The sequence below is a fragment of the Arachis stenosperma genome, chromosome 3 (genome assembly GCF_014773155.1).
Source record: "Arachis stenosperma cultivar V10309 chromosome 3, arast.V10309.gnm1.PFL2, whole genome shotgun sequence".
NCBI lineage: Eukaryota > Viridiplantae > Streptophyta > Magnoliopsida > Fabales > Fabaceae > Arachis > Arachis stenosperma.
The window spans coordinates 163,968,584-164,111,955 of record NC_080379.1 but is presented as its reverse complement, the minus strand read 5'-3'; the positions used below and the strand labels follow the sequence as shown (position 1 = coordinate 164,111,955).

General features: G+C 32.9%; 14 protein-coding genes and 3 pseudogenes across 25 annotated transcripts; 3 read left to right on the top strand and 14 right to left on the bottom strand.

The window, feature by feature from the left end:
* Positions 1–2,975: 2,975 nt before the first annotated feature.
* LOC130967187 (uncharacterized mitochondrial protein AtMg00810-like) lies at positions 2,976–3,897 on the bottom strand. The gene is made up of 2 exons (XM_057892004.1): positions 3,622–3,897; positions 2,976–3,569 (listed from the first exon to the last, which is right to left on the bottom strand). Exons 1-2 carry the CDS (start codon positions 3,895–3,897, stop codon positions 2,976–2,978), a joined length of 870 nt encoding a protein of 289 aa, XP_057747987.1.
* Positions 3,898–27,770: 23,873 nt separating this feature from the next.
* On the bottom strand, positions 27,771–29,328 carry LOC130967186 (2-alkenal reductase (NADP(+)-dependent)-like; annotated as a pseudogene).
* A 9,526-nt stretch (positions 29,329–38,854) lies between these two features.
* On the bottom strand, positions 38,855–41,373 carry LOC130970496 (2-alkenal reductase (NADP(+)-dependent)-like; annotated as a pseudogene).
* Positions 41,374–46,285: 4,912 nt separating this feature from the next.
* Positions 46,286–51,158, bottom strand: LOC130970497 (probable WRKY transcription factor 57). Its single transcript, XM_057896600.1, has 3 exons — positions 50,672–51,158; positions 48,940–49,080; positions 46,286–47,703 (listed from the first exon to the last, which is right to left on the bottom strand). The coding sequence occupies exons 1-3, from the start codon at positions 50,923–50,925 to the stop codon at positions 47,280–47,282; spliced, it is 819 nt and encodes a 272-aa protein (XP_057752583.1). The 5' UTR covers positions 50,926–51,158; the 3' UTR covers positions 46,286–47,279.
* Positions 51,159–54,296: 3,138 nt separating this feature from the next.
* Positions 54,297–60,295, bottom strand: LOC130967774 (alpha-1,4 glucan phosphorylase L-2 isozyme, chloroplastic/amyloplastic-like). 2 transcript variants are annotated; one of them, XM_057892779.1, is made up of 15 exons: positions 59,957–60,271; positions 59,380–59,609; positions 59,190–59,291; positions 58,583–58,759; positions 58,144–58,419; positions 57,577–57,848; positions 57,371–57,488; positions 56,764–57,231; positions 56,528–56,680; positions 56,222–56,350; positions 55,770–56,006; positions 55,587–55,663; positions 55,321–55,507; positions 55,035–55,235; positions 54,297–54,952 (listed from the first exon to the last, which is right to left on the bottom strand). In XM_057892779.1, the coding sequence occupies exons 1-15, from the start codon at positions 60,171–60,173 to the stop codon at positions 54,836–54,838; spliced, it is 2,961 nt and encodes a 986-aa protein (XP_057748762.1). In that variant the 5' UTR covers positions 60,174–60,271; the 3' UTR covers positions 54,297–54,835. The 2 variants fall into 2 exon arrangements, 1 of the variants encoding a protein (XP_057748762.1); XR_009081430.1 differs by lacking the exon at positions 54,297–54,952 and having other exon boundaries at positions 55,184–55,235; positions 55,587–55,680; positions 59,957–60,295.
* Positions 60,296–60,821: 526 nt separating this feature from the next.
* On the bottom strand, positions 60,822–63,827 carry LOC130968574 (probable inactive purple acid phosphatase 9). The gene is made up of 2 exons (XM_057893920.1): positions 62,928–63,827; positions 60,822–62,399 (listed from the first exon to the last, which is right to left on the bottom strand). Exons 1-2 carry the CDS (start codon positions 63,693–63,695, stop codon positions 61,122–61,124), a joined length of 2,046 nt encoding a protein of 681 aa, XP_057749903.1. The 5' UTR covers positions 63,696–63,827; the 3' UTR covers positions 60,822–61,121.
* A 4,063-nt stretch (positions 63,828–67,890) lies between these two features.
* Positions 67,891–69,681, top strand: LOC130969160 (formin-like protein 7). 2 transcript variants are annotated; one of them, XM_057894775.1, is made up of 6 exons: positions 67,891–67,987; positions 68,257–68,345; positions 68,468–68,719; positions 68,831–69,125; positions 69,208–69,289; positions 69,370–69,681. In XM_057894775.1, exons 1-6 carry the CDS (start codon positions 67,962–67,964, stop codon positions 69,562–69,564), a joined length of 939 nt encoding a protein of 312 aa, XP_057750758.1. In that variant the 5' UTR covers positions 67,891–67,961; the 3' UTR covers positions 69,565–69,681. The 2 variants fall into 2 exon arrangements, with proteins under 2 accessions (XP_057750758.1, XP_057750759.1); XM_057894776.1 differs by having other exon boundaries at positions 67,919–67,987; positions 68,277–68,345.
* A 97-nt stretch (positions 69,682–69,778) lies between these two features.
* Positions 69,779–70,464, bottom strand: LOC130969162 (nodulin-related protein 2-like). Its single transcript, XM_057894777.1, has one exon. It carries the CDS (start codon positions 70,380–70,382, stop codon positions 70,005–70,007), a length of 378 nt encoding a protein of 125 aa, XP_057750760.1. The 5' UTR covers positions 70,383–70,464; the 3' UTR covers positions 69,779–70,004.
* Positions 70,465–72,511: 2,047 nt separating this feature from the next.
* Positions 72,512–73,475, bottom strand: LOC130967185 (subtilisin-like protease SBT2.6; annotated as a pseudogene).
* Positions 73,476–73,566: 91 nt separating this feature from the next.
* Positions 73,567–76,023, bottom strand: LOC130967184 (uncharacterized). The gene is made up of 4 exons (XM_057892003.1): positions 74,821–76,023; positions 74,551–74,739; positions 74,247–74,433; positions 73,567–74,132 (listed from the first exon to the last, which is right to left on the bottom strand). The coding sequence occupies exons 1-4, from the start codon at positions 76,021–76,023 to the stop codon at positions 73,567–73,569; spliced, it is 2,145 nt and encodes a 714-aa protein (XP_057747986.1).
* Positions 76,024–80,514: 4,491 nt separating this feature from the next.
* LOC130969364 (uncharacterized) lies at positions 80,515–86,632 on the top strand. Its single transcript, XM_057895041.1, has 15 exons — positions 80,515–80,806; positions 81,040–81,407; positions 81,493–81,570; positions 81,980–82,035; positions 82,525–82,644; positions 82,759–82,829; positions 83,123–83,216; positions 83,375–83,578; positions 84,125–84,376; positions 84,473–84,581; positions 84,743–84,810; positions 85,414–85,483; positions 85,559–85,633; positions 85,709–85,800; positions 86,271–86,632. Exons 2-15 carry the CDS (start codon positions 81,093–81,095, stop codon positions 86,347–86,349), a joined length of 1,683 nt encoding a protein of 560 aa, XP_057751024.1. The 5' UTR covers positions 80,515–80,806; positions 81,040–81,092; the 3' UTR covers positions 86,350–86,632.
* A 542-nt stretch (positions 86,633–87,174) lies between these two features.
* Positions 87,175–89,847, bottom strand: LOC130968135 (pentatricopeptide repeat-containing protein At2g03380, mitochondrial). The gene has a single exon (XM_057893231.1). It carries the CDS (start codon positions 89,780–89,782, stop codon positions 87,683–87,685), a length of 2,100 nt encoding a protein of 699 aa, XP_057749214.1. The 5' UTR covers positions 89,783–89,847; the 3' UTR covers positions 87,175–87,682.
* Positions 89,848–99,957: 10,110 nt separating this feature from the next.
* On the bottom strand, positions 99,958–106,449 carry LOC130968628 (uncharacterized). 3 transcript variants are annotated; one of them, XM_057894008.1, is made up of 5 exons: positions 106,039–106,449; positions 104,206–104,435; positions 103,800–103,908; positions 103,089–103,700; positions 99,958–102,663 (listed from the first exon to the last, which is right to left on the bottom strand). In XM_057894008.1, the coding sequence occupies exons 2-5, from the start codon at positions 104,431–104,433 to the stop codon at positions 100,427–100,429; spliced, it is 3,186 nt and encodes a 1,061-aa protein (XP_057749991.1). In that variant the 5' UTR covers positions 104,434–104,435; positions 106,039–106,449; the 3' UTR covers positions 99,958–100,426. The 3 variants fall into 3 exon arrangements, with proteins under 3 accessions (XP_057749991.1, XP_057749990.1, XP_057749989.1); XM_057894007.1 differs by having other exon boundaries at positions 103,089–103,908; positions 106,039–106,110; positions 106,205–106,449; XM_057894006.1 differs by having other exon boundaries at positions 103,089–103,908.
* Positions 106,450–117,607: 11,158 nt separating this feature from the next.
* Positions 117,608–118,576, bottom strand: LOC130967183 (uncharacterized). The gene has a single exon (XM_057892001.1). It carries the CDS (start codon positions 118,574–118,576, stop codon positions 117,608–117,610), a length of 969 nt encoding a protein of 322 aa, XP_057747984.1.
* A 12,185-nt stretch (positions 118,577–130,761) lies between these two features.
* LOC130967816 (uncharacterized) lies at positions 130,762–132,415 on the bottom strand. 7 transcript variants are annotated; one of them, XM_057892838.1, is made up of 5 exons: positions 132,047–132,415; positions 131,881–131,958; positions 131,682–131,781; positions 131,280–131,416; positions 130,762–131,125 (listed from the first exon to the last, which is right to left on the bottom strand). In XM_057892838.1, the coding sequence occupies exons 1-5, from the start codon at positions 132,299–132,301 to the stop codon at positions 131,105–131,107; spliced, it is 591 nt and encodes a 196-aa protein (XP_057748821.1). In that variant the 5' UTR covers positions 132,302–132,415; the 3' UTR covers positions 130,762–131,104. The 7 variants fall into 7 exon arrangements, with proteins under 7 accessions (XP_057748821.1, XP_057748816.1, XP_057748820.1 ...); XM_057892833.1 differs by having other exon boundaries at positions 130,762–131,129; positions 132,047–132,413; XM_057892837.1 differs by having other exon boundaries at positions 131,280–131,431; positions 132,047–132,411.
* A 1,196-nt stretch (positions 132,416–133,611) lies between these two features.
* LOC130970692 (uncharacterized) lies at positions 133,612–136,673 on the bottom strand. Of its 2 annotated transcripts, none has more exons than XM_057896853.1 (6): positions 136,345–136,673; positions 135,945–136,107; positions 135,694–135,822; positions 135,357–135,551; positions 133,951–134,073; positions 133,612–133,843 (listed from the first exon to the last, which is right to left on the bottom strand). In XM_057896853.1, the coding sequence occupies exons 1-6, from the start codon at positions 136,503–136,505 to the stop codon at positions 133,730–133,732; spliced, it is 885 nt and encodes a 294-aa protein (XP_057752836.1). In that variant the 5' UTR covers positions 136,506–136,673; the 3' UTR covers positions 133,612–133,729. The 2 variants fall into 2 exon arrangements, with proteins under 2 accessions (XP_057752836.1, XP_057752837.1); XM_057896854.1 differs by having other exon boundaries at positions 133,969–134,073.
* Positions 136,674–139,735: 3,062 nt separating this feature from the next.
* On the top strand, positions 139,736–141,946 carry LOC130967182 (uncharacterized). Its single transcript, XM_057892000.1, has 2 exons — positions 139,736–140,915; positions 141,099–141,946. Exons 1-2 carry the CDS (start codon positions 139,736–139,738, stop codon positions 141,944–141,946), a joined length of 2,028 nt encoding a protein of 675 aa, XP_057747983.1.
* Positions 141,947–143,372: the final 1,426 nt, after the last annotated feature.

Sequence of the window (143,372 nt, the reverse complement as noted above, 5' to 3'; positions counted from 1 at the left end):
GAATACTCAACTATCAAAATAACAAAATTAATTTTTTTCAATAACAGAATAATCAAACATTTCATTGAAAAAAAATCTGCCGTTGTTGTATTTTTGAATTTTTATTTATAATTTGATTATAAATATGAATTTAGTTTGATTATATTATTAATAAAATTTGGTTAAAAGTATAACTCTAGATTCATTATTTTGTATTCTTATATTGTAGCTAATTGCTAACTTATTTCTGATATCCATCCAATAATTAATTTTGGTACTTCCTTTAGCTTCACATGTTATAAAAGAGTAACCACATTAGTATGGAATGATGCATGAGTGTTTATGATTTGGCAGGGTTTAATTAGATTCGAATGCTCTCCTAAAAGGTTTTCGAATCTATTTTGACTCGATTCATATGAATAGATAAAATCAGTTTGATATAAAATCAGTATTTACACATTTATAAATTTTATATACTGAAGTAATAAAATTTTATTTTTAAAAATTAAATGGAACAAATATTATATCATATTTATATTAAAATAAATTATTTTAAAATAAAATAATATTATATAATATAAAAAATATTAATTAAAGTATAAAAATATAATGTGACATTACTAATTTTATTTTAAAATATATTTTTATTATGAAAAATAATTAATGCGACTCGAAAATAACACCAAACCAAAAAAATAAACTCTTGACAAAATATACTTTAAGTTCAGGCTAAATCTTAAACACCTATAAAATAAAATATATAAAAACGTAATCATTCTTTGGACATACTCAAGTCTAAACAAACTTTTCGAGATAAATCGATTTAAATTATTTGTAAACTGCGGACTTAAATATATGGTGATCGATTTTCACTATCTACGATTATATCAAACCAACCTTTGAAAGGTATCAGAGAACCAGATGAAAAGCAAAACGAAGTAGAAGAAGATGTTAGAGTGTTGTGAGAGTCATAGAGAATTTAGAATTTGAGAGAGAGAGAGAGAGTTCTAGAAATTAGGGTTACAGAAGTGATCTCTAAACTGAGATGTGATCTGCTATTTATGCATTGTGAGGGCTGTAACAAACTGATGCCAGCTCATCATATTCCTAACTACATTCCTAACTGATTGACAGTTCAGATAACAAAACTCAGATAACAGAATTGGTGCCAAACCACTAATTACTAACTGTCTATAGGTTACTCCTAACATCCTCCCTTAACCCGAGGGGTGCTGCTTTCCTGGTATATGATGAGCGGATAATTTATATGCTTTTTGGCATTGTTTTTAGGTAGTTTTTAGTATGATCTAGTTATTTTTTAGGGATGTTTTCATTAGTTTTTATGCTAAATTCACATTTCTGGACTTTATTATGAGTTTGTGTGTTTTTTTGTGATTTCAGGTATTTTCTGGCTGAAATTGAGGGACCTGAGCAAAACTCTGATAGGAGGCTGACAAAGGACTGCTAATGCTGTTGGAATCTGACCTCCCTGCACTCAAAATGGATTTTCTAGAGCTACAGAACTCCAAGTGGCGCGCTCTCAACGGCGTTGGAAAGTAGACATCCAGAGATTTCCAGCAATATATAATAGTCCATACTTTATTCGAGATTTGACGACGTAAACTGGCGCTCAACGCCAGTTCCATGCTGCATTCTGGAGTCAAACGCCAGAAACACGTCACGAACCAGAGTTGAACGCCCAAAACACGTTACAACTTGGCGTTCAACTCCAAGAGAAGCCTCAGCTCGTGGATAGTTCAAGCTCAGCCCAAATACACATCAAGTGGGCCCCGAAAGTGGATTTATGCATCAATTACTTACCTCTGTAAACCCTAGTAGCTAGTTTAGTATAAATAGAACTTTTTACTAGTTTATTAAAGATCTTGGATTGTATTATTCAATCTTTGGACGTTTAGTTCTTAGATCTGGGGGGCTGGCCATTCGGCCATGCCTGGACCTTTCACTTATGTATTTTCAACGGTGGAGTTTCTACACACATAGATTAAGGGTGTGGAGCTCTACTGTACCTCAAGTTTTAATGCAATTACTACTATCTTCTATCCAATTCGATTTATTTCTGTTCTAAGATATTCGTTGCACTTCAACTTGATGAATGTGATGATCCGTGACACTCATCATCATTCTCACCTATGAACGCGCGTGACTGACAACCACTTCCGTTCTACCTTAGACCGGGCGCATATCTCTTGGATTCCTTGATCAGAATCTTCGTGGTATAAGCTAGAATTGATGGCGGCATTCATGGGAATCCGAAAAGTCTAACCTTGTCTGTGGTATTCCGAGTAGGATTCCGGGATTGAATGACTGTGACGAGCTTCAAACTCCTGAAGGCTGGGCGTTAGTGACAGACGCAAAAGAATCACTGGATTCTATTCCAACCTGATTGAGAACCGACAGATGATTAGCCGTGCTGTCAGAGCATTTGGACCATTTTCACTGAGAGGATGGGATGTAGCCATTGACAACGGTGATGCCCTACATATAGCTTGCCATAGAAAGGAGTGATAAAAAACTGGAAGGAAGAAGTAGAAAAGCAAAGATTCAGAAGGAACACAGTACCTCCATACATCTATCTGAAATTTCCACCATTGAATTACATGAGTAACTTTATCTTTATTTTCTGTTTATTTTATTATCTTTATTTAAACCAATAATCTCTTAAATCTGTTAAATCCGCCTGACTGGGATTTACAAGATGACCATAGCTTACTTCATACCAACAATCTCTGTGGGATCGACCCTTACTCACGTAAGGTATTACTTGGACGACCCAGTGCACTTGCTGGTTAGTTGTGCGGAGTTGTGACTAAGTGTGATTCACGTTTGAGAGCGCTACCAAGTTTATTGGCGCCATTGTTGATTATCACAATTTCGTGCACCAGTATAGCCTCACTGAAATCCTCCCTTGAACTTATGGGAGGTCTTGGTATGTCTGTGGCAACTCAAAGCTTTGGTCTGAGACTGTGGAAAGCTGCCTATGACAATAGCTTAGTCAGTATATCCGCAAACTGATCTTGTGAGGGTATGTGAACTACATGAGCTAGTTGCTGCACTACTATGTTCCGTACAAAGTGTAGATCTATCTCAAAATATTTTGATCGACTGTGGAGAACTGGATTTCGGGTCATCAGTACTGTGCTTTGGTTGTCACAGAACATTGTAGGTGCTGGGCCAGGTGGTAAGCGCATCTCTAGTAGTAACTTTTGCAACCAAATTGTGTCTGTCATAGCATCAGCTAACGCCCAAAATTCAGCCTCCGTGCTGGACCTTGAGACTGTTCGCTGCTTCCTACTCGACCAGGTAACTAAATTCGTGCCAAGGAAAACACAATATCCTGATACGGACTTGCGACCATCAGTGTCTGTGGCCCAGTCAGAATCACTGAAAGCCATGATTCTTAGGGTGTCACTCTTGTGGATCTGTAACCCTAGATCAATTGTCCCATCCAGGTAGCGAAGAATCCGCTTAACTGCTTTCCAGTGCAGATCTGATGGAGCATGCATGTATTGGGACACCTTGCTGACAGAATAAGCAATCTCAGGTCTAGTAATGGTAGCATATTGAAGCCCCTACCACAGATCTGTATAATGAGAAATTTTTGAAGGGAGATCCCATGCTTACTGTGAGCTTGGGACTGTTGAGCATAGAAGTTGGCACTGGTTTGGCATCTGGTATGTTGGCTTTTCCTAGAAGCTCTTTGATGTATTTAGACTGTTTGAGAAGAAGGGAATCCGGCGAGTCCCTGACCACTTCAACCCCGAGAAAGAAGCTCATTTCTCCTAGATCTTTGAGGGTGAATACGGCATGCAACTGTTGAATTAAGCTTTCAATTTCAGTGGCACTGATGCCCGTGACGAGAATGTCATCTACATAGGCTAGGAGATAAGTGGTGGACATCGAGCAGGAACGCATGACAAACCCCAATTTGACGGTTTGTTTTGCATTGAATTTAGAGTATTTTGATAACCTTTTGTCACATTTAGCCTAGGAATTAGCATGGTTTTGTTATCTCTCCCATATTTGTGCTTAAGTGTAAAAACATACTTTTTAAGCCTTATTTTGATGAATTCCAGTTTTTCTCTTTGATTCCATAAGATGCCTTGATGTGTTTGCTAGTAATTCCAGGATTGGAATAGGCTAGGCATGGATCAAAGGAAGCAAGGAAGGAAGCATACAAGTGGAGAGAAGCACAAAAAGTCAAAGAAGCAAAGTCAGCCATGCACGCGCACGCGCACAAGGCGCTTGCGCGCACATTGCGATACAGGCCAAGGACGCGCACGCATAACGTGCGCGCACGCGTCGTAGCCCGCACGTGATTCTTTTACTGCAACACGTGCCTGGCGATTTTGGAAGGTTTTAGCAACCAACTTTGGCGCCAAAATACACATAAGAGCCAAGGATTGAAGGGGATTAACATACATTCACATCCATAGACTAATTTTAGATCCTTAGGTAGATATTTTTAGTTAGTTACATTTGTAGAGAGAGACACTCCAACTTCTCTCTAGGATTCATCTTCATTTTCTAATTCTCAACCATTCCTTGGTGAGATCTATTGCCACTCTCAATTTACTTTGTTCATGTTGTAGATCCTCATCTCTAATCTCAATTAGTGTTGTAATTGTTCAATTCTTGTAGATCTTAGGTTTAACTTTGTTGTTTTGGATTCTATTGATTCATTGAAGATCTCATTTTCATTGTTGGTCATTGTGATTGTTGTTAATCTCTTGTGTTGAATTGCTTTACTTCTAAATCTCTTCTCAATTTTACTATGTCTTTCATTCTTGCTCTCCAAGTGTTTGAGAAAATGACAACTTTAGATATGGAGTAGCATTCCCTCACTTGGCCTAGTGGTTGAGTCATTGGAGACACTTGAATAATGGATGTCAATTGTTGATTAAGAATTGAGGATTGCTAATTGACTTAGAGTGCACTAAAGCTAGACTTCCCAAGGGTAAGGCTAGGACTTGTGACTTGAGTTAATTACTTTTACTTGACTTTCCTCTATAATTAGGGGTTAACTAAGTAAAGCAACACTCCTTTGTCATCACAATTGAAGGAAGCTATAGTGATGGAACTTCCAATGTTCAACCTTGGCCAAGGCTTTTAATATAGATTGATTGTTGTTTTTTTTTATTAGCACTCTTATGCCACACTCTTTAAGCCACAAAAGACCACTTAACCAATAACATGCATCCTTGTAGCATTCCTAGGGAAGAACGACTCGGGACTAATACTCTCGGTTATAGATTGTAGATTTGTTTGATGATGGATTTTGCGTCGGTTTAGACTATACTACGATTGATTACTTGATAATTTCTATACCGGCAAAAACTCATTTATCAAAATGGCGCCGTTGCCGGGGAATGCACATGAGTGCCATGTTTTTGGTTAATGTAAATATGTGAATATTGTGAATATGTTTGTCTTTTGTTTGTTTGTTAGTTTTTGTTAGTTTTAAGATCTCTATTAGTTTTGTTTCTATTTGCCACTATGAATTCTCATCCTTGTGGTTTTGGATATAACTATGACTATGTTGTAGGCGATGAAAACTTGAATGATGGCTCACTGACGATTGGATTTTTGATGGTTTAGAATTTCACTAATGAAATCTCGTTGTAAAGTATAGTTTCTAAACCAAACAATAATCCTTTCATACAAAAAGTTGTTTGTCACTAAAACAAACCCCTAAATTTATAAACCGAAGTATTCAAACCTCGGGTCGTTCTCCCTAGGAATTACAATAAAGTGTCTTGTTATTGGTTTGAGTTGTTTTGGGGTTTTGATAAGAGGCATGAAAGTAAATGGCAATGAAAGTAAACTAATAACTATAAAAGGCTCTTGGCAAGGTATGAAAATTGGAAGTCCTATCCTAGTTATCCTTCTCAATTGTGATGAGAATTGTTCATTGCTACCACTTAGTTAACCCTTACTAAATAAAGGAAAGTCAAATGGATGAATTGACTTGAGCCACAAGTTCTAGCCAACTCCCAAGGAAAGACTAGCTTTAGTGCACTCCAAACCAATTAGCAATCTCTCCAATTATCAATCAACAAAGGAATTGGATAACTCAAGTGTCACTAATTACTCTACCTAGGCCAAGAGGAACAAAATCTACACTAAAACTAAAAGAGACATTTTAACAAGCACATAGAGTGCAATAAAAGCAAACAACATAAATTGCAAGAATTAAAGAGAGATCTAACTACAAAGGCAAGAGATTAACAATGGAAAAGCAAAGAAGAACAATTATTATGAATTACCTCTTATTGAATTGAAAGAATGTAGAGGGAACAATACTAGATCTACAACAAAATGTAAGAACAATATAAAGGAAATTACAACAAAAGAGGAGAAGAAGATGAATCTAACAACAAAGAATTGAAAGGTAGAAGTAGAAGAAAGCAAAGATTAAAACCTAGATCTAAGAACTAATCCTAATCCTAATCCTAGAGAGAAGTGAGAGCTTCTCTCTCTAGAAACTACTTCTAAACTAATCCTAATGTGTGTGTGTGAACTAATGGGTTGGAATCCTCTTTGCTCTTCAATCCTTGGCTTTAAATAGCATCTTTGGCGCCAAAGTTGGTTGGGATTGGGCCCCACAACCCTTTAGAATTCGTTGGCCACGTTTTCATTAAAAAGTCATAAACCAACACCGACGCGTACGCGCACAGCACGCGTACGCGTCCATGGAGTGATTCGCAGGTGCGCGCAAGCGCCAGGTGCGCGCGCGCGTCCATGGGCGAGTTCAACTTCTTTGACTTTCCATGATTTCTCCACTTTGCATGCTTTCCTCTCCACTCCTTTGATCCATTCCTAGCCTTTTCAATCTGAAATCACTAGCAAACATATCAAGGCATCTAGTGGAATCAAAGGGAGATTAAAACCATCAAATTAAAGGTTGAAAAGCATGTTTTCACATCTAAACACAAATAAGGAGACAATCACAAAACCATGCTATTTTAATGGATAAATGAGGGTAAAAGGTATTAAACTCTCTCAGAATCAATGCAAGACAAACCGTCAAAATGGGGTTTGTCAACCTCCCCACACTTAAACCAAGCATGTCCTCATGCTTAAACCAAGAATGAAGCAAGGGTATGGCATTTATTCAATGGGAACTAAACTATATGCAACCTACCTATATGCAACTATCTAAATGAATGTAATTGCTTGGTCAAAATAAATCAATTCCCAAGAAGCATATATGAACAAGGGCTAAGGACTAGCAAGTCTAATCCACAATTGAATTGAGTTATTAAATATTTTTATAAACTTGCATGAAAAGAGATGATCATAGGTGAAAACATGTAATTGAGCATCAAACCCTCACCGGTAGTGTTTGCACTCTATTCGCTCAAGTGTTTAGGGTTGATTCTCTCAATTCTCCTCTATTTCATGCTTTCTGAGATTTGTTCTTCTTCTAACAATCAACATATATTTCATGCATGCATATATCTATCATGAGGTCTTTTCATAGGTTGTAATGGGGTTAGGGTCAAGGTAGGATGCATATATGGTTAAATGAGCTTGAAGTTTGAATCTTTGATAAGCTTAGACTTCCCACCTAACCTATGACATCCTATACAATTAAGTTCTAACCTAACTACCCATTTTTTCACTCTTTCACATACTCATGTATTTCCTTTTCATTTCACAACACTTATGCATTGATTTTATTGGACTATACGTTGCTTTGGGGCATTTTGTCCCCTTTTTATTTCTTTCTTTTTCTTCTTTTTTCTTTCTTTTTCTATATTTTTTTTCTTTTCCATATTGTTTTTCTTTTCTTTTCCTTTTTCTCATTTTCTTTTTCTTTCTATATACAAGAACCTTAATGCATAAGGTTTTACATTTTATCAATACATGAGTATGTACCAAATTCCCAATATTTATACTAATAATACAAAACTACCCTTTTATTCACCCAATGTCCCAAGGTTCCCACACTTGAATGATACACACACACTCTAGCCTAAGCTAATCAAAGATCCAAATAAGGACTTTTATTGTTTTTCGCTTTAAGGCTTGTAATGTGCTAAAATTAAGAACAAGTGGGTTAATCGTAGGCTCAAATTGGCTAACAAAGGAATATAAAAGGTAAGGCTATTTGGGTAAGTGAGTTAAATGAAATGATGGCCTCAATCATATAAATGCATGAATACACAAAATAATGGACATAAAGGGTCAAACAAATCAAAGATTACATTCATAGAAAGAGAATAATGCGCACAAGAAGGAAAAATAAGTGGTTATAAGATGTAACCACACCATAAGGCTCAAATCTCACTTGCTTGTGTTCTTAGCTCAAAACATGATCCACAATATATATATTTCAAGCAAGTTCTATGAAAAGTTTCCACTCAAATCAATTGAGGTGCCCTATAGATAGAACTCTTGAAAAATTTCATTATTTTGACTAAGCTTATTGTGTATATATATGCAAAAATTAAAAGAATGCAAGTAAAAATCCTAAAATCCTAGAATGAAATGCAAAAGTGTTGGAATTAGAAACTTGTCACCCAAAATCGCCGATCGGTCGGACGACCTCCCCACACTTAAAAGTTTGCACCGTCCTCGGTGCACTCAAAGATGAGCAAGGGGGTACGGCGACTCTCCGGATTGCTACGTGTTCTTAGTCTTGCTTCCGTTATTGCTTGTGGTGCATTCATCATGAAAAACAAAAATATAACACCATAAGGTAGGGTAATACAAAAGCAAGGAAGCATAATTGTTGGAATGAGGTAAATCACTAGAATTGAGTGAGTGAATTAGTGTGACATTAATGACAAATAAGTGTGTGAATTCTAAATTGCGCGGTTTAGAACACACATCAGCATAAAAGTTATGTCACAAAAGAAGCATGCACTTTACTCATTCTACTATGCTTGAGATGCTTTAAGTGAACTTGTAAGGTAAAACAAGTATTAGAAAGGCATGAAAGCATTCAAGTCAAACACATATGGACGCATATAATCATAAAATGCAATGCATTAAGGTAAATGCACAACATCATCCATCAAGAGGTTGCCTAATCACAAAATAAGGCTCAAATCACATGGTGGCCAAATCATGTAATTCAAGAAGAGTTACAAGCTCGAAGGCAATTCTCATCACTTGGTATTTTTCAAAAGATAAGCATGAAAAACTCAAGACCAAGTAGCAAAATATAACCTCAATCATAGGATCCAACAAAGATTATCTAAAAACATTAATGCTAAATTAGCATTTAGGCAATAAGGGGGGAGCAATGAATAGTAAACAAAGTCAATAATCCAACACTTATGATGAAAAGAGAGAAAATAAAATGAAAACTAAACTAAAACTAACTAATCAACTAACTAACTAACTAATTAACTAACTAACTAAAATAAATGGTTATCAATGGTGTTTGGAAGTTTTGGATGAGGGGTAGAAGAAGGGAAGAAGAGATGAGAAGGAAGGAAATGGAAAGGGGAGAAGAAAAGAAATGTGGTGAAGGAAGGAAATCCGCGCGTACGCGCGCATGCCGCGCGCGCGCAGATGATTTATTTCGAGAGTGGCGCGTACGCGTCATGTGCGCATACGCGTGAATTGGTTTGTGCCTCAGGCCCAATTCCCGCATGGTGCAGGCCTAACTCTCGGGTCAAGGTATGGACGGTGGAACTCCTCAATCCACGCGTACGCGTGCATGGCGCGCACGCGTGGATGGTCCAAAATGCTTGATGTACGCGTACGCACGCAGTGCGCGTACGCGTGGATGGTGCTCTGTTTTTCAAAAATTTTTTTCTATGTTTTTGCACCAATCTAGGCATTCTAAACCTCCAAACAGCTACCAAAATACCATAAAACCTTATTTGACATACTCAACTACCAATTAGACTCATTAAAACAATCAAAACAAGAATTTAAACTACTTCTACCAATATGTACAAAAAGAGAAAAATGAAAAGAAGTTACCATGGTGGGGTGTCTCCCACCTAGCACTTTTATTTATTGTCCTTAAGTTGGACTTATGGGGAGCTTCTCTCAAGGTGGCTTGTGCTTGTACTCATCTTGGAACTTCCACCAATGCTTGGACTTCCAATAAGCTCCATCATTCAAGATTAATATCTCCAAGCTTTGATGGAGTTCTTCACAAACCATGGGCTCCCAATGTTGATCCTCATGTGTTCCCGGATCCCATATTTTGTCTTCACACCCATCTCCAAGTTGATTATCATTAATCCATGTGGGTGGTGAGCAAGGTGAATTCTCAACAAAGTGACCAAACATCCTTCTAGACCTAAGCAATCTAGTTCTACACCAACTCTTACAATTAAGCTTTGAGTATGCAACCATGATGAACCTAGAATGATATTTCAAACCACTAACCATCTCCTTTTTACTCTTAAAGCCACAAATATGTCTTAGTTGACCATCCGTCTCAAGCAAACCATATTCAAGGGGAATAATAAAGCTTGAGCATAAGGAATTTACCCACTTGAATGAGAGAGTGGATGGTGGTGGCTTGGGGAGAGGTATTTCCAATGTGCTAGTAAACTCCACTCCCTTGTTTGCTTCTTTGTCAATCTCCACCTCTTCATAAACTTCTTCATTCCCAATCCTTTGTTCATCAACTTCCTCTAACTCTTCTCCATCACTCAAGTCATAAATGGGAGGTTGAGAGAAATCTACCTCCATATCACTTTCAAATCCATTGGGAGAAGGTTCTTCAAATTTAAAGGATTTTCCACCAAGAAAATTGGATGCATGATCTTCATCACCAAGGGAACTCAATTCTTGCTTCATTCCTTCCAAGTCTTCATTCAAAAATTGTTTTGGAGGTTGTGCACTTTCCTCCTCAACATCAAATTCAATCTTCTTGGAGGGGTTTTCTTCAATTCTAAGTTCCCAAGGGGGTTCCGCATCTCCTAAGTCTTCAACTACTTCATCCTCTTCTTCAATGACCATAGGTTCCTCCAATTGTTCTAACACAAAGTAGCATTCCTCATTCTCCACCGGAGTTTCCAATCTCTCCTTCATGCTATGCTTTTCAATTGATTCTCCACATGTAACCATGGGAGTGCCTTGAGTACTCAAATATTGGGAGACTAAATTACTTACTACCTTGGTCAAAGTAGCCATAAATTCTAGTGTCTCCCTTTGCATTTCTCCTTGCCCTTGAAGTATAAGGCTAAGGGTTTCATCCATTGAAGATTGGAGTGGATAGGAGGGTTCATTGTCTTGGAGGAAGGGTTCATTATAGGAAGGTGGTTCTTCTTGGTAAGGTGGTGGTGTATATTGAGGTGGTTCTTGGGGGTAGTAATCTTGGAATTGTGGTTCCGTGTATGGCTCATATGGTTCAAAAGGTGGTTGGTATGGTGGGTAAGGATCATGGTCATATGGAGGTGTTTGTTGAAAATAGGCTTGTGAGTGTGGTTGAGGCTCATGTTGAGGATATGACTCATAGGCATATGGTGGTGGTTCTTGAAAGTCACAAGGAGATTCACCATAGCCATTTGATTGGTATGCATCATGGAATGGCTCTTCTTCATAGTTCATTGGTGGAGGTTGTTGCCAAGAAGATTGATCATATGCATATGGCTCCTCCCACCTTTGGTTGTCCCATCCTTGATACATATCTCCATTATAGTTCTCCTCACCTACAACATAGTTGTAATTACACTCATAGCCAAAGTGAGAATTCATAGTAGAAAGGGAAAACAAAAATCAAAAGATAATAGAAAACAAGAGAAATAAAATTCTACAACTAGCAAATAAAGCAAAGAGCAAGATATTTACACTATTCACATATATACAATAACCAATAACACAACACCATTGCAATTCCCCGGCAACGGCGCCATTTTGACGATTGGATTTTTGATGGTTTAGAATTTCACTAATGAAATCTCGTTGTAAAGTATAGTTTCTAAACCAAACAATAATCCTTTCATACAAAAAGTTGTTTGTCACTAAAACAAACCCCTAAATTTATAAACCGAAGTATTCAAACCTCGGGTCGTTCTCCCTAGGAATTACAATAAAGTGTCTTGTTATTGGTTTGAGTTGTTTTGGGGTTTTGATAAGAGGCATGAAAGTAAATGGCAATGAAAGTAAACTAATAACTATAAAAGGCTCTTGGCAAGGTATGAAAATTGGAAGTCCTATCCTAGTTATCCTTCTCAATTGTGATGAGAATTGTTCATTGCTACCACTTAGTTAACCCTTACTAAATAAAGGAAAGTCAAATGGATGAATTGACTTGAGCCACAAGTTCTAGCCAACTCCCAAGGAAAGACTAGCTTTAGTGCACTCCAAACCAATTAGCAATCTCTCCAATTATCAATCAACAAAGGAATTGGATAACTCAAGTGTCACTAATTACTCTACCTAGGCCAAGAGGAACAAAATCTACACTAAAACTAAAAGAGACATTTTAACAAGCACATAGAGTGCAATAAAAGCAAACAACATAAATTGCAAGAATTAAAGAGAGATCTAACTACAAAGGCAAGAGATTAACAATGGAAAAGCAAAGAAGAACAATTATTATGAATTACCTCTTATTGAATTGAAAGAATGTAGAGGGAACAATACTAGATCTACAACAAAATGTAAGAACAATATAAAGGAAATTACAACAAAAGAGGAGAAGAAGATGAATCTAACAACAAAGAATTGAAAGGTAGAAGTAGAAGAAAGCAAAGATTAAAACCTAGATCTAAGAACTAATCCTAATCCTAATCCTAGAGAGAAGTGAGAGCTTCTCTCTCTAGAAACTACTTCTAAACTAATCCTAATGTGTGTGTGTGAACTAATGGGTTGGAATCCCCTTTGCTCTTCAATCCTTGGCTTTAAATAGCATCTTTGGCGCCAAAGTTGGTTGGGATTGGGCCCCACAACCCTTCAGAATTCGTTGGCCACGTTTTCATTAAAAAATCATAAACCAACACCGACGCGTACGCGCACAGCACGCGTACGCGTCCATGGAGTGATTCGCAGGTGCGCGCAAGCGCCAGGTGCGCGCGCGCGTCCATGGGCGAGTTCAACTTCTTTGACTTTCCATGATTTCTCCACTTTGCATGCTTTCCTCTCCACTCCTTTGATCCATTCCTAGCCTTTTCAATCTGAAATCACTAGCAAACATATCAAGGCATCTAGTGGAATCAAAGGGAGATTAAAACCATCAAATTAAAGGTTGAAAAGCATGTTTTCACATCTAAACACAAATAAGGAGACAATCACAAAACCATGCTATTTTAATGGATAAATGAGGGTAAAAGGTATTAAACTCTCTCAGAATCAATGCAAGACAAACCGTCAAAATGGGGTTTGTCGCTCACATTATGGGAGAGATGAATTCTTAGGAGGGGAGCCATATCCATATGAGCAATCATCATGGCAACCTTCCCCTTCAAGTTACTATGATGGTAATCCTTCCTATAATGCATATCATTCCTATGAATATGATGATTCTTATCATGGTTATACCTCTCAACCACCACCATTCTATGCACCATATTCTCAACCCACATCTTATTTCCACCAATTGCCTACATATGATCCAAATCTATATTCTCCCTATGTATACCCTTGTGACGATTATGAACAAGCAACTCTTGAATCACCACCACTCCAACATTTTTACCCTCCAACCCAAGTTCCCATGGATGATACACTTAGTATCATTCTTCAAGAGCAAGAAGAGATCCAAACTGCCTTCACTAGTTTCACCTCCACCCTCCAAGAATTTACGTCTCGCATAATTCCACCTTCCACCAATAACCAAAATAACTTCCCACCTCAAAGCTTTGATGAATCTCCTTTCCAACCATATCATGATTTCCCCTCTCCGCCACAAACCTCCATGGAAGCATATCAATGTCCATTAATCCAAGAGCAATATGATCCTACTTATGTTAGTAAAGCGGAACAAGAATTAAGGGATCGTTTCAAGGAAGAAATGGATCGACTTCAAGCAACCATACGTCAAAAGATAGATTCTTAGGATTCATATCACAAGCGAAATGAGTTCACGGATGATTGTGAGAAAGCAACCAAAGAGGGAGGTATGAGGGAGACTTTAGAGTCTCAAGTTGAGCACAAGGAAATGGAGTGTGTGTTGCAACAAGCGGAGGAAATGAAGATTGTTGAAGATAAAGAAGTGGAAGAAGACCTAGAGGAGGTTAAACAAGAAGAAAGTTCCATCCACGAAAATAACTCTACATCAAGTGACAATGGTGATCTTGTTGAAGCTTCCCCCTTCGAATGTGAAACCAATGTTGAGGAGGGTGCGCAACCTCCAACACATAACTTGATCAATGATAAAGGTTTGAAGGAAGTTAGCAAACAAGAAGAATTTAAAAAGAGTTACCAAAAGATGGAAATCATCATGGAGGAGCGAAAGGAAGTGGAACCTACAATGTCAAGATCATTGAATATCTTCCTTGCTAAGTCGCCGTCCCAATCACAAATTGAGTGGGTAATCATCTCATCCTTTAATTTTCTTGGCCCATATCAATATGCGTTGTTAGAAACGGACGGTCAACTTAGAACTCTTTGTGGGCTAGAGAGTAAGAACGGATTAGATGTTGGTGGACAATGTGAATCAAGGTGCATAAAGGATGGGAGATCAAACTTTGAGTTTCAAAGGTTGAGTGAAGCCAAATTCAATGGGTTTAAGATGATGAGTACGAGTTACAAGGAGAATTCAATAAGCTTGTCACCCTATTGGAAGCATGAAGATCAAGAAGAAAAGGGGTTGACAAACAAAGTATGGGACCCCGGAATATACATAGATCACTATCAACTTAGGGGCCTTGTTACTTGCTTAGGCCCCCTTGAAAGCCTTGTACGTTTAAACTGGGATCCCGGAGGCTATTGAAAGAGCAAACACTGGTGGGGATTCGAAGAAGAGTTCAAGCATAAGCCACCCTAGCAAGGACTCCACCAAATGTCCAACTTAAGGACTTAAACTAAAAGTGCTAGGTGGGAGACACCCCACCATGGTAAACTCTTTCCACTCCCTTCTAATTTTGTTTAATGAGTGAATTGAGTTACCATTGTAGGTAGGTTTTCATCTCATAATTAGCTTGTTTGTGTACACTAGTTGCTAGCATATTAACATGTATGTTGTGCTTAGTAGAAATAGAATAAATCTCAAAAAACAAACTTGCATTTTAGAAAGTGTGTGATTTTGACTAAATAAGGAGTTGTAGGCACCATGGGGAGTCCTTGGGAAATTTAGAGCCTTAAAAAAAAAAGGGGGGGGGGGGGGGGATGGACGCGTGCGCACGCAGTACGCGCACGCGTCCATGAGCGGATGCATCATCACCCATATTCCAGAGAGTTGGGCCTCCCCTAGGCCAGCGTTGTGCCCCAAGCCCAATTCACTTCATGCTAACGCGCACTCCGTGCGTGCGCGCCATACAACTATAGGGAAAAGCACGCGTACGCGCACCTGCCGCGTACGCGTCGAATTGCTGCTGCAAGATCTTGCGCCAAGCCCCAGAGAGTTGAGCCAGTTCTGGGCCATCTTTAAGCCCCTGGCCCAATTCAACTCGCGCGGACGCGTACATGCCGCGTGCGCGTCCATACGCCAAAAGAAGCAAAGGCCGCGCGCGCACGCATCGCGCTTGCGCACCCTGTGGTAAACAGCCAAATGTACGCGCACGCGCACCTGCCGCGTACGCGCAGGTCTGGTAGCGCAACCTCCAGGCCATTTTCCAGAGAGTTAGGCCTCATATGGGCCAACCTTAAGCCTCCAGCCCAACTCCTCGCACGCGTGCGCACACGGTACGCGCACGCGTCCTTACCTATTTTGATCATCCGCGCTTAAGCGCGCTGTACGCGCACGCGTAGGTCCCTAGTTGTATCAATGCACGCGGATGCGCAAGGTGCGCGCCCGCGTCGATTCAAAATGATGATAACCTAATGCGCGATGCGCACTGCGCAGTCGCGCAAAACCCCCCCTTTTTTCTCCCATTTCCATCTTCTTCTTCTACCCTCTCCGCGGCAGCAGCACCGGCGACCACCACCAACGGCCGCCGTCCGTCACCACCCACTCCCCTACCTTCCCTCTCATCTCTCTTCTTCTCCCTGTCACCACCCCCATCTCCGATTCCCCTCTCACTCCCCCCTCCGCCACTGTTGCTCCGCCGGCAGCCACCACCGGACGGGCAACCTCTTCCTTTCTCTCATCATAACCGCTTCCCTTCGCTCTCTCTCTCATCCACTCGCCGCCACTCACTCTCGCCCTCTACTCTCTTGCAAAACTGCCACTGCCGCCATCTTCACCGCCACCCCCACGGCGGCACCTCTCATTGATTCTGCTGCCGCTGCCCAGTCCCATTTCCCCTTTCCATTCCCAGTTCTTCCCAGCTCCCAGGTTCCTATTCAACTTCCGCTTTTCTATTTTTCTTTTTAATCATCAATTTCTGTTAGTTAGTCTAATTGTCTGTTAGTTAGTTTAAATTCAAATTTTGCATGTTATGTTAGATAGAAATAATTGCGGTTAGGTAGCTAGGGCTGGATAGAGGATTCTAGGCCTGATAATTGCTCCGTATGTGCATATTTGCTGCTTGCTTCCTTGGGTACTGTATGTTGGTTTTGGGTTGTTATGTCATGCGATATGTGTTGCCAAATAATATCTGCTTCCTGCTGTGCGTGATTGATGTTATTTTCTGTGCTAATTGTGCTATTTTGCTATCCGGGAACGTCCAATTTTAAGCCGAGATGCTGCCCAATTTTCAAGAAATTCAATTTCATTTTGGTCTTTATTACGAATTTGGGCTAATTCTCGTTATTTTCGATTCCCGGGATTTGCATTAAATATTGTAAACATGATTTGGGTGCTCAAAAGGTGCATCTCTCATCATACTACTAATTTCTAATTCCACTTTTCCAAATCACTGACTTCTTTACTTACCAACTTCACTTTTACTTGCATTTTAACCCTTTTAACCATTCTTTTGAGTCATGATGATGAACATGCCTATTCCTTGAGAATTGTGCACATTGTTTGAAACATTGAATTCCTGGTTTATGGCTATGTTTTTTTGTCTTACCTGCTGTCCATGTTTCAACTCTAATTCACATCATGTTTGCTTGCCATCTATTTTACATCCTGAACATGTTTTACTTGCTTCATGCTAAGTGCTTAATTGCCTATATTCTATCCCATTTTTCAGGATGTCGGATAAAGGGAAAGGAAAAGCATCATCTTCCAAAAAGAGGAAGAAAACACCAAACCCCACCTTTGCTTCACTGCTTGCCTATGCTCAAAACCCTCTAAATGACATAGATAAAGCAAACCAACTACTACCGGCCCAGGATACGGTCAAATTCCCCAATCTCTATTGTGAACTCAGATTCCCAAGCTACAATTCAAAGAATCTGAATACTGAGAAGAAGCTGGTTATTCCATCAGATTTGACCGATATCATCCACCAGCGTATTGACCGGATGGGTTTGACTTTTCTGGATAGGGAGTTGAGCCGGGTGAACCGGTCTTGGGTGCAGGAGTTCTACTGCAATTTCTTCCGCCACACCCTTGATTCAGTACTTGTTAGGGGGACTGAGGTACCCATCACAGAGCAGGCCATAGAGGATGCCCTTACTTGCCGGCCTAAGTCCAATGACACTGATGCATTCATGCAGGCCGAGATAGACCTTCATTGCATGACTTTTGATTTTGAGGCATTGAGGGCAGTAGTAGCTACTCCGGATGCTCCTTGGGTTATGGATGCCGATAACACGGCACCCAAGGGGATGCACTTTAGTTATCTGAGCCGAGAGGCCAAGACTTGGCAGCAGATCTTCGCTCATTACGTCATGCCTACGACTCACTTCACCGAGATCCCAGTTGCTATGTTGATCTTGATCAGCTGTGTGATGGAGAGGAGAGAGGTTTATTACCCCCAGCTGATCAGGCGGTTCATGTGGAGAGCCCACATCCGAGGTCTCTTTTCTTTTCCGGTCTTGGTCACTCAGATGATTTAGCGGGCCGGAGTTCCGTGGCACCAAGATGATGTATCACCACCTCCACCGCTCCCTCAGAAGGAGCCAGTTACTATTCCATGGGGATCCTGGGTGCACGAGAGGCCCACCTCGCGCCGTCGATCTCGAGCCAGAGCAGCAGTTGAGGGAGCTGGACCCTCTTCATCATCAGCCCCTGCTGGAGCATCTACCGCAGCCGCACCTCAGCCACTTTACTTGTTAGTTCAGCGTCTCTTCCGGTACATGGAGCGCAGCCATCGCCAGATCATGCGTCGCCTGGATCGGATTGACCAGATGTTTGTGGCCCAGGGCCTTGAGCTGCCACCTCTACCAGAGTCTTCCGGTTCCGATGAGGAGACCCATGAGGAGGAGCACGCAGACTTACAGACTGAGGGTGTTCATGCGGCTGAGTCAGCACATATGGAGGCACCACCTCAGACACAGGAGTCTCAGCCGGTACCACAGCCACAGTCAGAGCCTATCGGTATACCTATCCCTGATCCTCAGGATTAGCATCGAGGACGATGCTTAATCTTAAGTGTGGGGAGGTAGCCGGTGGCATCCTTAGATACCGGTGAACGTTTTGGCCACTTTTCTAGCTATCTTACTTTGCACACTCTTTGTATACATTTGATGTATTTTGAGTTTATTTTTGATACTTTTACTGCTTGATACTTTTACTACTTATTTTGGATTTATTTTGGATTTTAGATACTTTGATGCTTATGGATATCCTTAGATGTTTTAGATGATAGATTTCATACTTTTACTTTTAGTTGAATTTTTCTTTATGCATTTTGCTTATCCTCCCTTTTAGTTTGTGGTTGTGATTAAAAATCATATTTTAGGCAAACACTTAGTCACCCTTTTTGCATAAGAAATTGGTTTTAAGTAAAAGAAAAGGGTGAACTAAGAAAATTTTGAATTTTTCAATCACAACAATGCTTAGTCAAACATTGAGATTTTTCAAGAAGTTTAAATATAAGGCATTAACCCAATTGATTGAAAGAAAATTTTTTGTGAAACTTGCTTGAATTTCATACTTTGTGAAGCATGTATTGAACTAAGAACACAAGCTTGTGAGACTTGAGCCTATTGATGTGGTTACATTTTATAACCATTTATCTTCCATTCTTGTGTGAAATTGTTCTCTTTCTATGATTGTGATCCTTGATTTGCTTGATTCTATATATCCATTTATTTCTTGTATTTATGCATTTATATGATTGAGGCCATTATTTCATTAGCCACTTACCCAAATAGCCAACCTTTTATTCTCCATTGTTAGCCAATTTTGAGCCTATGCTTAACCAACTTATTCTCAATTTAGCACATTACAAGCCCAAGGCGGAAGACCAATGAAAAGTCCTTGTTTGGATCTTTGATTAGCCTAGGCTAGTGAGAGTATTTATTATTCAAGTTGGTGAGGCTTGGGAACATTGGATGGGATAAAAGAGGTAATACACTTTCATGTTTAGGAATTGGATACATATTCATGTATTGATTAAATGTAGAGACCTTATGCATTGATGTTCTTGTATATAGTTTGAAAGAAGAAAAAAAAGAAAAAATATATAAAGAAAAGAAAAAATGAATGAAAAAAAAAGAAAAAAAAAGAAAAGGAGAAAAAAAGGAAATGATGATGAAAAAAATATATATAATAAAGAGGGGACAAAATGCCCCAAAGTGAAGTCAATAAAAAGGAATCAATGCATAGGTGTTATGAATCAATTAAGAATGCATGAACATGTAAGAAAAAGTGAAGAATGGGTAGTTAGAATAGTTGGAACTTGTATAGGTCATCACATAGTTAGGTGGGAAAGTCTATGCTAATCAAAGATTCAAATCCTAGTCCACTTAACCATAAGTGATCCTACCTTGACCCTAACCCCATTACAACCTAAATGAAAGACCTCATGATGAATGTATGCATGCATTGAATAAGTGTTGATTGTTAGAAGAAAATCAAATTTTGGAAAGCTTGAAGAGAAGAGAATTGAGTGAATTAACCCTTAAACACTTGAGTGAATAGAGCGGATATACATCCGGTGAGGGTTCAAAAGTTCAATTACATGTATTCACCCATATTATCTATATTCTTGCAAGTTTGGAATTTTTTTGACAATTCAATACAATTGCGGTTTGGACTTAATTCTTATTGCCTAGCTCTTGTGCTTACACATGTTCTTGGGAATTGATTTGTGTGAACTAAGCATTTCCAATTGCTTTAGATAGTTGCCTTTGGATAGGATTCATGTAGTTTAGTTGCATTCAATGCCATACCCCTTAGTTCCTTCTTATTTTAGCATGAGGACATGCTAAGGTTTAAGTGTGGGGAGGTTGACAAACCCCAATTTGACGGTTTGTTTTGCATTGAATTTAGAGTATTTTGATAACCTTTTGTCACATTTAGCCTAGGAATTAGCATGGTTTTGTTATCTCTCCCATATTTGTGCTTAAGTGTAAAAACATGCTTTTTAAGCCTTATTTTGATGAATTCCAGTTTTTCTCTTTGATTCCATAAGATGCCTTGATGTGTTTGCTAGTAATTCCAGGATTGGAATAGGCTAGGCATGGATCAAAGGAAGCAAGGAAGGAAGCATACAAGTGGAGAGAAGCACAAAAAGTCAAAGAAGCAAAGTCAGCCATGCACGCGCACGCGCACAAGGCGCTTGCGCGCACATTGCGATACAAGCCAAGGACGCGCACGCGTAACGTGCGCGCACGCGTCGTAGCCCGCACGTGATTCTTTTACTGCAACACGTGCCTGGCAATTTTGGAAGGTTTTAGCAACCAACTTTAGCGCCAAAATGCACATAAGAGCCAAGGATTGAAGGGGATTAACATACATTCACATCCATAGACTAATTTTAGATCCTTAGATAGATATTTTTAGTTAGTTACATTTGTAGAGAGAGACACTCCAACTTCTCTCTAGGATTCATCTTCATTTTCTAATTCTCAACCATTCCTTGGTGAGATCTATTGCCACTCTCAATTTACTTTGTTCATGTTGTAGATCCTCATCTCTAATCTCAATTAGTGTTGTAATTGTTCAATTCTTGTAGATCTTAGGTTTAACTTTGTTGTTTTGGATTCTATTGATTCATTGAAGATCTCATTTTCATTGTTGGTCATTGTGATTGTTGTTAATCTCTTGTGTTGAATTGCTTTACTTCTAAATCTCTTCTCAATTTTACTATGTCTTTCATTCTTGCTCTCCAAGTGTTTGAGAAAATGCCAACTTTAGATATGGAGTAGCATTCCCTCACTTGGCCTAGTGGTTGAGTCATTGGAGACACTTGAATAATGGATGTCAATTGTTGATTAAGAATTGAGGATTGCTAATTGACTTAGAGTGCACTAAAGCTAGACTTTCCAAGGGTAAGGCTAGGACTTGTGACTTGAGTTAATTACTTTTACTTGACTTTCCTCTATAATTAGGGGTTAACTAAGTAAAGCAACACTCCTTTGTCATCACAATTGAAGGAAGCTATAGTGATGGAACTTCCAATGTTCAACCTTGGCCAAGGCTTTTAATATAGATTGATTGTTGTTTTCTTTTATTAGCACTCTTATGCCACACTCTTCAAGCCACAAAAGACCACTTAACCAATAACATGCATCCTTGTAGCATTCCTAGGGAAGAACGACTCGGGACTAATACTCTCGGTTATAGATTGTAGATTTGTTTGATGATGGATTTTGCGTCGGTTTAGACTATACTACGATTGATTACTTGATAATTTCTATACCGGCAAAAACTCATTTATCAACGCACAAAGAGACATGGATCCGAGGTTGTACTGGTGAACCCAAAGCTGAATAAGGTGCTGCTGAGCTTGAGGTGCCAGGCTCGTGGGGCTTGTTTCAGCCCATAGAGCGCCTTCTCTAGCTTACATACCACACCAGACCCATGCTCATAGCCTTCTGGCTGCACCATATAGACCGTCTCATGCAAGTCCCCATTGAGGAACGCATTGTTAAAGTCAAACTGTCGGACCTTCCAGCCCTTTGTCGTGGCAACTGCGAGAACTGTCCTTACGGTAGCAGGTTTAGCTACTGGGCTGAACACCTGATCATAGTCCAATCCTTCTCTCTGATGAAAACCCTTTGCAACCAACCTTGCCTTGTACTTTTGCACCTTTCCATCAGCCTGCCGTTTGACCCGAAACACCCATTTGCACCCAATTGTTTTTGTGTCAGCAGTCTCAGGGACCAGTCGCCAGGTATTGTTCTTCATCAACGCACCAAATTCCTCATCCATGGCAGCCTCAAATCCTCATTCCTACTTTAAACTGCTCAATCTACTTCATGTTCCTTCAATCTCCAAAAATATCATTAGTGTAGCCAAATTTGCCTTTGACAACTAAGTCTTCTTTGATTTCTGGCCATTTGACTGCTTTGTGAAATCCCAGGAGACCAGGGAGACGCTTCTCAAAGGCTCTCTTGGGAAAGGGTTATATCAATTTGATGATATTGGAGTTATGGCCAAAGCCACTCAAAATAATCTTACACCAAAACCTAGTACCACGAACCACATCAATAAGCCTACTGCACATAAACTCAATCATTTAGCCTATACCAACTACAACACCATACACAACTCTACCTCAGAGTCAGAATCAGGAATGGTAAAATTCATAAAAATTGATGTTGTTTCTGCTGATAAGACTCATGCTGCTTACACCACTGAAGTCTGTCCAACCACTGTGAATATTATGATTGAAAAGCCTGCAAGCAACTTAGGACCAGTTGAGGGTACTTATAGAGTAAAACCAATGTCTGTATTTGATGTTTGGCATAGAAAGCTAGGACATCCAGCCCCACACATTGTACACAAAGTAATGAAATTGTGTAATATTGCTAGTAATGAATTCAATAAAAATGGTCCTCTTTCAATCATAAAAAAATCTCTGTAGTGCATGCTATCATGGAAAACACCACAATTTACCTTTTTCTGATTCAACAACAACTTACTCTCAGCCTCTAGAACTAGTATTCTCAGATATTTGGGGACCAACCCCCATGATCAGCAGTTCAGGATACAGATATTACATTGTTTTCATTGATGCAGCAACAAAGTACTCATGCATTTATCTTTTGCATAACAAGGCTCAAGCACATCAAGCCTTTTTGCAATATAAATTTCTCTTTGAAAATAAAACAAGTTGTAAAATCAAAACACTACAGACAGATAATGGAAAAGAGTACACCTCTCATGCCTTGACAAAGAGACTAATGCAACATGGGATTGCACATAGAATGAGCTGTCCCTACACACATGTGCAAAACGGGAGCACTGAACGAAAGCATAGACATATAACAGAGATGGGTCTCACTCTCCTACCACAGTCCTCAATGCCGCTAAAATTTTGTGATGAAGCCTTTCTTACAGCCACTCACATCATAAACCGACTGCCATCACCTGTTACTCACCAAAAATCACCGTATGAGCTTATAAACAAGCAACTACCTGACTATACAGCTATTAAGACCTTTGGCTGCTTCTGCTATCCCCAGCTAAGACACTATCAGCCCCACAAGTTTGCCTTTAAGACCTCAAAGTGCCTATTCCTTGACTATTCACCCTTCCACAAAGGATACAAGTGCCTAACCCAAGCTGGTAAAATTCTGATCTCTAGACATGTGATATTTGACGAGACTGAATTCTCCTTCCCTGTCCTATTTTCAAACTTTACCAATGACCAAAGCCCTACCTGTGCTGTACCACATCAGCCCCACACCATATCAACCCAGTTCTTTAGACTTACTTCACACCCAACAACCCCTGCCCTTCAGCTCACAGCGCAGCAGCCTCAACCCAGCACCATTCCCCTTCCTTCACACCCACCCTGTTCCAACCCAGCAGCCAGTGCACCCTCACCGACTCTCCCTTCCAACTCTCACACCTTAGAGCACACAACCAATACTACTAATGTTGATTCTTGTTCATTATCTAATAATACAGATATTTTCTCTTCTACTGCTATGTTTCCCTCTTGTTCTGATGCAGGGTTAACTGAGACAAATGATCAGTCAGCACCCACTCGGACACACCCCATGATCACTAGGTCACACGTAGGTATCTTCAAGCCAAAAGTGTATCATCTTCAACTCCAGAGTTCTTTACTAGACCTCACAGAGATTGAACCTGCCACGGTTGCTCAAGCATTATCCTCACCACACTGGAAGGCTACCATGGATGAGGAATTTAGTTGTTTCACCTTCGACTTCAATCTTTTTGCAAAATACTCCTCTAGGTTATTCCAGATTTCACACGCATACTCGCAGTTTGTTACCTGACTCGAAAAGGCTGGATCAATCGATGCAAAGAACCACGAAATCAGAAATTGATCGTCTTGCTCCCATTTTAGAAATTCTTACGTTTCATTATCTGCAATTCTGCTTCTTCCAAGGCGTATCGGCATGGAATTTTCTTCTGATTCAGGTGATCCTTGAGACCGTTGGATTTGATGTACGCAAGGGCTTGGCACTTCTATGGAGCGAAATTATTATCATCTAGCTTCAAGGCTACAGTGTTGATAGATGTGCGAACTGCATTGTTTGTTGTTGTTGCGGAGGCTGCTGCGGAAGTGACGATGACACTGGTGTTGGCCATAGATCAGAACCGGATGCTCTGATACCATGAAAGGTATCAGAGAACCAGATGAAAAGCAGAACGAAGTAGAAGAAGATGTTAGAGTGTTGTGAGAGTCCTAGAGAATTCAGAATTTGAGAGAGAGAGAGAGAGTTCTAGAAATTAGGGTTACAGAAGTGATCTCTAAACTGAACTGTGATATGTTATTTATGCATAGTGAGGGCTGTAACAAACTGATGCCAGCTCATTATATTCCTAACTACACTCCTAACTGATTTACAGTTAGAATAACAGAACTCAGATAATAGAATTGGTGCCAAGCCACTAACTACTAACTACCTATAGACTACTCCTAACAACCTTAAATCTGTAATTTGAAACATGTAGCTTTTAAGGTTTTCTTTTGAAAAAATAAAAATTAACAAAACACTTATAGCCCACAATTGATGCAAAATTTGAGATCGATATAATTCATAAAAAATAATGTTATAGTAAAGAGTGAAATTTTAGTACAGAATAAAGATTTTTTTTAATAAAAAAATATTTATCTAAAGAATTTCTTTCTTCAACCATTTTATTCTTCATAAAAAAAAATTCCATCCATAAATTGTATTGTGACTAACTGACTATGAGAACGCCAATTCGTCATTCACACTTGACACGGAAATTAACAACTTTGGTTGAAAAAATTCATACATCAATTGGAACATAAAATCACACGTATATTATTGAAGCTTAAAGAAAACAATTTTAAATTATTTCAGTTATTATCTCTTAAATTCTTTTCTGAACACTAACATAACAAGTCCAAACTATAACATAACAACGGATTTGATATTTGTGATTTTTTTTATATTGAAACAAGACTAAAAAAGTTCAGATAAAAAAGAAAGAAATTAAATATAAATAGTATTAGATAAGATAGCCTTTCTTTCATCCTCTTCCTGAAGGAGTTTATTAATTTTGAAAATAGTTAAAATTTCAGAACAAAAAACTAAAATCTAACTCAATATTTTTAGTTAGATAATCTACACATATGTTATCTTTTATATAAGTCGGTATAAAATAAATTTTGCAATCATAATTGTTTAGCTCATTTGTAAAAATTTCACTCCCTACTAAAATAATACTTTTTTCTTTTTATTTATAAAATGTATATTTTCTCTTTTATAATTTTTAAAAAAATTTATTTTTAATCTATTTTAATTTTTTTGTATTAACTAATGTTAACTTTATTTATTTTTCAAAAAAAATATATTTTTTTACAAAAATATTCTTTAACAAAAATTTTATTTTTTATTATTAAATATTACTTACCAAAATACCCTTTAATAAATTATTTTTTATAGATTAAATTATATTTTTACTAAAATATTTTTTAAAAAATTTAATAATTAAATTATTTTTTAAGATATCCTTCAATAATTTTTAATTATTAAATTATTATTTTATCAAAATTTTTGTTAACAATTATTTTTATATTTTATTATTAATTTTTTAATATCAATACATATTATTTTAATATTAAATAAAAAAATCTTACCACCGTTAATATGTATAACAATTAATATCTTTTTTTTTTTTTAGTAATGAAACGGAGCTGAAAAGCCCAAAAGAAAATCTAGATACAAACTAAACGGGGTAAGGTAACCCCTCTTTCATCATCACTAATAATCCTCCTAAGGTCAGAAGGAGGTATATCCCAAAAAATAAAATCAGCTTCCATTGTTAAACTCTTTTTTGCCAGGTAATCTGCACACATATTACCTTCTCTATATATTTGAACAAAATAAATATTCCAATTTCTTCTTTTTAATTCATATATCTCTCTGACCACAGCATTAGGGTGGGAGGCCAAACTTTCTCCCTTGTTGAGGAGCTTTATCACTGCTCTAGTATCTATCTCTACCACAATTTTTCGAAAACCCATTGTCCAGGTTATCTCTAATCCCTTCTTCACACCGCAGAGTTCCGCCATGAAAGTTGTTCCAACTCCAACTTTATGGGAGAAGCCTGCTATCCAGCGCCCCTCCTCATCCCGTAGAATTCCTCCACAGCCAATAGTTCCTGGGTTGCTCTGAGCTGTTCCGTCAGAGTTTAATTTGATCCATCCTGTCGGTGGGGGGTTCCATCGAACGTTCCTCTCAATTCTTCCTCTTCTCTGTTCGATGAGGTAAGCTTTCTCAAGCGCTTTTTTAATTTTCTTGGCTTCTTTTTTAATTTTTGCATATGGTTGCATTGGTCTCCTATACTGTTCATGAATTTCTTTGTTCCTCCATTGCCAAATTCTCCAACAAGCTGTAATAAACACATCCCTCCAGTCTAACTCTTCATCTTTCCCCAGTTGCTGTTGAAGATTTATTTCTATCCAATTATCCCATTCCAATTGAAAGAAATTAAGAATTTCGTCTGTTTTAACTAGGTTCACCCAAATTGTTGAAGCCTTTGGACAATTTCTCAGCACATGAAAGATGTCTTCTTCTCCTCCATTACATAGCGTACAGTCCCTTTCTCCTCCAAAAATTCTGGCTTTTCTTTGATTTGTCATCAATTTCTTGTGCATGGCTGTCCATAATAAAATTTTCGCTCTTTATGGACCTCTCCAACTTCAAAGTTGTTTCCAAACAGTTTTCTCCTCACTTGGCCAATTTCTGAGTTCTTTGTAGGTAGAGTTAATAGAGCAATTCCCATCGTGAGACAGTCTCCACCCTCTTCTATCGTCATCATTTTCGGTCTTAGGTGGTGGTTTGCATATAATTTCCATCACAATCTCAGTATCCACAATGTCCATATTTAACGCTTTATTTATGAGGATCCCTTTATTCTCTAACCAATTTTGCTTTCAAAACAAAGTAGATAATCCATTTCCAATGTAGTGAATAGAGCAGTTTGAAAACGTAGGCCATAACTTTATAATTTCTCTCCAAAAGGGTGAGTCTCCTTTTTTTGCTTGCATAAGATTGTTCAACCTATTTCCTTTGCAGTACTTATTTAAAAGGACTTGAACCCAAAGTGCTTCTGGATTCTCCATAACTTGCCAAATAATTTTTAGTAGAAAAGCATCATTTATAGTGTTGAGCCTTCTGAATCCTAGTCCTCCCAAATGTTTCGGTTGACAAAGGATCTTCCAACTTATGAGATGCATTTTCTTCTTATCTGGTTCATCTCCCCATACGAAGCTTCTCGGCAGTTTTTCCACCTCTAATATCTATTGATATTCGAAAAATAATCTTTCCAAGTTAAGCCCACTGAAAAGCCCAACAAGTGCTGCTGGGCCATTCTCAAGCCCGAATGTATTCAACATACAGAATCTTGTTTTGTCTAATGTAAAAGCAACACGGTTGCCAAGAACTTTGGATACAGACGATGGTGATCTCTATGTGTAAAGTAAAATCCTTGATGGTAAGTCTCTTGAAAGCAATTTGCATCAAATTCTTGAGTGTTTCTGTCTCAGAAATATTGTACTGTGAAATCATTCCACACACTGTGATACGCCATAGCACTGCATCAAGCATCTTACCCCCAACTTGTAAAATTATATATTCAAAAATGAAAACCTTTTTGTGAGTGGCAGCGCTTCCAACAACATAAGAACCCAGCAACTTTGCAAATTGTCCAACCAGCTGAGATGAAAATGCTCTCCCCTTTCTTTGGTGGATTATTCACTTCATAAGCAGTGATACCAGGCATACCTAATTATGTTTTACATCATAATTAAATTAAATTGCTTTACAATAGTAAGAGAGGGGAACATCATCAAGATCACCAGTGTGCTCAATCTTGAATAGGTTTTCAGGATTTGGAATGAAACTATATTCTTCCCATGTTGTTGTTCCCCAAACAAGATCACCAGCTTTGAACTTTGGATTCCCTGAATCCAAAACTTTGCTAACTCCAACCCCATTTATGGCCTGCAAATTAAAGTAAGCTTATGTATAAACGTATATCAAGGACTAACAGGAATAAAAAAACGAAATAAAAATTCTTAAGAGTCTAATTGGTTTGCATTTTTATTTTTAGAATAAAGTATATTTTTGTTCTTTAAATTTGTTAAAAAATTTAAAAATATTCTTAAATTTATTTTATTTTAACTTTGTCCAAAATTTTTTTATTTTTATCAAATATATTCTTAACAATTAATTTTTTTAAATTAGAACTAATCCAATAATAATGTATGATAAATATTTTCGATTTACTTGTATTAAAAATTGTTCTTGTGAAGTTATTCTTGAATTAGATGGTCATATTTTTTTTTTTGAAAAATTAATAGTTAGAGATAATTTTGATGTAAATCGAAAACTTTAATTTTAAAACAAAATTAAAACAAAATTAACTTAAGAATATTTTTAAAATTTTTAACAAATTTTAAAGATAAACTTTATCCTTATTTTTAATAATTTTCGCTTTTATGATTTATGAACAAAATAAATAAAACAGTACTTTCAATTTCAGACATTTCTAAAATAAAAAGAAAAATAAAACGAACCGATAATTAAGTCGTTTATAATACTTACAGATCCAGGGACATAAGTCTCGGATTGGTGGGAAGGGGAATGGGGATTTTTCCTCATGCGGAATTGCATGGTTGGATCGCATGAAAGGTACAAGTTCTTCACCGACACACCATTTGAGCCTTCTGGAGCCTTCAGTTTATTAATGGTACTTGTTACTATGCACATGTCAGATTCTTTGGGATATCCACTAACATAATCTCTCAGTATAACTTGTTTGTTCTTTACTTCCTCTGCTCCCGATTCCCCAATCATTACTACTCTTCTCACCCATTATCGATAGAAAAAATACTAGTTGTACAACACTAATCAATCTTTAATCAGTTTTTAATCAAATTTAAATAATATTTAATTAATTTTTTATTAAAATATATTCCTATTTTATAGATACATATCTATAAGTGAATTTAACTTAAATTTTAAAATTTATCCACTTTATATCATAGTTAATTATCATAACTTTGCTTTTTTTTACATAACTTTCTTTTACGTAACAAATAAAATTTTTTATTCCTTATTCTACGGGACATTTACACTGCATTAGTGAATCCAAAACCAAAAAGATACATTCTTGCTGAATTCTCTTTCTAGTCTTTACCAATGAAAACGTATCACCACTTTTTAATTGAAGCACTCTCTCGTTCTACATTGGTAAAAAGTATCACTACTTTCTATACATGTGTTTATGTAATTTGTTAAGAAATATTATGTTCAACATTTTTAATTATATTTAAAAATAAATATAAAAACTCTATTCTTATTTAATTGGAACATTTTTATTTAATTTTATTAATAAAGTTGTTACAAATAAAATACTTTGTACATAAGTAGTTTGAGTAAAGAAATAAAAAAAATCTGGAGTTTAAGAGGGAAGATATAGATGCCTAGATGGTATGATCATAAAAATTTTGTTATTTTTTAATTATAACACATCTAATAGTATGATATTTTATTCAAAATATTTTTAAAATACGTCCAAAATTAAACTTAAATACACATCCAAAATTATAAAAATACACTCTAAATATTTTATCTACACATCTAAAATTCATGTAAATTTTTTTATATATGTACATAAAAACATAATGAACAACATAAACATATCCAAAATTAAGTATTGACACATTTAAATTAGATTAACATTACAACTCTCAAAAAACACAGACACTTCCAATATTATACATAAATTTAAAAAATAGAACTTTTTATTAAATAAAAAAAGTAAGATAACATATCTTCACGAATGAACTCAACCAAATTTTTTTAGAATTTTGCAAGCAGAATTACCAAATTTTGAATTCTAACTAATTTGATTTTTGGATGTGTATTTAAATTGTAATATATTAATAATTAAATATATTAAATTTGAAACAGAAATTAAAAATTAAAATTTGAATTTTAAATTTTAGTTTTATTTAGTTTGTATTTTGAATGTATATTTAATTTTAAAAAGACACTAAATTTATTTAGAATTTTTAGATGTGTTTGTTTTTTTTTTAATTATTATAATAAAAAACTGAATATTGTACAACTTTTAAAAAATACCTAGTTGAACTATATCGATAGATACATGATGGTTAATAATTTGTAATTTGTAGTTTTCATTTCTATTTATAGGTTAATTAGCACACCCAAAAGCTCCATCTCTAATAAAATTTAGGTATCATTATCTAATTATATATATTTATACATATTAATTTATATATTTTTTAATTAAATAATCCATCACTAAAATAATAAATTCTGTCACAATAAAATAATATAATCTAAAAATTTTATTTCTCATTTTTTAGATAAATTAAACACAAATATCTTATATATCATAGAATTTTCCTTTGTTTTATTAATAAAATAAGGAAAGACTCATGTAAAGATGTCAAAAGAATTTTTTTTAAGTTGCTGATGTGTGATTGGTTTTTTATTAAAAACTGGTTAATGAAATCGGTTTCCAAATCAGGTGCTTTAGACCTAGTTCGACCTGTCCGATTTAAATAAACTGGTACAGTTCATATTTTTTTCTCTTAAATATATGAAACTACGTCGTTTCACAGTCCTCTTCTCCTCCCTTAATATTACTGTTACAGCAGCTCTACCATCTTTCACTATGCGGCTATGCCTCATTGCTCTCGAATCCAAGTTCTCTCCCTTTCTCGTCATCGATCTCTCTCATTGTCTCCGAGAAGCTCATTGTCACTCTCCTACAGTCTCCGGTCTCGCGCGCCTTCTCTGCCTTCGTCGTTGCTAGCGGTAGTAGCAGCAGCTCCCGGGGCTGGACGTCGTCGTCGCTCCTTGTCTTGTTACCACCTCGTAGTCAGTCTCGCGCCGTCGTTGCGCTCGTCGTCACTGGAGACAGAAGCAGCAGGTCCCCAGACTTCCTCGTGTCCTCCTCGCCGTCGGCTTCCTTCACACAACCTGGTCCCAATTTGGTGAGTTCCTACAAATTTTCTTGTTCTTTCCTTTTTCTGTTTTGTTATTATTTTTTATTTTTTTTGCTGAAAATAATCACATTAATTATGAACTTTGAATAATTTGTTGATAAAAATTCGCTGAACTAATTTTTTTATTGATGAAAAATCATTGAGATGAATTTGTTGCTCTTCTACTCAAATAATTTCTTAGCTACATCTTTTCATTGCTGAAAATAATCACTGAGTTGAATTTGTTAATTCACTGAGTTGAATTTGTTAAATAATTTGTTGACAAAAATGCACTGAGTAAGTTTTTTTGTTGCTGAAAATCATTACTGAGTTGAATTTGTTAGTGATTAAATCTTGAATTTGTTATTTCACTGACCCTTAAATAATTTGTTGATGAAAATTCATTGAACAAGTTTTTTATGTTGCTGAGTAATCATTGAGATGAATTTGGTATTGATAACATTCACTGAAATTTGAATTTGTTGTTGTTCTACTCAAATAATTACTTAGCTAAATATTTTTGCTGCTAAAAATCATCAATTAGTTGAATTTGTTAGTGATTGAACCTTGATTTTGTTACTTCTAAGCTCTTTTGGACTACAATTTCTCTTGGTATGTTATATTTTCTCTCCATAACTTAGTTTTAATTTATCAAGTTTTGCTTTAAGGTTTGGGTTGCATACAAAGTTCTCATTAACTTTCATTTTAGTCTATTTTTTAGTTTAGATTAAAATGTCTTATGAAACTATCTCTTACTTCTATCTGTTCTTATTTTTGGAATAAATTTTTCACTTTTTTATGTATATAGAATAAGAAAAAAAAAAACGAGTCTGAATGCAATAGATATTGATTTGGAACCACTCAGTAGACAATATAAATTGAATATTGCATGATGACTGGTTTAAAAGAGAATGTGAATTGCACTTGTGATTGCGGTGGCAGTTGTAGCAAGTGTGTTGTTGTGACGGCCGATGATATTATAAACCAGATATTTGAAACATCGGGCATCTTATAACTTGTATGTGCGTTATACGAGGTGTATTGGGTTCGAAGTTTGCAAGGATGATACAGCGCGTGGAAAAGATTGAACACAACGCAGAAGGCGATTTTTTGCAACAAAGAAGAAAAGAGAGTCGGGAAATACATCTCTAATTCGAATAGGAAGAGGGAGCATAATACGCTGACTCGTACTGATTGTGAAGCCATGCTTGCAGTGTACTTTAACACTAAAACTTCAACTTGGAAGGTTAAAAAAATAGTTAAGAAGCACAACTACGAGCTTATACCCCAATGCTTGATACACCTAATTTCAAACCATCATGAGTTGACTGAGGCTCAAAAAGCTTCGACGAACACCATGCATGATAATGGTCTACCAACTTCTAAAATAATGGGACTAATGGTAAGCCAAGTTGGAGATTATGCTAATGTCGGGTTCACAAAGAAGGACTTGGATAATTACATTGAAAAAACTCGTCGTGCAAAGTTGATTGGTGGGAATTCTAATGCGACAATTAGTTATTTACTTAAAAAAGCCGATGTTAATTCTATGGCCATGACAAAGTACAATATTAATGATAAAAGTCGATTGACAAATTTATTTTGAGCAAATGATATTCGTAAGGCTGATTATCAATATTTTGGATATGTACTTACATTTGATGCAACTTATAAAAAAAATAAATACAGAAGATCGTTTATATATATATATCATTATTTGGTTATACATTTGAGGCATGCATATATTTTAATGAGGCGGTCTTCCTTTTATTTAGTGTGGCAGAATTTTTTTAGTATAATAAATAATAAATTGATTTATTTTAAAATATTAATAAAGTATTACTAAACTTTTAATCGTCTCGGATCTAATTCTGTGTACCATTAGTTTGGTGTAAAAATTAATTGATTATTCTTTTGGAATATAAGAATTATTGTGCACGTAATTTATATGAATATTAATTGATTAAAAAAATTATATTTGACTAAATTATATATATACATTAATAATATTTGAATAATAAAAAATTAAAAATAAATCGATTTTCATTATTTATGCGAACAATAATTGACCCAAAAAAAGTTTATTATTTGGCTAAATAATAAGTATTGCACACTTTTGTTTATTTTCTATTAATTATGCGATCAATAATCGGCTCACAGAAAGGTTATTATTTTGGCCAACTAATAGAAAATATATGCGATAATAAATAAGTTGCAAAGTTTAAGTTTCCACGTGCGCATTCAGTCGGTTTAAAAAAAAGGCTTAATGTGTGACAGAAATGTTTGACAATATTTAATTACTACAATGAGAATATCACTTACAGTTAATTTTTCTATCCAAAGATTAAAAATTAATGTTGTTCTAGATATCTCAATATGGACTCTTTTTCCTATTATTTAACTAATGTTTACTACATGTTTTTGTTCTAATTCAAAAAATATGAGTTCAGCTACCAATGTTTCTGCACAAGTTAGCAGTATTCTTATACTGAATGGTTCAAACTTTAAGGTTTGAAAGGATACCGTGGAGATTGTCCTCGATTGTATGGATTTGGATATAACTCTTCGATAGGAGAAACTTACTCCCACTCCAAAAAATTCCAATGACGTTAAAATAGAGAAGTGGGAGAGATCCAATCAAATGAACATTATGATTATGAAACGCTCAATTCCTAAGACATTTTGGGGCTCAATTACTAAGGATAAATATGCCAAATAGTTCCTGAAAGATGTTGAAAATTTTTTTTGCTAAGAATGAAAAGGTGGAGGCAAGTAGCCTTTTGAGCAAACTTGTCTCCATGAAGTATAAAGGTAAAGGGAGCATAAGGAAGTACATTATGGAAATGTCTAATCTTGCTTCTAAATTGAAAACACCAAAGTTGGAGTTGTTTGAAGATTTACTCGTGCATTTCATTTTGATCTCTCTTTCTGCACACTTTGGACAATTCAAAGTGAGTTATAACACTCTGAAGGGCACTTGGTCTCTAAATGAGCTTATATCTCGCTGTGTACAACAAGAAGAAAGGCTACAGTAAGATGAAACTGAAAGTACTCACATAATTTCATCTTCTCTGTATAAAAAAAAGTGTGATACTAATGCGAATGCGCCTTCTCAGCAGAAAAAGGCTAAGAAATAGGATCAAGTTTTAACCTGTTTCTTCTGTAAGAAGGTGTGACACATAAAAAAAGATTGTACCAAATATGTCACTTGGTGTGTCAAGAAGGGTATGATTCTTACTTTCATTTTTTCTGAGGCTAGTTAAAGTTATGTACATGTTGATGCTTGGCGGATAGATTCTGCTGCTACTACTCATGCAAGTGTTACTATGCAGGATTGCCTGTGGAGCTAACCGCCAAGTGATGCTGAAAGATACATATATGTGGTAGACGACAATATAGTTGCAATTGAAGTTATAAGAACCTTTAGATTATGTTCTACGAGTGGATTTTACTTGGATTTGTTTGAAACATTTTATGTATCGCCGTTTAGACAGAATTTAGTTTTCCTTTCTCGTTTGGAGAAATTAGGCTATTTTTGTTCCTTCAGAAACAATAAAGCCAGTATCTTTTATAATTCAAATAATATTTGCTCTGATCCTTTGATGGATAATCTATATAGGCTTGATTTGAATTCCTATAATAATAAAATACTGCAAACAGGTACAAAAGAAAAACTAAATGAGAATTCGGCATCATTATAGCACAAACGACTAGGTCATATCTTTAAATAGAGAATTCAGAGGCTTGTGTCAGATGAAATTTTGGACCCCTAAATTTGGCAGATTTTGAAATCTACATTGAGTGCATAAAGGAAAAAAAGACAAACAAAAGAAAATTAGGTGCCGAGAAAGCTAAAGATGTCTTAGAACTGATACATACTGATATATGTGGCTCATTCCCTACTGTTTCTTAGAATGGACAACGGTATTTTATTACGTTCGTAGATGATTACTCTCGTTATGGGTATCTATATTTAATTCATGAAAAGTCCCGAACATTGGATGTTTTCAAATCTTTCAAAGCTGAAGTTGAACTTCAACTTGGAAATAAAATTAAAGTTGTCAAATCGAATCGTGGTGGTGAATATTACGGAAGATATGACAGTTCAGTGAGCAACATCCCAGGCCTTTTACTCTTTTTCTAGAGGATGTGGTATTGTTCCGCAACACCATGCCAGGCAAACCTAGCATGAATACTGTTGCAGAGCGAAGGAACCAAACTCTTAAAGACATGGTAAGAAGTACGATTAGTCATTATTCCTTACCTGAATCACTCCAGAGAGAAGTCTTAAAGACCGTAGCGTACATCCTTAATAGGGTACAAAACAAAGCAGTTAACAAAACCCCTTATAAAATTTGAACTGGAAAAATCAGTATAGCGCATTTGCACATTTGGGGATGTCTAGCTGAGGCACAACCTTATAGGCCGCATAAAAGAAAATTGGACTCAAGAACAATTAGTTGCTACTTTGTTGGTTATGCTGAACGTTTATGGTGGTAAAAGTTTTACAATCCTGCATCAAGGTGTATTTTTGAAATAGAAAATGCAAGATTTCTTGAGAATGTTGAGTTTGGGAAAAAGAAAACATTAAGAATTTTGCTTTTGATGAGGATTGAGTAACTAAAAATGATCAGGTCTTTGTACCTATTATTGTTTAAGATGCAGTTGCAGTACAATAGCACATTGAGAATCCTACTGTAGATCCAGTTATAGTACAAGAGAACAATGAGAATATTATTGTTGCTCAAGATACTGCTACAGTACAGGAGAATAATGAGAATCCTCTTCAATTCCAACCCATACAGCAAGCTCAACAACCTCAAGAAGTGCAATTAGGGAGATTCAATAGAGAAAGGAGAAGTGCAATTTCAGATGAATATGTAGTCTATCTCCAAAAACATAAGGATGACATTGGTTTGACAGAAAATGCCTAATCAATTTTCTGCAAGCCATACAAAATTCTATCTCTGAAAAGTAGATTGATGCCATGAAAGAAAATATAAAGTCTATGAAAGACAATGACGTTTGGGATCTCGTAGAATTACCTGAAGGTGTGAAACCAATTGTTTGTAAATAGATATTTAAAACAAAAAGGGATTATAAGGATAATGTCAAGAGATATAAAGCTCGTCTGGTCGCTAAAGGCTTAACTCAGAAGGAAGGCATAGACTATAAAGAGACTTCTCTTCGATATCATAGACTATAAACAATGTATATGGTACAACCAGAAACTTTTATATCAGGCGATTCAAAATCTATAGTTTGTAAGTTAAAGAAATTCATCTGTGGTCTTAAACAAGCTTCCCATCAATGGTATCGCAAGTTTCATCAAGTCATTACCTCATATGATTTTTAAGGTAAATATCATATATGAATGTGTATACCGCAAGTTTAGTGAGAGTAAATACATATTTTTGATCTTATATGTTGATGACATTCTACTTGCCAGTAACGATATAGGCTTGTTGTATGAAACTAAGAAATTTTTATCGAACAAATTCGAAATGAAAGATTTTGGTGATGCCTTATTTGTATTAGAAATCGAGATACTAAGAGATCTCTCTCAAGGTATTCTTGAATTATCACAAAAGAACTACATCGAAAAGATTTTAAGTAGATATGACATGGAAAGCTGTAGACCAATAGACACACTCGTAGCTAAAGGAGACAAGTTCGGTCTCAAACAATACCCCAAAAATGATCTTGAGAGGACAACAATGCATAATAAACCATATGCATCAGCACTAGGGGCGGAGTTTAATGTATGCTCAAGTCTGCACATGTCTCGATATATCATTCATAGTTAGAATGTTAGGTAGATACTTGAGCAATCTTGACATAGATCATTCGATAACTGTTAAATGTGTAATGCATTATCTGAAGAGAACAAAGGATGACATGCTTACTTATCGGAGATAAAAAAAATTGGAGATCATTAGGTACTCTGATTTTGATTTTGCGGGATGCTAAGATAGTAGATGCTTTACTTTAGGCTGTGTCTTCATATTGGTTGGAGGAGCTATCGCATGGAAGTCTAACAAACAAACTCTTGTAGCTTCCTAAACAATGGAGGCAAAGTATGTTGCTTGCTTTGAGGCATCCAAACATGGCATATGGTTTTACAAAACTTTATTACTGAGCTTTGTATAGTAGATAACATTGAAAGGGCGTTGAAAAATTTTGTGACAATAAATCAACAATACTATACTCTAACAACAATAAGAATTCGACGAAACTGAAGCATATAGACATCAAGTTCTTAGTTATCAAGGAGAAAGTTCAAGAAAAACAGATTTTCATAGAATATAGGAATAGAGTATATGCTAGCAAACCCATTAACCAAGAGATTGATCCCTAAAGTCTTTCATGAATACATTGCTCGGATGGTGTCAATACATGTAATATCTTGGTTTAGTGGGAGTTTATTTTATGTTATATGTCCTATAATAGATATTGAATCATCTTTCTGCATAATTAAGTTGATGGTTTATTTCATGTTATATGAAATGTTTATTTTGTAATGTTTGTTGTGTTTGATCTCAATAAAGTTGGACCAACTGAAAATAGACATGCATGAGATCACTTGACATGTAATTTTCATATTACTCATCCAAATTTGATTTATGTCGTTAAGTATATTAGGATGGTGATTACCGTGGTTCAATCACGACATTAATGTGATAAAAGCTGCGGTAATTCCATATCTAATATATGAGACGGACCAAATTGTTAAAGTAATAAGGGAAATAGCATCCAAATGCGCGCATAAAGTTTATAAGATGTGATTATCTAAAAAAAGAATATATGTATAGATCAAGTGGGAGATTGTTAAAAAATTATTTAATTTTTCAATTTGTTTGTGGACAATACATATATTATTTATAATCACAAATTATGCTATTTCAAATTAAATAACTTATATAACGGTAATCTTATTTATTGTTATAAATACTAAATTGAATAAATCATAATTACTTTTGATTTGAAATTAAATGAGAATAAAACCAAATATTATCTTTATGAGTTTTAGATACTATTTTTATTTGGGTTTTAGGATTTAATGGGTGCCATGCTCAAATATAAATAGTGACTTCAGGGTTTCGGTCCTTAAGGCTGCGTTTGTTTTCGAGAACAGAACAGGACAAGACACGGAGAACAGGACAAGACAAGACACTGATAGATAGAGAACAAAATTTTGTGTTCTTGTATTCTGTTTGGTGATAAACTAGAACAAATTATGAAAATCTAATTTATTCTCATTTTTTTATTCAAAAAGTTTGAGATGAAAAATATAATAATAAAAAATATAATTATGAAAAATTAACAAGAATAATGAAAAAAAAATAAAAAATAAGTTGTGTCCCTTGTTAGTGTCTCCGTGTCCTTTCTGTCAGGATGGACACAAAATAGACTAATTCAGTGTCTCTGGACACATTATCTCTATCCATGTCTCCTCTGTCAAACACTATCCTGTATCTCTGTGTCCTTGTTCAGTGTCCTGTCTCTGTAAACAAACGCAGCTTAATATACCAAAGCCGCTTCAACAACTCTTTTCTCATCAGAAGAGTTGCAATTCAACCGCCCTATTAGAAATACAGTAGATTTTGGTTGAAAAAGACCGAGACAACTCTTCCATTAAACAATATGGATGATTCAACATGGATGATGTGTGAATTATGAAACAATTTATTCCAACAAAATCAACTTTTTATTTAATTTTTTTAACCTACTATGATGCATGATTATGATTGATCATTGAGGAGGAAGGGCAAGAATTTGCTTTCCAAAGTTGCGACCAGTGAATAGCCCAACAAGAGCAGCGGGTCCATTCTCAAGTCCTCAACAATGTCTTCAACATAGAAAATCTTCTTGTCCCTAATGTAAGGCAATACAAGTTCCAAGATCTTAGGATACAGATGATGGTGATCTCTGTGTGTGAATCCTTTCACAGTAAGTCTCTTCAATGCCAGCAGCATCACATTCCTTAGGAGTTCAGGCTCATCAAGATTGTATTGCGAAATCATTCCACATATCGCGATTCGGCCATGGAGCTTCATGTTAAGCAGAACTGCATCAAGCATTTTCCCCCCAACATGATCAAGGTAGAAATCAATGCCTTCAGGGCAGCACCTAATTCATCCAACAAAATTATAATCAAATTTATAAACTCATCTGAAGACGCACCATTATTTAGTAAGTTTGAAACTTTTAATCATAAAAATTCTGATACCATGTCATAAAGATATTAATTTTAAATAGTCAATTTAGCACTACCTTTTTAAAGCAGCATCCAAATCAGGCTCTTGCTTGTAATTGAAGGCATCATCAAAACCAAACTTGTTCTTTAGAAGATGAATCTTTTGTTGGGAGCCAGCACTTCCAACCACATAACAACCAAGCAATTTGGCAAACTGTCCAGCTATTTGACCAACAGCACCTGATGCTGCTGAGATGAACACACATTCTCCCTTTTTTGGAAGACCAACTTCATAGATTGCAGCATATGCAGTAATCCCAGGCATCCCTATTCAAATAACTCAAAACAACTAAGTAAACATCATCAAGTCTTGAACTAGATCGTATACAAATGGTTACTAAACTTAGCCAGTGTTATTATAGGTAAATGGGTCGGAACTAATTAAACCTTAACTGGATCGGTCCTTAAACTTGTCAAACTAGATATTTAAAGACAAATTCTTTAAAATTTATTTTCTGTAAAGACTAGTAAAACGGTTCGAATGTGTTTGGTTTGACATTTTGAAACATTAGAAACATGTTTAAATTTTTTGAACATTTCAATTTCTTGAATATAACCGTTAAAGTTAGTGCATAGAGAGATCAATTACCAAGAATTCCAGTGTAATGTGTGAGGGGCACATCAGTGTGGTGAATTTTCTTGAGCTGCTCTGGATTTTGAATGAGACTATATTCTTCCCAACTAGTTGTTCCCCAAACTAAGTCACCAGCACTAAACTCAGCATGCCCTGAATCCAGAACCTTAGCCACTCCAAACCCATTAATGGGCTGCAACAATTAAAATTAAAATAAACATAAAATTTATAGATACAAGTTTTTTATTTGTATCAAATATATTTTTGACAATTTTTTTTTAAAATTAGGACTAATCTAATAATAATACATAATAAATATATTTGATTTACTTGTATTAAAGATGTTCTTGTGAAGTTATTCTTAAATTGGTCATTCTTTTTTTGAAACATTAGTTATTAGGAATAAATTTGATGCAAATTAAAAATTTTAAGGTGAAAACTCACGTGAAGTCAATTTCACGTGAAGTTGATATCTGAGAGTCGTTATATGAAAATTTAGTCAAATCAGTCAAATCATCTAACACCTCTCAAATATCAACTTCACGTGAAGTTTCTGATTTTTACCTTAAAATTTTAATTCTGTGACAAATTTAAAACAAGATAAAATTTATGAGTATTTTTAAAATTTTTAACAAATTTTAAAAAAAATATATACTTCCCTAACTTTTAATAATTTTCGCTTTTATGATTTATAAACAAAATTAAAAAAAAAAAAACAGTACTTTCAATTTCATAAAAAGAAAAATAAAAACCAACCGATAATTAAAGTCGTTTATAATACTTACAGATCCAGGGACATAAGACTCGGATTGGTGGGAAGGGGAATGGGGATTTTTCCTCATGCGGAATTGCATGGTTGGATCGCATGAAAGGTACAAGTTCTTCACCAACACACCATTTGAGCCTTCTGGAACCTTCAGTTTATTAATGGTACTTGTTACTATGTACATGTCAGATTCTTTGGGATATCCACTCACATAATCTCTCAGTATAACTTGTTTGTTCTTTACTTCCTCTGCTCTCCAATCATTACTACTCTTCTCACCCATGATCGATACATACATGATGGTTAATGATATGTAATTTGTAGTTTTCATTTCTATTTATAGGTTAGCACACCCAAAAGCTCCATCTCTAATAAAATTTAGGTATCATTATCTAATTATATATATTTATACATATTAATTTATATATTTTTTAATTAAATAATCCATCACTAAAATAATAAAATCTGTCACAATAAAATAATATAATTAAATTTATTTATAATAATATAATAAAAATTTATTAAATATAAAATATATATATTTTTATACATAATATGATTAATTACTAACTTATTTTTTTATACACAAAATAATTGATTAGAAGTTAAAACAAAATACGAGTTATTTTATAATCTCTTTTATCGTGTCTAACTGTCCGACACAAAAACAAAGTAAAAAATTTTACTTCTCATTCTTTAGATAAATTAAACACAACAAATACCTTACATATCGTAGAATTTTCCTTTGTTTTATTAATAAAATAAGGTGCCGCAAGAGCTTACGCTTCTTATCCCTTGACTTCGATTTATAGCTTGGTTATCAAAGTTGACGTCAGTGCTTACAACGTAACAGAGAGATAATTAAATTTCTTGATTTTACTTTTATATATATAGAAGCCTGTTGGCAGTCCTAATATGATTTTTCGTTAATTAATTAAGGTCTCAACTTTCAAGTATCCACTTTCAAATGAGACTCGGTTCCGTTGCCAATTTTGTTTGTTAGTTATATGGAATCAATCATTCAAAGAAAAGGAAAATGATACTGTTTCAGTAAAAACTAAAAAAAAAAAAAAAGTGAATTTATTGTACAATGTTAAATACTACAAGAAATAAGAGATTTAGCTATCAAAAAATTATAGCTAAACTCTAAAATAACGGTAGCAATCATATATTGACTACAAAAGAATATTTGTGATTAATCAGGAGATTATATTTTCAATTTGTCACAATTTTAGGGTTATTAGTCACAATTTTAAATATCATAGAGACCTTCGAAGACCCACAATTTATGTAGGCCAGATTTTTTCAGCCACAATTTTTTTCGTGGCTAACATCAGATTATTTAATTACATTATTTTTATGGTTAACTCACACTGTTTTTCAAATACAATCCATGATTAATTTGTGTTGATTTATTCTAAACGAACAATTTTATTAAATTAAAATTATATTTATATATAATATTAATAACAAAAATCAAATTTTTTAAATATATAATATTTAATCTTTTTCATTAAATAATAATAATAATAATAATAATAATAATAATAATAATAGTCTAAACTTGTGTATAATAAAAAATAAAAAATTTATATCATAAATAAAAAAAATTATCGTCTTTTAGATTAAATGTATTTAAAATTTTAACTATTATTTATTAAATCCACCAATTAAATGTCTAGTATATCATTGGATAAATTAGATATTTTATCATCATATTTTGATAACAAAAATTGAACTACTAATTGAATTTTAGTTTTTTTATATTCATAACTTTTTCTCTCAAGTTTCAACCAACTTCTCTAAATTTATCATATGTTACTTAGATACGTTGCTGGAGACTCCACCAGTTGCAAACCCAAAATTACATTTAGACTTGCCAAAACTTACCGGACATACCTTATATTTTCAGCACCAAAGACCTTTTCAATTTACAGCGTTGCTCTACGGGCTATTACACCCAAAAACCGTACCAATAAGTTCACGCTATTATCTCGACCTTGTCCATGGCTATTAAATTCTATCATTTTTCAAATGCCAAACTTAAATTGCCATCATTTTACGAATTGTAATTTATCCGTAGAAGTGTCTATAGCCGAATGCAAATTGAATAAAAGAATTAAACCAAATATTAAAACTAAAAAAATCACATAAAAAATTTGAAATTTTATATACATTTGACATTCACAATTAAAGGGTCATTATAATCTTTATGGTAGGTGCAGTTGTTGAGACTTATTTCATATAAACCTTCTCCAAATCCTTCATTATTGTTGATATTCTGTGGTTATTGTTGTCGTAACTCTATTAAGAGGGTCTCTCCTAAATTATTACGTTTTTGCTTCATGAGAAAATCTGCTAAAAAAACTAACAAATATATAACACAAAAATGAAGAAAGAAAAAGTCGGTATTTTGAGTTTGGAGTAAGGATGGCAAACGTGGAAGCCCGTCCCGTCTAGTGAGGCGGTTCTAAAATTCCATCCCGTCCCGCCTAATTGCAAGGTAGCGGGCTAAACCCGCAAAATCTCTTTTTTTTTTACTATTAATTATTAAATAATATATATAATTTTACAATCATTTTAATAAATTTATAATTTCTAAAAGTATAAAAAAATTATAATTTTTATATTCACAAACATTAAAGTCTTTGTAATTATAAATATCTAATAAACATAATTATAAACCAAGTTTTCATCCAAAAATATAAATATAAATATTGTCTCCAAAACAAAATAAACATAATCTAAAACATAATTATAAATATTATCTTTAAAACAAAATAAACATAATCCAAAATATTCAGTTTTGATCTTCATTCTCTTGTAAATTGGGTTGGGAGAAGTTAGGTTTTGACAAAAAAATTACAAAAATACCCCTGCCAAAAAAACTAATCCCGGCGGGAAAACCCGCCCCGCCCCGCCTAAACCCGCGGTTTAAGCAGTCCAGGTTAGATGGATTTTTGCTATTTGGCGATTCTAATTTTTCACTCCACCTGTCTTTTTTGACGGATTACGCGGGCTGATCCGGCAAATTTAGACCCGTTTACTACCCTAATGATAGAACTTATATAGTGTGGTTAAAGAAAATGCATGCGACAAAAAATAGGGCTCATATATAAATAAAGACTAATTTTTTTTACTTATTCTCATTTTTTTAAATCCAATAAATAATAAACCAATTTATTTTTAGTAAAAAATTTACTAAAAACTTTTTTCGATTTAAAAGTTATTGAATTTTTTATTTTCTATCCAAATTATATTATTTTAATTAAATAAATTTTATTTTTATACTTAATTCAAATATTAGAATATTTTTGTATTTTTATAATTTTTTATTTTATCTAAGTTTATTTTTTATATTTTTAAATTTAATTTCATAAATATATGTTAATATCGGAATATATAAAAAAATAATATTATAGATTAATAAGTTTATTTAAAAAAATAAATTTATTCAAGAGTTATGGCATGTAAATGTGAGACAGACGAGTACGGAAAGAAAATAGAATTAGAGAAGTATAAATTTTAAATTCAAATATTACAAAAATATTTAAATTTTAGTCCTTATGACAATATTTCATAATAAATAGAATACACAGTTAATTTATTTTTATCACAATTTAATATTTATAATTAAAATTTGGTAGTTAAACCCTATTTTTATAGTGAAATGTGCATGCATGCATACATGAGATGCATAAACATCCATCGTTGCGAATTAATATTACGAATACTTGTCAGCAAATTATGATGAACTGAAACTGAAATGTATGAATAAAGACGAATGAATGAAGTACAAAAACGAGGCTAGGTAGCTGTCTTATCAAATTATTCAGAGGAAGGTAGCACTTCAAATCATAATTGATTATGGTTCAGATTGGCCTAAGTCTATCTATCTTTAATCCACATGTTAGGTGTATTTTAAAATAGGTTTAATTATTTTATTAATTTTTATAATTTTATTAAATTTATAATTAAATTTTTATATTTTTAATTAAATTTTAATATTATTTTTTAATTTTGTAATTAAGTATTTTTATGTCAAAAATATTAAAATTAATAGAATATTTTTTTCAAAAAAATATATGATCAAAGATCTAATTAAATTTTTAATTGTGTGTATCTTTAATTTACTGAGAAATATTATGTTAACTCTAACAATTTTTACAATGATAAGAACTTAATTATAAAATTAAAAGTAGTATAGAGACTCAATTAAAAACGAAAAAAGTATAAAGATTTAATTATAAATTTGATAAAATTATAAGAACCAACAGATTAATTATCTTTAAAATAGTCATTAAAATTAATTATAAGTATATTATTAAAATATAAAATATAAAATATATATAAAAAGTTAAATTTTATATATATATATATGAATGACTAATTTTTAGCATGTACATAATAGTTTTTATTTTTAATATTGTGGCAACTTGACCATGTATTAACTAAAAAAAATGACGTGCATATTAAAAATTGGTTACCAAATTAATTATTATATATTTATTTTTAAATGTATATATAATTTAATTTAATTTTAATATATATATTTTATGTTTTTATTGGTGTCTAACTTTTTGTATACATTTAACATGGTTCGTATAATAATAATAATAATAATAATAATAATAATAATAATAATAATAATAATAATAATAATCTATCACTCTTAACTTTGATCATTAACATATAGTAATGGTGCATGCACGTTAATCGTATTTTCATGAGTAAACTCGGCTAGGTAAAATTTACTTTGAAAAAACTGAGATAGCTAAAAAAGAATGAACAGTGAATGCACAGAGTTTAATTTTTTGGTCATGCATGACTTTTATTGGTCTGTTACTTACTTGAAGGGAAACCATACATCTAACCATATAACTCATTCTTGGATCCTGACTTTTATGGTAGCATGTCATTTAATGTATTTTCTCTTTGAAAGGGACTAGTCTTTTATATTTTTAATTTGTAATGTAAAAAGCAATTATAAGCACTCCCTCTCGGTTCATATTATTTCTCATGTAAAAGATTTTATTTTAAATGCATATATATAAATTAGGCGTCTTAAAAATATAGGAATACTTTTCAATAGAATATCTTCATAAAGATTTTACAACCATTAAATAACAATAATTCCAATTAACTTCAATCTAATACAATGATAGAACTATATATTGGTCAATTAAGAGACATAATCATTGTAAAAATTTTATATCCATTTAATAACAATTCCAGTCGACATATGTGTCATGCGCCCCACCATCCATAATCTTCATTGTGAAAAAACTTAAATAGTTTTCTGAATTCAACGTGTGGTATGTGGAGGTCTAAGTATCAAACAAGCCATGCCAATGACGCGGTCATAGCTTATCCTACATACTTCGCTTAAATAACAGAAATGATCATGATGACAAGGACAATAATTATTAGCTGCATGCTCATAAGTTTATTTATAAATTTCAACTCTTTTAAAATCTTTTAAAAAAAAAGCTACTGCTAAATTTATAAATAAGGCTTAACTGAATTTTGGTTTTTTGGATGCCCTTGTTTACTCACAACAAAGTAAAAAAAAAAAAAGAAAAGAAAAGAAGTACTGAGACTTAAATGAATGCAGGTTTTGTTGTAAACGATCACTTAAAACACACGCTACTTAGCATCAAATCATACTTTCGGCTAAGATGTTTTAAGTGAATGGGTGGTTAGCATCATGAAGTGGGTTCCAGTCAAGATAAGGTTGCTAGGCCAATCGCTTAGATTAGATATTAAAAGAGCGCTAATTATGTCTTCAATAATCTCAATAATATAATTAATCACCCCAATAATTAAGATTGAACTACCATCAATTATATGGTGCCTATCCAAGTATCCCATATATATAACATATTATGAAAGCCTTTATTACCATCATTTGGAATATATTGGTCTTTTGTTTATATATATATATATCATTATCTACTTATAAAGTTTAGAGATTCTACTTACTTTCTCTTCAAGTTGCATTGAAATCTTAAAGCCATGTTGTCGATCTCCCGAAATTAAACCCACCTATCCGGCCCCCAACTAGCTAGTAATAACAACTAACACGCACAAGTAAAAATTGTAAAATATAGATAATGTGAAATATATACTCTATAGGATATATAATAATGTATATATAATATAATATATAAATACCATTCTATATTAGGCTCCTCATCCGTTACGCATTTGCCTAGGCAGAAGAATATCTCCAAGTAGTCCATCATCTGTGGGTAGCTCTTCTGGGGTTGATGAATCTGCCAATGTAATGCTGCATCTTCCATTGTAATTATCATTATTGTGTGAGTGACAATAAGCATCATCAGAAACACTACTACTAATAAGTGTGTTTTCTTCAGGTAATTGATCAATTGGATAATAGAAGTGTGACATATTTCCAAGGGAAAATTGAGTTGCAAATGTGGATTTTTGATTACTACTAAGCATGCCACTTAGTTGTCGGTGGTGGTGGAATGTCCCTATGGAGTGGTGGCAGTGTTGGCCTTCATATGTGGTTATCACAATAGTTGGGTCCTCCGAGGAGCGTTCCACCCTTTTCTTCACACTGCAGTTGTTGTTTGTGCAACGATAGTAGCTCCTGTATAGGATAGTTGTTCATTTTCAAGTACATTGTTTATCACATTAACATGATCAAATGATGCTACTGATTTTGCTTTTAATTTTATTGCAAACAAATACGTGTATATTATATGCTTTATATGTATTATAGATATAAATTGACTTGCTGCATGTTGGTGATGACTATATATGGAAGGAGAACTGCTAGGGAGCAGCTCACTACTCACTCATGTGGCAGTTAGTAACCGTTAGAGGAAGTTATTATAGACAGTTAGGAGTTTGTTACTGATCTAACCAATATATAAACGAATTAACACAACTTAAATGTTGAGGACTGAGGAGAGTTAGAAAGAATTTTTTTATGAAATTAGTAAGTGTCATGTCCGTATTTTTAATTTATATAACCTTCAGATAGAGCATTTTGTTTATCACTTCATTTACAGATGCAAGATTAAAAGATAAATAAAGTTAAAAATCAAGACACTTGCTTAATGATCATGATATGGGGCTAGTTAAAAATAAACCTTACTTGCAAGGCAATTTTAAAAAGTGATGCAGGACGGGACAATGGATTTAAGATGTAACCGCCGTACTATGTTATTCATACTTAGCTTCTAAAATACAAATAATATATTTGTCTTTTCTTTTCCCCCCACCCTATTATTACATATTCGATATTATATGACAGATACCACCTTTCGATTTATTGTTTTATGTTTGTTCTTCTTACACTTGATTATTGTCATCATGTTGTATATGTTGTAACTAATATGGTAATGACTTTGTATTATACAACATTGGTCATATACTCATATGATTATTGTATAATGCAACAGTTAATTTTGTGATCTAATTTTCAAAAGAATTTCTTAGCCTATTTTATTGGGAAAAAATTTAAAACGGTTATATAGATGATTAGGATAGCGCATGGTCTAAAGTTTCTTTGCAGTAGGTGAGGTGTGTGTTGTATTAATATGATTCCTTCTAAAGGTTGTATTAGTAAGGGTTTTAGACTTACCCATCCTCGTGCTTGACTACTATTGATGATATAGCTTTACAAAATATAAGAATATATAAAAAGCATGTTTAGATTAGGTTAGCTTTAGAAAAGTTTGATTTTCTTTCAAATCGGAAGAAGTCTTTTCATCATAACAACTTTTGAACAAAAAATATATTAAGCATGGTTCAGTACTTGTTTTTCAAAACTTTATCCTCGTGTGAGTAATAAAAACAAAAAATGAATGTTCATACAAACCTGGGGAATGGACTATTTTTAACTGCCTTCTGGCCGTACTTTCGCCATCTGTAGCCATCTTCAAGATGATCGGTTTCACTCTTAGTCATAAAAGCAAACCGTGGCTGCTTCATTCGTTTCTGCTTCTTCTTACTTCTACTCCTGTAAATTAAATTCAAGCTAAGTAGCCATAAATTAACCACCATGCACCCCACAAACATATATATATAAGGGAACAGGTGAACGGCCAAAATGATTAATTGAAGTACAAATAACCATATATATGATTATTCAATGTTGGAAGTTCCGGTGACGAGAGTTAATTATCATCATCCTTTTTTTTTTTCTTTATGATGTCTTTAAATGCATCGATGGAGTTAGCGTCACTTCAAAAACTCCCAAATAAGTAGCAATGCACCAAAACATGACTCGAGTGAAGAAATTAAATGTGACCAAAATCTTTCAGTTATAAATTAATGATTTCACGCTAATTCCACCACAATAAACCTGACATTCAGGTTAAAACCATACCAATAAAATTAAAATTTCTGTTTGTATAAAATTAAAGTAGCCTGCACGGAAAGGCCACAATATGCAAATGTATATGTAAAAGCTATAAACCGTGTGTATTGCATTATTTAGGGCCGAAAGACACATAATATAATAAAATAATAACCAATAAATTGTGATTTGTGTCCATGGCAGCCATTATGGCATTATCTACTTATTATATATTGGTGCCATCTATAAAATAAGAAGCATGTAAAATATGGACCACAAAAAAGGAAAAAGTAGAAGTAGAGACCCCCTTATAACTATGGACACAAGCAAGCATTATTTATTTGGTGCAAATTAACATCATGTACAGAATATAGCACACATAGCATAGCATAGCATAGCATATCTTATATATACCTAGCTAGAAACTCGTCCATTCATGCAATCATGCACATACATACAAATTATAAACAAATAATGATGCAATGCAACTACTTGGAATTAATCTGAACAATTATATATACAGTGCAAAACTAGTTAGCTAACACAACAGCATCAGGAGTGAAAGGAGGCCCAATAATGAATTAATGATTAACTAAGCTGTTAATAATTAAAAATGGAATAACAATAATAATAATAATCTATCATAATTTGTGAAATCACTAAATCAGCAAAGTTAATAATGTATAAAAGCATGAAATGGAGTGGTGGATGGCTAGCCGTCAAGTACGGCACTCCCGCCGCAATAATCGCGGTGCCCGTGATTTTGAGGACGTCATCATACCAAAAAGCATCGTCCCTTTTTCTTTTTCATTTTCTTGCTTTCATTTGAAGCCAACAACAATTTCAAATAATGATAATAAAAATAACAATCGATCTACTTTCAAATTCAATCAGTAATACTCTTAATTACTTATATGAAGTATATATGAAAACATAAAATATATTAAAAAATATAAATATAATACACAAATATATAAATAACATTTTTATAAAATGAATAATTCGGAACAAAAATCAAAATCAATATGAGCAGTCAGTAAACTACTAGAGCGAGGTGGCTACTGGCTAGAACATGTATTTGTACGGACGGTGGCTGCACTGCTTCCGAAAAAACAAAACTAATTAATTAGATTCCGATTTGGTTAGTTAGTTAGTTATGTGTGCATAGCATTTTTCGCTTGTGTTTAGGCCCCTAAATTTTAGGTTAATTACATCTTAACCTCAGTGAAGAAAGGAATTAGAGGCGACTTACGGTGGTTTCTCTTTGTCGAGCTGTTTCCCGTCGGAGGCGATCGAACTCTCCGGCGGATCCTCAGCTGAGCTTGAAGACGGCGATTGATTATTGTTGTTGCTGTTGTTCTCCGGCGGCAGGCACATGGTGTCGCCTTCTTCTCCTCCGATCCAGTCAAAGTCGGCGAGCATGTTGGTGCTGTCGGTAACGGCGGAGAAAAAATAAGAGGCGTCGGATTGTTCCGGTGGCGGCGGAGGCTTTTGGCAGGGTTCCATGCGTAAAGTAATACTGGTCCGTACGTGTGCTGTTGCTATGTATGTAGAGAGAGAGAGAAAGAGAGAGAGAGAGGGAGAGGAGAGAGAAAATTAGGGTTTTGGTTGCGATTGGTGAGGGAGCAATGAGGAGGATGGGAGGGTGTATTTTAAAGAAGGTTTTGAAAGCTTTGTCTCCTTAATTAGTACAGAGGCCAAACATAAAGGAGAAGAGTTATCTCTCATATATGACTCTTGATCCATGAGATAAGATGTTAGCTAGGCTTTTAAGACAACAATATCTAATTTGTTTTTAGTGTATGTATATATTCATTAATTAATCACTGATTATTTCAGGGTCATAGATGATTAAAAACGAAACTCTTTCCCGGAAATTAAAAAACTTAATTACACTTGTCAATTGTATTGTAGTGTTAAAGTGGATAGAAGATGCACGACGCCAATGTATATATGGCTTAGACAAATGAAGAAAAGAATATAAATATATATTATAATTTTATATTCAGCAAAACTATTTAGCCAAGAAAATTTGTTGTTATGTGCCCTTTAATTGAAATTATGTGATATTTAATGGCTACGTACCTTTTTAAATTAGTTAACAATGTTCAAATTTTCTAAGAATTAATTGGAAATAATAATAATATCTAACCATGATATATATTTTTATGTGGAAAGAATATTTTTTATTTTAAAATTAAATTTAAAAAGAGAGACTTGTATTAGACGAGTAATAAAATCAAATGTTAAAAATTATAAATCAAACGTGTGAAAAATTGTAAGCTAATGAAATCAAAGACAAGAGAACCGTATAATTTAGATTATTTAATTTGTTCCTATGTTGTCTGTCTTAGAATCACTAATTTGTTATTTCAAAAATATTGCAAGCATATTTAACAATAAATCTTAAATTAATAACTAATAAAATTTTTAATAAAAATTCTATATTTTATATAAATAATTAATTAATAATTAATTTGTTATGTACTTAAAAGTTGTTTTAAAATTAGCGCTACACTGTCACTGGCCGCTTAGCGGGCTAATGTCCGATGAAGCGTCTTACTAATTCTCATTTTTATATTATTATTATTATTATTATCTATACAGTAATTATTATTATTCATTGGTTCTAACGGAATTTCTAATTTTAATTTTAATTTTATTCTTATTTATAATAAAAATAAAATCATAAAATTTTTATTTTCTCTCTTATATTTTTTAGTCGCGCTATTTAGTATCACTTTTAACTATTTCAGTCTCTTCGTCACTTAATCATTATCTGATGTCAAGAGATATGATTTATTTCTTATACTTGAATTTCAAATGTTTAAATTTTAGAGTTATGGGATAATAAAATAAAATATCTAAAATACAAAAAAAATAAACATTCAAAAATTAAAAAAATCTAAAATTATTAAAAAAATCATTCAAAATCTAAAAAAAAAAATATTTAAAACATAAAAAATATCTAACACTTATAAAAAAGACACATTCGAAATTCAAAAAAATAAACATCCAAAATTAGGAGAAAAAATACCTAAACAAAAGAAGAAGGTGAATGATAAAAAGAAAACGCCAAGAATTGAAAAACGTAATAGTAAGAGGAGTTGCATGCAAAAAACGTGGCGGCGTGACAAGGAGAATTACAGGAGAATGTTGCAGCATCACGACGGAAGGACTTGGATGCAGAAGGTGTGGCGGTGGGGTAAGAGAAGTTGAAGGAAGAGGACGCAGCGTCATGACAAGAGGAGTTCGATGAGGAAAGGCATGGCGAGACAAATTAGAGGGAGAGGTCGACGGTGTGAGAAGTTGAAAAGGGAGAGTACACGTTTTTTTTTTATTTATTGCAAATCTAATTTTTTTAATTTTTTAAATTATATTTTTGAAAAAGTTAAGTGCATATAGAATTGGTTAGCTATACTTTATTTACAATAATATATTCAGAGTCGGAGCTTAATGTTGGACAAAGAAACAATGGCCCCAAATTAAAAATTTTAATGTATAAAGATTACTAATTTTTATATTAACTCTTCTTTAATTTTAATATTTTTTAATTATATTTTTATATTGGTCCATCCTAAATATACTAATTAGCTTATTATTTTTTCTTTTTTCTTTTAAAACAAAGATAGAGAGAGAGAATATTATTATGTAGATCTAACTAAAATATTAATGTGTCTATTAATTTAATATTATTTTTATTAAATAATAATACTAATAATAATAAATGTAAGATTAGTTAACCTAATAAGTATTTTTATTTTGAACTAATAATTTTGAGTCTAAATATTATAAATAATAAAAGCATTTATAGTATTTTAATATAGTACTTAGAGGGGGTGGTGGACTGCGGATTGGTCCAACCAGCTATTACATATAGACATAGTCACTTGTATTATGAACTTATTATTGGTCCATCCTGTAATAATTAATTAACTACTATACATCCCCGCCATGCACATGCATGATACATGCACAATAATAATCCTTCATTTCGTGGAACTTTTCTGTCCTCCCATATTAACTTCAACTTTATCCTTCGCCGACATAAATTAACAATATATAACTTTGGATCCGTAATATATCATGGTATGTACAACAATTTCCGATGTGAACTTATGCTATGCTAATATAAATTTGGATCCGTAATATATTGTCTGCAATACATCCACCGTCGAATATGATAAATCCCTAGACGAGTGAGACATTAGTCATGACTTAAATCCTAGTTCTTATATAAATTAAAGTCCTAATAATTAAATCAAGGTACATTATTTGATTTGAACTTAACAGTATATTGACAGTTGACAACATTTAGTGGTTATTAATTGATTAATTAAATCAATTTACCACTACCACAATATAATGCATGCTTCCATATGGGTGGTCCAATTCATTCTTGTCACACTTACGGATGATACATTATTATGGATGATGACACATTAGGGCAACAGCCATGGACGTGGGCCAACATCAACTTGTTCATATCTATCAACTTGTTTGTAATCTTAGCTTAACGGAAGCATTCATTAGCTTAGCTAAAAAATTTGGTAACTATATTTTTACTGGATTGTTTAAAGTTATACATATAATTAAATACTTGAAAATAAGAAAGCGTTCCACTAATGTTGCAGCATGAAGATAATCCAGGTGGGTCACCTTATTTCCGAAAGCATATAAAATTTCGTGGATGAAAATACTGAACCTAGATTTTTTTTTTTAAATGATAATTTCCATTATGAATTATTTCTCTTGTGTGTTACTAGTAAAATAGAATGATTACACTTACAAATATAGTGGAGACAAAGGCCAAGAATCTTCAACAACCACGCCATGTTCCCTTTGTGGAAGGCCTATATGAAAATGACATTTGGAACCGTTTGCTATTAAAAGAAGAAGTAGGTCTTTGCAAATTGCATTACAGTTACAGATATAACTCATCATGTATGTGTGTATCTTTTCTTTTGCTGAACTATTTACCTATAGATCATACTGATACAAGTTAGGGTCTTAGTTTTGATGGTGCTTTTAATAAATTATACATTGTCCAAGTTATAACTTACTATAAGGTTTTGTTTACATGACTAAATTTACAAAGTATCTCTTCCTACATTGAAAGTGTAATAAAAATTTCTTATGTAATCAGTAGAAACTTACGTGTAGTTGTTTTCATATGAAGTTGATACTTGAAAATCATAAATGATTTGACAAATTTAACTAAATAATCATCTAAAGATTTTCAACTTTCAACTTCACATGAAGATAACTGCACGAGTCTTCACAAAAGTAATAACCATTATTTTGCATCAAAATTCACCCTAAGATAATGATTGCCTTGTATACTTATAAATAGTTTGAGAGCAACGGAAACCAAAAATAACCAAGAAGGAAGAAACAATTAGGCACATGAAATTTTTCAAGGCAGGAAAAGTGGTTGAATTCTCCAAATGTCTCTGGCATATTGATGAATAGTCCGGTCACTGCTGAATTTGTATGAACCGGCTGTGTTCAAGATTGACATTCTTGTCCACCTCTGCATAATATAACATCAAAGTAAATTCACACAACTACATTAACTAGATGAAAAAATGTTATATAGATCAGTCTTAACTAACCTTTTGATCTCGATATGCTTCGTCGACGGCGTCTTGGCAGTTCAAGTAGCTAGGGAAGTCCTTTCCAACAAGGAAGTAATCAGCACGACCATAGCCTTCATTCCCTTCCAAGGATCCAATCAATTCTTCATAGTTGTAGCTTCCAAAAACACCACTCCTTACATATGCCTTTACTTCTTCAAAACGTGGATCTGCTACAAACTGCATATAGTGTGCAAGAGGATTGTGATTATCAGAAACTAATATTGCATAGAATAGCAGATTGGCAGAGTATGATGATGCTTGCCTTTCCCTCTGCTCTTTCTTTTCGCAGCGTAGAGATTTCGTGAGCACGCGCGCCAAAGAGGAAGAAGTTATCTTCTCCAACTTCTTCCCTTATTTCAACATTAGCCCCATCAAGAGTTCCAATAAGTAAGCATCCATTCATTGCAAACTTCATGTTGCTTGTTCCACTGGCCTCCATACCAGCCGTGCTAAACAAGAAACACACACAGAATGATGATAACAATAAGATATCATGTAATTTCAATTGAAAAGTTTGTTATTTATTACCTGATGTGCTGCGACAACTCGCTGCCAGGAATTAGCATTTCGGCCACACTGACATTGTAATCAGGAACAAATACAACCTAAACATTAAGAAAAGCTCCAAGATTTAAAAATGTTAGTTCTTGATTGTTATTTTAGCATTTACTTGGAAGGACTATGTAATGAACATTACATATTTACATATACCTTTAATAGATCTCCAATCTCTGGATCATGATTGATTGTGGCTCCTACATCTGTGATGAATTTTACAATTCTCTTGGCTTGAACATATGTTGCAAATGCTTTCCCTCCGAAAATACAAACTCGTGGAACAAAACTTTGTTTCCTTTCCTCATCACTCATTTCTTTCATCTTTTTGTAGCGATAAACGATTCCCAAGATATTCAGTAACTGCCGTTTGTATTCATGAATGCGCTTCACCTGAAAATCCATGAATTGAAGTGTGAAACTATACATTCTGTTGGAATTCTAATGGCCGCGTCAATAGTCCAAGTAGGATTTCATTCAATACATACAAATCTCTGAATTACACTCAACTTGTTTTAGATTCAACATCTGTTACCATAAAAAGGTGAAGATAAATATTCCAAAACAGGACAAGAAAGAAACAAAGTGGTTGGTGGCAGAAAACCAACCTGTACATCAAACATTGCATTTGAACTAACATCATAACCAGTTCTTTCCTTGATAAATGATGCAACCTTAATCTTGTTCCTTCTCTTTGATTCCATCCACTCTGATTGTAAATCCTCATTATCTGCAAACTGTTAAAACATTCATGCATAAGAAAATACTGTTATTCAAATTGACTAGTGACATCTGATCAATGAATCACCCATCTATAATGCTTTGCTGTCACCATGATGTTATGAATATTAGTCATGCATTTAGTTACATTCATTAACAAACATTATTCATAACACTTAGCTAAGTTAATTTACCTTGCGAAGTATAGCCAATTTCTCAAGATCTGTGACCCAGTCCTCTGTTCCAATCCACTTGGTTATGATTTTACTAAGATCAGGATTGCAAAAGCGGATCCATCTTCTTGGGGTCACCCCATTTGTTTTATTCTGGAACTTTTCAGGCCACATCTGCACAAAAAGTAAATAAGAAAGAAACATGGTAATTGTAATTGTTGACAAATACAGAGAGAAAACTCTGTTTATATTGTTACCTCGTAGAAATCATTGAAAACTTCCTGTTTTACAATCTCACTGTGAATCTCAGCTACTCCATTCACAGAAAAACCACCTACAACGCATAGATTAGCCATGCGAACCATTGTTGGCTGTTTTGAATCAACTTTGAATGTCCATGTTGTTTTCTTTTCGGTATCCTCTTCCACAGATGGCTCTTCTTCGCCATCATCTTCTTCCGGTTCTTCTTTCCCTACTTCGTCTTCGTCTTCTTCCACTTCTTTGGCTTCTGCTTCTTCTTCCTTCTCTTCTGTTGCCTTTATATCAGTATCAATAACATCTCTTTCCTCTATAGGATCAGTATCAGGAATCTCTATTGAGCTATTAATCAGCTCAACCACTGAGTTAGGCAACTCAATGTTCTCCAGTATTCTCATCTTTCTGAGCTTTTGATCCAACAAGTCAAGGTCATTCATCCCATTCTCAGATATAATTTCATGTATGAACTGGTTAAAAACGTAAAATTGCATAACATTAGACATAGATTTCGTAAAGAATTATGAAATGACGTGTGTAGGCACAAGAGCAAAGAACTATATAAGTATATAACATGATAAAAAATTACCATAAGTTCTAAGACATTACCACTTCATCAGTTTTTCTTATTATCTCCACATGTCGAGGAAGCAAATCCTGCAGAAGTTTCAAACTCCATTTCTCTAGTGCCTCAGGTAGAACTGTGTGATTTGTGTAAGCAACGGTTCTAACATAAGAGCCATCAAAACAAGGATCAGAAATGTATACTAAGTATAAGGATCAAAGTAGTAGTCATGTTGCAATTCGCGAAGTACCTTTTAGTTATCTCCCAGGCTTTATCCCAGCTTAAACCTTTTACATCCATCAATATCCTAATCAACTCTGGAATGCAGAGTGTTGGGTGAGTATCATTCATTTGGACCACCACTTTATCGGGGAAAGTATCCCAATCAATGGCCTTTCCTGATCTCTTTTCGAAACGAGCAATAATATCCTGGAGAGAGGCCGAGCATAAGGTATACTGTTGCTTCAATCGTAGAGTCTTCCCTTCAATCGATTCGTCCCCAGGGTATAATACATAGCAGATCTGAATGCAATATAGCACAAAAGCTCACTAGTTATTTATGCAGACAGTTCATTTAACTTGCTGTATATAGATGAAAAGAAACTTTTCGGATGAATTGTACATGAGTTTGAGATGCAAGAGCAATTCAAAACAAGCAAATATGATTTTCCTTATATCTATGTGCTGCACTTCTCAGTTAACTTGTGGACAGATAGAACTTTCAGAATGCAACTTTGAATTTCACAGGAGGATATTCACTAAGCATAGATGAATTGCAAGATTATAAATTCTGAACAGAATAAAAGCTTCCAGAGACCTTCTCTGCATTCTTCAGAGCAGCATATGCTTTGTCATGATCCCCGGCATTGTAAGCTTGCAAATCGAACTCTTCAGGTGAAACTTTAGTGGACCATAACCTCAAGTTTATTGTGGTTCTAGTTTTGTATCCTGGTATTGGAACATCATATGCAACTGCCATGATATTTTCTCCTCCAATCCATTCTTTTCTTCCATCTGGCCCTGAAGTAATTTCTCCATAGAATTTAACCGGATAAGAAACATCGTTTCTTGGAATTTCCCAGGGATTTCCCATCTGTAAATAGATACTTTCTACATTAGAACTTGTGACTTACAGAAACTAATAGTCCTGCACTGCATATATCCCTTGATAAAAGAATTCAAGAACTGTGAATGCATTTTTCTTACACAAATATGATAAATGAATCACCTATGAATTGATGCATATATGTAAATACCTCGAGCCAGCTTTCAGCAACTTCCTCTTGACCATCCTTTGTTATAAGTTGTTTGAACAAACCATACTTGTATCTTAGCCCATAACCCCATGCAGGGTAATTCAATGTTGCCAAGGAGTCCAAAAAGCAAGAAGCAAGGCGGCCTAATCCTCCGTTCCCAAGGGCGGCATCTGGCTCCTGTGGATTAGATTATACATCAATTTACTCTATAATAAAGCTCAAACAAATTACTGAATACTGACAGTAGCTCCATAAAACTGCAAAGCTAAAGGCCTTTATGTGGTTTAGTAATACTTGTTTTTTTTTTTTGTGAATAAATTTCCATACAAGAATATATTTTGACTTGTAAATTTCTATATGAAACTGTTCTTATTGTCTTGAGAAGGCCATGCTTATAGATAGCAATTGAAAGTATATTGGATAATGACATCTGAAATCATCAGAATGACATACAACAATTTTGTGAAATCGGCACAATGAAGCATTAATCCTTGTCAAATTACTCTTAATGCTACCAGAAAAGCTAAACTGATAAGACTCAAATCACTTAGACTTTCTAATGCGAAACAAAACATCACAGCTATGGAGAGAAAAAAGATTTTTAGACCTGATTAGCCACATTCTCTAAATTGTGTCCCAGCTTTCTTAGAGCCTCAGAATAAGGGCCTGAAAGTTGTAAATTTCCAATTGCATTTAGCAGCGCCCTACCCTGCACAATTATAATAGCTTAAAAAAAATTGGTTAAACATCTTTGCTGAAAAATGAATCTGCCTCAACAGTGAAAATTCAATATAAACCTGTAGATACTCCATGGACATATAATAAGCTTGCTTAACATTCATCCTCTCATAATATTCATACGTTGCATTCCAGTTTATGATGAGGGAATCACGGACACTCTCTGCAGTCGCATAGAATGCTTTACTTAGCTCAAACTTCTCCGGAGAGAAAGACGGGGTGAACTCGGCATGATACTTAATGCTTGCAGCAATAGATGCAGAATCTGGGACAAATTTATCTAAAGTTTCTGCAAGTGTTAAGCATGAATGAATTAGCACTTTAGTCATATATGCATAAAATAACAAACAATGTTGTAGCCCAATATTATAAATTGAAAAGTTTTAGTTCAATAGAAACATAAAATCTGAATGAATAAACACCTAATGCCAACATCTAACAAGAGGTTTCAACATTTGTACCATCAAAATACTATATCATTTGGAAAATTTGATCACTATTCAATGCAAATTGATAGGGGAAAAGATAACATGAATTCTGCATTTTCCGAATATTGTATTCGGAATGAAAAGAGCTCAACCGAAGAAGTAAAGCAAGCGAAAAGGCATGAAAAAATGACAGCAGGCAGGAAGCAACCTTGTTCAGTGAGTGGTTCATTCTGTTCCTGCTTTTTATCACTGGCAACATTCTTCACACATAACTTTCTTACTACCCTTCTGGAACTGCACTTCCTGATGAGAAACAAGTGGCCAATATTGTTTCTTTGACTGAAACCAGTGAAGCTTGATTTGGAATCGGGGTGTAAAGATGAATTGGAATGCCTGCAGGTTGTTGAGAAGGGTAGAGCTGCCATAGCTGCAATGACTACAAGGCTTTCATTAAGTGAAAGAGGAAGTGTGTTTGTCTTCTTATCTTTATTTTAATATCTTGGAGTTTGAAGGCAGTGCTTACTTCATGTTGAAAACGAGCCAAAATATGAGCTTTGTCGTTTATCCCTAATTCCCTACTACTTTTGTGACAATAGTTGGTTTGATTGGTCCTTCTCCTTCAAGATTATGAGGCATCATGTCCCTGCTTTGAACCAGTTAATTACCAAATGATCCCTCAGATATTTCTGGGTTTCAGCCTCAACTATTTACCAATTTGGGTTTTTTAGCATTTCCTTGTCCACATATGATTCTACATAGCTTATTGTCCGAATATGCAAGTTGGACATTCCTTCTGAAACTGTTGGAATTCATGGATATCATGTCAGTTAATCAATGATCTGAGAGTACTCTGTAAATACTAAGCTAGCCAATTTGAAGAATAAATTTTCAACTTCCAAAATTTTCTGTATTCATTCTTCCTTCATTCATGAACATGGATGCCGTTGTAGTTGAAGTACCCTCACCATTTGGGGTTTGTAAAACTACCACCTTTCAGATGTCTCCACTTTTTGTGCATCCAAAAAACAAAATTAATAAATAAAATAACAAAGAAATACTTTGAAAAGTGAAAAAAAAAGGGTAAAAAACAATGGTTTCACTTGAGAATCGATTCGACCCAAAGAAGGGCAGACACAAAATCCCTTTATTTTTCATTGGCATCATTATTCATCTAACTCTTTTTGAATATAATACAAACACAATCCACCAAAGGTTGCCTTAAATGGCACACTGCAATGGCACACTGCAGTAAAATTACATATGTACAAGCTTACGTGTATAATCAAACGAATAGCATCGAAAAGGTATCATCTCACAATTCCAAACCTTCATGTTTCATCTAAAAAGTGGAAAACACAACACTAAAATATGGTTCAACTTTCCTCGGTCTTCAAGGGACTCCAGTTACTCCTGGCACCAGGCTTCTTCTTGGCATGTGAAACAAAGCCAACGATGTAACCCATAAAGGCCCCAAGCACCAATACGCTTCCTCCCTCGACATACCACGACAGTGGCGATTTCACAATCTCACTTTTAACACCACCAATAGCTGCATCCTTATCCTTATCCTCATGACCACTGAAAACTTCACCAGATGCCAGAATTTCCACCGTGTCATGCACCTCACCATCATGATTTCCGACATAAGAAAGTACAAGCTTTTCTTTTGTAGCTACTAGTCTAGTGTATCCAAACTCCCCACCACGGTATAGAGATCGTGCCGGCTGAGGGAAGATTGGGTCATTAGGATGGTCTGGTCTAGGTTCCCATATGGGTTGCCAATCTTGCCCTGCCATGCCGATCACAACGTGAATGGTAAATGCTCCTTTGTCCCCTTCTTTGCGATGCACACTGGTGCTACAAGTGAAGTTACTCAGCGGACAAAATCTCTCGTATCTATGAACATGACCCCAGAGAGCAAGGGTCACATTGTTATTCACAAGCAGTGGCTCTAAGTGCTCGAGCATCTTTCCTCTTAATCCTGCATCCCTAATTTCATTGCTTGTTGTGTACATGGGTCGGTGCCCCTGGACAATTACAAAAGGGGTCTTCTTTCTGTCAACAGATTCCAGATCACGCTTTAAGAAGTTATATTGTTTGCTCCCAGGAAGGAAATTTGTCTCTGTGGAGATATATACAAAATGTACTACCCCCATATCAAATGAATAATAGAGATTCTGAGTTGCAGGGCTAGCAGTTCCTGTTAGTTCCGAGGAGTTTCCAGGCATATTGAACCGCAAACTGTAGGGTACCCCGCACTCACCACCTCCATCTGTTCCATAAGTGGCCCAATCAGGTTTCCACGGCTGTAAAGGCCAGTCATACTCATGATTGCCAATGCAAACATGGTATGCCAATTTGCTAGCAACAGGTTCAATCTGAGTGAAGAAATGATCCCACAACCACGCATAACCTCTTGCATAACTAATGTCCCCAATGTGTGAGACAAAGGCGGGCTTGTCGCCTAGCGCTTCAATATCGCGTTGGATCCACTTCATGGTTGATATGCTTTCATCTTGCGTTCGTATAAATGTACGATATGAAGTAGCCGTTCCCATGTCTCCAAAGAGGAAAGCTATCGTTTCATCTGAATCACTATTCCTTGACACAAAGCTATGAGTTGCACTCCAACCTCCCTCATCATTTCCAACCTGATACAGAGAAAATACCAATGATATATTTAATAATGAGGTTCTGCCTGCCACATACTATAAGGATTTGTCTCCAAAAGACAGTGCAAATTCATGAAAGTGCTGCATAAATACCCACTACCGACTATGATAATTACCCTATTGGTTAATAATGGATAGAAATTATCATCATAATAATGTAATGCTCCCCGAATTTGTGATAATCAATTGCTATTGGAGAAACTCCTCTAAAGTGCGGGATTAATCAGCATTGTTATTACCCATTTATATCCATTTCCAAAACTAAACGGTTCTTGACTTCTTGTTAGTAATGGAAAGAATAGAATAGTAGAGTGCTAAAAGCAATATTCGTAATAAATCAAACGCAATAATTCAACTCATAAACCTCAAACACTACCATTATGCACCATTAGAACTCATCTCTTAAACTACGGTATCTATAAATAAAATATCGATCAATTGCAGCAAAATTAATTAAATGCTCAAATTTAACAGAAATCGGAAAAGTGGAAAATTAAAAATAAAAACCTTGTAATGGTATTTGACCCCTTTCTTCAAACCAATCATGAGAGCATCGTGGATGTAGCCAGGGTCCCTCCAGCCAACACTGGTGTTCGCCGGCGCGTGGCACATGTGCTCCCTCTCGTACCTCCTCACGCGCGCAACCGCCACGCGCTCCAACTTCCCCTCGCTCTCCCCGTACCTAACGTAAGTCTCCCTCGGCTCCTTAGTCACATACATAACCCTCATCGCATCGACCTCATCAGCGAACGACAAATGGATCTGCATCGGTCCACGACCCGCCCGGAATCCAACCTCGCCGGAGAACGCCATCATGTGCTTTGTCTGCGGTAGCGGGTTGTGGTCGTGGTCCTGGTGCTTCGGGTTGATCTCTTCCCTGGTCCACCGGAAGATCCGGAAGGAGTAGTTGGATCGGAGGTCGACGAGGGGGAAGGTGAGGGAACCCTCGCCGGATTGCCATGAAGGCGAATCAGAGAGGAACTGGTAGCCGATGAAGTTGTCATGGGCGGCGGTGGGAGGGGAGTAGATGCCGAGCCAGTCGAGCTCGGAGGGGGTAGGAACGCCGGACCAGCGGACGGTGACGTTGTCGACGGAGTTGGAGAGTGTGGTGGGCGTGACGGTTAGGGTTGGGGCGGATCGGGTCGGGTCGGAATTCGATATTAGGATTAGGAACGGGAAGATGATGAGAGAGAGTGTTGTGTGGTGAATCATTTTTATTTGTTTTTTCTTTTCTTTTGTGTGTTTGCTTTGGATTATGAACATGCATTGTTTCATTCAATGGATTATTAATTCATTTTATGAATTTAATGATTGTGATTATGTTGATGACTGCATCATTGATGATTTTGGTAGGAGATAAGATACTTTATTTTTCCGAAAGCATCGTTCAATGGCATATTCTTCATGTCAACTTAACTATGAAAAAAGCTGCCACCTACAAGCAATATCATAAGAGTTTTTCAACCAAATAAAATGAAAGATTTTTTAAGATCTTTATGTAGGTCCTTTCTCTTCTACCAATTTAGTAATAAAGTAATACAAAAATAAATTGTGACATCTTGCCAAAAATTTAGTACTTAACTATTTATTGCATGTATTACACATTAAAAAAAATAAATTATATATAGTATATATATTTATACACAAATATATAATAATTATGTATCAAATTATACTATTTTACTGAGATTTAATATTGTCAATACATCAAATTGTACTATTCTGTTAAATTTTAAAATATATAGATATCTTTTAAACATTTTTTTCTTTGTAGATTATATAATTAAATTTTTAAATAAATATTTTTTGAACTCTATAAATATAACAAATATGTCCAATTAAATTTTCTTAAATATTTATAAAAAAAAATGCTATATGCACATTATTAAAAAACAACTTCTATATATTTGTATATTATATAGTGTTTAGTTTTTATATATATATATAGTATGATTTAGAATTAAAATTTAACTATAAAATTAATTATTATATTAGTGTTTAATTTTTTTTTATATGTATTTTATATTATTAGTTAATTTAATAGTTGACTTTTATAATATATCTTTCTGTATTTTTTTTTTCTAAGAAACTAAGTCGTTCTAAAAGATATACTATAAAATATATTGCTTAAGTCTTTTTTTATAAGAAGGTAAAAATTTAAGTACAGTTGACTTCATATGAAGTTAATAATTAAGAATCGTTAAATAATTTAATTGATTTAACTAAATTTTTATCTAATAATTATCAACTATAAACTTCACATAAAATCGATTGTATCTGAGTTTTTACCTTCTAAAAAAGCTTCCTAAACTTAGAACCTTGAAATAAACTAAATTTTTGAAATGCAAAAGTGAAACCGTATTACAATTTACGCATGATGGGATATTAATATTACTAGCAAAGAGCTATATATGTATACATAAACATATAAAGTTCGTGACTGAATTAGATTCGAGATGTATTGTATGGGTCACATATTGCTGACACACACAATGAATTAATTAATCCATTAATTAATATTGAGCCGAGAAGAGAGGTCCCTTATTAGCTTTGTCACACTCAAACAATTTATATCACTTCATGTGTCTCTTGCTCCTCCCCATTGCATTTAATATTCTTTTTCTTTCTCTCTTATTCACATCATCACTCTCCAATTTTCTCCATTTACCATTTACTCTCTTAACTCTATACTCATACAAACAGATACAGAGCAACATCATCATCATCATCATCATGAAGAGGTCTCTTTCTTCTTCTTCTTATGATCTAGGCATCATTTTCACTACCAACTGCTTCTTCATGTTGCATGCTATCATCTTTCTCTTCTTATTTGTCTCCTCAGCAAACTGTAGGCTTCAAAGCACTACCCCTCTTGTTCCATCATCATCACCACCTCCCATAACTTCATCAAGAAACAACCTTTTCCACCACCCATCAAGCTATTGTGATTCTTTTTCAAGAAAGTCACGTTCTTTGTGCATGGAGCTTCAAAGAAAACAACAACAAAGCTTCCCTCCACATAATGGGCTTGACCCTTTTATATACGGTTCTGAGAAGAGACGAGTCCCTTCTGGACCAAACCCACTTCACAATTGAATATATATGTATTCACATTTTCTGGAGCCACCTAAGCTCATCAATATAGTAAGATATATATATACATTACTACTACTAGCTACCTACTTCAATATATGATCTCATTTCCATGCACCACCTTTCCCTGTGTTAGGCAAAACCCCATTTGCTTAGCTTTTTCTTCTTCACATTGTTCTGTATTCACTCCTTTTCTTGCTATATATGTCTGATTTTTATGGTTCTTATTGGCATCATTACTCTCTCCCTATATATACACTAGCTTCTTCTTCTTCTTCTTCTTCTTCAAGTGTTGGAACTTGGAATAACTACGATGCAAGCAAGAATTGATGAAGAGCAGTTATGGCTAGCTACTAGCTAGAGAGAGGGAGCTACCTTGGGATGCTGAAAGAGACAATCTTTGGCTCCACAGAATTACATGATCTTAGTTTGACTACTATTTCCTCAATTCTTAGTCTTAGTCTATTTAATCTTGATTTCTTTTTCTTTTATTTGTTACCAAAGTTGTTCAATGTTATAGAGTTCATTATTTATATGTAACTTTTTATATTATTAGTCTTGCTCTTTAGTAAGGGCAATGAATTTCCCATTTCCATGCTTGTTTTTGGTGTTTCTGTCTCATTATGGAGCAACTTAAAAAGAAAGAAGAGGCTGAATCTGAAAACAAGCATGGAAATGGTAATAGTACTATATATGGTTGGAGGCAAAGGAGACTAGGGTATGGAATTAACACTTTTCAGGAGGACCCCATGAATTTCATTAATATGGAGGTTACCCAAATACTATATAGGACCTTTTCTATTTATGGCTGAGGTCAATGTAACAATGGGGTTCATCATTCTCTTCATGCCATGCACCTCATCACTAGCCAACAACATTTTTTTAATTTTTCTTTTCTTTCTTTAGATTTAATCTAATGTATAGTTTGGACCTGCAGGTACTTGAATTAATGACTATAGTATGTTGTTGCTTTTATCCTATCATATGATTCTTATTATTTGTTTATTTTTATTGTACGGTTGGTTCCATTCACAATACGCAAACAAATTAAAACTGCTTCTTTTGATTCATGATTCATGTGCACTTGTCTTATATCTTAGTACTACACTACTGCTTCATTGGTTCAATTAGTTTCTACCGCCACTAAAGTTATTGCAAATTTCTTTTATAATAAGTTTGAAATGGCCTCTGTTTTATGACTTTATATAAGGTCAAAATAACTTCATGGATTTTCATCATGTCCCGTGTAAGCTTTTATAAATTATTTACATCAGTTTTAACAATCGAGTTTAACTTATCACAACTGACAAAAATCTCATTAATTACCATAGTGTCACTATAAGACTTATTAGGTAAAATATTAATCATATTTGTTCAATAACTAACAAAAAAAAAACAGAAATATCTTATACACACTAAAATCAAGCTATTATGTGTTTATGTATATTTATTTAAATATTTTTTTATTAAATAATCAATTAATATAATAGAGATTTAGAATTTTTAAAATTAATATATAAATAATAGAGATATTTTAGTTATTTTTATAATAGAAATATTGTAGTCATTTTTTATATAAAAAAATATTAGTTTAAATCGGTTCAAAATTTAATGTATTAGTTTTTCGGCTAAACTAATTTGTCGAGTCTAATTTTAATAAAAATAACACAATTTAATCAATTATATGTATTAAATTTTACTTATCAAAAAACATCTTTAAAAAAAGACGTTTTTGACATCTTTATCTAAACGACTCCCTTATTCCTAACCGTGCTTAATGTGTACATGCCACTATTATATTCCAAAACTTAGCAAATGCAAGCTTAAAACCTTATTAATTTCCTTTTATTTATTTAATTAATGCTCTAATGCATCGTTCCCATGCATGGATGTTGCCTCTTTTTCATTATATATTTATTATTTTATTTATAAATAAATAAATATATAACTGAAGAAAAGGTCTGCAACACTTTCTAGCCGCAACTAGATCATAGATGCTCAATAAATTGTTGAAACCAAGATGGCTTATTCCCTTTGGAATCTTCCTCAGGCTAAAAAGAATAGCTGAAAAATGTATGCAAAGTGCTACAAGTAACTTGAAGTGGAAAATCTGGCATCTGTTCTTTTACTACAATATTCAATTTGAGGAGACTTTTTCATTAGATAAATATATATATATATATGGATCAAGATCAAGTAATATAAGGTCCTATGCTTAATGATTTGGTGTCCAAAGAACAAAAGAATACCTATCTTAATCCACAAGGCACTCAATATTGAAGCATACACACACATGCAAAGTATATTATTGACCTTGCTTGCCCAATAAATCATAGCAAAAAGGGTTCTTCTTTTTATTCATTCAAATAAGTACCAACATTTTGCCATTGGATAAGAAAGCATTCCTCATAAAAAGGGAAGCAAGAACAACAACATTCCCCACCAAGAATGGACACCGTACTGAATAAAATAAGGTTGGTATGCAATTAGTACTTAATTAATCCTTAATCCTTCTTGAATGGTAACTTGTATATATATCATATCATATCATGCATGAAGATTTTCATAGCACTCACACATTTGGTTTAATTAAGGGACAATACATGCATGGATCCTTAATTTAGTTACCATGTTGCTACCATATGCCAAGAAGAAAACATAATCCACTTATGAAGGCTGCGCATATATAGAAAAGTAGTTTTTCATTTCACAAATATTGTTTATACTTAACACTTTGTGTTAGAGAGATATTTACTGGTACAGAGGAGGAGAACAAAGCTGATTTGAGTAGCACCAGGGATCACAAAATACCAAAGACTCAATCCTTTAAAGGTGATGTAACTCTTTTTTCTTTTTCCCTCCCCTGCATCCTTTGTTATCTCTATAGGTTGATGCTTAAATAAGGCTAGTTAGTCGATTAACATTTGAGAAACTACGGTGACAAATTTCCACAGAGAAGAAAAAGGGATCAAGTTGGTTGCAGAGACAATTTTCAAGGAAAATGAGTCATGATTATGAGTCAATTGAGCATGTCACTGCAGTAGCTGCTGCTGCATTTGCAATCAACTCACAAGAGTTCTCAGAAATCCCTCTGGAAAGGAGAAGGACTACGCCCCGCGAGATCTCGCTGACAAGGAGTAAAAGCAAGTTGGATGGTGCAAAATCTCCAATTTCGCTTCCTCCTCTTGCATCCAAAACATTGTCAGGTAAATAAGTATTTATTCACCAACTCAGAATAACTTGAGCAACAAGTTACACCTTTTTTTCTGTGAAAACTAGTTTCAAAGTGCCTCGATTCGCAAACCGTGTATCTGTAGGTTCGTTTAGATCCAAGAGTGATCAAGGTGACAAGATAAGTGAGCCACATCAAAAGGTTTTCACCCCTCCGCCGCCACCACCACCGGCGAAAAAGAGTAGCAACCTTGGTGATCAGATCCAAGAAGAACCAAGAAGGCCTCCAACATTGAAGACTTCTGAGCCTTTAAGGCCGCCACCACCTCCTCCTCCTCCTCCTCCTCCTCCACCACTTCCTTCTCCATCTAGGAAGCAAAGCATTAAAGATACAAAAGCAGATGAATGGAAGATAAAACAGCTCCAAAAGATCAGAGATAGGTAGGTCCTCCTCAAAGTTGGATCATAATCAAATTCTTGTATCAAAGAACCGTCATTTAACAATTTTGAGATGACTTTTCAGGTATGAGAAGTTAACGGAGACAATAAATTCCTGGGAAAATCGGAAGAAACAAAAAGCCAAACAGAAGCTGGATAAGCATAAGGTTTGTTTTCGCCTCTCGGCTTAACGATTTTATGACATTCATGGAATACTCATTATATTAGCACATGTTGAACATTCCAGCAAAGCAAAGATAAGCAAAAAGAGGAGAAAGCGTTGAAGAAATACGAAGAGAGGATCAAGTACATAAAAGAAATCGCATGGGCAGCAAGAAAAGAGGCAGAAGAAAGAAGAGCCAAAGAAGTACACAAAGTAAACGAGAAGGCCATTACAATTAGGACCACAGGGGAGCTTCCAAAAACATGCTTCTGCTTCTAATTAACAACACCAATCATATGTCAATACAAACACATATTATACATGTTTCACTTCTCAATATATTCATCATTTGTTGTGAATTTGTACATATATTATATGCATACATACAAAGGCTTCTTTTGGTGTGAATCAGTTTTAGCTGCTCAAATGACAAACTAAACCGTTTATCAGAAACAAAGGACAAGATTTAACAATATCATCAAAGTCACACTGCTTAAAAGAAAAACACACTTACATACATAAACTTATATAGCCATGGTGAAATTTTGCTACAAATGTTAACAAAGTAAGCTCCCCTTTTTCCCCTAAGAATTCTACAACATAAAAAAGTGACAGCCCTTATTACACCATAAACATATCTTGTGTACTCAATTTTGTACAAATAACATATCTTTGGTTATTATTATTACAACATGGCAGCGGCTAAGTAGTAGAGAGTCCTATTTCAAGAAGCCGCCAGCCAGCTTTGCAAAGTCACCAAGGCCGCCGCCGCCACCACCACCAGACTTTGGTGCTTCTCCTTCAGCTTCTTTAGGAGGCTCCGATGACGGAGCTGCTGCCTCCTTGGACTGGTAGTTGTGAAGATAATCAGCAGCTTTGTCAACATACTGCCCTATGCCCTTCTGATCATCAAGCTTGCCATACTGCCCGGCGGCGTCAAGAAGGTCTCCGGCTGCGTCGGCAGCTTTTGCCTTGTCCACCTTGTCTGCCTCCCCCCTGAAGTTGGCCTGCGCCGCCTCTGCCACCAACTTGGCGCTCGAGAACAGGTCGCTTGTGGAGTGCTGCTCCTCCTTCTTCTCTGGGATCTCGGAAGCCATTGCTGATGAGTAACTGTTCTTTTCTCTACTGAGATGCCAAATGATTCGGTTTTTGTGATACTGTTGATGCAGGAGCTGTTACCCGAATTTATAGCTGGGAGAAAGATTTTTAAGATGGAAAATATCTCTGGAAATTGTGGTTGCAAATAATGGCAAGATTATTCACTTCTGATTTCATTTTTAGTTTATTTTGATGAACAGAAAATTTTATACAGTTGTAGTTTGATCCTGAAACTACACTAGAATCTTAATTTAATCTTTGAAATTTTAATTATCTCAATTTAGTCTTTGAATTTTTCAAATTTTAATCATGTTAGTTCATGCGGTGGTTTTCGTTGAAAAATTTTGAGATTAAATTAAGACAATTGAAATTTTAAAAACTAAATTAAAACTCAATTGTAATTTCTCAATAACCAAATCGAGTATTTTCTCTTCGTTTATTTGCATATAAAAAAATTATTTTTAGTTAATACAGTAATAATATATAAATAAATAAATGTAAAAAAATATATTAATTTTGTATTATAATTATTTTTTTAACTTTTATATAATGATTTAATATTATAAATTAAGATAAATAATTAGAATCTAATTGTTCTTTTCTTTTGTTTTGATTTTGCTATTTTCTATTTTAAAAATTTTGTGAAATTTTATGAAATAATATGAAATTTTTAGTTTCTCCTTTCACAAAAAGTCAATTTCAAGTACTTGATAGATATATTTAAAAATCATGCAAGAATTTTTTAGAAATAACGTGGGGCCAGGCTTATCTTAATCAACATATCTGTTTTGGACATATGCTTTGATGTGTCGGCAAGGCAAGGGAAGTTAAACTGGTGATTTTCCGCAACAAAATTAGTGGCAACATAATTGGTTACGAGTTGGCCACGCATTTCTGTTTGTTCTAACTTGTCTTCTATGGTGACGGATACTTTCTTTTAGGCATAACTTTCTTCAATGTTGAAGACTTATTAGGTAGTTATTAACTAACGTTTTCAGTAGATACTAATTGTAGATTGTGTGCTTAACTAATGTTTGTGAGTACATAGTTTGGGAAATTGAATTTGCAGATGCCAGATGGTGATATTGAATCCTGCAGTTATGTGGTCCGGATTACACCATTCATTGCTATCTTTTAAGAAAATAAATAAAAAGGAATAACGTTAGTATTTGCGTCTAATCTAAGATTTTTAATATTTAAAGTGAGAAAATTAATAAAATAAAAAATAAAAAATTTGATTATTCTTCAATTAAAATCGTTAAATTTGCATGTAATAAAATTTATAAATTTAACATTAATTAATTTTCAAATCTCATTATATGTATTTTATTTAAATCCGAAAAAAATTCGGATATCTCAACATAATTGAACAATTTTTTTACTTTTTTATTATACACTACTCACGCCCATATCCACTCACACAGTTTTAAACTACATCCGATCTTAATTGAAAATTATACTCGAATGCAGTATTTAAAAAATATTTTAATTATTAATTTAATTTTTTAAATTTAATAATATATTTTAATTTATATTTTTAAATATTGATAATTAATAATTTTTTTAATAAAAATAATTAATTAATAATTAAAAATAATAATTTTTAATGATTCTACATATATTTTTTTTGTCTTAATATGCTATTTTTTTTTTTGGCAAGGTCCAGGCCAACAGGCAGGCCCAAACCAAACCAAACTAGATTCCCAAATCAGATCCTTAGACCTATACCCAACTCGGCGTTGGAAGAGGTCTCCTTTCCCACTCTGCAGCTGAAGCTTCAAACTCATTACCAAACTCAATGGCCACAGCCACTGCATGTTACCCCAGAGCAGATATCCGCCATTGCAGCAAGCTTCCATTGACAACTTCTTCCAGAATGAGGGAAAGAGACAATTGGAAGAATCCTCAAGAGACTAGATCTGAGCAATACTCCAGTCACCTAACCCTCAGTCATCTACCCGATCCAAACGTCAGCTGAAACATGACCCCAAAGAGCATAAGCCAATCTCCTTGTTTGATGAAACTGAATGCATGCATCTAGTTGTTCATGACTACTCTCCCCTCTTAGCTGGTTCCCTGTCTGTGGTTTTCGCATCCAGCCTCCCTGGCACATCCCTTAGCAGCCGCATCAACATCTCCTCAAAACACCCTCCGGACTATCAGAAGGCATGGTAAGCAAGAGGGAGAGAAACAAGGGTGTGTGAGTGTAGATCCTTATCTAATGAACATGAATGCCTGGTGTTGTGCACAAAAAGCCTAGATAATCCTCATATCCTGCATCAAAGATCAGCCCAGGGTCCAATGCAGGTCTTAGATCAACATGTCCACTTCAATAAACAAATGGAGTAGCTTTGACAAGCTTTGTAGTTCCTGCTTCAGAAGGTTGTTGAGCTAGAAGAGGATTTTCTGCTCTATCTAATGTCAATGTTGTCAACATCAAGGCTGATTTAATGGCAGCAGGGCTCTAATGTGGATGCTTCTGCTTTATGAGAGCAGCAATGCCAGCTATATGCGACGCAGACATACTAGTTCCAGATATCATGGCAAATCCTTCACCAACATAATTTGGCCTATCGATAGCATTTGGACTCCAAGCAGCCCAAATCAATGAACCAGGAGCTAATATATCTGGTTTGAGGAGATCTGGCTCTTGGAAGCTGAAGTCCTTTACATTTGGCCCTCAAACCATCTCCAATTTTACCTTTCCCTGTGAAACTCTGAACTCGTCCGATCCAATCTCTTGGTGTAGAAATATTATGATGATCAACAAGTTCCTTCAAGTTTCTGACATCTACGATAACAATCCCAGAAAGGCCAACAGGAATTGGGTCAAATCGTGTTTCTGGGGAAAACGTTTTCAACACAAAAAACAAATCCAACTGCACCAGGGCCTTTGCTGTTTCAGAGACTTTCTTTATTGATGCTAAACCAGAAATAAAGTTGAAAGAGTATCTACAGAGAAGAATTTTGCCCTCTATCAGTCTCTTGTTCAAAAGTTCTGGTCTCTGGCAATCTATGGGGCTGGACTTCATCACTGAAGAATTTAGCAGCGCATCATTTGCAGCAACCAAGGTACCAAAATGCAAATCCATAATGCCTCCAAACTTTCAATCTGCAATCTAATTAATTCCCTGCCTGATTTAATTTATACACATCCAAAAAAGAACAAAAAAGTCATCATACTCATGATCTGTTTGCCAGTTGCAGAGACATATAGTGCTCTTCTGCCAAAATGTTGATGATGATTTGTGGCTTGCACCTGAGCCAATTCTGTTGAAGAGAACCGTCAGCAGTAAGCCTGGCTACTTCATGTGCTAAGCCATTCCCTTCTCTCGGCACCCAGGTAAACCCACAATTTGTGATACTTCGCACTAATTCCAAAATGTCATCCAAAATAACTTGAATTTCTGCAATTGAGGCTTTTGATTTTAAAGCTTGTATGAGTATCAAACTGTCAGATTCAAAAATAATTCTATCCAGTTGAAAGTTTTTAGCCATTATTAATGCTTCCCTAACCGCAAATGCTTCCGCAGCTAGAGGTGAGGAAGCTGCAATTCTATGATTTGAAGCTGTGAGAAGGCTTCCAGCATGGTCTCTGAATACTACCGATGTTGCTCCTCCAGAGTACACTTCACGAAATGCTGCATTCACATTACACTTAATCCATCCTGGCGGAGGCGGTCTCCAGGTAACCCTTCTATCTGTCCTTCTATCATAATTAAAACTTATAGCTGGTTCTTCTACAACATCTGCAAAATCAATTTCCATTTGTTTAGCATTTTAAATTACTAGTAAAGGACTAGGTTTAGACCTGTGATGCACTGCCTGATTTCGTGCTTTCCAAACCTCCCATACCAAAAAACCAACTCTGCTGCTACACAGCTCATAATCAGTTCCTGTGCCAATCTTCATACTTTTAAAAAGATCCATTACCCATTTCCCAAAAGATGATATAGTATAGGCCGTAGGACAGCACTGGATTTGAGCTCCGAACCACGCAGCCCTTGTCCAAGGGTAGAGTAGAAGCGCATGCTCAGTGGACTCTAGTTCCTGCAAACAAATAGGACAGGTAGGAGTGTTAGAGATTTTCTTATTATAAAGATTTTGGAACACCGGCAAAATGTTATGCGAGGCCCGCCATAGAAAGGTTCTAATCTTTTGAGGCACTTTTAATTTCCAAATGTCTCTCCATAAATCCTTAAAGTCATCACTGGTTGATGGGCTATTGCTATTAGCAAGATACTGTTCTTTCCTGGCAGCATGGTAACCCGTTTTGATAGTATACTTGCCATCTGGTTTAAAAGGCCAACTAAGCTTGTCTTTTCTGCCAATAACACTCACCGGAGTTCTAATGATCTTCCCAACAGTATCTCCATCAAAATGTTTCCTTAACTCACTTATATTCCACCCCTATCCTTCACTAATCAGCTCCTTTACAAATGTGACATCATCATTCATAACAACAGGACTGTTCGTCATGTTCAATATCCAATTGTCATCTAAAATTCGCACTCTTTCTCCATTCCCAACCAACCATCTCCCATTTCTCAAAAGGAAATCCTTACCATGCACAATACTTTTCCAGATCCAAGATGCTTCCCTTCCCGCCTTAGTTACTTTAAAATCCTCATTTGGGAAATAGACAGCCTTAAGCACCTGAACCCATACCGCATTAGGGCATTCGAAAACTCTCCATGATTGTTTTGCCAAGTGTGCTAAATTTTGACTATAAAAATCCTTAAAACCAATTCCTCCATCCCTTTTGCTAGCACAAATTTTATCCCAACTTCTCCAATGGATACCCCTATCCTTACCAGTAGAGGCCCACCAAAATTTAGCCACTTTTTGACAAAGGCGATGACAAAAACCTTTAGGAAAGAGGACGACATTCATAGCATAGGCAGATATCGCTTGAATAATCGATTTGATGAGAACCTCCCTCCCAGACTGAGAAAGCAGTTTTTCTCTCCAACTGCAAAGCTTAACAGTCACTCGTCCCTCAATCCACCTCAGAGCTTTATTCTTAGATCTGCCCCACTGGGCTGGAAGACCCAGGTACTTGCCTGGTTGATCCCAAGCCGGCAACCCTAAGATCTCTTCTATTTCTACTCTATTTCTGATCAGAACCTGGTTGCCAAACGTAATACCAGACTTGTCAACATTTATTCGCTGCCCTGAGGCTTCTGTATACATATTTAAAATAGTAACGAGCTGATAAACTTCCTCCTCACTAGCCTTCGATAAGATAATGCAATCATCTGCAAAGAGGAGATAAGAAATGGCTGGAGCAGTGGGAGCAATTTTGACACCAGAGATTCTACCCTCTTCTTTAGCCTTGTCCATGAGAATAGTAAAAACTTTAGCTGCTATGATAAACAGGTATGGAGAAAGGGGGTCTCCCTGCCTTAGTCCCCTCTGCGGCATAAACCTCCTCGACAAAACACCATTGATCTTAATTTTATAAGAAACCTGCGAGACACACATCATAATCAACTTGATCCAGTGCGGATTAAACCCAAAAGCATTCAGAGTTGCTTCTAGGAATGACCATTCAACCCTGTCATAGGCTTTATTCATATCAATCTTAACAGCTAAATTCCTGGAAGCAAACTGCCCTTTTGTATTTAAAGCATGAAACATTTCCTACACTATCACCATGTTATCCTAAATGAGACGTCCCCCCACAAACGCACTCTGGATAGGTGAAACAATCGCATCAATAACTCTTCTAAGCCTAATAACCAACACTTTAGAAATGATCTTATATATGAAGTTGCAACAGCTGATCAGTCGAAGTTGATTAAGAGATTCTGGAAAATTGGTCTTAGGAACCAAGACTATAATAGTATCTCCAATGCTACTTGGTAGGACCCCTTCCCGAAAAAAGACCTTAACAACTTCACAAACCTCCTTCTGAAGAATTGCCCAATGCTTCTGGAAAAAAAGGCCATTTAATCCATCTGGACCAGGTGCCTTAAGACTTCCAAGGCTGAAAGTAGCTTCTTTAATTTCCTGATCAGAAACCTCTTTCAAAAGCTCTCGATTCATATCTTCAGTAACTCTAATAGGGATCTTGCTAATGCATTCAGACATAACAAGGTTGCCGGAGGCTTTAAACAGATTTTGAAAATGAAGAACAGCCAACTTTAGTATCTGATCCTCACCACACACCCATTCTCCACTAGTATCCTTTAACCTCACAATCCTATTCCTGTCCCTTCGTTGGATGGTAGAAGCATGGAAAAAAGCAGAATTCTTGTCGCCAAACTTCAGCCATTTCACTCTAGATCTATGACCCCAATACTTTTCCTCCTGTTTCCATAACCTAATAATATCCATTTTCAAATTACTAATTTCCTGCTGCTGAGTATCCGAGTAATCTCTTTCCTCTGCTAGCTTAAGGCTATGCATTTGCTTTTGTATTTCAACATCAGCCCTCTTAAAGTTAGCCTTGCTCCATTTGACCAATTCCTGCTTACAACTATTCATCCTTCGAGACAAATTGGTCCAATGATCAACCGAGCTATTACAAACACTATTCCATCCTTTCCTGATGATATTACCACAGTCAGCATGATCAGCCCAAAAAGTCTCAAATTTAAAGCATCTGGCCCTTATTCCCCTGGGTGTAACATTGAGGACTAAAGGCATATGGTCAGAGCTAATAGCTGGTAAAGCTGAAAGGGTGGCATGTTGGAAAGCTTCTCTCCATTCCCAATTAGCAAGTACTCTATCTATCCTTTCTTTAGTGACAAAACCATTCCTTGGATTGCTAAATCATGTGTATTTAGTACCTTGTAACTCTAAGTCCATTAGAGCATTCTTATCAATAAAGCACCTGAAAGTGTCAATCTGACTAGTCGGCTTTGGATGCAACCCCACTTTCTCATGCTGCGCAATAACATCATTAAAGTCGCCAATAAAAGCCCTCGGCACATGCAAATTATTATCCACACAAGTTAACTCATTCCATAACTCCTTCCTTCTCTTAAAATCAGGATGGCCATAGACAAAAATTCCTTTCCAAACATTAACATTAACAGTGCTTATCTGGGGCCTTAATAAAGTTATCACACCAAGCATAAACATCAATATTTATATTACTTTTCCAAAAAAGACAGAGCCCTCTGGACAACCCCCGGGACTCAACACAAAACATATTATCAAAACCTAAGTTTCTCCTAGTCCTAGCACAACTAAGATTACTAGCTTTAGTCTCCATAAGAAACAAAACGGACGGCCTAAGATATTTACAAATACTTCTTAATTCAGACACTGTCGATGGGGCCGCCATACCACGACAGTTCCAGCTAACAACAATCATGGCTGCTGGTGGGACGTGATAAGGCCCGCTTCCTCAGCCTTGACTGATCCAGGAACATATTTGAACTTCTTACCTGATTCTTCCATTCTTAGGTGTTCAACATCCTTAAACTTGTCAACAAAGACTGCCAGGTTGCTTGTATCCCTAGACCTTTTAGAGTTCAGATTCAGCCTCAGATTAAACGCCAGTTCCAACACACGTTGACTATCATTCCTCTGCTCTGACCCAGCAGCAATCTCCTCCTCCTTATGATGCTGCTCCTCAGCTAGTTCGACGTAATACTCCTCTCCATTATCCATTCGATGTATCATGGTTCTACCACCAGCAGTAACAATTCTCTTCATTTTTGGTTTGTCCTTGTAGCTCCACACTTGTCCTGCATCATGCCTAACTATTCGTGTCTCGAACCCAGAATGCTTGTTAATTTTCGCGTCACCATGATGCTTAGCTTGGGTCTGTTTCTTACCAAAAAGCTTCTCCAATTCTTCCCCAATTGTTAGCTTTCTGGAGTTCCCACAGACATCATCCTCTGCTTGTTGGCGCTGGACACAATCCTCCATCTGCTTGGGCTCATCCAAACGACCCTCATTCAGCCTTGTTCTGTTACCAAAAGGTTGGCGCTCCTCATTTTCCCCAATCTCAAGATGCTCCTGACACCCCATAGAAGACATGGCATTGGGCCTAAATGCACAACTACCTTCACCTGTCTCTTGAAGCTTGTCATAACCTTCCCTGATGTCAGTTCTAGTGTTTGCAAACTTGTTCCCATTTCTTAGAGCTTCCCCTGCTTCACCATGCAGCCTAGATCTGTGGCTTTCCTTTCCTAACGCCATCTGATGGATAGAATTTGCATGACGAGTTCGCAAAGGCTCTGTTTGTAATCCCCTGCCCGTACAACTCTCTTCAGTCAAATGCTCCTTCATATGCTCCATTTTGGCGCACTCCCCCTCACAAACTTGTTTAGCCTCAGTCCATTCCCTATTCATTTCCTTCTCATCCTGCTCTTTCCCCTTGGCTGAGATGGCCCTGGCACGATTAACTCCCAAACCCAGCCCATACCTAGGTTGCATATGGTCCCAGCTAGCCACTGCCATTGGGCTGCTACATTCCTTCTTAGTATGACCTAGGACTCCACAATTCAGGCAATAACTATCCTGTATCCTCTCATACTTGAAGTCCACCCAAATAGTTTGATGATTCTGTGTTGCTAACCAAAAATCCGTTGGCAAAGGCCTGGTAATGTTCATAGTTACCCTCACCCTAAAAAACGTTCTCTGTAGTGTATCATTTAATTTGGGATTTTCTGCTTCCATCACAGTTCCTTATTTCTTACCAATAATTTCTGATGTTTTCCTTGTTATATAGTTGAGTGGAAGTCCATGTATTTGTACCCATAATTCCATATACCTGTGATCCACATCATACAGTGACTCACGTCCGTTCCATATCTGCAGATTAAGAAGATGTCCACGAATGCTCTAGGGCCCTCCGTTCCTTATTTGGATCCCTTTCCGCACGTCCTTAAAGCTGATGAGCAATTTGTTTCTCCCAACATCAGAAATGGCAACTCCTTCCGGATGGCCCCAGATACCCAGAAGAGCTGTTCTACAGGTATTGAAACTAACTTCTCTGTCTGATAGAATCTTTTCTACCAAGTTAAGATTTTCTGCATCAAAACTGTCATCCTCAACAGGGTTTATGGAAATAACTTTGCCTTCGATAGATTGCTCCTCTTGACAGGCCATATGTACTATTGTGCAAAAGAAAAAGAAGCTAAAGAAAAAAGTATGTAGAAAAAGGTGAGAAGTATGCACAAAGAGGTGAGTAACAAACAAGTAAGCACAAAACTGTTAATCCAAAGAAACACTCCATATGAGAGAAGAGTTCTCTATGAGAGAAAAAAAGGCGGTTCTGTCAACCGAAAAAAAAATACTCTTAATATGCTATTTGAATTAGGTCTCAAGTTGTAGTTTTTTTTCTTTTTTGGTAAATTCAAGTTGTAGTTTTTGTCGGAACTAAAAAAAGAGTTCTTTGGTATTTAAATGGGTCAGAGGCCCAACTCCAGCACCGTTTTAACTATGTCTTATTCATTTCTTTTGGGCTAGAACTACACTATGACCAGCCCAAAACAGACTCAACCCAAAAGACATTTGGGCTATGTTTAACTGAAAGATAAGGCTTGCTTTATTTGGCATCTTATATGCCTCCCAAACAACCTCTGGGTTCAAATCCCATTGGTGGCAAAAAGAACTCATGTAATATAGTGTGTGTGAGTGTGCTATGTTTGTGAGGATGTGTTGTAAAAAACCAAAAAACATTTTAGATCATTTATTTCATCTGAAGTCGATATTTGAGAGCCGTTAGATGATTTGACCGATTTGACTAAATTTTTATCTAACAACTCTTAGATATCAACTTCCTTTGTTTTTACCTGAATTTTTACCTTATAATTTTTGTTTTTTAGACTATTTAAAGGCAAAACAACGTCCTTTTACAAATTTGATATAGTATCTATTACGTCAGTATTCCGTTAATATTTATGTATACAAAATTATTCCAATAATTAACATAAATTACATTCACAAAATTTAAAAATTAAATAAAGATAATTAAAATTTCAAAAATAAAATTGAGGTTCCAACAAGTTAGAGAACCAAATTAAATATTATCTAGATAATTTCATGTCCAAAAAAACAGGTCAAAGATTCCATTGGGCATTGGCACGAGTACAACTGTACAAGTTAGTCGCTAAAAATAACGTAGATGGAATGAATATTGAGGGTGTTTCTGAAATTCAGTTAACTTGTTATTAACGGTGAAAAGTATGTGAAAAAATTTAGAAAAATTGAGAGAGGAGTATGATTGCACTGTAATCTGTTTGTTGTGTGGGGTGCGGATCTCGATCAGCGAGCCGTAAAGCGGCAGAAAATAGAAAAAGACGAAAGCAGCATTTTCGTTTTCCTTTTGTCGTAAGAACACGACCTCTCCCATCTCCAACCTAATCGTTTCACTTTCCATCACAATCATTCAATTCCTCCCCTCTCTTCACCACCTCCACACCCCACGATCCCACCTTCAATTATTTCCCGTCAATTTCAGGTTCGACTCTTTCTCTTCTTTTCTCAATCTAGGGTTCTCTCTTTTAAATTCCCCTTTTATTTATATCTTTTTAATTTCTTATTGCGCATAACGCGTGTCGAATTTCCTTTCTTTATCGAATCGGGCTTCGAATCTCATGTTTTGAAAGGAGGGTTCTTGCTGCTGAATTATTAATTATTAAGTATCGAGAGTGGTAGCTTACTTTGCTGTGAACTTAATTCATGTCATGCCAGCTGAACTCTAACTGGTTGTGGAGCTTGGAAGGAGTTCCTGAACTGAAATTGAAATGTATAGGCCTGTGCCGGTGGCTGCTTCAGCCACGCCCCGAGGCGGATTGCCTACTGACAGTGGTGACTCTGTGGTGACCTTGGATCAAGTTCCGCGATGGAATGATGCTGATCAGTCCTTGGGGTATGACAATGGAGAATATTCTGCTACATACTTTCCTGATCCTCTGGCATCGCCTTCTGGTGTAGATGGTAGTAGCATCGGTTCTGTTTCAAGATTTCCTGTTGATCATGAAATTAACTCAAAGATATATTTGTGGAGGGGAAATCCATGGAATCTTGAGGTGGATGCTGTTGTTAATTCAACAAATGAGGTTAGCAATTATCTTGAGGTGGATGCTGTTGTTAATTTAACAATATCTTATTTCTTATCTTGCCTTTGGTTCTTGCGATTAACAGAATATGGATGAAACACACAGCAGCCCTGGATTGCATGCTGCAGCTGGACCTGGCCTTGCAGAAGAATGTGCGACTCTGGTAGTTAATTACTTAATGAAACTGTTTCTTTGTGCTCTATCTTGAACTTTAGTAATATACAATCTTGGAACAGTAATTAATTTTAGTTACAAATTTGTATTATAATTTTGGATTTCTTGTGTGAATTCAAGGGTTGTTTAGGATATGGGACTCTGATATCAGTGTTTCATCATGGTTCAATATTTATATTCAAACTAACGTTTTGGATTTCGTGTGTGTGTGTAAGTTGGAAGATTGGGCTAAGATGTCAACATTGGATAGGTTATTGTATTACATGTTTAATAGACTTGCCCCAAAAATTTATAAATAAATTTTCATATGTCAGTACTATCCTGGAGAAACAGTTATTTTGAGAAATGATGCACAAACATATTAACTGATATGCTTCACACAACTTTATTGTTGACAGGGTGGATGCCGAACGGGGATGGCTAAAGTTACCAATGCATATGACCTTCCCGCCAGGTTTGTACATAGACTCCTTTTGTTTTGGTTGTTGAAGGGAATGCACAGTATCTCTTTGTAAGAGGATAAATACTACTATGCACTTGTGATTATGTGTTGTGCGTATAGTGGCAGTCAAGTTTTGCCTCTAGGGACAAAACTAAATCTCAAATCATGAAAAAGACAATTGTTCATTAGTTTCATAGTTATGTCTATGGTCAAAGCTGCTAAAAAGGGAGCATTCTCGCATATTCTTTGAGGGTCTTTTAAATGTTGGATGTTGAGCATATAAATCTCAAACAGCATGCCTCTCTAGTCTCTGGATTTGGATCTGATTTCGGAGATCTCTAAATCATACTTTATGCTGCAAAATTTTTGTTGATGCATGCTACATTTCTACAACTTTGTGTTGTAACTGATGTATATTTCAGCATTTGTTACAATTTTCTTGTCTATAGAGTGTGGACTCTCTGCTTATCATGGTTTATTCCTTTAATAAAATTCTGGCAGGAGAATTATCCACACTGTTGGTCCAAAGTATGCTGTGAAGTACCATACTGCTGCTGAGAATGCTTTAAGTCATTGTTATCGTTCTTGCCTGGAGCTTCTAGTTGATAATGGACTCCACAGGTTTGTTTCTTTTCAAAATTTATGAGTTCTTTTCCTACCAGATTTGTTGTGTCAGGGAGCCTGTAGTTATTTAAAGATATATGTCTTACTTGTCTTTGGTATATATTGATGCAGTATTGCTATGGGTTGTATTTATACAGAGGCAAAAAACTATCCCCGAGAACCAGCTGCGCATGTAGCTATAAGTAAGTTCTTTTTTCCCCTTGCATGGTTTTTACTTTATAGGATGACAAAGTATGCTCTCTCCAAGTTGTTAATCCCATTTGTTTAAGTTGGCTTACTACCATAGCAAGAGTGTTTAGATTAATGTATTTTTTTTTAAGGAAAACAAACAGTATATTGGGTGCAGTTTTTTTTTCTTTTGCAGATTATAATCTGCTATAATTTTCTATTTTTCCAAAGGTCGCATGTTAACGTGCACCTGCTGAACGCATTGAGTATAAGGCTAAACCTTATTCTTCTTCCTTTCTGTACTTAGGAACTGTTCGGCGGTTTCTTGAGAAGCAGAAAGACAACATAAAAGCTGTTGTCTTTTGCACTACCAGCACAACCGATACAGAGATATATAAACGGTATTTTCAGCATTTGATGTTGTTTCTCTGTGTATACGTGCAATGTTTAAAATCACATGAAAGTTTGTGGAGTTAAACAAGTGCGGTTGATCTTCTGCATAACCTTGTCTTTGGATTTTCTGAGTGTTTATTTTTACCTTTTGTATTGCTTAATGTAGGTTGCTTCCACTTTACTTTCCACGAGATAAAAACGAGGAGCAGTTTGCATTTTCAAAACTTCCTGCAGATGTTGGAGATGAAAATGGTGAGACCATCATAGATGAGCGGAAAATCAGAATCAAACCTTTGCCTAAAAAGAATGTTTCAAAACCAATTGAAGATCCAGTTGATCTTCCTGTCAGTGATGCTGGCTTGGTTCGGAGGTCAGTAGATTTTTTCAATTTTCAAAACTGATAATTTAATATCTTTCTAGATTTTCATTGTAATCCAACATGAACAAACACTAGCATGAGCATAATCAATTGGATCATATATATGTAGGCTTCTAGGACCAGTTAATATAATTTAACATTTTCCGTTACAACTTGATAAGTGATGTGTGCTTCACCATTAGTTTTGAAGCATTTCTGTTTCTGTGCAGATTTCATAGAACTATTTTTCTTGTAAGCTAAAGTTTAGGATTGTTAAATCACTAAAGAACTCATTGTTTTTTTATGCTCTTTATTAGCCCCTAAATGTTTACGTTTATGAAAAGATGTATCAAAATTCTGCTAAAGTGTAAATCCAAACAGAAAAAGTCATTTACCTAGGGTTTTTGTTTTTGTTGCATATGTTATGATCAAAATTGCCATTATTTGGAATTTTTATGCTGTAGTGTGTTTCTTTATGTATTCTATTGATATAGAACAAATCCATTTAAGAAATTTTACTTCTGGTGTAGTTTTCCTGATCCATTTGCCTTTATCTAGGAATTCATCATATTTAGATTCATTTCTGGATCCTGCCTTCATGTCCTTGATTAAAGACCCTGACCAAAGGCGTTTGGAGCAGTGGGAGAAAACTGCTGAAGCACAAAGAGGCTGGAATTGTACCAAATTGCTTGGATATGGTGACCTTGGTGGACCTCCGCTGTCTGCTGCTGAAGAATATTCTCTCCACTCTAGATACCTTTCTAAAGCAAATTCTTTAAATCTTTCTGAAATTGCAGAGATGAAAATTGTGTATGTATCCATCTATTTCATCACCCATTTTGCATGCATGTCCTGTGATGTAATGTCGTCTGCGGTCTTCATATTAGCCCTATTATGTTTTTTCAGTTATCGTGGAGGGGTAGACAGTGAGGGTCGACCCGTCATGGTGGTTGTGGGAGCTCACTTTTTGCTCAGATGTCTTGATCTTGAACGATTTGTGCTTCATGTGGTGAAGGTAATCCAGTTATATACCTTCAGCTCTATATCTTTTACTGTTGGCAACCGTGAAGCTGGCTCTTTGAAATTTTCATCTTCAGGATATTGGGAAGACATACTCATGTTTAAGAGTCAACTAATTTTTGCCCAGGCATTGATGTTTTTCTTTTTTAATTTCAGGAGTTTGAGCCCATAATACAGAAACCTTATACTATTGTCTACTTCCACTCTGCTGCTTCTTTGCAGATGTAAGTCCTAAAATGTTTGAATTCTAGGATGTACTGAACTACTAATTGGTTCAATCTTTCCAAATGGAGTTTACAATTTGCTAAGGATTGTCTTTGTTGAAAAATACGATGCTATTTGTTGAGTAAAACTTGCTTTTCCAACTGAATACTTTCAGTTATGTAAACATGTATATTAGGACTTGCTAGCTAAACGTATTGTGTTGCTAGTACATTGTTTAGTTGCTGAAATAATTGATCATTCCTTATGTGGCATCATGAAACCACTTAACCATGTTTACATAGTTATTACCCTTGACATGGCTTTGCACTATGTTTTTCTTGCTATTCACATTATTAAAACACTGACACCTAGCCCCGTGTCAAATCTGGGTAGTTCTCTGGCTTGATTCAAGGAAACTTACCTGTATGCTCCTTGGGCAGATATGCTTAAGTGTAGGCTTTATGACTTCACACTTGAGAGAGACAGGGTGCGCCATGAATATCCATTAGCAAGTTGCATTTGTAAACCTTGTGTATATCCAATTGCAATCATTGGATGCTTCATATTTATGTGCAGCACTCATGATTCCTTGTAACTTTCCTGTCCTGTTTCGATTTAAATAGGCAGCCTGATCTAGGTTGGATGAGAAGATTGCAACAAATACTTGGTAGGAAGCACCAGCGCAACCTGCATGTGAGCACTCTTTCTACTGTCCGAAATCATCATAATTTGAGTCTTTGTTCTGATTTCCCGATTTGGTATTCATAGGCAATATATGTCCTTCATCCAACTTTTGGGCTTAAGGCGGCAGTATTTGCACTACAGATGTTTGTTGATAATGTGGTATATTACAGGAACCTCAACCTATATGATGACCTCATATTGTACATGTTATTATCATTAACCATTTATTTTCAGGTTTGGAAGAAAGTAGTATATGTTGATCGACTTCTGCAGCTCTTCAGATATGTACCTCGCGAACAGTTGACCATACCAGATTTTGTGTTCCAGTTGAGTCTTCATATTTACCTTTTTTCTTCACATTTTGTTATTTTGTCCGATGTTTCACTTTTAATTCTTGGCTTCTGAAAGTATCTGGGATTAAAGCAGTTCTAGCACATTGGGGGGTGCCCTTTGCTAGCAAAGGGGATCCTCACTTATTCAAGAATTTTTCTATCTTAGTTGCAAGGTTATCAAATTCTAGAGTTCATCTATACTCGTAGAGTTATGAGTTTAGGTAAACTTGAATCATAAGACTCAACTTGTAGAGTTCAGGTAAACTTGAATTGTAAGACTCAACTTGTAATCTTCCTTGTAAATTCGTAAACTTGTACGCTCAATTTGAGGACCAAAATTTGTTAACTCTTAATGAGTTAACTTGAGAGTATGATAACTCTACTTATATGACCTGCTAATTCTTTCATTGCAGTCAAAGTTAGATCATAGACAGGGACCTAATTTGTTTTCACTCTACTCGCAGGCATGACTTAGAAGTTAATGGAGGGAAAGGTGTTATTGTGGATCCAAGAACAAAATATGTTTACCAAAGACCAACATGAAATCAATTAGATCGTTGGCTGCAGTTTCTTTATTAATTGCTTTACCCCTTATTCTCTCACTGGTAACGGGAAAGTAGGGGGGGATATGTATGTGTTTGAAATGTGAATGGAAGCATTTTTTGTTTCTTTGAAATTTTTGAAGCCTTGATAAATTTCTGTATTTATGTATGTATATGTAATTGTTCTTCGAAGGTAGATTATTGTTGCTTTGTTCTTCTAAGTGTCTTGTACATTCAATGAAAGAACAGATTAATAAAATTAGATTATTCTTGGTTAATAAAAAGACTTGTATGTGTAGCATTATTTTTTAAGATTATTCTTCTCATTGCGTTCTTACTGTTGCTCCGTGATGTCCCATCGTAAGCTTTAACTCTTCAATGCAGTGTTTTTTCGTTGTTATTTTCTTTTTGCGTGCAAGAATTATGAGGCGTGCAAGGCTCGTGTATTATCTAAAGTTCTAAAAGATTGCAATGTCTCCGGAATTGTGCTGCGAAAGGAATACGAAAAAGATTAGGATTTTACTATCTAAGGACACATTTTAAGATTATTAATTTAAATTTTTTTTAAATTATAAAAAACTTAAAATTTTAATATATTTATTCAAAAAAAATTAAAACCCTTTTGGTAATTTTATCATGTGTTTTAAATAAAAGGCACATGTTAAATAAATTCAAAAGATTATAATATGAATTGTGCTTATTTTATTAATTGGGCAAAATTTTGCTTATGCGTATGTTAGGTTTTCTTGAATATTTCCTTTTTCAATAAGTGAGAAATCAATTTCCTGAAATATGGTTAGCCATTTAAATAAAAATATTTGGCAATAATTCTTTTAAAATATATAAAATAAAAGGATCTGAACCTTTCACTCGGATCAACACTCTATTGGTGCGGTGTTTAAAGGAGAAATGGGAAATGACTCGTTGAGTCAAGTGGATGACAAATAAAAAAGTTAGTAGGGTTATTTCGTTTCCTCCCTATAACTATGCTTTATCTTCTCTTGATTGATATTCTCCTCAATCACAGAATAGTCAACCATTCAACCCGGCTGCTGCTTAGGCAAAATGGATCACACCAGTTTTTGCGTGCAATGCCACTTTTTATGATCCTGTCTTACCTTGGCCTTTATCCAAATTCACCCTTACCTTTAGGCCACTAGCCTCTTTTGCTTCTGCCAATTGGCATATCCAATCTTCTAATCCTCCTTTGAACTTTTTCATTCTAGTTCATCTCGGGATTGCTGATAAAATGTTACCTTGCCTTCATGGAACCACTAGTAAGAGCAACTAGTTTGACTTCACCATCACTTGAACTTGCAAAATGAAAGCAATGTCTAAGCAATAGCTGCTACTTTAGCATATTGATGATTGTTAATACCAATTTTCACTGAACTACAACCCGGGACCTTGCTCAATCCACTTTGCTTTATCATCTCTCTTACCTCCTTAACCATGCCCCATCTTCCATCTGAAGCATTCAGGTTTGACACAAGGACATAGTAACAAGCTTCATCTGGGTGCAATTCCAGCATTCTCCTGATTGCAACCTCTCCTAAGTCAAACCTCGAATGGAGTCCACAACCATGGAGAAAAGCTCCAAACACACCAACGCTAGGCTGAACTGGCATCTTGTCGATGAAGTCTAATGCTTCATCAAGGTTGCCGGAACGCGCCAAAAGATCAACCATGCACGCGTAATGCTTCATGGAAGGAACAAAGTTCAATTCACTACACATCATATCAAACAGCCTTGAGCCTTCTCCAACCATCCCTGAATGGCTACAAGCTGCTAATATAGTTGTGAATAACACATCATTAGGCTCAAATTCTTCTCTCAACATATCCTTAAATAGAGCAAGAGATCCACTGCCATCGCCTTGCATGCCGTATCCACCAATCATTGCACCCCATGTCACAGCATTCTTCTCCTCCATGCCATCGAACACCATGCGAGCCAATCTTGCATCACCGCATTTTGAATAGAAATTGAGGAGTGCAGTGCCAACATACACGCTGGCCGACATGAGACCACACTTGAAGGAAAAAGCATGAACAGAGGAACCAAATTGGAGGGCACCAAGGGAAGAACAAGCCGAAAGAACACCAACAATTGTAACCGCATCAGGGGAAAATGACTCCAACCTCATCCTTTGAAACAGCTCAAGAGCTTCATAAGAACAACCACACTGAGCACTACCGGAAACAATCGAATTCCAAGAGACAACATCCTTAGCAAGGATGGTTTCAAACACACATCGAGCATCCGACATGGCACCACACTTGGCATATACATCAATAAGAGCATTCCTCGCAGCATGATCATCATCACACCCAAGCTTAACCGCAAGAACATGAAGTGACCTTCCCAAAAGGGAATCCCCAATCTGAGCACAAGCAGAGAGCACACTCGAAAGGGTAACGGAATTCGGCAAGAGTCCTTCCCATCTCTTACTACTGAACAACTCCAATGCCATGTTAGGGTGATCCCTTTGGGCATACCCCACAATCATCGCAGTCCATGAAACAACATCAACGGCTAAAACATCATCAAACACCTTCTGTGCATCCCTCAAGTCACCACATTTGACATACATATTCAAAAGAGAACTTGCCAAGAACGAATTAACCTCAATCCCACTCTTAATCACATACCCATGAACCCACTTCCCTTGATGCAAAGATCCCAACTTTGTGCACGCATTCACCAAACTCACAACAGTGAACTCGTTCCCAGACATAAAACATTCCCTCATCTTGTTAAAAAGCGTCAACCCTTCTCCGGCACACTCGTTTTGCACGTAAGCAACGATCATCGCGGTCCATGACACCACATTTCGTTCGGATATTTCGTCGAACATGTGGCGTGCACTATCGACAAGGCCGCACTTGGAGTACACGTCGACGAGGCACGTGAGGACGAAGCTGTCGGGATAGCTGGCCTTGATGACGTGGCAGTGGAGCCGCTTCCCCGAAACGGCGTCGCGGAGCTCGCGGCAGGCTTTGAGTACGACGGAGAAGACGACGTCTTCGTTTAAGGCACCGAGTGTTACTCTGGCAAGGTCGTAGATTGAAACGACGTCGGAATGCATGTCGTTTAGGAAGTACCAACGGATCATGACCTTGAAGGAGTACAAGTCAGGTGAAGGGAGCTGGTCGAAGAGGCGGCGGGCGGAGCCAACCAAGCCGAAAGAGCCGTACAGGCTGAGAAGCTTTGTGGCGGAGAGGAGTTGGTCAGCGCCGCCGCAGAGGCCGTGGACTATGAGGGTGGCGTGGACCTTCTTGAGAGTATCTGCGTTTTGGCACATCCGAGCGAGGTAGAAGGTTGGCGGCAGTTTCCGCAGCGGCGGTTGGTGGAATGATGCGTGGGTGTGAATGGGCCTCCACCAAAGGCGTGGTTTCGGTGTACGACGGAGGAATCCTGAAACGACGACCATTTTTTAACATCTTTTTGGAACAATAAACGACACGTTTTGTACTTCGATTAAGTTTTTGTTTTTCTTCTTTTAATAGTCCGTTATTATTATTATTTTGGTGTCTTAATAGTCCGTTATAAAGTTAAGCATTATTAGATATCAGTCAAAGATAATAATTGCAACCGAATTGTTGAAATCAGTTTGATTCAAGATATATTATTATCTTGTAAACTATATCTTTACAGTATCTTATCGTAATAGTTTAATTTACTTCATGTATATTTAAATCGAGAAAGATTGATTTTTCTCTTAATCAATGGCTAAATTATTTAATTATATCTTACCTTTATTTAAAGTTTATATCCTTGAATTGAACCCAATATAAACTGGTAATCTATCTTAGTCTAACACTTGATAGTTTGAATCCTAAGTAAAAGCCTTCTATATAAGAGCGAAGGTTAAAAACTTTTAATCAATTTCTCTCATTCTTTTAGAAATTGTTTCTTATTTAAAATCAAGAGACAAGGAAACTTTGAAATAGCCGTTGAAGATAGACATGAAAAATTTAGATTTTCCTAAAGCTCTTAATGTCTTAGTGTCGAGGGAAGCTCCACAATTCTATAATAAAGAGAAGCTGGCCGAAATTAACATGTTCTTGGAACGGTTTTCACTGCATTCAATTTTTTATCTGAGGTACTTCATATCGAAGAAAATGATAAGAAAGAAACAATAAAAAACGCTCATCAGAGTGAGGCTAGTAGTGACGATGAAATCAATAAATTAAGCAAGAGTGTTAAAAATGACAAAAAAAATGCATTTTCGTCCAAATCGAGATCATCAAGTATCGTTATTCCAGAACTGCCAGAATTTTTCAAAGCGATAATCATTTCGCTAGGAGGTACGGACGTAACTTTTGTGATGTAGAAGGAAATAAACAAAACGGACCTGGAACGCAACAACAACCGGCTGGCGATACCAGAGAAGCAAATAAACGAGGAGTGCAAGTTCTTGGCGTTCAAGGACCCAGCAATGATGAGGATTTTTGAGGCAAGGGATGAGAACAATCGGCTGATTGGGATGGAGGTAGAGCTCATAAAACCCTGTGGCGAAGTGTGCGATCAGGTTCTCAAGAGGTGGAACATGACCTCTGCCTCTACCTACAATCTTGCTAGCTCTTCTTGGATCCATATTGCTCAGAGGAATAATCTCAAGATAGGTCATCTTCTCAATATTTGGTGCTTTAATGTCAACACTAAATTTTATTTTTTTCTCCGTCGTATATAGACTCTCGGTCTAGGTCTGGATCTTTTCTATTTTGTGTGAAGACAAAAATATGTTAGTGGGTCATTTTAGATATATTTGGTTTAGCGTTTGAATTAAAGTAGGGAGTCACATTGGATAAAAATATTTAAAATATTTTTTATTTAAATATTTTTTAGTAATTAGAATTCAATACATATAACTGATTAAATTGTGTTATTTTTATCAAAATTAGATCAGACAAATTGATTTAATCAAAAAATTGATGAATTAAATCTTGAAATGGTCTAAATTAATACTTTTTATAAAAAATAACCACAATATCTTTATTTAAAAAATGACTAAAATACTCTTATCCCTAAATTATAATGAGTATTTTAGTCATTTTCTATAATATGAGTATTGTAATTATTTTTATAAAAAAAATATTAATTTAGACCGGTTTAAATTTTGGTTCATCAATTTTTTTCCCAAATCAATTTGTCCGATCTAATTATGACAGAAATAATACGATTTAATCAATTACATATGTTAAATTTTAATTGTTAAAAAGTATTTTTTAAAAATGACATTTTAGACGTCTTTATTTAAGTGTCTCCTTACAAAGTATGTTCAACTTTTTTTTGAATGTTTCAATTTTTAGTTTAACTATTCTTTTTCTTTTGGTCAAGTTAAAAGTTTTAACTTATGCGATCAATAGTTGAAAAAATTTTATTTTTTTTGTCAATCCTACCCTTTATTCTCTTCTTTAAAATAGACACAAAATACAATTTACTTTAGAAATTATTAATCTCACTAAAAAAAATAAATTAAATAAAACATTAACGATAAAACAACAAAAGAATTATAAGTAATAAAAAATTATAATCTAAAATAATATTAAATAAAAAATACTCAAAATATTAGAAAAAATATGAATTTTATTTTTTTATTTTACTTTATAAAATTTATTATTATAATTCTTTTATAATATGAATGATTCATCTTATTAGAAATGACAAATTAAATAAAAAATTAGCTTATAAATAATAATAGAATATGATCATTTAGTCACTCTAATTATTGATGCATCCAATTAAATGACGCCATAAATTCCAACAAAATTCCATATCCTTCTTGTTAAAATTATGGGCGAAGAGATCTTGAGTTGGACCTATAATTTTGTAGTTGTGGTTTTTATATATTATGTTTATTATTGTTATCATTTTATACTATGAATTGTTGATCCCATTAAATAAAGTAACTTAAACAAAAATTAACTATAAATAATAGTAATAAAAAATTATAAGATAGTAAAAAAATACTATATAAAAAATAAATTAAAAAATATCAAAATAAATGCTTAAAAGGTTAGCATTGTAATTTAATATAATGTTCTTTTTACTAATTATCTATTAAAAAATAATTTTAACTAATATTATCTAAATAATATCTATTCTATTAAAATTAATTTGTATAGAGTTGTCAAATATAAACTATATAGGCACAAACTTATTTTAAAAAATCATTTTAAAGTAAATTCTAATTTATAAATTTTAATCCAAACACACACTATATCATCGGTTATTTTTTTCAAGTTTCTAGTATTTAATTTAAAAAATGTTAAACAGTCATCAGAATTTATTATTTTTTTGTCATTACTTTTAGTCATTAACTTAACTTTATTTTAGATTGGATTTAAAATTGAGACTAAATAAGAGACAAAGACTAAAACACATGCATATACTAAATTAAATCTATATATTATATTGGACAAACCACATAAATAAACCAAAACTAACTCAATATTATGTGATTCACCCAAATAAAAAAGGTGAATACTACCCAACTCCCTTCTAAAATAATATGTAAGTTACCCTTCATGATGGATCAAATTTTAATCAGTCATTAATTTAACCATAGTTGAATTATTTTATAATTTTTTATTTGAGATGGATAATGGTATAATTTCATAAAATATCAAAATCTCACTCCCGTTAATTGAATCACCTTTCCATTCCTCAATTCTTTCTTCATCGCGTAGCTTCGGTACTTTCAAGTATCGTTGTCGTCATCGCCGTCGTGACAAAAAACGCCGACGTCGTCGTCATCTATTGCACTCTTAAGCAATCTGTCTTTCTTCAGTGCATCATTCCTTAACTACGTCCTTCTTATTATAGCCAGCGTCGATGTCATTATTATATCTCCTGTCTTCTCACTGGATTCCTCTTTCTTTCGTGGATCACTCCTTACTAACATTGGTTAATTTGGTTATCAAATTTTTTTATTAAAAAAATATATTTTTATTTAATTACATAATAGAACATATATTCATATGTAAAATATAATATAATAAAGTAAATCTACTTAGAGTACTGAAAATATAATTAAAATCATAAACATATCAATATAATAGTAAAATTTGTACTCTAAACAAGTAAACATATGCTTTGTCATACATAAATTATTTAAAAAAATTGAATAAATTGTTAAAATTAATAACAAAAATTTAAAATGATAAAATTCAACTTTTTTACTGTATTTTTATAATATTTTATTCTTTTAATTTTTAATTTATTAGTACTTTATTATTTAATTAATGATTAAACAAATTATTTTTTGAATTATCTTAAAAAAGAGATCAATATAACAGTTTAAAAAATAACGTAAAAATATTATTTTAAATAAAAAAATTTAATATTAAAATTTATAAATGTAAAAATAAATTGTATAAATATTTAATAGATAAATATGAAATACATGCTTAAAATAAATAAAACATATAAATAGAAGTATTCTTGAAAAATAGAGAATTATTTTTGTCTGTTTTATTTATTTTAGGCATGTATTTCATATTTATCTCTTAAATATCTATACAATTTATTTTTGCATTTAAAAATTCCAATGTTAACTATTTTTTATTTAAAATATTATTTTTATATTATTTTTTAAACTGTTATATTGGTCTTTTCTTTAAAATAATACAAAAAATATTTTTTTATGAAAATAATTTGTTTTATTATTAAGTAAATAATAAAGTACTAATAAATTAAAATTTAAAAGAATAAAAATACTATAAAAAATACTTGTAAAAAGTTAAATTTTATGATTTTAAACTTGTGTTATTAATTTTAACCATTTATTCATTTTTTTAAATAATTTATGTATGATAAAAGATATGTTTATTTGTTTGAAATACAACTTTTATTATTATATTTGTATATTCCTGATTTTAATTATACTCTCAAATACTCTTAATAGATTTATTTTATTATATTATATTTTAGATACAGATATATGTTCTATCATATAATTAAATAAAGATATATTTTTTTTAATAAAAAAATTTAATAATCAAACTAACCATTAATTATGTTGATAAGGAGTGATCCACTGCAAAAAAAAAAAGGATCGAATGGGAGGATAGGAGATAGCGATAAGGTCAGCATTGACTATATTGGGAAGGATGGCAAAGTTACGAGAATTTAACGACGTCGTTAAGAGATGATGACGAGGTTGGCACTTGTCACGACGGCGATGCTTGGAATGACGGAAGCTACGCAATGAAAAAAGAATGGAGGAGTGAAAGGTGCTTCAATTAATGGAAGTAAGGTTTTTATATTTTAAGAAATTATATCATTACCCATCTCAAATAATAAATTACAAAATAATCTAATTATGGTTAAGATAATGACCAATTAAAATTTGACATATGATGAAGGGTAATTTACATGTTATTTTAGAGAAGATTTGATAGAATTCACCAATAAAAAATGTTACGTTGATCCCCAAACCATATTTCTATATAAATCGAATTGGTTAAATTTAATTTACATAATATAGTACTAAATCGAATTGGTAAGCTTCGAATTACATGACAATGTTATTTTTTTTGCATAAATCGAATTAGCCTAATTCAATTTATGCATGTATGATGTCTATAGTAGTAAATCGAATGAGTATGATTCAATTTATGCATGGTTTGTGACAACTAGTAATTCAAATTAGGTTGCTTCGAATTATAAATTTTGATCGTCCATGATAAATCGATACATCGATACAGTCCAATTGAATTTATTAACAAATTAAGTTCTATCTATAAATCGAATTTGGACTATTAAATTTAATGTGAAATTAATCTATATAAATATTAATTTTTATTATAAAAAGAGTACTTAATTTATCAATTTTTATATGTTATCTTTAAGTTAAGAAATAAATAAATATTAATTTTTATTATAATAATAAAAAATTATAGCATACTAAAATAGGATAGAACTTAAAAATTAATAAAAATTAATTTTAGTATGCTATAATTTTTTAATATTATAATAAAAATTAATATTTATTTATTTATTAACTTAAAAATAATATATAAAAATTGATAAGTTAAGTATTTTATTTTATAATAAAAATTAATATTTATATAGGTTGATTTTAATTGAATTTAATAGTCCAAATTCGATTTATAAATAAAACTTAATTTGTTAGTAAATTAAATTGGACTGTATCGATTTATTATGGACGATCAAATTCCATAATTCGAAGCAACCTAATTTGAATTACTAGTTGTCACAAACCATTTATAAATTGAATCATACTCATTCAATTACTACTATGGACATCATACATGCATAAATCGAATCAAGCCAATTTAATTTGTGCAAAAAATAACATTTTTCATGTATTTTGAAGCTTACCAATTGGATTTATTACTGTATCGTGTAAATCGAATTTAACCAATTTGATTTATATAGAAATATGATTTGGGGAATCAATGTAACATTTTTTTATTTGGGTGAATCACGTAATATTGAGCTAGCTTTGGTTTATTTATGTGTTTTGCCCTATTATATTTGGTGTAAAATATATTAGATTGAGTTATGTCTAAGTATCGTATTTTGTTTAAGATAGATATGAAGATTGAAAGGTAGATTTAGAATTTAAAAAATTAACTGTGAGTATTTTTAAAAAGAAATGTTATTAAAGTTTTAGTTTCTAATAACAGAAATTTTAATCTCGGTTGTTTATAATTTTTGGAGATACTTAGTGTTTGTTTTCAGAAATTGGGACTATGACTCGAGATTGAGACTCAATATTATGTTTGAGAGTTAGAGATTGAAATTAAAATTTCAATCCCAAAATACAAAATTTCAATTCATTCAGTGTTTCCAAAAAGTGAAAATACATGAGGATTGAATTTTTTAGAAACAGATACTAAAACTTTAATAATATTTCTTTTTAAAAATACCTTCATTTAACTTTTTAAATTATAAATCTACACCTCAATTTTCATATTTATCTTAAACTAAATATAATATTAAGACAACTCAATCTAGTACATTTAACATAAAAAATAATACAGAAACTTAATTTAGTATCAATTTTTTAATCTCTATTTCACTGTCTCAGTTTCAGTCTCCTTTTCAAATACAATTTAAAGGGGCTGAAATTTTATTTCTCAAAATTAAAATTTTAATTTTAATCTCTGACAACTAAATATAATTTTGAGTCTTAATTTCCATTCTCAATTTTATTTTTGAAAATAAATACTATCTTAGTTTAATAATCCAAAAATATACTTTAGCTATATTTTTAAATTTAATTTAGAGGTAGGTATAATCATCTTGAGCTTATAGAAAATTTATTTATTGAATTATTAACTATGATGATTTTGTTGAGATATATTTCGTATGTACTGTTTTTTTTCTAAATTTTTGTATATTTTTATTTTTTTTATTAAAATTAATTATTTAAAAATAAAAATAAAAAATTTATCTTTTATCCATAAAAATATAAAAAAGTATAGACAATAATACAATAATAAGGATAATTACTTTGGACAAATTAAATCCGTTCTTGTAAAAAATATAAAAAAAATATTTGCTGATATTACAAGTAAATACTTGTATCAAATATTCAAATAAACAACTTTTAATTTTAAAAATTACACACGAAAATAAAATTATTTTTTTACATATTGATATAATTTTAGTATAATACTTAATTATTAGATTTTGTGGTATTTTTTAAAATTGTAAAAGTAAAACAATATGTCTTTCTTTTATTGTATATTTTAATTTAAAATATATAATACAAAAAAGACATACTTGTAAACGTATTATCCTACTCTTATAATTTTAAAAAACACCACAAAATTCAATAATCGATTATTACACCACAATTTTTTTAATATACAAAAAAAAAATAACCACGAAAATAAACTCAGGATTTAGGAATCTTATACTAATAGTGGGCCATATGACGAAATGTACAAAGGAAAGAAGACTTTTCTACTCAAATGTGATTGGATGGATTATAATTTTAATGATTAAAGTAATAAAAATAATAATATATTCTGTCAGAGTGTGTGTGGGGTAAGAGAGAGAATCAGAAGACACACTTAAGTGCCAATCAAAAAAGGAGTTTCTCTTTCATACACACAAAACACCGACACGCCGACGCATAATCTTCAGTTTCCTGCCACTTCGTACTGAACCAACATCCAAGATCTCCTTCCCTCTCTCTGTCCCACTCAACTTCCCCTCCCACGCGCCATCTCCTCGCGTGCTTTCACGCTCGCTACCCTTATTTTTCCCTTTCTTTAATTTGATTTTATCAATCATGAATCATGATATCTCCTTTTTTTGAGTCAATTTGTTTTGTGGGTTAACTGGTTAAAATATTCTTGAAAAATATATCCATTAATTTAATTTTAAAATAGACGTTTTAAATTAATTTTTAAAAAATATATCAATAAATAAATTAATTTTTTAGCTAGCCAATTAAAAAGTCCAGTTCCGGTTCGAGTGTCATTCAAATAAATAATGAATTAGTGAAATGTTGAAAGCATCTCTGATGTCTGATATGAGGACCACTTTTTATTTTTCGCTTTTGTTTTGTTTTATGGTTATGGGTTAAGAAATAAGATAGTAGAGATTAGAGAATAGAGATAGATAGCAAAGTAGATGCACTTCTAGTTTGTCATGTGGACTTTTCATTCTCTTTTTGATAGAATTACTTCCTTTTCTCCACTTCAGTTATTTACTTGTGCATGCATATGATTCTCTATATTCATTGTTAAAAGATTGGTGTTATTCATTTTACTTTACATACTTCTCACTTGTGATTAAAAAAGAAGGAAAAAAGACCTTCATTAATATCTAAACATTTTCCTTTTTATGAAAGAGCTATCCTAATATCCGAATTGGTTGTACCAAAGATAATAAAAAGTTTTTAAATATACATGGGAATAATGGATAGTTGGACAAAATTAAAATGATAAATTATTAAAATATTTTTATTATATTTTACCACTTAATTTGAAGAAATACTTCTATTGCCACCCATTACAATATTACATTATTACAGCTAATTTACCGTAACTCCCCAAGATGATTTCTTACTTCCATAAAATTTTTGTGGATAAAAAAAAAACACATTTCAATTAACTTTAGCGTCTCTTTTAGGATTGACTCTTATATACTAGTGTAGAACTATACGGGCTCATATTTAATCACTTGAAGACATCATTTGAGAAAAAAGTTTATTGATTTATTCAATGTTGTCATGTTGATATCTCAGTTGTTTTGATGGGCGAAAAATTTAAACATTGCATCGTTTATTTATTTATGATGCCAATAATTTCAAATTTCATTGATGTCACTAATTAACTATTAATATTTAAAAATTAAAAAGCATTCCTTGTGCAGCTTCAATGTTTGTGGTTTTTTTATGAAGTACCGACATTTTGCTAAGTTATTGTGTCTGTATGTCGAACACATCTTAGATATGACACTTATTGATATTCATCCGATATGTGTGTCTGTCGTGTCCAACCACATTTTAATAAAATAAAAAAAATTCGAATACGTTTGGACACACTAAAATATCATCATGTGTCAGCATGTCAAATCTTATTCTTAACATGTATTTTTAAAATAAATTTAAAAGTAATATATATTATTATTTATTAAAATAAAATTATTTTAAATATTTTATATAATTAAAATAAAACATTAAAAATAATAAAAAATTAATTTATATTTTAATATTAATAAAATATTAAAATATTATCACAATTTATTTAAAAAATATTTTATATTTTATATATATATATATATATATATATATATATATATTTTCATGTCTTATAAAATTTTAAAATTTGCATGTACGGTGTGTCCCTACATCATAGGTGGTTTCCTTTTTATGTATCATGTGTATATGTGTATGTTATAGTTAGTTTCAAAATTTTTATTTTAAAAATGTCCCCAAAAAAAATAAAAAACAAGTGGTGATACCTCAACATCATAAACTGCATGAACAATGTCAGTTCGGCACATAAGCCAAAAAATCAAATATGGCTTCCTCTTTACTTCTCTTTCTTTAGTTATCATCTCCATTTTTTTTGGGAAAAATATAGTTAAACAATTTTTAATTAACTAACTTTAAATAATTGTAATTAACAATTATTAATTGTATATTTTTAAAAAATAAAATTTAAATTATTATTAATTAATAACAATTAATTAATATAGAGTATAATTTAAAAATATTTATTAGTTTATTGTTAGTTAAACTCCCTATTAATTATCCAGCAGAATTATTTTTTTAGTAACCATTTCTTATTAATTAAAGGTTATTCATCCGTTATTGAGTAAACTTTTTTTTCAATATATTTTATATAAACATTCGAGTAAAACCTTTTTCAAGAATAGAATTATAGAAAAGGATATAGCCGGAGTGAACTAAAGAAATTAATTAAAAAATAAAATTCATTTTTAATTATTCCAATATATGAAAAAATACATTTTAATTTATATTTTCTATTAAAACTTTCTAGTTTCTACTTGTAAGTTGCAATAGCAACACGCCAACACCCTAGTACTTTTATTCCACTAACAACTTCAAAGTTATGATTCTAGGGGATTGCGAATTAATATAACTAACACTATGATAATTGAATCCTTAAAACACAATTATAGAAGACTGAGTTTCAGAACAATAATGTCATCTACTATTATCCATTTCATAAGCTAAGGAGCCAAAAAGTCCTTTTTGGTGGAGGCTATATAATTCAAGCATGCATCCTTGTATGCAATGCAACTAAAAATCACTAATTAAGAATCCAAGTGAGAACAGAGAAGCTACTCACTGGTATACATCTCAATATAGAGTCAGACATAAAAAAAAAAAAAAAAAATCATGCAACATTATTTAAGAATAGTACAAGTTGGTATCTATCACAGCATGACTAACAAGTCACACTCAAACATATAATACCCAAATACGGGTTGATGAAATGTACAAAGAGAAATACCCGTGCTTGAGAACATCATGCGTTCCTTCTATCCATCAATACAGGAAAAGGGCCTGCTTACCCTCTATAATTCTCATCTATATATTTAAAGACTCTTACAGTGATTAGATTAACCGGATCGTTGGAGGATTACCCGCCGGGCAACGCTGTCTTCGCGGCCTTCTAGTTGTCTTGCCCCAACCTGTTAAGCTTCTATCCTCCAATCCCACTTCAATAGTGTTAAGTTGATGTATCAGTGGGGTACAATTTTCAATTGTCACCATTGGTGGAAGTTGGGATGGGGGTGGGGGTGGAGGTGGAGGTGGAGGTGGAGGGGGAGATGGGGGGACCTGTACCCGCCGCCTTCCCCTGCCACCTCCATTCCTAGAAGAGCTTCTCCTGGTTAACCCTGATTGCCATGAATGACCCGTTGCTCTCATAAGCCCTCCAAATATCTGAAGATCTTCGGTTACTTCATGCCTCGACAAAGTTGTGAGGCCTGGAAGGATGTCCCTTTGGAAGTCCCTCCGCTGCCTTCCTCTCCTTGCCGACCCCTTTCGCGTGCGACTAGGTAATGATGTTGTTCCAGATTCTTCCACTTTAAAGTCTTCCGGAACAAGAGGCGTGGGCATGTAGTCCTCTTCTTTAGTCTCTGCCAGTTTCAATGTCATGGACTCAAAGTAATCGATTTCCCCTGAGAAAGATTCTTCATTATCCTCACCATCTTGTTCCCTTGAATTGTCAAGCTTTCTCTCCAGATCATCTACACATGACGACACGAAATCCACAAACCAACTTAGTGGGTCCTCCATTGGACTTCCTGATGGAATACTGATCACATCATCCACCTGACTGCAGCAAAGAGTTGACATGACAACGATAGCCTCTGCTGCACACTTTATAACTTCATCCTGCTGCTGTTCGTCCATGTTTGGTGGGCCTGGTATTAATACTTCAGGAATTTCAATCTGCCTTTCTTCAGGAGTGGCATCCTCCTCTGTGTCAGGAAGAGCAGGGACCTCAAGATCTATTTCTGCCTTTGTATTTACATTGGTGGTTGGAGGTGTCACAAATTCTTCATCCTCACTCATACTCAAGTTAAGATCAATCTGATTTCTAGAGCTGCCTCCTGTTGCAGGAGATCCTTTCTTACTAACAAAAGTTTCAGTGACAGCTTCATCGTCCAACTCAATAACATCATCGTCGCAAGGCAAGTTAATATCAAGTAGCCAGTTTTTCCCATTATTTTTCAGTAATTGCAGTCCAGATGGCTTAGGAACTGATAAGGAGGGAGAAGTCAGTGAAGTTGGCTCCTTAGGAGAAACTTGAGGCGTATCAAATATGGGAACACCAAGAATTTTCTTAACAGTAGAGCCCTCACATATTTCTGTCCCCTTTCGCTCAATATCATTAGTACGCAAACCTGATGCTATATTGTGCAAAAATTCTCCACCAGATCCCTTACTAATTTCATCTTTGTTAGATAAAGAAGCAATATACAAAAAACTTGATTCTCCAGCAGTTAAGCTTCTATCAGCATTTTGCACCTCATTCTTACATGTTGACATGGCTCTAAGCCAAGGCAACACTGCAAGCTGCTCCTCACGTTTCTGTTCACTGTTCCTGATTCCAAGACCTGACTGGCTAACCAAGCTGTTGGATGAGCTGTTTGAAAGCATTACATTCAAGTTAATATCTTTTCCAGATGTCATGTCATTGCACTTTGAATTTGAACTCTTAAAGTATTTTGCTGAACCATTGTTGAAGTGTTCAGGAATTCTCTTGCAGTCATTACTATGGTTGAGATAGTCATAGCTGATTGAAGAGATGTTCACTGAAAGTTCCTTGGACCCAGATGCAGACCCAGGGTAAAACCCATTCTGAACAGGTACATCATATTGAAAACCTGGATTAAGCTTTGAATTAATATTTGTATGCCACCTATCTCCCAAAATCCCATTGCTTTGTTGTGGCTGGGAACTCCTATTCAAGGCACCGGATTGAGATGGCGCAGTCTGAATAGACACCAACTTCTGGCCTAGGTTACCACTTGCCATTTCCAAAGAAGGTGAATGAGACCAAGACCTGGATAAATCAGAGGAAGGGGTGATTGCAAAGAAACCAGGTCTATGTGATGATCCAACAGGCTCTGGATGTTTATTAGTGGAGTATGCAAAATGTCTTTCACTGGTATCTAAATCACTTTTTACCCTCCAAAACTCAGCCTTGCTTTGATTAATTTGAAAGCCATATGTAGGCTCATGAGTTTTTCTGAGTGCATCTTTCATTGTTTGGGAAGATAAAGGGGAATGCTCTTGTTTGTGGACTTGGGGGATGTATTTTGAATCTCCTTTAGCATGCCCTGTAAGCATTAAAAACAAAATAGTTATGGCACAAGTTATCATATATCATATGAATACCCTTTTTTTTAAATAAGAAATCATAATGATAGTGATACTTGATTTCTACCACATACTCGCAAAGAGAACTTAGTCCAAAATATAGTCAAGAGAGAGAAACTATATGCTTCCTTATAATTTACTAAATCCCTGTCGGAGAAAAATATAAAATAACTAGCAAAAAGAAATATTTGCAACTTTAAATGAGGATAAAGGTAAAAGTGCACTCATCCATCAAGCTATAATAAAAATCTAAATTTTCATTGGGCTTCAAATCTCTTTTATCAGCCTAATTTGATGTCAGTTTCTTATAAATTACTATGATCCGCTGCTAAAAAAAGGGACGGGGAGGAAGGGGGATGGAGAAGGGTTCAATGGAAGATCTAACCTGCCTCCAGTACTGAAGAAATCCATCCTTTTCCATTCCCATTGTTCTCTGAATATCCATTATTTCGAGCCCAGCTGTCAGTTCCATGATGTGAGTTTAGCAATTCTTCCCTGGACAAACCAAAAAACCTTGACTTCTGTTTGGCAGATAGATCAGAACACTCAGGTGCCTCTTGATATTGATTATGGTTTGAAAACGGAACACATGAAGTCTCATTTGTTTCTTCCACTTGAACAGGCTCATTTAAGTCAGCCAAACCACTTCTGCTCCTTAAAAACTGCTCAGATCTTGAAGTGTCTTCTTGGCTACCAGTGTTCCCACCATTGCCAAAAAAAGGTTTTACATCGGCTCCCTTTCCATGTTTGGAATCTCTTTCAGGAAGAAATATTGCTGTACCACTTATCTTCTCATCGTTTAGCTTATCATTTTCCTCAGTATCAATATACTCATCAGCAGGGAGATGAAGGTCAAACATTTTTCTCCTCGCCTTTGAGGGTCTGGACTCCAGCACCTCAACATCTTTTGAACTACTCCCATTTGGGGACGGAAACAGACTAGCTTGCTTATTTGCTCCTTTATTCGAACTTGAAGGGGAACAAGTACCCTCAATGCCTGAAACAGATGTTTTGGCACAATTAGAACTTCCTGTGAGAAATCCAGGAATATTCCATCTTTTACCATCTTCAGATGTTATTCTAGATGCCAATGGACCTGCGGAAAATGATGTCTCAACAGGTATCTGGTTCCTGTGTAATGCTTTCATTTTAACTTCATCCATCAAATCCTTTTGTATTCTGTATAAACGGTGAAGTTCAAAGACCTGGTTGACAAATACGTAATTTAAATATATCAAAGGTTCACCAATTATGGAGTATAAATAAAATTAAGCTGAATGCTACTGCCACTTGAACCATGTCGCCAGAAAACTAGTGCTAATAAGATTAAAAAGATTAAGTCACACTTAGCAACCATCCTAGAGATTGAAAAATGCATGACCATTGGTATTTCTAAATTGACTAATAAGACTTTATCTTTAAACACCCTAAACACTAAACACCCTAAACCTTTCCAAAACATAGTATTTGAATTACAGGCCAAGGGGAAAATGGAGCCACACCTGATTCTTAAATACGGCCTCATGCTCAAGCATTGTCTGCTTCACAGCATCCTTTTCATAAGCTGAACATGCATCTGTAGTAGCACTTGGCATATAATCATGATAGTACTGCCCATTTACCAGTGCTTTATTATCCCCATAAAATAGCGGCCAGCCACAACTGCTGGATTCCTCATTAAGATCTCTCATTGAGTAGTATCCTGGGAGATTCTGAACTTTGGTTCCCATCCCTGATAATTGAGCACAGTTAAATTTAAAATTATTCTCACACATTACCTGACACATCTTACAGTTCCCATCCATATCCCTTGCATCTCATACATTACAGGAAGATGTAAATATGCAAGTATGAATGTATGACTCTGATCTATGTATTTTAAATTAACAGTTCAATAAAATCCTTCTGGCGCATGAAAATAAAGATCCCACACCCAAGTTATGTGAACAACTACTCCTTTCAACTCTGTATATCACCTTGTATTTAAGAAGAGAAACAGCATGCATTTAAAAAGGATTTATAACAAGCAAGGAATTTCCTAAGACAAGTTTTTGCTATCAGCCCAAGCATTTAATTACAATGACTAAAGTGAAAAGATTAAATTGACCACACAAAAAAAAAAAAGTAAAATTATTTACCTAAAGAGAGGATGTAAAACAAAATCAACGTGTTAGAGACATGGACTAGATGAAAGTGAGGTTACTGCACGAAGTACTCAATCAGTAAGAACCTTAAACCAAGAAACATGACATGCAAAAAGCATCTATTGCTGGCTGAAAACGTTGGTTGCAAGAAGGATTAATGTTGCTCCTAGCAGTTACCATGTATTTTAATTTTGGAAAGCCAAAAAATGCAACTGACTAAATTCACAAGTCCCATGATTCGAATTATGAGTAAAATATACATGAGAAATCTGGCCATGTCTAACCCTAGCAGAACAAAACAGAAACTACTTCAGATTACCTAGTCACAAGAATGGTTAAGGTGCAGGAAACATTATCTTAAAAGTAGGACTTGAAGTTACACTGTTGGGGAAAAAAAAAGAAAGAAAAACCTATTAACTAAATCCCTTTTCTTTAGGCAAAGTTGACCCTTTCGGTATTTTCAAGCAAGAAAAGGAGATTCAAATCAAGCTAATCATAGCTTAGGCAGTAATAACCACATTAGAAATAATTAACTGAGAAGTTACAAATTCACAATTTCACTGCCTTAACAAAGTGAGGTAGCACCTAAAACAGCTAGAACACAGTCACTGTCAGTGAAGTAGCACAAGCATGAGTGATCCCAATAAAACTTCGGCACTTTCTGCAATAAAAGATTTGTACATGCTTCCAAATGCATGAAACCCCGTTCAGACTCGCCCAATTAATCTTGAAACAGCCATTTTGACCAAAATCCTTTTCAGAATAATGAGAGACTGAATAAATCAAAACAAAATCCTACTTGATTTCGAGCTGAACTATGCGAGTCCTACCTCAATGCAATTAGAGAAACAAAACAATTCCCCGTATTTCTTCAATAGCCAAAGAGATGAAAAATCACCTCAAAGAAAAATATTGAACAAAACAGATCCAATACAACAATAATCTGCAAAACGAATATTGCCCCCTCAAAGAATCTAACACACCGAAATTACACAATTCAACATCCCAGTTATACGAACCAACAAATAAAAATAAAATTAAGAAGAAAGAAAGTAAAATAATTAAGTTGAAAATCCAAATTAATTAAGCCAGCGAAAAAGCAACAGGGGGCCGAGAACTGAATTCCATGTGTAAAAACAAAATCAGAAAAAATTAATTAATGAAAAATCACTGCGATTAATGGAAAATTACCTCAGAGCCACATCCTCATATGACCGGCACTTAAGAATCCGCCATGGATTCTACCATTCAACACTCAAGAATCTAAGAAAAAAAAATCAATTAAAAATTGAGAGGCCTTTTGACTCGAACTATACCAAAAATACAAAAAAAAGGGTTAGCTGAAAGCAGCAATTACATTGAAGGAAGTTAGATCGTTCGATTTCGATCTAATAAGTCAGAGTGGGTAACTCTCTCTTTCTCTCTCTGATACGGAGTAGAAGCAGAAGAGAATGAAATGAAGGTTTTGTTTTTTTGGGAGAAAAAAAAAAGGGGGGATTTTGAGAGAAGAGAGAAGAGAGAGAGATCCCAGATAAGAAATCTTCACACAAACAAACGACCTTCTAAGAACAACAGTGACATGAAATTTGTCAACATCCGGTCTCTTTTTATTCTCTGCTTTTTCTTCACTTCTCTCACTTCTCACTCTTCTCTCTCTTGTTTCTATAAATTTGAATAAAATAATTCCATTTATTTCTGCCTTTTTGAGGATATCAATACCAAATGCCCATTTCTAGATTCTCTCCACCTTCCTTGCTTTTTGGTGCAAATATTTGCAATTATATTACTCTAATTATTATTTTTGTTAAATAAATGTAACCGAAACTACTACTAATAAATACTAATGCTTTCGTAACTTCTATTTTTAATAGTCCTTAATTAGAAATATTTTTCTATAAAGGAAAAATCAATAAAATTTGAATTTTTTTAATTAAATTTTTTCAATAATATTATCTGAATGGATCAAGACTTTCTAAAGTAAAAAAACTAGTAAAATAATAAATTAGACTCTTAAATTAAAATAATAAAATACACATTTTATAGAAATTGTAAAATTAATGGTGATTAATCATCTATTCTACTACTTGTCTATTTTACTATTTTACTAACTTTTTTTACATTATAGAATCTAAATTCTACCTTAAACACTAATAATCAAAATTATATATATATATATGATGAATTTAATGAAACTTTTACTTTTAAAAGCAGTTTATCACAATTGGTTTATAAAATATGATATTTTAAAAGTTATGAAGTCGATGTTCGATAAATAAAATTAAAAAAAATTAATAAGTATAAACAATAATAATTATGTTTGACAAAATAATTTTAAAATTTAAATAATTATAATAAATATAAATAATTTTGATATTTATTAATATATAAAATTATATTAAATTTTTATTTTGATAAATATAAATTAATTTTACAAAAATAATTTTTAAAAATACTTTTATTTTTTTAAAAATTACAAGCACAAATATACGATTTTTTTATTTATTAAACACGTAATATAATCATTGTAATACTAAAAAAACAAGTATGTGTCTAAAAGTTTTTACTAAATCACACCTTAATATTGATGAAAAAAATCAGTTATACTGTTATAAGTTATAGAATAATACTATATATTTAAATTTTTTTATAATTTAAGCCTAATCAAATTAAATAATAAAATTTAGAATAATATTAATTATAATTAATTTTTATTATATTAAATTAATTTAATTAAATTTGATTAATAAAAAACTTAAATATATATTATTATTCTAAATTATATTAATCAAAATTTGATTTTATTTTTTTATGTTATCTCTAATAAATTATATTATCCAAAAACGTCATTTTTATTAGTAAATATTAGTTGGCTTAGTCCACTCATCACATTAAATTCGGGGTACACTTTCCAATTTAGAAAAGCATTTATAAGAGTCTTAATGTCTTATACAATTTCCTACTATTAACACAAAGTTATCATATCATACATGAAGAAAATCTCATACATTAGAGTTATTTAAACTGTGATATTGATAATTTGATGAAAAAAAAAAAAGTAAAGATTGAGAGAGAAAAAAATGATTTATTCTCATTTCTTAAAATTTTATAAATAAAAATATTAAAAGTTGTTTATTATGTAATTATATTTTATATATTTCTTATATACTTTTACTATAATTAATGATAGTCATATATTAAATAATTGATAAACTAAGCTAATTTATATTAATTAACATATACTAAAGTGACTAATTAATTATAATTGAACTTAAATCTATTATTAATAAAAAATTATTTAAATAATATTTAAAATTAAAATTAAATTACACTTGTATCCGTGTAAAAAACTACTATGAATTTTTATTTTGTTTTCATTCATTTATTGTCAAATGTTGAAGTAACTCTATAGTTTATACTCTATTTATCTACTGTTCTTTGTTATTATAAATACAGAGTAGAATAATCATTAATGGCGTCAGCCAGATGAGATTTGTGCTCTACCACCCATTGAGAAAATTCAGGAGCAAAATTATCACATTTGAAAAAAAAAATTTAACCATTAAAAATTGTGAAAAAAATTAAAACTCTCACTAGTATTACTTTTGACTCTCACTAGTATTACTTTTGTTTTTATGAATTTTACTAACAAATACATCAAATGTACTCTTTAAATGTATATATGTTTTTTGTACCAAAAAAAAAAAACTTTGAATGCAGTGTAAATCTTTGAAAACCAATTGCATATATGTTAACAAAAAGTTTTCAATTAGTGTTATTGAAGTAATGGTTCGAAAAATCCTTAATTAAATTAGATTTATTTTATATGTATTATTTATATACAAATTATAAAGTATATGATCAAAACGTAATATAAAAACTCCTACATAAAAATTTATTTATTAAATATAAAAATTATTTATTAAATATAAAAATTTTACAAATATAAGAATATGATTAAAACGTAATATAAAAACTCCTACATAAAACTCATTGAAAATAATACAGTATAAAAAATAAAAATAAAAGTGTTTAGCTTGGGTAATACACTTTTGAAAATTGGAGTATGAGAATGAATTTGTGATTAGTCAATATCTGAATCCTACTCCAACAGTAACAGTCGCAGCAAACTCGACAAGTGTGCAATCTATTCTAAACTAAGTTGTTAAGACTCTATAATGAGTAATTAAGTGGCATAATATCTATGTATTTTATTTTAATTAAGCAAACTGCCACTTTAAGTTTCTATTGGCGATTGCAAGTGGGACCCTTCAAACTGTGGGAAAGATCAAAAAATGAGGTTCCTTTCTTTCTTTAGTTGTGTTGGTTAATTAATAGCTACTTCACTGCAATGTGGTACGGTACAGATATGCCCCTATGGCCCAACCTCTGTATATTATCAGTTCTATTATGATTTTATGACCTGACCAAGATTTTATAAAAATAAGTACTAGTTTTTTAATTGATATTTTTTATTGAAATTTAACAATTATTATTTATAGAGATTTTTACATTGATATTTTTTCTTAAAGCATCTAAACAATTATATATACACATATATAATTCCCAAAAAAAATTTTAAAACTTTAAACGTCAACAAAATTATCCACAAAAAATTAATACAATAAAAATATTTATAAAAAATTGGGGGTGTCGGATTGGATATGACCAAAATCTCTATTTGATCCGCAGTAAAATCATCAGATCCAATATCCGCGATTTTTAACTTTGGATCCGATTCGATCCGCACTTTTTAAAAGTTTATTTTCATTAAAAAATATCAATAAAATCTCTTTTTTTCACTCTTTGAAATATTGTTATTCTTAAAATATTATTAAATATATTTTTTTTAAAATAATAAAAATAATATAATATAATATATATGATAATTATTAGTTGAAATAAAACATAAAAATAATATTTACTTATTCATTTATTTATTTTTGCAGATTCGCGAATATGCGGATACCTACATAAAATCCACAATCCGATCCTAATAATGTGCGGATCGGATCCGATATATTTGCTTATCGGATCGATATCCACAGTTTTTTTTATTGAATTCAGATAAACGTCGCAGATATGCAGATCGAATCCAATCTATGAACATTCCTATAAAAAATATTAAAGTATGATAGAATTAAATACAATAATTATTTTCTATAAGAAAATTATATTGTATTTAATAAATAATTTCTGTATTTAAAAATCATATGAAAAAATAGAATAAAATTCGATCTTTAGACATTTTAAAAAAAAAAGCATAGGACCATTTAAACAAATCCAAAATTAATCAATTTGACATAAAATTGCCTAATTTTATGGCTAAAAACATTTCATTTTTTTAAGAATCCCGCTAGAGAGCCAATGGAGTATTTATACAATGCGTACAATGTGCTGTTTATTTGGCCCAATTTAAATTAAAATTGAAAATGTACCCACTTTTTACCCTAGTATAACAAACCCTTTCAGTTTCACTTTAATTCTAACATTCCAATCTTTATTTCAAAATGTATCCAATTCCTTCTCTGTGAACGACGGCACACCTCTCACCCTCTTTCTCACAAGCTCCGATAACCATCCCACCACAGCGCCGTTGATTAACACCACATCTCCCTCATCACCTTTCAGCCTTCGATATCAGGCATAAAAAATAACCATCTATTTTGTCTATGAAAGTAACCATCCAATTTCATATGAAATTGACCATCGAGTTTATTATATCTATAAACAGGAATTTTTTTCCAATACAAAATGCTTGTTGAGCTAATTCCCTAGTTAGAGTATTAAGGTTTTGTTCATGAGACTTGATGAAGATTAACATGTGATTGCTCATTCATTTTCTGAACTTAGTTGAATGTATTGGTAGAATATCTTTTAATCATGATATACTTATCAGGCGACAAAAATAACCATCTATTTTGTCTATGAAAGTAACCATCCAAATCCATATTAAACTGAAAGACAGTATATTTAACATGTGATTACTTAAATAACCATCCACGTATGAATAGAAATAATCATCTGAATCATCTGCTAAACTTCTCTTTAATCACATATTCATGATACTAACGGCATATGTTTTATAATTGAAAAAATTTACACTTTGTGATAAATTTACATTATGGAATATGACATAATTAAGTAGGATTTAGCAATGTAATAGCATGTCTATTATAACTTAATCACTTATATCTAACTGCAACAACTTTAACCATACTTGAATTCAATGAATGATAAATTAAATCCAACTCAACAATATGATCACATTGCGTCTCATCAATTTTTAGCTCAGTCACTTCCACAATCTGCAATCGAACACAAATAAAAAAAGCCAATCAAAAGAATTAAGTGATATATGGTACTATGATCCCACTAATACACAAGAATAACTATGATCAATAACCTAAAATAGAAAGATCACTTATTATTGAAAACACATTGTAAAATCACAAAAAAAAAAAGATATACACACGTAAGTCAGAGTGATGATGCATGTGATTATTTATGTTCAAAACCAACATGAATAAACCATTTCATTCAAATCACTTAATAAAATATGGTATGCACTTCTTAAAAATATACCAAACAATTGATAACATCTAAATTTTTAACTAAATTGGCGTTTTGATAAAAAAAAATCACAAATAAGTGCATAACAAAATTCAAGCTCAAATATCATTAAAAATCACATAAAATTGCACAATTATAAATTATAATACCTCATGAGAATAGAATTTAAGTCAAATACTGGCCATACATAAGAATTAAACAAAAAATTTCATTTAGATATTTCATCGAACATATAGTGTACATCATGTGTAAATAGAGCATTTAGTTCAATGGAAATAGCAATCAATCCATAAAATTCAGCCAGCAAACATATTCAATCTAACAACAGATATTAACTAGTCCTAAACCCAGGCACGGACCTACACAGTGGTATGGGAGGACACTTGCCTCCACTATGATTTTATTTTTTTAAACAAAAAAAATACATATATAATAAGCTTTCATTTTAGATTTTAAATAACCCCACTATAAATAAATTAAACCCAATTATTTAAAGTCTTAAATTCATTTTATCTTTTTATCATTTTGACTATTAGTTAACCTAATTAAATTTAGTCTTTTTCCATTTCCAAATTCCATCCGTCACTCATTTATTCACTTAAACCCTTTTCTTAGTTTCATATTTCCAACCTTCTTTTTCTATTCCTTGTCTAGTGGTTATCTTCTCTTCATCAAAAGATAAATTTTAAATTCTCTATTTTATTTTGTATAACTCTCTATGACTCTATATATCTTTTAATTTCATTATTTCTCTTTTTGATAATTTCAATTGCAAATTTTAATTCAAACAATTATAGTTTAGGTATTAATCTATTTTTTATTCTTTTCATAAATTTATATATTTTATTTTATTCTTAATTTACATATCTTTATTATTTATTTATTTATCTTTCATTTTATTCTATTATATGTAATTATGTTGTATATAAATTTTTAAAGTGAATTGATCAATTTACTAATTTAAAATATATATTTTTATTTTTAAAAATAATAATGAAAAAATATTTCAAAAAAAAAAACTACTACTAGAATCTAAAGTCACTCCATTAGAAAAAATATTTCTAGTGGTTGAATGGGAGATGAGTGATTGAATGATTGTTTAGTTACATATACAGAAAGAGAGACATCCAATCAAGTTGATAATGAAACAATTATTTAACATTTTTAAAATATGAAAAAAAAAAGAGAAGTACATTCAAAATTTGAAGAGAAAAAAGTTAGCGGCTAATGTAATTTTTAATTTTTTTTTGTATTCGAATAATTAATGTGTACTTTTATTTTTTTAAAATTTAAATTAATATATCTTTTTATAGTAATGTGTATTATTTTTACCCCTTCAACATAAATTTTCTGGGTCCGTCACTGCCTAAGCCTAATCTATATGCAAAAACCAGAATTAAAAGCAATGAAATAAATAAAATATAAAGAACTGGGAACAAGGAAAGGGATGGAACCTGCGATGATGAAGGAGAGAAAGAAGAACGGGGGCAGTGATGGTGTCGCAGCAGCACAGAACTTAGCCGCTGCTGGGTTGCATCGGGGTGTTGTTTGCCGGAGCTGGCAAGCGCGAACAGGGACGTGGGGCAGCAAACACGGCAAGGAGAAATGGGAAAAGAGAAAAGAAAGAGAAGAGAGAGAGAGGGTGGGCAACGGTGGTCACAGGTGGTGGTTGCAGACGGTTTGACAGGGTTGGTTGGCTGGGCGGGGGGTGATGGTTGGGGTGATCTGGGTTGAGAAAACGAAGAAGAGAGATAAGGATTGGGTAGAGAAGAAGCGATGGCGCGCCAGCGTGACGGCATGTTGTTGCCCTTCACGTCCCCTCCTGCGTCAATGGCGGTCTGGTTGTTACGAGTAAGGCGGCACGACGTTAAGGGTTTGATAGAAAGGGATTAGGGTGCGAGGGAGAGGAATTGGGTACTAAATAGGGAGAATAGATTTGGATGGTAGACGGTGATCGTGGACGCGCTGCACCGACAAGATTCTCGGAAAAATGGAGAGAATGGAGATAAAGGCGTATTGAAAGAGGGGATTCTTGTTTTGATTCTATAACTTACGGTAATTCTAATTTGTTTCAAATTTTAAATTAGCTCGAAACAATTTAAAATTAATTAATTGCCTATAATATATTTAACTTTCAATTTAATCTCATTGTATGTATTGTACAATATCTCTATTAACTCCTCATATTTTTTCATAATATACTTACCAAAAATTATATCAATATTTAATATTTATAATTATTTTTGAGAATATATATTAAATATATTATTATTTTTGTCATATCTTTTTTTAATATATTTTTGTTTTATATATATATATATATATATATATATATATATATATATATATATATATATATATATATATTATCTAATTTGAGTAATTTCATTGGAGCTCTTACGTACTTATGCGGTCTTTTTGTTTTCATCACTCAAAAGTATATACTATTAATAACAGTGGTGATTAATTTCTTTTAGGCGAACAAAGTTCTAGAGAGAAACTCTTTTTTTTTTTTGGGCAAGGATAGGTATTTTTTTCTAAAGTGAATAACTACTATGGATTGAATTTTTAACTGGAAAAGTTTAGGGGATCAGCAGATTTATTAAAATTTAGTCAGCATTTAGCCAGCAAAAAAAAAAAAAAATAGTGATTCTTCACCATTAAATAAAATCTCACACCATTAAATGCACTATTGATGACTAATTGATGGCTACAACTCACAAAATTTGCTTCCCCTAGAACTCTTCTTTCTAACTAAATGTTTAAATAACTTAGGAGTAAACACCCAACCCGGTCCCTGTCCATTTTTCATAAGGAGAAAGCGATCCCTGTTAAAAAAAAAAAGTACGTCCCGACCCCTGTCTTTGCATTCCGTGAGACATGCCGGTTCTTCTGTGTCTTCCGGCGTTGAAAACAACCGGAATAAGCATACGTGTCACTTAACGGCGATGAACTGGCTGCCAGGTGTTCTTAAAGTGCCAAGCTGTCAATTTAAAAATGGACAGGGATCGATCTGTCCCTGCCTCCCAAATAAAAATGCTGTCGTTTTAGGTAGGATGGGAGGTTCAAATGCTGCGCTGCTTCACTGTATACTCTGAAAATGTATCACTGTGTTCGACTGTAAATCCTAGGACAGCATGGTTGATAGTGAAGAACGTGGGTCGACATCAAATCGGCGAAGTAGGAGAGTTGAAAACGAACCAAGTTGGAGTTTGAAGGTTACTGGGAGTGTGGGATCAAGGTGGAAGAAGAAGTGGGTTGCCCCGGAGTGTAATTGTAGAATTTATGTAATTTTGTTCATGTCTGGAACCGATATGAACTCGAACAGACTATTCTTTCGATGCCCATATTTCAAGGTAGGTTTATTAACAATTAAAATTTTGTTCACTTTGTTTCTCATTGATGCTCATACTTCAAGGTAGGTTTATCAACAATTAAAATTGTGTTTACTTTGTTTTTTAATAGATTCATAATAAAGAATATTATTTTGTAGACTCTAACACCTCATTGCAAATATTTTTATTGGCTTGATGATTATGTTGCATCATTCAATGAGGATGCTGCGAAGACTCTTTTGTTTGGAGGTTTGAAGCTGAATCAGAATCATAAAGAAGGTAATTCTTCTGTAAATGATAACAAAGTTAGGGAGTTAGAGAAAAGATTGGTTGGCTTAAAAATTCATTTGAAGAAAGCTAGATTGAATTTTAGTCAAATTAGATGCAATAGTGTTGGATGTGTTATGTTGGCATTTGTTGCTAGAATTGTAGTTGAAAACCTGTGTAGTGGTGTAGTTTATAGAGATCAAATGTTGCTTCTAGAATACTGTGAAACATGGTGATCTTAGTTGTTAAGTTGTTTAGGCTATGGCATTTGTTGCTATTGATCACTTTTGATGAATGAATATAAATATAATTAAGTTGCTTTTGTTTTTATATGTTCGTTTATTCAATTTTAAAGACTGCAGCAATATACATGATTTTGTAATAAAATAAGGCATTATGAATTTGTTGAACAAAGTAAGAAGTCATTTGTTGAAAATTGAAACTTAAGACATGATATCATAATAATAGAATAAGGGAATCATCATAACAGCCTTAATAATATAGTTATCCAAAAGAGTATTCAACCAACTATATCACTGGTTGCATGTCTTAGCATCTAATTATATAATAACAAAAGCAAGGACAACACAAGGTTCCTAATCAACATAGTTGTCGTAGCAAGTAATCTGATAACCAAAATAGACACAGTATCCACAAGTTATTGTCCAAATTATCTATTCTTTCTAGTTCCAAACTTTTAAAACTAGATCAACTACTCAATTCTTGTTAGGAGGCCTAATTCCTGGAGTGGGAATGAACTTAAAAAGTCTTGATGCAGTTCCTGAAGTTGCTGCAGCCATGGTCTCAACTGATACTCCTGTTGATACACCTTGGTTCGCTGGAGCAGTGGGTCTCACAATTGGTTGCTTCTCCCTAAAGCATAGTGTAGAGTTGGTGTTGAATTTTGTTGCAGGCTATCCTCAGAGAAGATCATAGCAAAGGTCATAGTTAAATTAAATAGAGATTACTAATTTAACTTAGGACCATTTTTTACCTCATCTGCTTGGGGTGCACACTGGGAGACATTAATTTTCTTCCCTTGACTATGGTTCACTGATTGTCCTGTTGCAGATGTTTTAGGAAACTTCTTTTTGTTCTTCTTTGCCTTAGCCTATCATAATTATAAATGTTAGGATAACAAATAAATTAGTGTTATGCCAAATAAAAACCCTAAATTGACATAAACTCACAGTAGCATCTAATGTAGTTTCCTCAGCATTGGCAGTTAAGTTGTTCTGTCTTGTTTGCTGAACCTGTTTAATCATCAAATCACAAGATTAGAACACAAGAAGACTCTACTAATTAGGACACTTAATTCCTTAACTATATATATTTATAAGACAGTTAGCATATTAAATATATTTTGAAAGTGAGTCATCACTTGTTTGATTATACCTGCTGAGTATTAGCTTGGCTTGACTCTACAAATTGTAAAGGCACTTTCTTTGCTCTTCTCTCTTTCTTTGTCATAGGTTTCCAATTCGAGTCTTGAGGTGCATTGGTACAAGTCTTGTAGTAGTGTCCTAGCTTACCACACTTTGAGCAAGTGACCTGAAAAGTTTTTCTACATTTGTTTAGATTCATCTCTTTCTCAACCGGGTCTGGTCTTCTCTTCATCTTTGGCCTATAAGCAGCTCCTTTGATTGGAGGAGGAAGAGTCTTAGGAGCATCCGATTGTACCCAGTACTCTTCACTATTAACCGGTTTGATGCAATGTGAGTATGTAGCTCTTACTACTTCCATTGTCAGACACTTATGCACAAAATCTTCAAGCCTAAGGCCCATCTTAGACATGGCTGCCACGGCATGTCTACAAGACATATCTATAGACATGAATTCAATTTACCACATGCAATCAATCCTATGTAACAAATATACAATTTTACAAGTACAACATAGTAATCAAAACAAGTTTACCAGTTAGCTGTCATAGGTTGCATGTGCATGTTCTTTTTTCGAGATTAATCCCAACCTTATGATTTCGACAGTGCACTTCAAAAAGAACTCTCTTACTCTCTTACTCTCTTACTTCAAAAAGTCGTCCAATCCTTTTTACTGCACTGGCGCTAAAGCGCTAACATGTTTCTCTAGCTTCTTTTGGTGTGCTGTCATCTTCCGCATTAGATAACATCTTAAGTCCTCGCACATTGTCAGTTTTGGCTTACCCCTGTATGCCACTATCTTAGCGTTACAAACTTCGTACATTAGATAACATCTTAAATTGCTTGATGAAATTCTTCCAAATGTGAAGTACGCAGTTCCTATGAAAAGCCCTTGGAAATATGTCCTTTAAGACTAATGCCAATCCCTACTAAAAAACCAACAATGCAGGCCAATAACCCAATTTGGACCAACAATGCATACCAATAAATAAAAAAGGCCATTAAACAAGTTCAGACCAACAAATCATATCAATAAATAATAAGATATGAGATTCTCACAATTCAGACTAACAATGCATATCAATAAATAACAATGAATGAAATGAAACAACTATTTTTTAATACATTTTGCTGGTCCGATATAAAGTTCCAGCCCCTTTTCGTGCTATCACCTAAGTCATGCTGAAGTTGTGTTAAGAACCATTTTCAAGTGTTCTTACACTCATTTGGCACAACTGCATATGCAATAACAAAGAAATGGTTATTGTTATTGCCATCTTGACCCACTGCAGATAATAGTTGACCGCCATAATAGCCCTTAAGAAAACAACCGTCTAATCCAATCAAAGGCCTGCATCCTTCTATAAAGCCCCTCTTGCAAGCATCCAAACTTATATATAGTCTATCAAACAAAGGAAAAGATTCTGGCTGAGGTATCATGTCTAATCTTGCAGTTGAACTAGGGTTTGTCCTATGCAGTTCCATCAGGTAATCCCTAATCTTACCGTATTGTGTTCCTTCGTCGCTAATTACCTCCTCCCTAGCTGCCTTAAGTGCCTTGCTTATCATTTTACTACTCAGTTGGATGTTGTAGTCTTTGATCATGTATTCCATAGCTTGCTTTGGCTTCATGTCTGGCTGAATAAGAAGCCTCTTAACTAACTTTAAAGTTATCCACTGCCTATCAACAAGGTTGCTGCTGAAATCCCTCCCATAATTATGCTCATTGAACAAAGTTTTTACTTGAAAACATCCATGTGCACTGTTCCATGATGTCAATATTAGCCATGAACAATTTTCACTTGCACAGGCTGCCCTGACCCTTTGCTTCTCATTCTTTAGATACATAACATCTTTACCCTCATATACGAAGTAATCCTTCAGTGCACTTTTGAATGCTTCCATTGTAGTGAAGGTTTGTCCAACTTCAAATTCAACCTCCCCGTACTCAGTTTCTTCATTAAGGGCATCATATGCAGTCCTCCCTTCATCCTCAGATGACACTGGGCTGTTGAATGCTTCACTTTCATAATCATATGGCTTGTCATAATCCGAATCCAATTCCTCAATAGTTGGCCCAACACTCCCGAATGTGCCACCCAAATTAGTTCCAATGCCACTTAAACCTCCACCTATAGTGTCAGTCTTACTTCTATTATACCTTCCATCTCTCATAATATGTTTTCTTCTAATGCCCTTATATTTTTAGAAGGCATTTTTTGGACAGAATTTTTCTTAGCTGTGTCCATACTATCCTTTCTACCTGAACCAGCCCCAACCTCCACATTTGGGCCAGCCCTATCTTGAACTTTTGGGCCATGATTAGCTTTCTTTTTAGGTGAAAGTCTCTTCTTCTTCTTCTGAATATTTTTCTCCTTTTCCAAACTCTCATCACTGCTGTCTGTATCCTCAAAACCAGAAGGAGGAGGCTTATAAGGCTCATCTTTTGTGGTCTCATATCCATCATCTGAAGATGATGATGATTCACTCATCACATCATTATCACGCTCCACACCATCATCAATAACTTCAGGGACATCTATCAGGTGATCAAAGTAAAGATAAAATTCATTGTTGCCCATATTTCTCTTCTGAGCATTCCTCAGTTCGTTTATCTTAGCATCACCTTTAATAACATGTAGCCCAGCTTCCATGTCTTCAACAGTGTTGTCAAATTAATACATCTTCTTATATGTTGTATACCCTAACTCCTTAAATGAAATTTCTAAATCAAAAAAGTTAACATAGTCTAAATCCATGGGTAGATACTTATGCACTTTTCCATTAACATAACATAATACCCCCTCTAAATTTCTCTTGAAACTTCCTCCATGAAAAAAAAAAGGAACAACCATAAAATCATCCATCTGAAACAAACAAAGTAAATGATATTTTATATTACAACCTCTACATAAATAATTGTGATTTTAATTGAGTACATATATATTTTAATAGAGTACATGTAGTTAAAGTAGGTATATATTCTAATGAAGTATTACATATATGGAGACACAAGAAAAATCGATGCATTCTGAACCCACTTGCAAACTGTATATGAATTCTATTGAACCCTATTTTCTATATATGAATTCCATTGCAGGAAGGGAAAATATCTTTCTCTCTTGATGGCAAAATGCCCCAAAATTAGCAACATTGAGCCCTAACCAAACTCTATCTTTGTTATGCGACACCAAGCCAGAAAACAAAAAATGCAAACACTCACAAACCCAAAACTAATTAAACAATACACAATGTAACTAATATTTATTTGAATAATCTGTTACTTACCTTGAAGACTTGCCCAAGAAAGTTCTGCCAACGTCGTCAGGAAGTCTGTTAGTGGTGTCGTCTGAAGCTTCACTTGGAGCGTTGTCAGCAACACTGTCAGCGTCTTACTCAACTCCACAGCCAGATAGACGTTGTCGTTTTGGCATCTTCAGAGAGTGTTCAGAGAGAACATGAAAGGGTATTCTGTAATTAGGAGAAAGGGAAAAAGAGTTAAATGAAAACCCAAGGCATGTACTATACGCACCATTTTAATCCTCCACCTAAAACGACAGCATTTTTATTTGGGAGGCAGGGACAGATCGACCCCTGTCCATTTTTAAATTGACAGCTTGGCACTTCAAGGACATCTGGCAGCCAGCTCATCACCGTTAAGTGACACGTATGCTTATTCCGGTTGTTTTCAATGCCGGAAGACACAGAAGGACCGACATGTCTCATGGAATGCAAAGACAGGGGTCGGGACGTACCTTTTTTTTGGACAGGGATCGCTTTGTCCTTATGAAAAATAGACAGGGACCGGGTTGTGTGTTTACTTAATAACTTAGTTACTTATTAATTGAAGGAGTAAGTATTTTTTTTGTCCCTAACGTTTAGGGTCAGAATCGAAACCGTCTCTAATTCAATTTTTATTTAAAATCATCCTTAATGTTTTATTTTGTATTAAAATCATCTTTTTTAATAAAATTTTTAATTTTATTAATAATTACACCTATTCTAATAAATAAAAAATTATAAAATAAAAAAAAAAGAGAAAACAACGTAAGGGGGAGGGGAGAAAGGAAAAGGGAAAGGCGCTGGGGGATGGGAGGGGGGACGGCGCCGGCGAAGCTTGGAGCCGCCGTCGCCGTCGCCTCGGGAATCACCATTTATCCCACCACCAAAAGAGAGAAAGAAAGAAGAAAGGAGAGAGGGGCTGCGACGAGGGAGAAGAGAAGAGGGAAATGAGTTGCGCGCAGCGCTGCTAAGGCTCGCCGTCGCCGTCGCGTCGTCATCGGACCTTAAAGAGAGACCACGCCGCTGAGTCGGCGCTGCCGATTCGCGCACGAGCTGCCGTCAGGGAAGCAGAACAACGAAAAGAGGGAGATGCGCGAGGAAGGAGAAAGGACGAAGCGCGAGGTAGTGACGAAAGAGGAAGAGGCAGGTGCGGCGCCGGTGGTTCTGCTTCAGCTTCTGCATCTGCTTCTTCTTCTACTTTGGCTTCTTCTTATGCATCTGCTTCCAATTCTGCTTCTGCGTCTGCATTTTCTTCTGCTTATGCGTTTGTTTTTGTTTCGTTTCTGCTTCTGATTCTGATTTATTATTTTTCTAATTTTATTGTTGTTGTGTATTGATTTTATTGTTGAATTTGATGTTGTTGTTTCTGAATTTGAATGTATTATTGTTGGTGTTCTTAAATCTGATTATTAGTATTTGGTGAGAGTAAGGGAGGTGGTGGTGGTACAGTAAAGGAGGTGTTGGTAGTAGTAAAGGGTATTTTTGTCCATAAAAAGTAAAAAAGACGATTTTAATACGAAATAAAACGTTAAGAATGATTCTAAATAAAAAATTACGTTGAGAACGATTTTAATTCTGACCCTAAACATTAGGGACCAAAACAATACTTATCCTTTAATTGAACTAGATCTTGTTAACAATATATAGAAAATGTTGAAAGTTGCCACTTTAATCACTATGTATAATTGTAACAGAAAATTTGGGGTGAGTATTCGAGTACAAATATCAAATTGTTTTTAATAACTAAATTTTTTTATTTATATATATAAATTTTGATAAATATAAATATAAATTATATATTTTATATATATATAAATCTTATAAATATAAGTACATTATTATTAACTAAATAATAATTTAAAATGATAATATTTATTAGTGATGTAATATTTTATATTTGTAATTGTAATAACTGCTACATATGTTATTGTGGTATATATTGTGACGGCAATTATAACTTTTAAGTGCAATTATTTTAAACAAATTATTAGTAGTAGTATAATTTGGCAGGCATGAATTTGTGGTATATATTTCTCATGATTTCAACCCTATCTTGGTAATTTACATGTGAATTGTGGTTTACATTTCTCTTATCTTGGGGTTCGTTGTTTTGAAGGAACAAAGTTTCATGTACCAACTATAACCTACCTACCTTAATTATAAGAGGGGAGAAAACCAAGAGAACACTACAACCAGACAAAAAAAAATATCACCTTTTACTACTACTTACATCATAAATTTAGAATGTATCGTTTCAATAAGAAACCCTTATTTTAAGGTAAGAGCTGAATTTTATTAAATAAAGGCATAAATATAACTATATAAGGTGATAATATTTTTTATTTTTTATGAATATTTGATCAACTCTAAACACTAAAAACTAAATTCTATATTACAAAATTTAAGTTTTAAATTCTAATAATATAAAAATAAAATATTAATTTAAAATATTAACTAATATTAATCTTCTAATTTTTCTTCATTTAAACACAACTTTAATCAAATATTTTACTAATTTTTTTCATACATTATTTTTGTTGGTCAATAAATTACTAAATGTACAAAACAAAATTTAAATTTTAACATTTATTTAAACAACCGAATAAATTGACAACTCAAATAACTTAATATTTTTCTTCATTTAAACACAACTTTAACCGAATATTTTACCGATTTTGTCTTCACGTATCTAAGTCACTTAAGATTAAATTTCATAATCTTTTCAACAATTAATGTTATTCTAACTTTTTCTTTTATAATATCATCATTTTTAATTTTTATTCTATTTACATCTGTATAGTTACTTATCCATCTAAAACTTCTCACATCGGCCTATACTAATGTATGTTCATCCCCACACTTTATTGCAATTGCCTAACATTCTGTTTTATATAACATATCTAATTTAATAACGGTGCGACATCATTTAAATTTTAAACTACACCTCTAATAAAAATCACTAAACATCACTGGCTAATAAACTTTTGCCAAAATAGTAGCAGAAAAGAGTAATGAATAGACCGAGACACCCAATTAATTATCTTACAAAGCCGAAGTCGAAATATATAAACAACTTTGTAAAGTAATGTGTACTGTAAAAGCAAGGGACAAACAAAATCATGGGCATTGCATGAGGAAAAGCCGGGTCAAAATTGAACTTGTTTCTTAACATCATATCCATTTTAATATAAATTAACATAATTTGCCAACGAATTAACTCAAATGATATAATTTTTTTATATTTATTTAAAAATTATAAATTTAAATCTCATTTTTAATTTAAAAAAAAACATAATTTATATTTCGATTTTTTCAACAAATACTCTAATCAGCAATTCTCTGAAATTTCTTATAATGTATATTATTAAATTAGCTCATATTAACTTATAAAAAATTATAATATTTTTTTAACTGGAGTTAAAATCTCAATTAAAATATTCCCTTTATTATCAATGATCATATTTTATTCTATATTTGTTCTTTTTTTTATTTGGATTGAATTAAAATTCGAAACTTTAATTATAAATTTGAAGTTTAACACATAAAATATGATAATTGTTAAAAACAGTTTATTTTTGTTGAGATTTTAACTCTAATTTTAAAAAACTGAACTATAATTTTTCTTTTTTGGTAAAAAGAATAAACTCAACACCAATACCGATAACGACATACATAAAATATCAAACTATACTATAATTATTTTATGAATAAAGTGTGAGTCAATAATATGCTGTCACTTTAAAAAGGATAAATTATATACATAAAAACGTCTTATTCTATTAAATTAAAAAAAGTTTTTAGCCTATTGTGTTTTTTTTATGTTTTTATTTTCAGTATTTGTTTATATTTTAAGATTTTATAAAAGAGAAATTAAAATAAAAAAATAATATCTTAATATTTTTATAAAATTCTAAAAATGAAAATACTGACAAAAAATAAAAAAAAAAGAAACAATTTTTTGATCGAATAGACCCTTTAAAATTTTAATGAAATATTTTAGAGAAAAATGATAAATCAATCCCTGATTTTTTGGTCCGCAAATATTTAAGTACCTGAAAATTTAAAAATATATTTAAGTCCTTAACCATTTCAAAATTTGGATATATTGATTTCTTAGTTTAATTTGTCCAATTTTAAAAATTCTCTCACGTGTACATCCTTATCAACGAAATCAGTACAACGGAAGTCACATTTGATCAGTACATAAGGAATCGATATGTCCAAATTTTGAAAATGTCAAAGACTTAAATATATTTATTAGTATCCCTCAATTCAATAAATCAAAAATTAATTTCGTCAAGTTTGATTTTTATTTTAGGAATTGATTAATAAATTGCTGCATTTATAATAAAATTTGCACATTAAATAATTATTTAAATAGATAAATAAATTAACAATTTGACTAACCTAAATTAATTTGTTCTGTAGTTACTTAAATGTTAACACCAAACTAAAATTATACTTCCATAGTTATTTTATTTCCTCATATAGGATAATTAGATATTGTTTTAAAGAAAGTAGTAAAATTAAGTAAAAATAATAAGTTTAAAGTAAAAATAAAATTAGATAATTAGTAAAACTAAAATACAATATATTATTCACGTTGTTTGTATTTTTTATTGTTCACTTAACCAGATTGTAGATTTTATTAGAAGTTGGTTCAATTGAGTCCAGTTGGTCCAGCCATTCCCATCTAAGATTGCGTTTCAACGTCACTACAAAAAAAGTAAATAAATAAGGTCCAAATGATGAACCAAAATAAATTATTTAGTTGTGTATATTAATCCCAAAAATAATAATGTCTATTTATTATATTTTTTAAACTTTTTTGGGTGTCTTATTATATTTTTTAATTTTCATATCTTATGATATATATCAAATTAGGCGGAAACACTTTTCTGTTTGGTATTTTTATCTCTATTATCTTTATTCCTTCTTCTATATTTGTGTCTTAGCTAGATACTCATTCCAAACACTACAAATTATATTTTATTAGAAATCACTTCTTGTGTGATTTATTTATCCTATCCTATTTAATTAAAATTACCACATCTGTTATTATCGTTAACTTCTCACTAATTAAACAGTCATAGTGTAAATTAAATTTCTTTTTTATTCTGTTGGTATATCACAATCATACCAATCAAATCCAAATTCGTTACACATCTATATTTTATTTGATTTCTAAATTTTTAATGAAATGATTAATCAAATCCATCAAACTTGTAGAGGGGTGATTTTATTATCCACCCATCAATGGAAATATAATAATTATATGCAATGTGATATCATATATGGTTAACGTTAGGCCACGCTCGTAATATCAATTTCGATTTATTATTTAATTTACAAGAATTTTATAAGACAATGTTATATTGGACCTTGAGGGGTATAGTGTACACAATAATGTAAACATAGATAACTTTATTTTATTTTTTGCTGTGATATTTGGTTATTATTATTGTGACACTAGCTGGACATGTTTATTCAACTAAGGATACGTGTTATTCATGGACTCATCATGTCGTATTCATCCATTATATGATTCTTCTTTATTTTAAAATAATAACAATTTAAATTTCCAATTTATACTTGAAAAAAAAAGGAACAAAGTTAATGTTTAGAATTTAAAAATAAAAATTTATTTTTCACCAAAAACTTCTCATTAAAAAAAGTTTATTATTCTTTTATACATGTACAAAGATTAGCCCAAAAAAAAAAACTTTTGTTTTACCAGCCGCCATAGCCACTCAAGGGAGCTTTCATTGGCAATAGAATGAGAATCAATAATAATGCTTTGTTTTTTGTTATTTAACTTTAATATATTGCATTTCAATTGCCCTCTAAATTAAAAATTAAATAAAAGAAAGGGACTATCGGACTACGGTATTAAAATTAATATATAGTTTCTAATGAAATTAATTTCCTTAAACCTTTTAATAAAATATTCAAACTAATTAATTTCTTGTAAATGCAACTATTATAATTTTATTCTTTTAGAACAATTTCTCTAAAAATTAAACCAAACAAATATTATTTTAATTTAGACAATTTAAATAAAAAGAAATTAATTTTATTATTTTCAAATCCAAACGAAGTATGTAGTAAGAATGAAATCAAATAAAGTAATAAATAATTGAATAAAGAGGGGGTAAAAAGAAAGTGAAATGCATTATTTACCAAATTAAGGTTGTGTTAAGAGTGAGTTAAGAAAAGGTTTATGATCATTTTGTGAAGTAGGGGTTGGTTGATTTCTCCATTGTCACTTTCATGGAAAATGAGGGAAGCTTTATTATATTGAGGCTCCAAGTAGTGGAAGATTTGGCAAACTAGATGTGAAGGGCCCCACTGAGTTTTATGGTGAGGTGGACCCCACAAATTAAAGGGGTCTTCATTGACCTCATGCCTTGATATTATTTGGTGTTTGTTGCAACAATTTCATTTCCACTTTTAATAAACAAGTTGCTTCGTACTATGAGTATTTGGTTTCATCACAAATGTCTCCAAAAGGGATTATTTGCCATGCGTTGCATAATTACATTTAAATCCTCTTTTTCTATTAATTAATTGTTATTAACGGTTTTTATTAGTAATTTTCTTTTTAGTCAAAAAGTGTAGGCTTGATTTTTTTTAATTAAGAATGAGACTGAAATTCACGGTTTCGGTCGCATTTAGTAGAAAGATAAAGACAGAAAGACTGAGACTTAGAGATAGAGACTAAGAAATAGATATTGAAATAAAGTTTAGTATTCTTTTTGATATAAAATGGGAGACAGCAATTAAAACAAGAATGAAATTTTAATTTAATTTGCATAAAGGATAAAATTGAAATTAATTAATTAAAATGAGGATATTTTAAATATAAAATGTTATTAAAATTTCAGTTTTCATCTCTAAAAATTTTAGTCTCTTGTGTTCCCACTTTTTAAAAGTATTGAAATACTGAAATTTTTTAGACTGACAGAAATTTTAATACCAGTATCTGAACCAACAATCATGATACTAAATTTCAGTCTCTATCTCAATACATCAAAATAAATACTATCTAAATTTGTAGTATTTAAAAGTATTTTTCTTTAGGATAATTTAGAAAATATATTTAGTTTTACAAATATTGAGAGTTTGATTTATATTAATTTTTCGGTGTTAGTTATCCCGTCAAATTCAAGTGTTTGAATGATTCTTTAAATAATGAGAGAGAAGATTAATAATAAAACAATTGATATGACAATTAATTATAAAAATTTATTATAAAAGGATAAAAAAAAGTTTACACTATTAATGTGTACTAAGTCACAAACAGACAGCAAAAAGAAGGATGCAAAGTCTTATTAACGAGTAATACCGAGTAATTAATGATTTTAGGTCAATATTAGTTAATTTTTAAGAATTATTTTATTTATTTTAAATAATAAAATTTTAATTCTAAATTATAAATTTAAATATCAAAATTGACTAATATTAATTAATTATCTGTACTTTCTCATTTATATAATATTCTTAACAACAATTGGCCTATGATTTTGGTTGATTACTCCAATGCAATTTTCAACGTTAACTTTAGAGAAAAGTTTGTCACAAGAAAGGAGAATAATATGATGATGGTTTTTTATTTGTTATTATGACTTTTCCAATCCATCCAAATAAATTAGCTGGAAATCAATGAATGTTGAGGGATATAAAATTAACACAAATTTGTATGGGGAAATTTCAAGTGTGAGCTTCTATATATATCACATTTCTATCTCCAAATTAAATTAATTAGGCAATTAAGTAGACATATATAGGAAATTTTCTATTACCTAAGCTAGTTGTCGGAGCAAAGGCAAACCAACACCAACCAAGATTGGGAATATAATCATGAAAAAATGCTGTGTGTACACCCATGTGATTATGCCTATGGTTTTTTTTTTTTAATAAAAATAGAAAGATTCTAACTCGTAACTTCTTAAATGAGTATAAAAAGACTATGTTATTTGAGTTATAACTTATTGACATTATCTCTATGATTTATACTCTTCAATAGTAGCTATAAATAATAATGTTACAAACAAAGAGGAATTATAATATACTCTTTCACATATGATCATAAAATTTTTCCACTAAATAACAATCTCACCTTTTTTTTTTCTTTGGAGCTATTATATATAGAGTGAGTAGTAGAATTAGAAATTAATCAGCCTGTGTATCCTTTAATTCGTTATGAAAAATAATTTAGCTCCAACTAACAGTGCTAAATCTTATTGTTATTCACATACATTCTCTTAATTTTATATAACTTATTAGGAGATATTTCTATATATAACTTTATGTATATTGTGCTTTGGTAGATGCTTTAAAAATATTATTTTCCAAGGTAAAAGGAACGTCACATTATTTAAATTGGTCCAACAAGAATAATAACAACACAATTATATCTCATTAGATAAAATCAATTATATGATATGATACGTGTTTTAAATTTTCGTAATATAAAAAATTTAAATATTATTTAAAAATTATTAGTTAATATTTTTAAAAAATTATAAATACTTCATAAATTATTGTGTCATTATATAATGTGATTAGAAAAGTGTTAAAACACTTTTTGTTGGTTTTGTATAAAACTATCGTATAAACAAATAAGGTTAAGTGAATTCTTCTCTTGTTATATGATAAATTAGATAGAAAGTTGAATGAGTCCTTTTGATTCAATTTCTAAACTATAATGTAAACAAATTAGATTGAAAAATCTCTTTTTTATTGTATCAAAAAATTAGATTAAATTAAAAGAAGATTTATTGACAACAAAAAAATTCTAAAATGAATATTAACCCAACAAACCAAAGAGAATTTACACTAGTGTAATCATCTAGAGTAAATTAATGAAGTCATCTAAAGTTAAACTATATCACAGCACTGCACACCAATATATACATAGTGTTGCAAAATATCTAAAACAGAATCAATGCAAACATTCTGACTAGAAAAACTACTCTAACAACTTGTTATACTTCTTGACAGTTATCAGTTTTTTTCCCCTTTTATATCCTCAATAAAAATAATTATATTTCATATAATCAAAGATTATATACATGGGGTGATAAATACATTACTATAAAATAAGTCTCTTGGTTTTAGGTTTAGGAGACCAACATTTCATGTCTCTCAATTATTGTAACCCAATAGCTGTCAAAGTTTAACACCACAGATATAGCATACCAAGTTTCGTTGGGAGTCACATGTCAAAATAACAATTATCCAATGAGCTTAATTTTCCATAAAATCTGGACACTAATTTCAACATTTTATTCTTTTGATATAGTAGTAATAGTTAAGGCTGTTTGCCAATACTTCTCGATTCGATTCATTAGTTTTGTTTCGGTTAATTTGATAACTAAAATTATCATCGTAAATCAAATGAACATACATAACAGAACCTAGTGGTGCTCCGAGTTGGGCCTAGTTCATTGGGCCTTGTTGGGCCCTTAATCCTAGGCCGTACTTCCACGACAAAAAAACTTCACCGTACTTCCCTGACCCAAAAAATAAAATAAAATAAATAATCACCATCGTTCTTCCAATCTTGTACAAGAGTTAATGCTATTAAGACATAGGTTAATTTAGTAGTAAACATTTACTGTAAATTAAACCCTATTTAACAACCAATTTATGAGCATTTTGTTGATTAAAATTAAAGACCTTATGAACAAGCTTGTTTTTGTTGAACAAAACAACTTATTTTACTATATCATGTTTAGACAAAAATAATTCCTTTGAATGTATTTTTGCTATAGTCAAATTTATTAAACACAATTACACCTTCATTCTACTTAAAACAAACCATATTTTTGTCTGAATTTTAACACTAATTATCTAAAGAGTGAACCGAAATGGACCTTTTATCTGTTTCATTAAAAAAACACTAATTATAGTCATGTTATGTTGTTGCATGAGTATGATTGAATATTTAATTATAATTAATTAGAGCCCAAAATGTTATTGACAACTTGACGGATATTTTATTATTTTATGAAGAGATGATGGTTGAGTGTATAATCAGCTACTATTATAGTTCAATCAGCCTCAACTTTGATTAATTAATCAAAATGACATACTATTTAAGAATTATTATTCTGTTTTATTGTTACTTTCATTATATTTTTAATTAATATCAAATTACTAACATCGTATTTTAAAACACATTTCACAAATTTAGCTTTTCCAATCAAAGTCATTTAACCATTTTGCAGATTACTATTTGTTTATACTGTGAATAAATGAAATGTGAATCAAAGGTTCATTCTGATGAGAATCTAATCGAATCGGACGGGTTGACTAGATTAATTAAAAATTAATCACCAAATTAATTTGTTGCAAAATAAAAATTATTGATTGTTAATGAATCTGTTAAAATCTAAAAAAAACGATAAAAAAAAAATTGGTATCGAATTAATATTATTTTTTTAGTAGTTAATTCCAAAAATATTATTCGTACATTAAAATTATATACTAAAATCAGCCACCAATGTATTTGTTTATAAATATATGTGTGATTTAATTTATTTTTAATGTGTATTTATATTCTAACATATATTTTATACGGATAATTAACTTTGATAGCTGATTTTGGTGTACATATAACATAGTTATAATTTAAAATAATAAAACACAAATATTTTTTTAATATATTTTATACAAAAAAATATTTTATTATATTTAGTTCAGCCTGATTGAATCTCAATTAAACTAAACCTTTAAGTTTTTAACTCTATCAATTCAATGATACATTCAATTTTCAGAACCTTAATCAAAATCATATATATTCTTAGAAGACTTTTGATTATGCCATGAATTCCATCAATATAATAACCATTAAATTTGAAAATCTCACTACATAGATCAATCTAAGAAAGTTTCCTAAAATGTAGAATTAATTTGATTCGAGCCATTTACTAATATGTTATTATTGATAACTTCTACACCAATAAGCAAGAAAATTAGACGAAAAAGGAAGACTCAGCTAAACAATATAAAAGTAAACGGTATCACTATCATCATAATCGTCATTCATGAATATCATCTAATAGAAAAAAGTGTTAAAAACAAAAAAAGAGACTATAATTTATGATGGTACAAAGAATGAATTGAGCTTGACGAAGCTTTTGCTCATTTGGATTATTACAAAAGAAATAGAATGAAATATGAACGTATAAGGTTGGAATATTAATTATTATTCCCGTCAAGAATATAATGTCTAGGAATAAAGCTTAGAGAGGACAAAAATGGAGGCAGAGGAAGTTAACAGAACGGCAGCAAAAGAAGCGAGATCAATGGCAGTGACTAAGGGAATATCCTTCAACTTTTCTAATATTCCCACTTGAACAATCATCATCACCGCATGCCCTATTTTCGACTTTGCTTCCTCAATTGATTGCATCCCTACCCACCCAGGACCACCACCTGTCTGATAAAAAATTTGATAGCTGAGAGTTGTTAAATAATTGATATTTTTAGATTCTTAATTATCAACTTCACATGAAGTTAACTGAAGTTCCACCGTATATTTATTCATTTCATATAATGATAATGATTAAAGTTATTTAATTTGTGGTACCTTTGTATAGAAGAGATCCAGTATGTTTGATTCACTATGCATGGATGTTGCATCTTTTTCTTTCTTATTATTATTAGTAGTCCTTGACCCCACGAACATTGTGTATAAACCCGCCCCAAAAACCAGCAAGGCAGTTCCTACAAGGAACATGTCTAAAGAAAGAGTATAAATTTGAATACATACAAGTGAAAACTTAGATATAGTCAATTTTACGTGAAATTGATAATTAAGAGTAGTTAGATAAAAATTTAGTTAAATCAGTCAAATTATTTAACTGTTTTTAACTATCAACTTTACGTGAAGTTAGCTGCACTTGAATTTTTACCGTATATACAAATCTTATTCATATATATATATATATATATATATATATATTTGTGGATTGTAATTTGTGAAACAAACCTATGGCTTCAATAAGTAGTTGAACGAGGTGATGCTGATCTAGCCTTTGACCCAAAGTATGGAAATAATGGCCGTAACACTCCACAACAAGAACACACCCCTTCATTAAAGTAATTAATACCAACCAACCCACATGTTATTATTACATAAAAAAAGAAAGAAAGAAAAAGAAATTAAATAATATTATTATTGTTATTACCTCAACAAAGCAGAGTAGCGAGCCAAGTAAAGATCCTGCTACCGCAAGCAGTGTAAAAAATCTGCAATCAATTATTGCCTGCAACCACAGGTAGTGAAACCTAAGATTATATATTCTTAATTATTATATTAATTCCTTTATATTATGTTAAGTACAGAATTATTACCCTTTCAATGAGCATCTCGGGGTGTAAAATATTATCCCATGGCTTATTGATTTTGGCAGCCACGGATGCCGCCTTCACAGCCACCACTGGTTTTCTTTGTCCCTTGTTATCTCCATTGTTGCTGTTCAATGAAGTGGCCTTGCTGCTTTGGTGCGTGCTCACACATTTGACAAAGCAGGAAGAAGAAGAAGAAGAAGAATGAAGAAATCGAATAGGCCTATAATAATTAGTACCAGTGCGCAACAATCTTGCCATTGATTCACAATTGAATCAACTACTTTAATTTGGTCCAAGTAATAATATTATTATTATTTATGCTTTCGACATATATATACCACAAATATATGCATGCATGCATCAACAAAAGAGAATGAAGAATGAAGATTCGAGGCATATTATAGGTGAGTTTGGACACACATGTAACTCTCACGTGACAAATTCGGCTTGGGTTTTTCTAAAGCGTGTGGGTCCTTTAATTTCCCCATTTGCCAACAATTTCTCTTTTAATTTAAATATGTTATATACTAAAAAAAAATTCGCAGATAGTTATTTTTATATAAATTTAATAATTAAAAATTATTAAAATTTAATTTTGATATATTATAAAATATTTTACATAATCGTACAATTACATCTATTTTTTTAAATAATTATTTACGTGATCAATATATAAAATAGTTATTTTTACGTAATTAAATGTATATGTAAAATTATTTATTATTTTATACTGACAGTGTATTAAAATTAAATTTATATTAATATTATTTTTATATAAAATAATTAGTTAATTATATAATAGGGCACTTCCTTGTATTTTTCTGATGTGGTAGGGTGGCAATGCAAGTATGCAACCGCCATGTCATGTTGAACATATATTGATTGTGTCTGTGGCTATTATTTAAAGGCAATGGAAAATGAGAAAAAGTCTTAATGATTTTGGAGTTTTGTGGTTATATTTCAGCTATGAGGAAGCTTCATGAACTACAAATCCAATTCCAACCAAAATGCTGAATACAGAATTGAGATATCTAGCACTTTGTTGACCGAATACAAAAAATCTAGCATCCCTGATTAGAAATTAACCATTAATTTTGTTTGTATTTGATGAATTTTCGGAAAATGTATTTTGGACTGGCACCGATTGATTCGTCAACGAAAGCCTGGGCCATATTGTGTTTTGGGCCTTTTGCAACTCGGTTAGGTCTAACAAAAAATTCAATGCTAAAAACCAAAAAAAAATATAGTTTTGTTCATAATTTCATATTATTATTCCTTGCTTTCCAATATTATTATGCTCAGGAATGTGAGGAAAACGTTGGGATTGTATAATGCTTTTGGAAGGTTTTCAAGTGTTCCAGAAATATTAATATTTCAGTTGTTTTAAAGGTTGATTTATAATAAATCAAGATCAATAATTAAAATATATAAAACACATTATGGGAGCAATAACACGTCTACTCCAAAAAATACACATTTACACATTTAAAATTTTAATACCATAATTACATAACAAGATATTTGTATAAACAAAATTCAAACTTGTGGATGAAATTAGCTTTGCTTCGTCCTTTTTCTGTCTTTTTTTTTTTTTTTCTTTTTTTTTTCCCCTTCAGTTGTTAAGTGAACCGATCTAGCACCAAATTCACACGTTTTTCTAACCTTTTTTGACCATGCCTGCATAAATCAATTTCCATTCTTAGCTACAATGGTAGGAATTTGGCCATGGTTAGCAAAATCAATCTTATTCAAGCGTAAGCTGCACAACACTTGCTCTGGAAGTTCCTCCTGTTTATGTGCCTGTGGAATAATAATAATAATAATAATAATAATAATAATAAAGAAGGTATTAAAATGTGAGCATTTAAAATTATTCAGGAGTAGTGACAAGGTCATAATATATATACCTCAATAGTTAAACCTACATCGAGTATTACATTTTTTGAATGGTCTCGAATTGCAAGAAGCCCTTTTCTACATACATAGCTAAAGCGATGTATATCCAGATCAATCTCTAGATAATTAGGTCCCTGCACAATTAAAAACAAAACAAAATATATATATTAATTAAAAATTACAAAAATATGAAGCCCGTTAGCAATTTACTATTTTAAATTGAGGTTCATCTATGTTACTAAAGTAATGCTTTGTACTATAATATTTCAACAAATTGAGGTTATTATAAAAAAAAAGTCTAAAAAACTAATTACAACTTAAATTAATTTAAATTATTTTTTTATTTTTAACTTTAAAATTTAAAAATTTAAAATAGTAAAAATTTGTTTATTCTTTTTTATAATAGATTTTTTGTTTTTCAACTAATTAATTTTAATTGGCTATCCTTCTAATTCTAACGAGATCGTATTATAAAACTATACGAGTGTGGATTATTGAGAGAGAATGCACTGCCTATATGCAAAAACTATACAAGAGTAAATTACAAATTATTTTTATCATAAACGATTTAAAAACGTCGATAATTCTAAAAAATAATACTACATATTCAAATTTTTTTGTTAATTAAATTTAACTAAATTGGTAAAATATAATAAAATCAATTATAGTTAACATAATTACAAATTTTATTATTTAACTTGATTAGACTTTGTTCATGAAAAGACTTAAATGTGTAGTATTGCTCAATTCTAAATTGACTTGACACTTATTATTATAGATTAGATTAATTCGACAAAATTACTAAACAATTAATTACTTTGAATCGTTTTATCAAGCTAACTATTATGAAGAAGAATAGCAAAAGGGTGAGTTACTATTTTAATTTTTAAGATTTGAGTCAAATTTTAATTTATCTTTTAATATTTTTGATGTTTTATTTTAATTTAAAAAAATTAAATATGAATAAATGTTATTTTTCGTTAAATTTAACATGAACAATTAGCATATTAAAAAATTAATAATGTTTGATTTTAATACATAAATAAAATCAATTCACCAATAACTTTAATGTACAAGTTTTTTATTTTATTTTAAAACGTTGATGATTGATTGTTAGTATTTAAAATTTTGTATAAGAAAGAGACTCAAGAAAAAATGTTACATAAAAATTTTGGTTATATTTAGCTAAAATACAAAAATAAAAAAATATGACTTAACCAATGACATTGTTAATATTTACATTATTTACTTCATTAACTATTTAGGTCAAAATTATCTATAGGATAGTATTAAATTCGTTTGAAACTTGTTAGGATAGAAATAAGATGTTTAAAACATTAAGAACCAAATGATAATTTACGGTTAAAAGACAAAAATAATATTTTATAATGATAAATAGTAGTTAATTTTGGTATACCTTAAAGAAATTGTGATGAGGGCGTGAAAGCACTGGCTTGCCATTGTAGGCATCTATACACTTCTTCTCTGCAGCAGTAAGAGTAAGATCGTCTGGATTAACCACCCCAGCCAAAATTTTTAGCCTCTCCCTAAATGGAACCAAGTTGTCTTTCGTAAACCCTTGCACCTTGTCCATATCATCATTCACCAATTTCTACAAAAGCAATGTTATATTAATAGTATACTTAATACTATATAAATTTTGCAAACAAATAAATACTCTGAAAATTCTACAAGATATTAAAGAACAACAATTTCAAAAGATGAAGCATGTATAAGAGACAATAATATAATACCCGGATGCTCTCCTTAAAGTGTGGAGAAATCTGAGTGTCGAAATTCTCGGACAATTTAAAATATAATACAAGGCTCATTCCTTCCCCATCACCATCATTAAGAAACATGGATGGTGTGTATGTTGGTAACTGAAAAAGAAAAATTAAAGATAAAAATAAAATAGAGAACTTTAAGGCTCGTTACTATTAATAATTTTGATCAAAATGCAAAGAATGAAGTAAATGTATATAGTTTGAGATGGAGGGTAAACCTGTATATTAACAATAAGGAGAGAAGGTACATTCTGATGTTCTTTTACAAAGGGAAGTTCAAGATGTTGAGCAATGTGATTTACCTTCCTTGGACACAAAAATAAATCTACACCCATAGGTACATAAGGGCTGAAATCTGGAGCAGGACATTTCTCCTTATTTCTGCATAATTCTTAATTAATTATTGCCATATTCTAATTTTTTAAAAGAATTATGCATATATTTATTTATTTATTGTTTAATGCTAAAAATTTTCAAAAACAATAAATACCATGCTTTAAAATTTTTTTTTATATAAAATTTCTGATACCATATTATGAAACAACTTATTATAAAAGTTTATGTTATTAGGTTAAGTCCAACAAAAACACGGGCAATCTATTCAATTTGTTAACATGCCTGAAAAAATTTTCTCCGCGAAGATGGAAGACTGAAGGTGAAATTTGTGACCAAGAACCAGGGGGAGGCTTATCTTTGGTTGAACCAAGAACTTGAAGCCCTGCTTTAGGACGACGAGCAAATCTTTCAGGTGCTCCTCCTACCCATAACTGATTTAACATTTTAATTCATAACTCTCACAATCTGGATTTATGTATCTATTGTTGTTTGACATGAACTTTTGATCATGCATTGCCTTGACCTGTTCAAACTTCAAATAATAATATTAGAAACAAAAAATCATGTGAAAAGAATGCTACATACAAGTGGTTGGCAAGGAATGCTCCTAATCTTAGTCATCAATTGTTTTTACAGGTAATTTTAAATCTTCTATATATAGGGAAGTATTAATTCATTTCAACACACCATCAAAATTTACATATTTGGCCCCATTTTTTATTTATAAAGTGCAATAATTTTGCAATGTTTTTTGTTTTAAATGTTCACATGCTTAATTAATTGTTTTTGTATAAATAACTTTAATTATTTGTAACCATGTTAAGGATACCCCCACCCATCATTATCTATAATTATTCTAGGACTTTATTTTGACCAATTTCTCAAATGTTCAAAAATCAAAACAGGGCTTCGTATTCTGCATTCCCATTCCAATTCCAATTCCAATTCCAAACAGAAGACAGAAGCCATTATATTGGAATCTGTCTTTATCTTTCACTTCCAATAAGATGGCGACAAGCAATTTCCTTTTTCTTTTCTTTGGGTGTAACTGCTCTTTGCCGCAACAATAATGAAGCAAATAATTTTTTCGGCTTATTAACGATTCTGTGTTTTCTTGTCTAAAATACTTTTAGTCGCCTGTATCAAATTTAGTTTTAATTTGATGTATTCACGGTATAAAATAATTTAACATATATTTAGTTATATAAAATTATATTAATAAAATTATTATGTTTTATATTAAATATGTGAATAATTATTTAAAAAATAAATATAATTAAATAAATAAATAAAATATTTTATATCACATATACACTAAAATTAAACTTTATATTAATATAGGTTTTTTGTACTTTTCATATTTAAAATGATCTAACCACGTATTATTTGCATAAAACTAAATTATATTAGGATCAAATTCTTTTAGTTTGAAATAAAAATATTAAATAATTAATATATTTTTTATTTTTATCTCATTCTTAAATCAATACTGGTCAAGTCTTTACATTTATCTAAAATATTACTCTCCTAATGTTTTCTTTAAAAATATGATATTGAACTATTTTATTTTTATAAAATAAAATTTGATTTTAATGAAATTATTGGTTTGAACTATTTTATTTCCTCTTCTCACTTCTCATAAGTGACCCACTACTGCTGCTCATCCTTTGCACTGGCAGGCCTGAGCCAGACTGTTTACACTTCTCTTTTTCGGCGTTTCTTGACGGCTCCTTCATCGTCGTTAACCACCGCTCATCGCCACCTTGTTTGTCGTCGCCTCACTGCCTTGTCCATCACACTCGCACTGCCTCATTGGCTCACCGTCTCTGTTAATCAGCTGCGTTTATTTTTTAAGAATAAAACAATACAAAATATAAAAAACAAAGACACAAAATATTGTATTTTTATATTCTATTCGATGATAAACTAAAATAAATTATAAAAATTTAATTTATTTTTAAAAAGAATAAGTTACATTTCTTATTAGTGTTTTAATTTTTTTTTATCAGGATAAATATAAAATATACTTATTCAGTATTTTTGGATATAATGCCTCCAACTTTTTACCTATATTTTATTTGTTAAACAATTTTATATTTCTATATTTTTATTATTTCAATGTCTTATCCCTATAAACAAATACAGTCTTAATTCTTTATTTTCCATTTTCGTTAGGTTTTTTTGTTGTCGAGTTCTAGCATTCTACTTCTACTTCTATAATTTTATTTCTCATTCGGTCCTATTTTAGTTCTAGTTAATTGTTTTTCTTTACTTTTGTTTTAGATTTTGGTTTTGGTTAATTTAATTTGATATTATCGTTAGATATTAAATTTTTCTTTTAAATTCTAATTGGTTGGTTAAACTTGGTTAATTAATTTTTTGAATTTTTTATTTTTTTATTTTTTGAATTTTTAATGTTCTTTTCAGATTATCTGATTGCGGATATCGAACTCAATTCAATAATTTCAATACAGATCAAATTAAAATTTGCATCATATTTGATCTCATCCAATCCTTGACCACTCTTACTTTAAACAAATAAATTGTACCTATATCATTGTGTCTCAGTGTCTGTATTCTTTGGTTTTTGTCACTTTAAAACTCAAACGCACATCCAATAATTATAACAAGAGGGCATTTACCGTATTGACCTCCAGTTTTACAACAATGTATTATAAAAAGCAATTTCTTTTATGAAATAAAAAAAATTAATAAAATATTTTATAAATAAACATATAATATAGAAAAAGTTTGAGTGTTTAATTAAATTTAGTTTTACTTATCAAATAAAAAAAAATGAATGAATCATCTTTTGAGTGAACAATAAAATCTGATCCATATTATATCATCAAAGAGCATATTTATAATTATAATTTTATTTTAAAGTAATTATTCTAATGAAAATATCAAAAATATCTTCTCATATGATTTTGATTTAAAAAGTATAACTTATTTGTTTTGTTATATTTTAAATAAAGATAATATTTTTATAGCATATAAAAATTAAATCTTAAAATTTATTATTTAATGGTCTAAATAAAATATTTTTACATGATAATAATTATAAAAATTTTATTGGAGTATCACTTTATTGTAATTCACAGTGACATCCACTATTTTAGAAAGAGAAAAATAATACTTACATTTAAAAATATAATTATTTATCTATTTTTTATTAACTTAAAATTTAACAAAAAAATAATAACAAGATATAATATCAAAATTTAATATAATATAATAATAAAATGTCTATAACCAATAATTTATAGTAGTTTAATTTTTATTAGATTCTAAAATAAAAAAGTATTTGACAAATACAAAATGGTCTCAGATAAGACTGAATTTTTTATTTTTTTAATTATTTAATAAAGTATTATCTCGTATAATAATAATAGATTATATTTTTTCAAAAAATTAAGAAAAAAAATTGAAAGAATCTATTTTGCAATGCGCCATTGACCCTCAGAATGCCACGGTATGAAAGTGTAGTGTATTTGTCCTAGAACGGTGACTTGACCTATGGGCTATGGTTGTCAATTTGTCATACGGCATGGTGGCCAGTTATCCGTCTATTCAAATCACGTGTGTCATTTCATTATAAAATAAAAATAAAAATTATTGATTGACATTGTATTAATAAGAGCTGGACTGTCTGGACATGCTTTAATTGATTATGACTTGTGTCCATGCATCCTCTCTTTCTATTATGTGGAATGGGAATAGATTGGATAGTTTTGTTCTTAGAAGGGGACTTAGACAGGGCGATCCAATGTCTCATTACTTATTTGTGTTTTGTATGGAAAGACTTGCCTGCTATATATCTCATAAGGTGGTTGAGGGTGTGTGGAAACCAGTTTCTGTCACTAGGGGTGGTCCAAAATTTTCTCATTTGATATTTGCAGCTGATCTCTTACTCTTCTGCCAGGCTACAAAAAGTCAGGTCCAAATGGTCATGCATTCTCTTAACATTTTTTGCAAGGCATCTGGCATGAAAGTGAATCTTAAAAAGTCTAAAGCTTTTTGTTCTAAAAATGTGACTGCTCGTAGAAGAGATATTTTTACTAGTGTTTCTTCAATACGCTTTGCTTTGGACTTAGGAAGATATCTTGGAGTTAACCTTAATCATTCCCGTACCAGTAGGGCTTCTTTTCATTCGGTGATTGAAAAGGTGAGGGGAAGATTAGCTAATTGGAAAGGAAGGCTTCTAAATAAAGCAGGGAGACTTTGCCTGATCAATTCTGTTGCAGCATCCATTCCTGTCTATCATATGCAGGTATCTTTTTTTCCAAATTGGGTTTGTGATAAATTATCTTCTATGATGAGACAGTTCCTTTGGAAGGGTCAAGTTGATGGTAGAGGTCTTTCTCTTGTTAATTGGAGGACCGTGATCACTCCAAAAAAATTTGGTGGCCTAGGTGTTAGAGACCCTGCATGTGTTAATATATCTTTACTTGGTAAATTGGTGTGGCAACTTTTTCATTGTCAGGACAAGCCTTGGGTTGCTCTATTGAGGGCGAAGTATCTGAGGAATGAGGGAGTTTTAGATGGCCCTGTCCCTTGCAATGCTTCTCATGTTTGGAAGAGTATCTCAAAGGCTTTTGGTGCTCTTAAGGATGCCTTCTCTTGGTGCGTTGGGTCACTTGATCAATCTTTTTGGTTTGACAATTGGAGTATTGAGGGCCCAATTGCTCAAGATGTCCCTTTTGTACATATATCTGACTCTGATTTAACTATTAGAGACGTTTGGAAAGATGGTCAATGGAATCTCCATGATATTTTCTCTATCATTCCAGAAGATGTCAAACAGCGTTTGAATGCTTATAATCCGGATTTGAATGCTGGAGAGAGTTCGGGTTGGTCGTAGGGTGTGGCATCTTCTAGACTCTACTCAACTAGGAGTGGGTACAGTTGGCTAGCCAAAAGAAAGTTTGACTGGAATGAGCATAATAATTGGTTGTGGGTATGGCGTCTGCATATTCCTGAGAAGTATAAGTTCTTGATTTGGCTCAGTCTTCATAATGCTATTCCTACGGCAGAGTTTCATTTGGGTCGTGGTTTAGCTTTATCTAGCACCTGTCATCGGTGTCAGAATGGTTCTGAATTCATTCTTCATTGTCTTCGGGAGTGCCCTAGTACCAAGGAGGTCTGGACCATTTTAGGCCTGTATTCAGATAACTCGAATTTACATGATTGGCTCTACAGAGGTGCAAGGAGTGGAGATGCTTTTCTTTTCTTTTCGACCATCTGGTGGATTTGGAGAAGCAGGAATCATGACTTATTTAATATAGATGATTCATGGAGTGCTAGTAAAGTGGTGAGTTTGATTCGTACTTCAGTAAGGGAGTTTCACACTATTTTTGCTATGCATCAATCTCTGTCTTCTCCTTCACTTTGTTTGCATTGGGTTCCACCTCCAGTTCATTCTGTTAAATTGAATTGTGATGCTAGTTGGTTTGCTCCTTCTGGCTATGCTGGTTTTGGTTGTATTATTCGCAATCCTGATGGATGTTGGTTGAAAGGTTGCACTGGAAAAGTCGACGTGTGCAGTGTTCTTTTTGCTGAATTGTATGCAATTTGGAGAGGTTTACTTCTTGCTTGGGAGAGTGGATTTCGTGAGGTTATTTGTGAAACAGACTGTTTAGAAGCTCTTTTCTTGGTAAACCAAAGAATGCTTAGTAAGGATATTCCGGAATGGGATTTGGCAAAGCATATTCAGGAGGTTATGAATTGGAATTGGAGAGTCTCTATTCTTTTAATTCAGAGGACTGCAAATAGTGTTGCAGATTGTATGGCTAAAGCAGCTGCTTCTGTCGCGGACATTCACTTGAATTGGAGCCAACCATGGAGTGAGCTTCAACATCTAATAGATTTAGATATGACCTAGCCAATTAATTTGGTTTTGTCTCTTTTTTTTCTTTCTTTTCTATTTAGTCACAAAAAAAAAAATTTAGAGTAAAGTATTGTTTTTGTCTCAACGTTTGAAGTAAGTTTTAAAGTTATCTCTAATATTTCAATCGTCCTATTTAAGTTACTAACGGTTCAGAATTGGTTCAATGTTGTTATGTCGTTAGGGATCCGTTAACAAAATTGACGGCAGGACAAAATTAAGACGATTTTGAAACGTTAGGGACTTAAATAGAACGAAAACGTTGGGGACAAAAACGATACATAAAAATAAATTTTAATTTTATCTTTCAATAATATCAATTTTGTACTGTATATAATATTCAATTATTTTTTAATCACATTTAAGTAAATTACACTTAATTACACTACTTTCCTTCTAAATAATTTTTTTTATATTTTTATATTAACTTATAACTTTAAGTGTAAAATTATAAAAAAATAAATTTATTAAAAATGAAAGTAATGTGATTAAGTGTAATTTACTTAGATGTGATTAAAAAATAATTGAATACTATGTATAGTAAAAAATTGATATTATTGGAGGATAAAACTAAAATTTACTTCTATATATTTTTTTCTCCAACGTTTTCGTCCTATTTACGTCCCTAATGTTTCAAAATCGTCTCAATTTTGTCTCGCCGTCAATTCTGTTAACGGATCCCTAACGGCAAGACAACATTGAGCCAATTTTAAAACATTTGGGACTTAAATAGGACGATTAAAACGTTAGGACAATTTTAGAACTTATCCCAAACATTGGAAAAAAATTGATACTTTACTCATTAAATTTATTAAATTGGTAATAAATATATATCCCATTCTAATCAATAAGAAATAATTAATATATAAATAAAAACATAACAGTGAGATAATACATGATCTCTTTTTCGCATTTAGCAACACTTTCAACAATGTCACGGGTATAAGTCACCACTCATCACGGGATCAAACCAAAACCATAATCTTTTGTCTTCTGCGTACACCACGACTCCCTTGGCTTTGCATGCGTTCTTTTATTTATTTATTTTTTAATATATATTATACGGTTACTAATATAAATAATTAATAAATAAAACTAGGGATTGGATGAGATAGATCTTGACAACATGTGCCAAATCCAACTATCTTAAAATTAATTAATTTATGAATTTAATTTTAATATATTGTCAATATAAAATAATTTTATATGTTATTTAATTAAATAAAATTATATTAATAAAAATAATTATTTTTAATATTAGTTATGTGAATAATCATCTAAAAAAACGAATCTAATTATATAACTGTATAAAATACATACAAATATTAAAAAGTCAATTTGTGCCTTGTTCTGTTATGTTCTTAAACTATTTTTGTTCCATGTTTTTGTTTTACTCACGAGTTTAATATTCCCCTATAGGCTA

What these genes read in the sequence shown, in the direction of transcription:
- LOC130967187 (XM_057892004.1), bottom strand. Translation starts at nt 3,897, where the DNA reads ATGTCCACCACTTATCTCCTAGCCTATGTAGATGACATTCTCGTCACG. An exon ending in TCAACAGTCCCAAGCTCACA is followed by an intron (nt 3,570 to 3,621) that starts GTAAGCATGGGA and finishes GATCTGTGGTAG; the next exon opens with GGGCTTCAATATGCTACCAT.
- LOC130970497 (XM_057896600.1), bottom strand. Translation starts at nt 50,925, where the DNA reads ATGGAACCCTGCCAAAAGCCTCCGCCGCCACCGGAACAATCCGACGCC. An exon ending in CTCGACAAAGAGAAACCACC is followed by an intron (nt 49,081 to 50,671) that starts GTAAGTCGCCTC and finishes TTTAATTTACAG; the next exon opens with GAGTAGAAGTAAGAAGAAGC. An exon ending in AAAAATAGTCCATTCCCCAG is followed by an intron (nt 47,704 to 48,939) that starts GTTTGTATGAAC and finishes TATCCTATACAG; the next exon opens with GAGCTACTATCGTTGCACAA.
- LOC130967774 (XM_057892779.1), bottom strand. Translation starts at nt 60,173, where the DNA reads ATGGCAGCTCTACCCTTCTCAACAACCTGCAGGCATTCCAATTCATCT. An exon ending in TGTCCATGGAGTATCTACAG is followed by an intron (nt 59,292 to 59,379) that starts GTTTATATTGAA and finishes ATAATTGTGCAG; the next exon opens with GGTAGGGCGCTGCTAAATGC. An exon ending in GAGTTGTCGCAGCACATCAG is followed by an intron (nt 55,508 to 55,586) that starts GTAATAAATAAC and finishes TTTCTTGTTTAG; the next exon opens with CACGGCTGGTATGGAGGCCA.
- LOC130968574 (XM_057893920.1), bottom strand. Translation starts at nt 63,695, where the DNA reads ATGAAACAATGCATGTTCATAATCCAAAGCAAACACACAAAAGAAAAG. An exon ending in GGGTCAAATACCATTACAAG is followed by an intron (nt 62,400 to 62,927) that starts GTTTTTATTTTT and finishes TCTCTGTATCAG; the next exon opens with GTTGGAAATGATGAGGGAGG.
- LOC130969160 (XM_057894775.1), top strand. Translation starts at nt 67,962, where the DNA reads ATGGACACCGTACTGAATAAAATAAG. An exon ending in CTCCAAAAGATCAGAGATAG is followed by an intron (nt 69,126 to 69,207) that starts GTAGGTCCTCCT and finishes ATGACTTTTCAG; the next exon opens with GTATGAGAAGTTAACGGAGA. An exon ending in AGAAGCTGGATAAGCATAAG is followed by an intron (nt 69,290 to 69,369) that starts GTTTGTTTTCGC and finishes TGAACATTCCAG; the next exon opens with CAAAGCAAAGATAAGCAAAA.
- LOC130969162 (XM_057894777.1), bottom strand. Translation starts at nt 70,382, where the DNA reads ATGGCTTCCGAGATCCCAGAGAAGAAGGAGGAGCAGCACTCCACAAGC.
- LOC130967184 (XM_057892003.1), bottom strand. Translation starts at nt 76,023, where the DNA reads ATGTTTCATGCTTTAAATACAAAAGGGCAGTTTGCTTCCAGGAATTTA. An exon ending in GAGACATTTGGAAATTAAAA is followed by an intron (nt 74,434 to 74,550) that starts GTGCCTCAAAAG and finishes ATTTGTTTGCAG; the next exon opens with GAACTAGAGTCCACTGAGCA. An exon ending in GCTGTGTAGCAGCAGAGTTG is followed by an intron (nt 74,133 to 74,246) that starts GTTTTTTGGTAT and finishes TTGATTTTGCAG; the next exon opens with ATGTTGTAGAAGAACCAGCT.
- LOC130969364 (XM_057895041.1), top strand. Translation starts at nt 81,093, where the DNA reads ATGTATAGGCCTGTGCCGGTGGCTGCTTCAGCCACGCCCCGAGGCGGA. An exon ending in CAGAAGAATGTGCGACTCTG is followed by an intron (nt 81,571 to 81,979) that starts GTAGTTAATTAC and finishes TATTGTTGACAG; the next exon opens with GGTGGATGCCGAACGGGGAT. An exon ending in GATACAGAGATATATAAACG is followed by an intron (nt 83,217 to 83,374) that starts GTATTTTCAGCA and finishes TGCTTAATGTAG; the next exon opens with GTTGCTTCCACTTTACTTTC.
- LOC130968135 (XM_057893231.1), bottom strand. Translation starts at nt 89,782, where the DNA reads ATGGTCGTCGTTTCAGGATTCCTCCGTCGTACACCGAAACCACGCCTT.
- LOC130968628 (XM_057894006.1), bottom strand. Translation starts at nt 104,433, where the DNA reads ATGGGAACCAAAGTTCAGAATCTCCCAGGATACTACTCAATGAGAGAT. An exon ending in AGGCCGTATTTAAGAATCAG is followed by an intron (nt 103,909 to 104,205) that starts GTGTGGCTCCAT and finishes TTTGTCAACCAG; the next exon opens with GTCTTTGAACTTCACCGTTT. An exon ending in TTCTTCAGTACTGGAGGCAG is followed by an intron (nt 102,664 to 103,088) that starts GTTAGATCTTCC and finishes TAATGCTTACAG; the next exon opens with GGCATGCTAAAGGAGATTCA.
- LOC130967183 (XM_057892001.1), bottom strand. Translation starts at nt 118,576, where the DNA reads ATGAGAGATGGAAGGTATAATAGAAGTAAGACTGACACTATAGGTGGA.
- LOC130967816 (XM_057892832.1), bottom strand. Translation starts at nt 132,301, where the DNA reads ATGGCAAGATTGTTGCGCACTGGTACTAATTATTATAGGCCTATTCGA. An exon ending in CGCTACTCTGCTTTGTTGAG is followed by an intron (nt 131,782 to 131,880) that starts GTAATAACAATA and finishes ACTTTAATGAAG; the next exon opens with GGGTGTGTTCTTGTTGTGGA. An exon ending in ACTACTTATTGAAGCCATAG is followed by an intron (nt 131,432 to 131,681) that starts GTTTGTTTCACA and finishes CTCTTTCTTTAG; the next exon opens with ACATGTTCCTTGTAGGAACT.
- LOC130970692 (XM_057896853.1), bottom strand. Translation starts at nt 136,505, where the DNA reads ATGTTAAATCAGTTATGGGTAGGAGGAGCACCTGAAAGATTTGCTCGT. An exon ending in CGCGGAGAAAATTTTTTCAG is followed by an intron (nt 136,108 to 136,344) that starts GCATGTTAACAA and finishes AGAATTATGCAG; the next exon opens with AAATAAGGAGAAATGTCCTG. An exon ending in ACTTTAAGGAGAGCATCCGG is followed by an intron (nt 135,552 to 135,693) that starts GTATTATATTAT and finishes TTGCTTTTGTAG; the next exon opens with AAATTGGTGAATGATGATAT.
- LOC130967182 (XM_057892000.1), top strand. Translation starts at nt 139,736, where the DNA reads ATGACTTGTGTCCATGCATCCTCTCTTTCTATTATGTGGAATGGGAAT. An exon ending in GAATGCTGGAGAGAGTTCGG is followed by an intron (nt 140,916 to 141,098) that starts GTTGGTCGTAGG and finishes TTCCTACGGCAG; the next exon opens with AGTTTCATTTGGGTCGTGGT.